The following is a 143,482-nucleotide window of genomic DNA, read 5'->3' as shown; positions in this document are numbered from 1 at the left end:
AGGGATTTGACATCACTGGTACCAGCACTTCACAGCATCAACACTTTCAGGTGCCTTCTTCAGCCTGGGCTCCTCCAGCTGGGGTTTTTGGGCTGTGCTGTTAACCAACAAGGCTGTTTGAGGGCAAAACCCAACTTTATTAATCCTAGAAAAGGTTAAGCTTTGTGTTTAATATTTAAACAACAGTTTGCTAAATCACTACTACAAAAAAAACCTCTTGTCAGTAAGAGCAAACACTTCCAAATAATCTAAGGCATACTTTGAGAGGTCACCTGTGTAATTCCCTGGATGTGAATAATTCTTCAGTACTCTTGAGGCTTTTTTACCCCCTTGACACAATTCAGGTTCTTGCAGCAGACAGCTGAGCAGCACTGGCTGCACCAGGAGTGCCTTGGATGGGTCAGGGTGACAGGGGCAGGGAGAGATGAGGTTTTCAGGTAGTGGGGAAATTTCCACGTGCTGCTGGTTAAATGCACAGGGTTCAAGGCAGCTGATGGGGGGGATTCAGGGCAGGGCACTCCAGAGCTCTCCCTCCAGCTGCCAGGGAAGCTCCCAGTGAGCTGCTTCAAGGAGCTGAAACCACAGCTAGCCAAAAATGGGATTGCTTTTCACCTGGATCAGCTCCCTGAGCCCCTGCCAGGGATAGTGCAGGGGTGAAGGGCTGGAAGGAGGGGATAGATTCTCAGTAAATTGCTTGGGACCTTGAAAGACAGATGGTGAGATCCTCACTTCATGCAGACAGATAAATGAGGGCAAGGAGAGGGCTGTTCCTGGGACATGGTGATTTTGGAGTGATTCTGGAGGAGGGAGGTGACTTTCCTCCAGGCCCTGCCTTTGGGGAATATTCTGGGAGGGTCTGGGTGGAGCTGGCTTACCCCACCACACTCCCCAGGGATTGTTTTATTGCCTGTCAAGTGCAGAGCAGAGGGAGGCATGGAGTAATAATGATGCAATAGCTGGGAAACTGTGCAGCTGCTGATTTATTGGGGCAGTAGGAATGTTTGACTTCACTTTTTATTGATGGCTGAGAGAGACACAGGGACTACTGACTGGTGATATCCAAATTTACTGTGAGCTACATATGCTTACATACCACTCTAGGAAGGCTAGTCATTTTTTATTACATTGATTGGGTTAAATGTCACACAAACAAACTTATACATTTTGCAACATTTCCATTTGATTCAATCTTCTTGGAAAGCCCTCTTATCCTTTTTGCATCCCTAAGTGACATTTTAAATTAGCTGCTACACAGCCTGTGGGGCTTGCAAAAGACCAAGGAAAGGCTGAGAGAGAAGATCTGCAAAGTGTTTCCCATTCTAAAATCAGGAGACTCAATCCAAAGCATTAACTCATGCCGTCAATAATTATAAATTGATTTTGGTCTTGATTTATTATTAAATGACTGGGGCTTTTCTTCATCATTTTTCTTTAAAGCTCTTACCCCAACTCAGAATTGTGAGGTCAGCCTGGGGAAATCTTTTATAAACCCTGGGGAGGGGAGATGGAGCAGCCAGAAATTATCCCAATTTACAACATCTTGCCAGTGCCTGTGTGAGCACTTGGGAGTTTCTTCCCAGATCCTTCTTGTTACTTTGATCATGAAATCACCCAAACCTTAGGTTTGCTGAAACTAACCCTGACAAGCTTCAATAAACAAAGCCAAAGGGAGCTGAAGATTGGATATCTGGGATCTTAAATTTATGACCCTTCAAGAAGAGTAACAAGAAGATAGAGAGGAGATAAAGGCCTGGGAAGGGAACTGCCTGTTTGAGAGAAAGATGATAAAAGTCAGATTAGCAGGAAGAGCAAGAGATGGACACCTCTTGGAGCTCTCCAACCCTCAGGTTTTCCATACTCAGAGGATGATCATCAAAAGCTGACAACAAGGCCTGGGATGAAATTCCTCACTCCTCAAGGCTCCACTCTGCCCCGTTGAGAAATACCAAGATATCTGAAGTATTTCTCTGAAGTCAAGGGGAATTTTTAGCAGGAATACCTTTATATATTTAATCCTTCATACATATATTTCTCTTTATTTTTTTCCTCTGTGTGTGTGCATGTGTTAATTGATTTAAATCCCTATAGCAAGTATAGCATGAACATCTCAGATCTATAATTAAACCACTATTGTGACTGTAGTAAATCCTATTGATTCACTCCATAAATGTTTAGTCAATGATTAAGTGCTGCTAAATAAAGTTTTTCAGATAAAAACTATTGATGAAGTCTGAGACTAAGCTCACCTAAGCTTTTTTGGACCCAGCTCACCTAAGCTTTATCAGGGGTTTAGAAAGCAAGAGGCTCCTCTCTGACCAGTGGGAGGGTTGCCCTTCACCTTTTGCATCTTCAGCCTGTGTGTAAATCACTCTAAATCAATTTTAACTCCATTTTCCTTTGTGTGTTTCATCAGTGCATTAAGTAATAGAGTGACCCTTGCTATCAAATTTTGTTAAGTCCCACTTTTACAAATTCCTGTTTAACCTACTTCTGCTAAGTCCTTTGATGGTGAAACTTTGAGCAACCTGCAACCACAAATGCATAACAAAGTGGGCAGGATTCAGGTGATATCCCTGATTCCTTGCAAAAGCATGGAAGGAATCCAAGTCCTGAACCCTCTGAAGAGTTCACTTGTGATGGCTGGAAAGCTGTGGAAGAATACCTAAAGGTGGCCAGGGATCACATACAGGAGGGAAATTGAATTATTTGTAAAATGTTAGACAGCCACCCAACAGCTGCTTGTCAGTTCCTGGAGAATGATAATAGAAGGGAGCAGAACCTAAAGGAATAAATAGAAGGCAGGAAAGAAGATGAGTTATCACTGTTTTTGAAAATTGGGCAGCTACAGAAACAGGAAGGAAAGGAGAACAAACAAAAAGTTGGAAGGAAATTTGAGGTGATGAATATGCAGCATCCTAAACCCCCAGACACTGCACAGGTTAGAGAAATAACATCCCCTGAAGAATGGCTGGAAACAAACAGGGTGGCCCTGGCAGTAATAAAATGGGGGAAGACTGAACATTTAGCCAAACTCAGTATAAAACCAGAAGAAACTACTCCAGGACCTCGGGGTGGAGTGGGAGCACCCCAAACCCCAACCCACCAAACCTGAGCACACAGGGAGACACCCTGGGCTGGGGGAACAGAGAAACTGGAGAGAAGAGAGCCTGTCCAGGCACATTAAATCCTTGAGGGAGCTCTGCACAGCTGGTACAAATGCTGCCTGTATCAGGCTGTGCATGGTATTCCCTCCTGATATTCCCATTTCAGCAAATGTGGATCATGACATGCTAAAGGCATTAATTAACAGCCCCTGCTGTACTCAAACCTCAACTCAGGGGCCTGGGTTTGCTTCTTTCTCATCCTTTGTGGGATGTTTGGCAGCAAAAAACTCCAGTTCATTGTTCAGCACAGTCTTTTCCTCATTCCTGAAATCCCCTAGGTTTGTTGCCTTCTCCAGTAATAGCCCCCACTGATATAATAACATCCCAGAGGGGTCCCAAGAGTATTAGACAGTCACAGAAAAGGGGAAAAAAACTGCAAGTCATGTTCCCTGAGTTTTACCTTTATCTGTCAATAGAGAGCAGCATTAATGCTGTTCTTTGTCCTAGTAATGTTGATATATTCTGAATTTAAATCTAAATTTTTCTATTCCTGCTCCCCCATGGCCACTCTCCAGCTTTACCAGGACAAATGTGTGTATTTTGGGGCAGGGATTTGAAACCCAGTTGCCAAGCAGGTGCCCTGATGTGAATTGCAGTTTCTCCAGCCTCAGAGGGGTCCCTGACTCCTCTCTTTGTGCAATCACCTTTGTTTGTTGAGGGTGCATTTGTTGTCAGGCACTGGTAATTCCTATAAGGAGCATTTAGATATTGCTCTCCTTGAGTCACCACCACCCAATTTACTGTAATTCTTTAATACATTCTGAAATTTCTTATTTGATCTTCTCCACACACTCTTCTCTATGTCCCAGTGCTCATCACTTTACTTCTAATGCAGTGACATTTATTTGCCTTCCCTCCTTTCCCTGCTTTGGATCCACAGTGAAAAAACAGAGAGAAGTAAAGGTTTTTTGAGATGCTTTATTTTTTCCCCCATTGTCATTTTGAGTTAAAAAATAGCCACAGGGCAAAGAAATGGCGATTTCTAATTTAGTGGTAATTTGCTAAGGAAAAAAAAAAGTAATTGGTGCTGTTAAATGTTAAATTTGTTATCTGTTTAATTACTGTTAGCTGGGCTTCTTGAGGACCTCATTATCTAAACATCTGGTTTTAGAGATGCAATTCTTAAGGTCTCAGATGCTTCCTGCAATTATCTAGCTATGACTGAGAACTCATTAGCATATCCCAATAATCAGTGCAAGGCAAGTAAATTCCTCCTGTTCTCTAAAGCCTGAATGATTAATTTGTTATCTGGGCAAAGGACCACAGGAGGGGAGCACTCCCTGCCTGCCATGGGACAGACTTTGTTATTTGCTCTCTCCTTAATGTGACACTGCTCAGGCAGCCCAGTCTCTCCCAGGGTAACCCAGAATCTATCCTGCAATGGGAGATTAGCTAATTTCATCAAATCTCTAAAAATCTAGGCATTTTAATCATCTTTCCCTCAGGTCTCAAACATGCATGGTGGACAAGTACATCCATCTGGGGTCTGTACCAACTCATCACTTTATACCTGGAGAAGATGGGGCAGTGCTGGCTGTGTTGGGGAATAAAAGATCAATTTTAACTCCTGCTTCTCCATCATTTCCCCTGGCTCTCTTGCAGGAAAAAGGCCCTTTCCCAGCCACATCCTTTGGCACACTGAGAGCCCTGGGGCTGCAGGCAGTGTCAGGTCTGCAGCTCATTTCCATTTCAAGGCTCTTTTTCCTTTTGCATTGCTGTGGTCAACCCAAGGGGCTGGGGAGTGCTGTGAGCCCAGATCAGCTCTGGGAGGTTTCTGGCACTCTGAGTGTTGCTGGCAGGCTTTAAAGCAAGAAACTCGTGGTAACCTGAGCAGACACAGCCCAGCTGTCAGTGCAGGCTCAGCTTCTGCTGGTGAGATTGTTTGTGTGCTGCTCTCCCTGCTTCATCTGCACCTAATTGCCTCCTGCCACTTGTTATCCTGTAGATCCTGACACCTTCCTCACCTGTCTCTTGGAAGTGCAGTTTTTGGGGGTATAGTGAGACCATTTTGACATCCCAGGGACGATTTGACCCTAAATTAATTAAAATTACTTTCAACTCTACCCCCATTTTAGCAGATTTCCAATATATTTTAATGACCTACACCCTCTAACGATCATTTCACTTAAGATTTAATTTACTAGAGGAACTTCCTTCAGAATGCTAATATGGACAGAAGAGAATAGAACAGCTTTTAATCTGTTCATTAGCAGCAGTCAGTGTGGCAGGTAGCACTGCTCTGCCTCTGGATGCATGGGGAGAGCTCATTTAACAGGGGAGAGCTTAGACCTTTTGCATTCAGAGTGTTTTACTGGATGGCTTCCTGACTTGGAATTCCAACCCTGTTATCCAGGATTTACTGGCCAAACTGTGTCTGGTCCTCTTGATGGGCTTAGTTAAGGGAAATGCTGAGGATCCTAATCTGCTTTGTGCAGATCTTTTTTAGCTGAGTGTTTTTTGAAGGTTGGGATGTGTAAGTGTATGTACAAGAAGATGTGAAAAGAGGTTGAAGAAGCTTTTGTGACCCAAAGAAAGGTCCTCCTGAGAGGGGCAGGAGTGCCAGCTAGAGGATATTTAGGATGGGAAGCAGGAAAACTCCATCAAAGCAGGACTTTGTGTAGTTTTGTTAACAAATAAACTCGTATCCAAGTCATCTGGTGCTGGTCTGCCTCTCTTCTCACACCTAGAATAACATGAGCATCTCATTTGATCAAAAAGGACAGCAGATGGAAAAAAAAGCCTGGAGTGTTGGATATCCAGGAGCCCCAATAGCAGTCTGCTTTAGTCTGTGATGAAACCCCAAGCCCTTCCCATGGTATCAGAGCAATAAAGCAATGATACACCCACATCCAGGAGGGGTTCTTCAGCCAGCTCAGCATGGTCACTACACCAACTGATTCAGGGTTCAGGGGGGAAAGGAGGCCTTTTACAAAAAAATTATCTTTTCCAACCCAAGATTGTCTCTTCCCCCACAAGTCTGCAGAAGATTATTTTTTCAATGTGCTCTAAACTCCTGCAGTGAGAGCACAGACTGGGCACCTTGTGCCTGCAGGGGAACAAAGGGACTCCAGTGGAAATTATCTTACCTTGTAAGAAATTAACTGGACTTAAATACTCAATGAAGCTGCAATGAAATCTGATACATTTATCAAAAGAATTTTTTTTTTTTTTTTTTTTTTTTTGTACCCCAGGCACTTTGAAATGAGGAGATTAAAGTAAAAGATTTAGTTACATAAAACAAAGAGTGCTTTCATAACTGGTTTCAAGGTACATCAGCTACTTTGGAAGAGCCATGTTGGATTTCTCTTTTACTTGTTTTTTCCTGGTAAGAACCCTTAATGACCCAGCCCTGGCTCCATGGAGAGGGGATGTCTCACCCTGGCATCCCTGGGAGCAGCTCTCCCCCACCTGCAAGCACAGACCTGTGCCTTCAGCTGACCCAAGACCATCCTTCTTTTTACATCCCCTGCTTCCACAGTCTGATAGAGGCCTGCCAACCACCAGAGCTCTGTTTACCTGCCAGGAACCTCCATCACTGCCAAGCTGCCCACAATGAGCTTTGGAGGCTCAGCCTGCCAGTGGTGCCTCAGGCACAGTCACAGAAACCTGGCAGCTTTTATAGCAGGACAGCCTGGGCAGCTTCAAAATGTCTTTTTCTGTGACCTCTGCTATGTTTAATATCAGGTCTGCTCATCAGTGTGCCCAAATATGGGTTTTTTCCCTGTTTTGTTGTTTCTTTATAAGCCCAGCCTGTATGTTTGCTCTCAGTAAACCATAAGGATGCAGAAACCCAAGGACAGCTGCTCACTGGAAAATGCAAAGGCTTAATCAAAACTGCTTCTGCCTTGTCGTTGGATCCTGCTGGGAACCAGGGAAAAAGCAGCCTTGAGGCCTTGCCTTTCTCAGCCTTCACAAGGACAAGAAGTTATAATAATGATTATACACCTGCAGGGTGTGTGAGAGCTGTGTGATGTTTTGCAGAAAGCATGTTTTCAAAGAGGTGTTGTCTTGTTCGACCAATGAGTATTTTCTATTTTGTTTTGCACAAACTAATCTATATATGTCTAGTGTTTCTTTAAATAAAGCTCTCTTTTGCTTCTCCATTACATGAAGAACTGTGTTGCATTATCCTTTTCACCACTCTCCTCTAGCAAAAATGCAACACTGCCTCTGCCCCCATCCCCTCCCCAGCCCACCCTGCTCCCCTTCTCTGTCACAGTGGCTACTGAGGCTGCTCCAGGCTGTGCCCAGACCTGCTCTGAATAACTCCCAAAGACTGGCTCCCAATCCCCAAAAACTTCCCCAGGAGCCTCCAGTGCACTTCACTACATTTCACCTGGTTATGATTATCCAACATAGTTCTGTCCTCTGCAGTGAAAGGGGCAGTTCCTTCCCTCACTGCCAGGCCATAAACACCTGTGGGGTTTTACATCTCTGCCTGGCCAGGCTGGAGGCCTGGGAGAGGTTTTGTCCCTCCTCATCAGCCCCTGCCTGCTCCTCTGACCTTTCTTTGCTGATTTCTGCACTTTCACACTATCTCCTTCCTAATAACTGGTGCCTCTGAGCAGGAGGTGTCATCATCAGGGCATTCACATGGGGACACCTCCCCTCCCCTCTTCCCAGGGAATGCCCCTGCAGAGCATCTCCAGTGGATGTGAATGAGCAGAGTTTATGGCAGTTCAAGCCCCAGCCTCAGACACAACAGGCTTTGTTCATCACTTTGCCACATGACATATCCCTGAGCACTAGCATTCACTTTTTATTTTTTTGTTTTTCTTTTTTTTTCTTTTTTTTTTTCCCCTACCTTCTGGGTCCTTAAAGCATTCTGTCTTAAAACAGAAGTGCTTTTAGATGCTAAAGGCTGGCTGGATTTTTTTTTCTACCTGGAATTGAAATACTGGTGCTATTACAATCTGGCATTTAAATTGCCATTGGATTCAGTGGGGCCAGAATGCTGAGCTGTATTTTAATATGGTTGAGGTATTTCAATGTACAAAATGATTTTTCTTTTGGAGGAGAGCTAGCTAAGTGAAACAAAACAAATCATGTACTTTAAAAAGTGAACTGGTCCTTTGTGCATGTGGTCAGCTGATCTTTCAAATGTACTGCAACTATAAGCTGGTTTTATATATATTATATACTATTCTTACAAATTCACCATCAGGTCTCCTGAGACAGAACAAAAGGTAACTGTTCTCCTAAGATTGAAAAAGTATCTCAGGAGAGGTTTTTGCAAAGCACTTGAAGAAAAAAAGACTGTCAAAACAAAATGTAAAATCAAATTACCACTTCAAAAACATTTCTTAATTTCTGATTCAAGAGCAGCACTTTCTGGTTTTTTGAAGGAGAGAATTTCTCTCCTGATTTGATCAGGAAACTCTGCATGCGTGTCTGTGGCCACAACTGCACAAAACTGACTTGTTTCAATGGATGCTTCTCTAAACAATGAAAGATCAAAACTGACTGATTAGGTACAGGATCTTTGTATAATTAACTGAGAAAAACTCTACAAATTATCAGAATGAGCTATTTTCTGATGTTCCTTTCCATTACTACAATATTCAGCAAGGTGAATGGAAGCTATTTGCATTTCAAGTGACTTCCAGAAAATTCCTATGCTGTTGTTGGGGAAAAAACCCATTAAGGTTCCCTGATTGCCAAAAGCAAACCCAGGGCCTGAGTCTCTGGAGCAAACAGCTCCAGCTGCTGAGCTTCTTGCACACAGCTATCAGCAAACAATAAAATAAGAGAAAATTACCTGTTTGCCAGAGTTTCTCTGAGATTCTTATTTTTTATCTCAGGTAGGAAGTCAAGGAACATGTGAGCAGAGGCAATGAGTCACTCTCATGGACAGTGGTGTTCTCATCCATCCTTTGGGGTACTCATTGATCTTGCACTGAGGGAAAGGCTACACAAACACTGCTCTCCAATTTTCCAGAGCTATTCCTCTGGCTATTCCTTTCCCCAGCTCTGAAATCAATGGATTTGATTTAGCTGCAGATAAATACGCCTGAAGAAATTTAAAAGGCATGACTAAAGAGCAGGGCTGCATAACACATTTAAAGAAGTTATTTTTTGCTGTCAAACCTCGAGGTCAAGGAAACAATTACTTGGCATCCTGTGTCTCCTTGCTGTGCTCCTTGGTGGGCAGCATGCAGGAGGAACAAGGTTGGTTTTTCACCAGCACAGAGCTCAGCAAGTGTTGAACCAAGCTTTTATTAAAATAGCTGCGAGTTATTTTCCACAGAGATCCTTTCTTGGACCCACACTGGCTTCCTATAATTGAATGAATTATTCCCTCTGCTGCACACAGGGAGTCAGGTCATGCACACCTTTTACTCCTCTGTGACTGCCAGGATTTGTCCTGCTTCCTTGGGAAGTGACATCTCATTACAAGAATGATGCATTTCCTATGCTGTGCTGGTTGGGGCTGGGGCAGAGTTGATTTTCTCCACAGTGGCTGGTGTGGGGCTGTTTTGGGTTTGTGCTGGAAGCAGTGGGGATAGCACAGGGCTGTTTTAGCTGCTGCTGAGCAGCTCTCACACAGAGCCAGGGCCTTTTCTGCCCCTCGGAGGGCTGGGGGTGCACAAGGAGAGGGGAGGGGACACAGCCAGAACCCCAGGGATGTTCACACCACATGGGGCCATGCTCAGCTGTCCTAGGTTACAATGTAAAGATACACCCAAAAGTCTGTATTCTATCACCACCTGCTGAAACCAGGTGGGGCAGTGATCCTTGTCTCTGTGGGAGATATCCTCTGCTAATGGGCCATCTGTTAAAAACCAGGTGGGGCAATTTTTTTTTTATCTTTTCCAAGACCTCCAGGAAGATATCATCTGTTAATGGGCCATGGAGTCCCAGTGCATAAAATTCCATCATCCCACTGGGAGATGCTCCAGCCAGGGGGAGGAGCCAAGCCTTTCCTACCTAGATAAAAACTGAGATTTGGAACACCAGGGGAGGCTTTTCCCACTGGATTCCAGAGGAAAGCTGGACCTTCCCACATCATCCCTGGGCCTTCAGAGGAAACTGCACCTTCTCCAGGAGCACTGCTCCAGCTGAACCACATCTGCCCCTGCAGGAGGATGCAGCCACCATTGAATGGGACTGTGCCAACACCCTGACTGACTGACTGTTAAATTATATTTCTGACTTGGAGTCTCTCACTGGTTTTGCTTTCAAAACCATCACATCAGCATAGAGAACTGGGGGGAGAAGGAGGAAGGGGGAGATGTTTGGAGTGGTTAATTTGTCTTCCCTGTCACTGTTACCTGTGATGAAACCCTGCTGGCCTGGGGATGGCTGAACTCCTGCCTGCCATGGCAAGTGGGGAATGAATTTTATGTTTTGCTTTGTTTTCATGAGCAGCTTTTCCTGTTGTTTTCCTGTCTCAACCTAGGAGTTTTCTCACAGTTACCCTTCTGATTCTCTCCCCTATCCCAACTCAGGGGGAGTTTGCAGGTGGTTGTTTTGGGGCTGCAGCAGACTTTGCAAATCCTCATCACTGTGACTTTTGTCCCTGGTAAAACACAATGAAGCGACCCTCTTTAATTCCAGCAGCAGGGAGTGCCTGGCACACACTGCAAGCCCTCATAGTGTAGCTCACTCTATTTTAAATTGCTGAATACTGGCTACAACACTTAAAAATAGGGAGAAAAAAATGGGAGTATGATCTTTTTGTCCTTACAGTGCCTAGTGGCTTTTTGCCCTATTGGTACACACATTTTGGGTCCTCACTTTCCTATCCAAATTTGGAGGCATTTAGGCAGGGTTCCCACCATGACCAGCTTAACAGGTGTGCTCCTAAAGAGCAACCTGCTTGTCTGCATTTCCCTCTTCTCCCTCAGATAGTGGTCACTGGTAAATTAAAAATCACTGTTTTTTCTTTCTTTTCCTTCTGTCCTCTTTTCTACCTCCTGATGCAGCACAGGGGGCCTGGGACAGGGAGCAGCCACAATTCAATCTCCATCCCCTGCTGCTCTCACCTTGCCTTTGTGACTGGGCATTTGTAACAAAAGGGGAAGGAAAGGAATTTATCCTGTTGGTGAAAACAAGGGAACAAGATAAATAGGGAAAGCACAGACTGGAGCTTTGACTGTCCTGGCTTCTGGAAACCTGGAAGGGGGAAACTGTTCAGGGTGTGGGAGTAGCTATCTCCAGAAGTGTTGGATCCCAGAAACCTGGTTTTTTGAGTTTTCTGTGCTTTCTGATACTGACCCCCAGGAGAACACTGCTTTTGACCTGAGGCCTTGAAGAAGCTTCCAAATTTGAGTGATGGAGTTAAAATCACAGGTGTGTAGTTAAATACAAGTGTGTGATTTCACATGGTGAAGGGTTTGAAATTTGAGGTTTTTATAACATACTGATAGGTATGGGACAAGATGGAAGATTTTGGGTGGTGCCTCTTTCTGTCTTCTTGTTCCTTCTTTTTCATGTTCTCAGGTGGTTGTTTCTGGTTGGATAGTTAGTGTTGCACTGAGGGTCACAGGAATTTAGTTATTGGGTTAAAGGATAAATAATATAGGTGTTAATTCTCTATTGGACTGTTTAGTGTTAAGAGACCTTGTAAGTAACTGGACTCACCTCCATTTTGCTCACTTTTAGGAATTTTTTATTTTTTAGGAATTTTGGGAGGGAGGAGGAGGAGGTGTGTTCTATGTGCTGACAGATGGTTTTCAATACCTGAACTGTGTGATTTTTAACAAGTGAAGACAGCACTAGGGTAATGGCATGCAAGCCAGGGACTGACCAAGAAAGAATCCTGCTGCAGATGCTGGATGTGTCTGTTTGCAGTACCTCCAGAACTAGAGAATGTCAGTAACATATTGTTAAAAATCACTTGTGCTCTAGTAAAAAGTATTTTCTTGTCTCTTCATCCTTTTGGGACATTCTCCCACCTTCCTTTTGTCTATTTTTTTTTTTATTATTATTTTTATTTATTTTTTTTTTAATATTTTTTTCCCCTCTAGATTGGTTGGTTTGCCAATTTTCTGTTAAAAAAAAAAAAAAAAAAAAAAAAAGAGGAAAAATAAGTTGAAAGCAAAAGCCGTTAGTTTCCGAGTCAGTTAACTGGACAAAAAATTTTGTTTGTCCCTGCTCTTTAGCAAGGTTGAATACAATATTCAAAGAATTGAGTAAGAAAGGCATTAAGTGAGGTATGTGGAGGTGATGGGTAAATGGTTTCTCACTTCTTTTTCTCTTTAAATATTAAAATACACCTGGAATACAAACATTCCAAGGGAGTGTCTCAGGAAATTACCTTGGGAAATTTGAGATGGGCACAGGTACATTCAATAATGAATGAAAATTCATATTCTTATCTGTGCCCTTTCTAGGGAATTGAGATGGGAAGGCATCTGTAGGAATAGCTGGAATACAGATAACACTGGCAACTTGTTCAACCAAATTAGTGCAGGCATGGAATAAGGAGGCATTGGATTTCAAAATTTTGTAGTTTAAATCATCTTTGCATATGTTTTGTATCCCCTGAGTCACTCCTATTTTTCAAACACACTATGAAATTAAAAATCCTCCAAATTTGTGCAAATTCTGCTTCAATCTGGGAAAGATGTAGGGAAGAAGAGGAATGAGGAAGGGAGAAGAAAAGGCCTGGGATAACATCCAGAACTCTTTGGCTACAGGATTCTCCATCTGCAAAAAGAAGAAAAATGTCTTTCCAAAGTGAATAGCACACAAAATGCTGAATGAAGTGAGCATAAGAGACTCTCTCAAATTAACAATTATTTGGTGAAAGGAGTCAGATTTTTCTGAGCTGGAGTGAGCTGGAATGCTAAAAAAGCCTGTTGCCAAATTTTAGATCTGTAGAACTGCTGCTGCCTATTTTGTGGTGATCTTTACTAAGGTTCCATGGCAGGCTGCCTCCTGCTGTGGAAACTGGGATGCTGCCCCAAAAACTGACTATAAAAAATGAATTCCAGTGCTCACAGTCAGATTTTGGGGTGCTCTGGGCACTGAAAGTAGGAGGAAAACAGTAGCTGTTCTTATAGTCAACACACAGCTCTATTTTATCCTCCAAGATGTGCTGGGCATGGTGCTGCTGGGAAACTGCTTTTCACAGGTCTGCACACTGGAGGTGTTTATTTTCCCACCTTAGAAAAATTAACATTGCCAAAAAAAAAAAAATATATATATATATACCCTAAAACCCAGAGTCTACAGCAAAGCTCATTGCCTTTGAGACAGAAGTCAGCTCTATAGATGGAAAAGTCAGAAGAGCCAAGTTGTGTTCCTCCTTGGGAAGTGCTGCTGCCCCTAATCAGTATCTGCTCATAAAATGAATATGTCCACCAGGCCTTTATTCATAAAGCTTTCAGTGATGTCTCAAGATGCTTTCCAGCTTCTGACCCAGGGATGAGAAAGAATTCCTGCCATTCTCAGAGCTCTCTTTAGTTTTATTTTAACAATGAAGCTTCAGGCACTGCCTCAGCAGCTGCCCTGGCCCCATTCACCATCTCTAGGGCTGTGCAAGGAAGGGAGGAGGGAAAAGGGGAGTGAAAGGAGATTTCTGGAGCAGCTGCCTTGGCCAGGCTCCCCATCAGCTGCTCTTGGCAGCCTTCAGCTGGGCTCAGCCACGGAGAGCAAGAACTGGGGAGCAGAGCCTGAGCCAAGACAGGGACAGGTCTCCTCCTTTGCACTGCAGGGCTGGGACAAAGCATCCTTTATCTCAGGAAGCATTGGGGTGAAATATGCCCCCCACTCACAGCCAGGCAGAGCAGAGGATTGGTGGGGCTGTGTTTTGGCCAGCTTCCCTCACAGCTCTGCTGAAACTCAGAGGCAGAACTGCTGTAATTGGTGCACTCTTGAAAATGGAGAGGCTATAAATAGCCCAACAGAGCTTGAAGTGGAGGGCATGGCAGGGTTGGGTTGTTTCTGGGTTTTTTTCAGTGCTACTTGTGATGAATAGAATACTAATTAGTCTGTAAAAACAGTATTATTTGGTCAAAGAGTTAAATAATCGCAGAATTCTGCCTTACTTTTATTTACCTCCATCTAAAACTCTCTTTCTCCCCCTTTTCCCTGATTTCCTGATTTGTTGGTATAGATCAGCTGCCTATTCCAGGTGGAGGAAATGTCTATTTTAATTGCCTCAGGTTTGTCTTCTGTGCCCCAAGAGGGTCCTTCCCTTGCCTCTTCCTTTGTTGTTGCTCTGACTCTGTGTCACTTGGGGTGATTTCAATGGTTTATGCTCCCCTCACAACCACAGCTATGGTGAAAGGCTGTGAGACTTCAAGATATATTATAATATATAATATATAATATATAATATATAATATATAATATATAATATATAATATATAATATATAATATATAATATATAATATATAATATATAATATATAATATATAATATATAATATATAATATATAATATATATAATATATTATATATATAATATATATATAATATTATATATAATATTATAATATATATATGTGTATATATATATATGTATATGTTTTGATGGGGGGAGGGGGCTGTATTTTATTTAACCAGCTTTCTGATTTTTATTTCCTCAAAGGATTATAACATTTTTTCCAGGCTTTTATCATCCATTTCAGTTAAGTGAAGTTTGGCCAGTCCCTGGCTTCTCTCTTTTTGTTACTGATAAGGAAGGATTTTTTGTGTTCATGGTGCCTCTCACCTCTCATTGATGGACTCTCAAAAGTACATGGTAAGAGCCATGAGGGCCTCAAACAACTCCCTGGGTGGTCCCAGAACTGCTTTGTTTTCTTCTAGCCTGGCTTCTCTTTCCTGCCACCCACCAATTCCAGCTAAATCCTTTTACTCCTGTATTAAGAAATACAATGAAAGGACAAAGAAAAATCAATGAGGTCTTCACAACCCATCAGTAAATCAGAGTCTCAGCAAGGCAGTGAGTAAAGCATTTAACAGACTCTATGAGCTTCTTCTCCTGAATTAAAAACTAATGAGAAATAATAACTGGAAGGCTCTAAATTATCTGTACTTACGTCTGGCCATAAAAATGAAGATGTGAAGGTGTTTCTTTACCAGGCACTTGGGAGGATGATGGCTTGGGGAGGGAAGTTAAACATCTTCCTACAATTAAACACCCCCTCAGCACCAGAGCTGGGACAAGCCCCTCTCTGGGGTTGGAATTTCACAGAAGATAGGGCAGCTCAACAGCCTGGAGCAAGTCCTGCTTGTTGTGGTCTCCAGGAGGTCCCTTAGCAGGTTTGTTCTGTGCTGACAAAGTCCCTCCACACCCAAAGCCATGGCTGGGCTGGGGTAGCAGCATCCAGGAGAGCTCTGAGCTGGAATCCCCACAGGCAGTGGCTTTTCTTCACTGAGGTATTTCTGTTATAGGATGGGTGGGATGAGAAAAGGTCAGCTCCTTTATTTCTCCCCCTCCTTCCCTCCTTCTCTCCTGCCCTTTTTTACTCTATAAAAGTCAGTAATCTCTCAAGCTGTGGAGGTCACACAAGTGTCTGGACCTGAAGGATGAATTGTTTCATTATTGGAGGGTGAAAAAAATGCAAAAGTACAGGTTCAAGCTCCTCTGTCTATATAGAAAACTGTTTTATTGCCAGTTTTCGAGATTTTTTATGAAATGTTATGAGTCATGATACTTGCTGGTAGACATTACCTAATTCAGTATTTTATGAACACACATCCCTTCATGTGCTTTTTTTCCCCCATAACTCTTCTCACAATAAGGAGCCATGCCTAGGAAACAAACACAAATGAATTGGGTGTTCTGCAAAGTCTCTTTAGCCAAAAATGGACTGGACAATGAGCAGCTAACATTGTCAGATGTGTTGGGTGGCCTTCTCTCATCCTGTGTGACCATGGAGCACACCTGCCTGGAGGGATGTGGCCACAGCAGAGATGTGACCACAGCAGGGCCAGCTCTGAGCTGCTGCTTCTCCTGAGCTGAACAACCACATCACTCATGTGGTTTAACCACCCCGAGCTCTTGCTGAGTTTCTCAGGGCCTTCTGCATCCCAAGCTGAGTCTGGTCAAGGCCAGCTGAGAAGCTGCATAATTTAAAGGGCGTTGTGTGCTGCAGAACACTGACCCGTAAAAAACCCTGAATTCTTCACAGTTTGCAAACTTGGCTGGGGGAGGAGAAGAGGGAGGCTGTCACTACAATCTGGTGTTTATTCAGCCCCCATTGTGGGGGCTTTGGGTCAGTGGGGGGGTCACTACTGTGGGGGTGACATGGAAGGTGAATAATTGGTACTGTGCTGGTGTGAGCAGGCTGACACACAGGGGAGGGTGACAGATGGTGCACAAAACAAGTTCCTGCTGCTGGAGAGGCAGTAATCTGTTAAAATCTGCAGGGTTTGTTGTCTAAGGGTAAATAATATGTCTTTACCTTGGGGCAATGAGATCTGGCAGGATAGCAAGTGCTGTGTGATCATGTCTCTGGTGTTAAGTGGGGTTCCCTGGATGTTTAATTGTTTTTATTTTCCAGTGACCCAGCTCCAGAGAGATTTTCTGACTGAGCAAGCACTCTGACTCCTGTTCAGGATGATGACCTGTCAAACCATCAGCTCTCCAGCTCTGCTCATGTCCCTGTCATGCATCTGCCAGCTCTCCAAGGCTCTGCTGCTGGGAGCACAGACCTCGGGGGTGCAGCTCTACTTTGTGAGCAGGTTTTCATTAGCAGCTCATTTTAAGGATAAAATGCTTTTCTTGGTTTGCTTCTCAACATTACTGATTTTGCCCAGTTCTGTGGTACTAATTAAAAAGTGACAGCACGAAAGTGTCACAGCTCACACTGCAGGAGCCAGGCACTGGCAGAATGCTCCCCAGCTTTTTTTAGATATTGGTGACCAAACATCCTGTAGCTCTCTCAATTCACTTGAAGATCTTTCCTGACCATATACAGTGCTCAATAACATCCCTATTTACAAAAAAAAAAAAAAAGAAAAGAAAAGAAAAAAGAAAAAAAAACACCAAAAAAACCCCAAAACAACAAAAAACTCAAAAACCAGAAAACCAGAAGCAACTAAAAAAGGTAAGGCTGAAGATGATGAATTTAATGAGAGCCAAAGCAAGGAGCAGCCATGAATAAAAAAAAAAAAAAAACCCAAATCTTGATTATCAAAGCCAAGAACAGAAAAGTATCAGTTTTTCTGTGAAGCTGAAAGTACAACATTTAAAATGGCTAGAGGCTCAAAATTGAAATGGGTGGACTTTTAAATTAAGTTCTTGATGCAATGGACATACCAGAAGCTTAGAAAACAAGCTGAGCCATGGGCCAGCACAGAGATATGCTGCAACTGATAAAGAAATTGCAGATTACGTTGTGCTACTCTGTGTTTAAAAAAAGCTTGGCATCAAACCAGGTAAATAAGTCATCTGTGGCACACAGGTAATGCAGAATCCCTGTGGTTTGAAATGCTGTGCATAAGAGGGAGGACAGAGGGATGCTCTCAGCCACCTGACTGGGCTGGTGACCTTGACTGAGAAATGGCAAGGGCAGTGAGAAAGTGGGAAATGGCAGAAAACAAAGGAGATTGGAGGTCTCAGTGGTGCCCTATAGGAAGGTTGTGAGAAAAGATGAGGCAGAGATTATATTGGCAAATCTCATAAAAAAGTGCTTTTTGCAGTGCCTGAACAGGGAACACAGCTGAGAAAAACCAATGCCTGGCTCTGACTGAGCCATGAGCAGAGAATTGCTGTATATAAGTGTCACCCAAACATCTTAGCAGGGTGACCACACACACTCAAATGCAGCACATCCACAGGAAACAAAAAAACCTACAAAATCCCCAGTACAGAGCTTCAGAAATGACAAAAGTGTGAAGATGAGAAAACATTTTAGAGATCAACAGCACAGTTTAAAAATGTAAAATGCATGCAGGTGTCACAGACACACTTACTGACATTGCAAGTTCAGAGTAGGGATGTATTTTCAGTAAAAAAAAAAATACTTTCAAAGTTAGGACACGTAAAAAGCAAAGTAAAGAAAACCACAAGGAAAGAGTTACTTTACAAAATAGAGGGGAAGGTACAAATGACTAAAATAGAAGAGAATGCACGTTCTGGGAAAGGAAATGTAAAACCATAAAAACAGCAATGGGTAATGAAAAGGTTTTTGCCAGCAGCACACTAAATGCATATAAGTAATGATAAGAAAATTTTCAAACATGTCAGAAACAGAAGGTCACAGTCAGAAACTCAGTATAGCTGACAAATGATCAAAGTGTAAAAGGAAGGCAAAGCAATAGCAGGAATGCCAAATGGGTTATTTGTCCTGGTGTTTGTTCCCACTTAGGAGGTCATGGAGTTGCCACACTGAAAACTTTAATTGGGCAAGTCTGATGAAAGGTCTCAAACTGAAGTGACATTAAAAGCCTTTTTAAAACAAACCACCAAAACAGATAACAACAGATCAACAGGACCAGATGGCACTTGTGCAGGAGCTTCAGAGCAGCTCTGATATGAAATTGCCAAACTATTAACTGTGGTGTATAACCTACAGCTGAAATTGGCTTTGCTTAAATTAGCCTCAAGGGCAGAGGAAGTGGGACACGTGATGCCCACTCCTGAAAAGGTCTCTAGAAGAGCCCAAACAGCTTCATACACACAACCTTGGTTTTCATTTCAGAGGGATTTGTGAGGGGAATGATGAAAATGAAAATTAGTGGGCATATGGAGAAATACAAAATAATGGAGAAAAGTCAGCACAGCTTGGAAACCACAGCTCATAAATCTGTTGTTAAGGGTTTTTTTTGACAATCAACATGCACGTAGATGAAGTTGATCCAATAAACTCCATGTCCTTGGATTCCTCAAAGCTTCTGGTGAAGTCTCTTCCTTAAATAAAGTTTTCATCAGGATGAAGGTTCTCTTGTGGACTAGCAAGCAGTTTAAAGACAATGAACTAAGAGCAGGCAGACCTGTCAGCCTGCACAATAGGACAAGGTCACCACCCAGGGTCACTCAGGGATGTGTGCTGGCCACATGGCAGCTCCATGTACTCTTAAATGACCTGAAAAATTATTGGAGGTGACAGAACTTGCCCAAAACTTTCAGTGACCTGGAGTAATCAAAATGAAAACTAATTGCAGAGTTACAGAAAGATCTTGCTGTGCTGAATAGCTTGAGAATAAAACAATGGATGAGAGGGTTATCAAGTGCAGAGGAGTAGACTTAATTTAGTGCACATAACTCTATGTACACAGCAGTGGGCCCTGAAGAATTGCCACTGAAGGAAACTATCTTGGTGTTCAAGAAACTTCCAGTTGAACCCACAGCAGATGTCAGAAAGGTAAATGGATAATTAAAAACCAGCAGGAAAGAAATGAGGGAATAAAGTGGGATGTTTTGCCATTCTGTAGACCCACAGTGTAATATCATTTTGAAAGTTTCATGTTGGGCTGCTCATGGCACTACAGGAAAGATGTCAGAGAAAAATCAGAGAAGAAAGGAGCAAAGCTGGTGAGAGCTTTGAAGCAATTGCTGTATGAGTAGAAATGGAAAAGACAGAGAGAGCTCAATCTGACAGAGTGTCTCTGTTTGAAAGACAGGTGTTTGTCAGGAAAAGCAGGAGCCTCTCTTGAAATGGACAATGTAAATCCCCTCCCTCCAAATTATTGTAATTTTGAAACTATAATAGATAATAACAGGCAAAAACATGGGAATAGGAATAACAGTTCTTTACTAGGAAAAAAATTAAAATAAAAAATACAGTAATACAAAAAAACCCAAACCCAAAACACTGACAAAGCCAGAATAGAACCTGACACCCCGTCAGGGTGTTGGCACAGTCCCATTCAATGGTGGCTGCATCCTCCTGCAGTGGCAGATGTGGTTCAGCTGGAGCAGTGCTCTGTAGAAAGTGCAGTTTTCCTCTGAAAGCCCAGGGATGATGTGGAAGGATCTGGTTTTTCTCTGGAATCCAGTGGGAAAAGGCTGCTTTGGTGTTCCAAATCTCAGTTTTTATCTGGGTAGGAAAGGCTTGGCTCCTCCCCTGAGTGGAGCATCTCCCAGTGGGATGACGGAATTTTTATCAGTCATGCACTGGGACTCAATGGCCCATTAACAGCAAATATGTCCCTTTGGAAAAGGAGAAGATATTTCCCTTGGAAAAGATAAAGAACACTGCCCCAGTGGTTTTCAGCAGATGGTGACAGAATACAAACTGTTGGTTACATCCTGCTTTGTAAGCCAAACACAGAGACAGCTGGAGAGAGAAGGTATAACAGGGATTCTGAAATCAAACACTCCACAGAGGAAGTGATGAGAGATTATTTGCTCTTCCTGTGCTTGGCAGCTGAATCCTCCCCTTGCCAGAGGTGTGGGTGAATTTGCCAGCCCTTTGCCCTGAACAAGGACCCCTCACATCCCACCCCAACAAATTATACCTCATTCCCAGCAACACAGCAAAGGTCGGGTTTTCTTCCCTCTCTTCTTTTTTTTCCCACTTCTTGTAATTCAGTGGTGGTTTAACTGTGGTTGTTTAAAGTTGTGAAGAGCACTGTGACCACCACAAAGTCATGGTTCACAGGGTCACCACTGATTTTCCTGCATTTTTTTCAGTGTGATTTCAGCCCAGTGAGGAGATAACACATTTTCTAAGGAAAAAATTTCAACTGCTCAAAGTATTTCCATCACAATATTTGCTGCAGGTTGTCTCCAGAATAGGAGATCTTTTTGTTAAGGTTCAGTGTTTTATGACTCTTATAAAGCAAGAACAGTAATCTGAAATCCTATTTAAGCAGAGTGTCTGATGGCATTTGTGGTCATTAGATGCTGTCTTGTGTAGTCTTGAAATTAGTATTTCTTTTTTGACAGTTTGGGATTATTTTTTTAATGCTGCATTTTTTTCCCCTGTCAGTAACTTTGCTGCTTCAACCTCCTGAAATCAGATGAAAATTTCCATAGCTGAAAGGGATGAAGCATTGTTGTATGAACAAAATAGAGATTTGAGCAACCTGATCTAGTGGAAGGTGTCCCTGCTCATGGCAGGGGGGCTGGAACAAGATAATCTTTAAGGTCCTTTCTAATCTAAATCATCCCCTCTCTATCCTTATTTCCCTTTACTCTGAAAAGTGGTTTACTCACTCAGGACTCCTTGGATCAGCATGACTCTGTGGGGGTTGAGACTCAGCTCAGCTCAAGGAAAGGCAGATTTGTGCCACTTAGAAGTCATGTCCAGGTGGAAACTCAGATTTTCAGGCCCTGTGATGCTCTCTGACTGAGGCTGATCTTGGGCACACAGAGTGCTGTGTGCATATGAGAGGAGTGAAGAGCAGCCAGAAACAGATGGGTTCCCAAGGTACACTGCAGGTTATTGTTTTCTCCAAGTTTGGTTTCAATTCTCAAATTCCAGTGCTGCCTCTCAAGAGCTCTGTGACTTCAGATGCATCCAGGGTAAAAACTGTGGATGCCCAGAATCAAAAATAAATCTGACAAAGAGCTCTTCCTCCAATAATTCTGTGAATGTTTGTAGCCACACTGATTTTTGTGGTTTGTATGATTTCCTCTCAGAGAAGTTATGGATCTAATGTATTATTATGATAAGAAATAGAGGACCTTAAATCTAATATGTAAAGAATAGAGAACTCTGAATACAAAGTAATTGCAGAGAAAAGGGGGAAACAACTGAGTTTCAGATTAAGCCATATCACCCTGGGGATGCAGGGAAGTGTTAGAATAACTTCTGGGGATTTGCTAGACAATTTCCAAGGAATAAATATTCCCAAATTTAGACCTGGATGAAGCAAATTGTCTCTCTAGCATTGTATGGATTAATACTACTGAGAACTGTTGCTAACCTGATAGATCAAGGTGTATGTTGGTAATTGCAGTAGATATTCTGGGAAGTGAAAAATCAATCTGTTATTTCCCACACAGCTACTGAACAAATTATGTGGATACACTGAAATTTTGATGCAGTGAAAAATAAAAACATTATAATACATTAGTTTTAGAAATTAACTTTGGATCAAGTGATTTCTTCAAACTAAATGAAAGGAATAACAGGCTTATCAACAATGTTTTTGATTTTAAAGGGCAAATCTTTGTGAAGTTGTCTGTTGTGGTGTGATTAAAAGCTTAATTGAAGAGTGGGCTTTGAAAGTTTTTGCATCTTTTATTTCACAACAACGGAGAGTTTGGATCTGAGTAAATGGGGAAGGGTGTTTAGGAAAAGGCCAAGGTCAGCAGGAGAGAATAACAACCAAATGGCAAAGATCAAGCTGAGATAGATGTTGCAAAGGATATTGATAGAAATAGAAAAAACTTCAAATAAACAACAAACCAATGAAGCAAAACCCAGAAAAAACACCAGCATTAAATACTTTGGGTATCAGGAAAGTGAAGAAGTGGGTCTGTCACATGGTGAGGGCAGGATGGAAATAAATGCAGCCACCTTGTCACCAAAATTGTGCAAATATTTTTCTTTTGTTCTCAGAAGAACCAGTGAGGTACACAGAGAAGAATAAAGCAGGGTGACTGGTGGGATGGGAGCAGATTATGACATTTCTCAGATGAAAGCCAGTTAGAAGCTGCTCAGCATGCTTATTTCCAGGAAATGTTTGGAACAGTGGTGTCTGAGGTAGGTGAAGAAATAACACAAACTCTGAACATCCCACCTCAAGGCAAAGCAAAAAGAAATTATCTGACCTTACAATGCACAAGACTTGAGGTGGTTCAATCCAGCAATGGGCTGAAGGGAGAACTGGGCTGCTTTTAGAAGTGATTTTAGAGGCTGGAAGAATTTATTCCAAGAGCCATAGGTTTTGAGAGCATGGTGCTTCAGGAATCCTCTATGCAAAATCTTTGCAGAAATGTTTTATCATTTCTCTTTTGACTGTTTTTGTTTCACCATTTTGAGACAGCTCTGGAGAATAAATATCTGCCAGAAGAGGGGCCACACCAGAGGGGCCACCACCAGCCCCTAAGAGCATTTACAGCATGAGGTTTTATGGTTTGCATTCACATGTTGGCCAATGTGGTAACACAGCTTTTTCCTTTTCCAGAAGGGAGGAAAGCAGTCCCAGTGTTTTGCTTAGCTGACTGTGTCAGGCTGATCCTGCTGGGTCTCAAGGCTCCTGGTCTCTCTCTGGGTGTTTCCCAGCTCAGCAGGATCTTGAGATGGTTCTGCTTTCCCATAATGTGCAGTAATACCATACATGATTTGCCACTGCTCTGTTGTTTGGGGTTTTTTTAAAATCTAAATAATAAGCCTGGTTCCTCTGCCCCATGCCAAAGATGTTCATTTTCTAGGCTTTAATTAATTCCTAATGCATTTTAAGGAAGACAAAATTATCTGTTGTGGAGAAAACACTCAGAGGTTATGTAATGAGTCTCTCTTAATTTTCCATTACCTGAAGAAAAAAGCCTTATCTTCTCTACAGAGAATATAATTTTGCAAAGAATAGTGACTTTTCTGAGGTGCCAGTTCGACTGATCACAGATGAAACCCACCTGGTATAAGGGGAAGTTTTCTGTGATGGTGATGAGAGCTGAAGCAGCCACTCATTTTCTTCATAGAATTGTGTGTGGCTTGCACAGATTCATTCTGAGAAATAGTCTGATAGTTTCAATGCTCAAACTGTGAAATGGCCATATTGTATAAATCAGTGCTCTCAGACCAGGTCTCTGAGATTGAATAGGTTTGGTTTATTTAAAGGAAAATAAAACACACCAATGTCTTTTTGTAAGTGGAAAAAAATCAGTGGGGAAAAGAGAAATAGGTGCATTTTACTTTTGCTGGAAATGAAAGATCCTGCCCAGGTGCTTGTTTGCTTTTTTGTTGTTTGGTTTTTGCTTCCCAGAAGGTGAAGAAGCCTTTTAATTAAAAAATATTGAGCAACACCTGTGTGAGTCTCCAGTGAAAGAAAACTGATTTGGGTTGCAAATTAATGTGGGATATTGTGTTGCTCTGTGTAGCACAGAGGCAGAACATGTTTGTGTTCTGGATTTTTAATGTCACTGCCCCTCTGCCATAGAGATTTTCCTGCAGATCACCTGTGATTTCTGCAAAGCCACCATCAACTCAGCTGCAGAAAACATTCTGTCCAGACTTCGCCCATTTTGCATCTAAATGTTGCTTGGCAGTTAAGAAAAAAAAAAAAAAAAAAAAGAAAGAAAAAAACAAGCCCTCAGACACAGAAGATGTCTCTCATTGTATCAGCAAGCCCACATTGTGTCTCTGATATTTTGAACAAGCAACTTCCTCTTGTGTGGGTTTGTTAACACATGGTGTAAAACAGTTTTAAGAAATAAAATATCCTTGCTATTATCCTAGAAATGTGAGTGCTGAAAGGATGACTCTCTCTTTTGTGGTTCAGAGGAGTTCTCACCTTCTAAAAATTATTGGAGAAGCACAAAGATTTTTTTTTTCCTTCCATACAACATGAATAATATGTGAGGGAAAAAGATCTCAGTTTTGCCAGAAGCAGAAGAGCTGCCACAGACAACTGCCTGCTCCAGAGTGAGAATATGGATGATGAGAACTCAGTAACTTATTGTGTAGCTGAACTATTCCAAAATTTACACAGGCTCAGATAAAAGCAGGTAGAAGTGCCTTCAGTTTGATGAAGCATTATTGACCAAGTTGAGCCTGGCTATAGCCTGGTTTTATAATATTTATCAAGCTTTTCTTCTAAAGTGATATATTATCATATATATATATACATATATATATATATATATATATATATACATATATATATATATATATATATATATATATATATATATATATGTATATGTATGTATGTATATATATAAATATTTGAGATGAAATGTGAAAGTTGCCATTTTTTTTCAGGAATGTCTATCATTGCTGTGGTAGAAATACTCCTCTTCTGAGTAGGAACAGGAATTTTCAAGGCCAGAACTTGTTTCTACAAAGCCCCTGGCAAGTAAAGCCAGAAACCATTTCTTGCTGACTACTGTGAACCATAAGTTTGCACTTACACAACCTCTCCCTTAACCAGGCTGCTCACATTTCTGCAGGCTCATGCTGGTTGCAGACCAAATAGCAGCTGAATTTTTTGTCTCTTCTCACCAAAGGGGTGGCAGATGGGTGTGATTCTGCACAATCACAAAGTAAATCTGAGAAAAATGTGGGATCAAATCAGGAGGCTTTCCCTCTGCTCCTAGTATTTTTATTTTAATGAAGCTGCAGCACAGATATAAAGCTTAACATCCCTCAGCAGGCACACAAATAAGGGTTTGCACAGGTGATTTTCTGGCTCATCTCCTTGCTGTTTTCCTCTGGGCAGCAAGAGGAATCCTGAGCTTAAGTTTACAGGTAGGGCACGAAAATGCAAGGTCCCAAATTAGTCATGGAAGTCTTCAAGAGGACAGAAGGGATGGGGAGATGGCATAGTTCCAGCAAAAAGAGGAGAAAATGGTTAATTCTGGTCATCCAAAGGCAGGAGGGAAGGGGGAGGGAGGCAAGAAAAGCCCAGGGAGATGTGGATCACTCTGGTGAGCGGCAGGGCATGGCACTGTGGATTCTGACAGCTCTGAGCTCTGCTAAATACCTCTGCCCTGCTCCAGCTCTGCCATGACTCTGCTGTAACCCCATTGCAAAAGCTCTTTCATGCCTTGCATTAAAATATGGGAACATGCCCAGCTTGATGGTAGTTGTGTCTTTAATTGCTCTCTGAATTTCAACTTCCTGAAGAACAGAGAAGAGCCACTGAACCTTCGTAACTCTGTGCCTATTAAGTGGAAAAAAAAAAGGCCAATAACCATTAAATGCCAAATAAATGGGATTCATGTCTTGTATGAATGGAATATTGGAAAATACATTAAGCATTAGTAAGTCAGGTCAAAGCAGAGAAGGCACTGAACATAAGAAGGGACTCTGCAGAAGTGCTTGTTTTGAAGACAATAAAGGAAGGTTTCAGAGGGATTTGACAGGTCACAGCCTGATGCTTCACTTCACCTTGATGGAATTCTGGTTTCTTGCTGCTGTCCCCAGGTGAAGGCAGGAATGGGAAGTGCTTTGGAGAAAAGGATGAGTTACATCATTGCTGTGACACTTCCCAAACACAGGGGTCTGTAGCTGGGATCAGGAGGAGAAGCAGGAGCTGGGGACACAGCTCACTCATTCCAGTAAAGCAGCAGGAGGAAGAGAAGACCTGGAAGATGAGAAAGATGGATTTGGGAAGCCACCAACTCTTAAACCCTTTCCACCTGCTCAGCTACTTCAGATAAAGATAAGTAAGCGCTAATGAAAAAAAAAAAAATCAGCTGGTAAGTGCAACCCTTTCAGGAGCACATAAAACTATGAGTGAGGGGGCTGAGCTGTGAGCAGATCAGGTCTCAGAGCCAAAAACCTTTTTATTTGTTTGTCTCTATGCTTTCAGGTGCAGGCAAACAGAGCAGCAGAGCTCAGAGTGATGTCTGAGGCAGGTGGGAGGGATTTTTGTGCAGGTTTCACCCTTACAGTCACACACAGAGGTGTGAGTTCAAGCAGTTTGGCCAAGGACACTTGTGTGTAATGTGGAGAACAGAGAGGTAGCTCCTCTTCACTGGTGATGGCAGTTGGGTTTGGATGGGTTTTAATACCTTCTAGAAGCCAGAAATCATGGCCAGCAATTATTTCCCTGAGAATTTTGCTCATTCCATCCTTCTTGACTGTCAGCAAAGCCTGCTGTGCTTTGTCTGTGCTTCCCTATTTTGGGATTCTTAGGAGTTCCTGTAATCTGGTTGCCCTCCTCCTGTGGGATCTGCTGTGGAGGAACCATCCCAGCTGTGCTTTTATCAGAGCACAGACCTTCTGCTCTTGGCATCAGCACCTTCATTAGTGTATCATAGCTGTCTGACCTTGCCTACTGGCAGAGGCTGCTCTTTTAACCCTTGTTTTGCTGGTTTTTTCTTGGTGATTTCACAAACACATTTCCATTCATGCTTTGTTCCAACCAGCCTTATCTCTGTTACAAATCTCCACACAGGAATAGCTTCTTAGTGGCAGACATGCTGTGTACTCTTGGTTTCCCTACCACTTCCCAGCAGATGTTTTAAGATATCCCTGGGCTTCTTGTATTTTTTGGTGGGTTTTTGATGTTGGGTTTTATTTGTTTGTTTGTTTTGTTGGTTCATTGGTTGATTTTTTTTTTTAAGGGGAAAAAAGTTATTAGTTTCAAGAAGTGATTGCAGTGGTCTCTACCCTAAATTCAGGGCATATCAGACAAATTACTTCCTAAAAGTGGTGCTGGCTTAAGCATTACTGCCATGAACTCAAGTGCTCCCATGCCTACCCCATTTTGCCTTTTTTTGCCTTTTTTTTTTTTTTTTTTTCTTCCCTGCAGTCAGATCAGCTTCCAGTTTCTGTCTCTCACGAGGCTGTGAGGACTCTTGAGTCAGCCCTGCCTGAGGGGCTGTTCCAAAAGGACAGACATCAGGAGAGAGGATGGAGGGCAGCTTGTGCTCATGGCTCAGAGCTGGGGAGTTTTGGTTTGGACACTGCAGCTTCACAGTGAAGAGGAGAGCAAGAGAGGCACAAGAAAGCCAGAGAGATTGGCTACATTGGCTACATGGACCTTGGTGCTGCCCAGTTGTTCCACCCTAACAGCAAAAACCCTGCTCCTTTCTCCACAGGTCTCCCAAAGACCATGAGATCACATCTGCCTGCCAATTTCCCATGCAAAACCAACCAGTTTGGCCCAAATTTGAGAGGTGAGAACACAGAGACAGTGAAGTTCCCATGTGTGTCTGTTTATTTTAGGCTATAGGAGAGTGGCAGAAAGGATAATGTAACATAGTTCTTTGTGTAATGGGGAAGAAAAAGAGAAAGAGAGAGCTTTATTTAAATAAATATCATATCATATCATATCATATCATATCATATCATATCATATCATCATATCATGTAGTACATGAAAAACAAAATAGAAAAGACTCATTGATCCAAGAAGGCAACACCTCTTTGAAAACATACTTTCTGTTAAACATCACAAGACACTCACACAGCTCTCACACACCCTGCAGGTGTATTATCATTGTTAGAATTTTTCATTCTTGAGCAGGCTGAGAAAGGCAAGGCTTCAAGGCTGCTTTTTCCCTGCTTCCCAGCAGTATCCAACAACAGTGTTCTCCTCTGGGAAAGATTGCAGCCTGACTCCTGCAGGTCTGCCTGACCTGTGGGAGGGTCAGTCCATGGTCAGATGTCCAAACCATCAGCACAGCTGTGCCTTGGGGCTGGACAAAACACAAACTGCCCCTGACTTAGCACATGGGAACAGGATGGATGTAGGATGAGCACATCCATGGGATGCAGTGATGAGGAGATGTGAGGGATGCTGGAGAAGGGTGAATTGCAGGAGACAAAGGTGGAAGGGGATACTGTGTGAAGAGTAGAGAGAAAAGATGTAGGATGCAAGACCAGAGAAAACTGAGCTGCCTCAGCTCTGCTTCTCTCAGAGCAGGGCTTGTTTTCCTTAATGCCAGCTCAGGGAGCTGCAGCCACACAGCCTGTGCCTCATCAAGGGTGATGACTCAGACACATTAAAATTGAGGTGTTTGGTCTCTAACATCATCAAGATTTGTCTACATGTGTGGAGGCACCATCTGAGCTCTTGCAGTCTTGCTTGCAGTAGGATGGCAGGTTTGGAGCTAGAAACAAGTTGCTGCATTTTCATCTTTCTCAGGATGCTTTGCTGCATTAGGAAAAAGAGACTGACTTGTCAGGGCTTGTGCAGGACAGGGTGGGTAGAGAGCTACCACTGACATAAGAAGGGAGTGATGAGATTCTGGTGTCTGTTGAAAAGCAGAAATTATAACAAGGAGAGCAGCCTTAGAGCCTTCCAAGGAAGCTGGAGAGGGATTTTTCACAAGAGCATGCAGTGACAGGACAAGTGGGAACGACCTAAAGATGAAAGAGGGAAGTTTAGATCAGGTATTAGGATGAAATTCTTTGTGTGAGGGTGATGAGGCCCTGGCACAGGTTGCCCAGAGAGGTTCTGGACAGGACATTTTTGCAAAGATTGTGAGTGTCACTGTGGGTTGTTACCCAGCCTTCATTCAAACATTTCCACTGCTGATAGTTGTTTTCTTCAATGAGTTATTGATTCACTATCAGCAGCACAAATTAACGCTGCAGTTTGGAGATGAGTGACCTGCTGAGAGTTAGAGTCAAGTTTTCTGCAGTTTAAAGTTTCTTGCTGCCAACAGGATGAACAGAGAGAAATATTACAAGCATATAGAACATGATCCATTGCCTGCACAGATTAGCTGGTCTCCAGGTATCAACAATATTTACATTTCTTATCGCTACTGTTGTGTTTTTATGACATCCTGCTCAATCTTTATAGCCTTACAGCAATTACTGTCACTGCTTTAGAGCTGAGACTAATGAAATTCTTGTGGTGGCCTCCACCACATATAACTCACCACAAAATTAAGCTGGACATTTATGGAGTTGCACAATCAGTGCTGTGAATAAGCAGGAATTGGAATGTGCATGTGTATTTTGCCAAACTAGGTGAATTAACTCATTAGAAAAAGAAAAAAAGAGCAGTTAAGCAGTCTGAGAAATTAATGCAAAATTATTTCAATGCAAAAATATTTCCATGCAAAAACAGGCAGTGTAGAAATATAATCTTACTAATTACAGCTGAAGTCCTTGCAGTTCAGGATGGTTTTCTAGTTTGTTACTCAAATTTGGGAATATCTGCCACCAGGAAGTCATCATCACAGGTAAGCAAAAGACCAACATATATCATCTTGACATCCATCACTTTTGTAGTTTGATAACTTTGGTGCCCTCTGATTTCAACAGTCCTTCAGTTTCTCTTGGCATGAGGATGAACAGTAAAATACCCTTTTGGAGTATTTTATTTATAGTCCCAGTGCAACATCTTCTTTTTGAGTTAACAAAGTCCTGTATGGTTTTTACTCTCAATATATTACCAAACCTCCTTCTGAACACAGCAGTGTGATAGCAGGGGCAGGCTCATTTCCTGGACATCAGAGATAGGACACCAGATGTATTTGTGGGAAGAGTGCACTGTTTTCAGGAGCAGGTCCATGTGCAGCCTAAACAAAACTGGGACTTGTGACCTTCAAGCATAAATCCAAAAGTCAAGCCAAGGTTTGTTTAGATTTGGATTGAGTAGTATCTCTGGAAAAGAGGAGACACCAACAGTATCCAGCACTGGATTGCTTTCTCTTCACTCCCACAAAGGCAGTGGAGAGTTATTACTGATTTCTGTAAGGCCATGGTTGCACCTGGAAACTTTATCCAAATTACAAGCTGTCTGCAGTAAATAGTAATACTAAATAAAAAAATAAATGTTCCCTGCCCTTTTTATGTGTTTCAAATCTACTTTGCAAAGTACCAAAATATTATGCAGCTATGGCAAAATGAAAGGAAAAAATCCCACAACAGTGAAATTTTTCAGATGTATTTTTCCTTTCCTCTTGTGACTGCATTTGAAAAGCAAAGCAGGGAAATTCTCTGAAGAGCCTTGAATAAAAGCCAGTTTTAGAGCAGAATTCTCCATATGGATTCTGAGTTGTAGGCAGTGAAACCCTTATTACTCTCAGAAAAAATGTCAGACTAACCCCTTCACAGACAGCTATTTAGCCTTCCCAATTCACCCTCTGCAAGACTATGCATGAGCAACCTTATGCCAGGCATCTTAAACTCTAATGTGTGACTGCAACCCAACAACAGCCTTACATGAATATTATGAAATTATTATTTACCTTGCAGTAATTCCCAGGTACTCCAGTTGAGAGTAGAGCCCCCATAGTGCTGCTCAATTGCAGACTGAAGTTCAATTTGAGCCTGGAGAGCAGCTTTCTAAAGCTAAAAAGAGAGTCCCTGCTGCTGTACAGAAGGAAGTTTAATTTCCTTCTGCTTGGGTGTGCTGCATTGTCCCTGCTCAGGGCACAGCCAGAGGAGCTGGGACACAACAGGGACAAATGTTGGGCTTGGGCTGCTTCTGGCCACGAGCCACGTTCATTTCCCCATCCTTTTTAATATGCCACAGCAATCCCACCCCACGTCCTCTGTGTCCCTCCCTCCTGGGGGTCCTGCTTGACCTCCAAGCAGCTCTCAGAGCTCCTTCCAGCTGGGATTTTCTGGCAGCTGGGGCAGAGGTTCCCATACCCTGACAGCAGCATGCTCCAGGGGCTCAGCATCCCAGAGACAGGGATGGTGCCTGGGGCAAGATTTGGGGCAGGGAGGAACTTGGCCTCATCAGCACAGATTGCTGCATATCACCTATTAATTGTGCTGAATGAATAGCAAATACCATCAAGGTATTGCCCAACACCCTGGGAATCACAGCATTTTTAATTGAGACAGAAAAAAGGGAGTTTGACTTCACTTTTTTTCCCCCTTGAAATTCCAGAGAGCTCAGCCATGATTGCTTACCCAAGCAGTAACCCCACTGTTTAAATGACAAGTTAAAGCTCCAGGGTTCAGCAGTGAAGGGCTGCTCAGAAGCACCACAGTGCTGAATTTTGATTCATGTGAGTTTTGCACATGGAGCTGGTAGAAATGTCTTATTGCCTCTTCTCTCCTTGGCTGTTGGTGTATAATGCTGTAAGCTGACTGGTTTGGTGTAATTCTGGGAGATGAAGGAAAAAAGACATGTTAGAAAATATCCCAAAATACATCAGAATGTACTAGGGTGGAAAATGAGCTTCAGTTTGATACAATGGATGGAAATGTTCCTTCTCAAAAATTTGACTGTGATCACATTTTTGTCTGAATTTGTGAAAAGTGCATCATTTTTATCTTTCTATGTGACACTACAGCACTACTGTCCCAGCACCCCTGCAAATTCCTAGCTATGCTTTTGGCACTGCTGCTGCTTGCTGTGGCTCACACAAAGCTGTTCCACCAGTGTTCTCCAAAATCAAAGCTAAAATAATTCTCTCTAAAGAGAAAAAGATGTTGTGACATAGGAGGAGATTTAATTAAGAAATGGGGATTTATTTTGCTTAGTTTCCTTATTTATTTTTTTTTTTAACTTTAGGAGATTTTCTTGGAGAAATATCTTTTGTACACAATTTTCCTGGGGGCAAATTAATGCATATAATTTGATTTTAAACCTTGCTACACAATAAACAATGCCTCGAGTCTGGAAGCAAATCTCACAGAGGGTGACTTTAATCTGAGATTTCAGATCAGTTTCCCTGAGATTCAGATGTGAAATCCTTCTCCCCCCCTAAAAAATAAAAGCAGTTTTCTTTTGATCTAAACCATGTTAAGAAGAAGGATATTTATGTTAATTAAAAGTGACCAAACCCTGCTGCTGCTCTGAAAAGCTGTTAAAATAAGATGTAGAAATAACCCAAGGATTTCTTTCCATGTCTTGGTAGTCTGCTTTTATATATGGACATATCATTCATATCCCAGTGATGGTCACTCATGTTTGCCCAAACCCCTGGGCTCCAGACTCTGTAGCAAAGTTCTTTTAGGGACAACAGAGGCAGAAATGTTATTTTAGTGGATCTCTGCCCTAATTTTTTTTAAATTGAGGCAGATCCCAGAGACTGGGCAGTGCTGTTGGCACTACCAATATCTCAGTGTGACTGCATCATCCACAGGAGACCAAAGATGTGCCCACTTATACCAGGACTGGATTAAGCTTCTCTCCTCTGAAACTTTTCTTTCTCTAAACCACCAGATGTGGAGCTTTTAGAATTCTCTTCACTCTTTGTCCAATTTCATCAAAATTCTCTTAGTGCTCACATTATGGTCTGTTTAGCCCAGACTGTCAATTCGTGACTGGTGGAAATCTGGAAGCAATTCTTGCTCAGTGCAAAGTGCCAGGCTTAAATCCAAGATTTGATGGATGTGACAGTTAATTTCAGCTGCAGATATTTCCCTTTGTCATGTGAATCATTTCAATGTCTTTCTGTTTAGATATACTTGAGAAAAATCTCTCCAGAACATTGTCATTTTACTGGTGCTGCTCTGCATAGCTCTGGGTCTTTTCCTCACACACATTTGTGATCTCAAAGTGAGGATTCCATGAGAATGCCACACTAAGGGGCTACCAATGTTTTGACAAGCAATTCCCACCAAAATTTACTCCTTTAACTTGTGATACACCCTGCTAAGCATCCTTGAAAAGATGAGTTTGCACTAAAGAGGGATTTGCAGATTATAAATAACATGGAGTTTTGATTATGTAGGGTGATTATGTCTGCAACACAACCCACCTTTCCAAAAATCTTGTTAAAACCATGTATTTTGGGGGAAAACTCACTTTAAAAACCCCAACAAAGCAAAAAAGAAACATAACTTTTGGGGCTTTTTTGCTGTAAGATTATCAGAAGTATAAAATCCACTATTCCATCGCTACAGCTTTCTAATGGATTCAAGAAATGGGATTTCAGCATTAGTACAGCTTGATAATAGTTACCTGTCCTCACATTTCAGACTTTGCATGTCATTTTTAATTTGAGTTTATAGCTTCATCTAGACAATTGGACTTTTTTTTGTTTGGTAGGTGGACGAGCCCTCACTAATCAGATTTCTGCTCCCCTGTAGATAGATATTTACAGCTTGTCATATAAGTATCACTCTCTCCTTATTAAGCTAAACAGGCTGAGCTACTTAAGAAATCTCAAATCTCGTTTATTACCCAGTCATAAAGTCTGATTTATAGAAAAAGAGACGTTCTTGGTGCCTTGATTAAATTTCTCTTCAGACACGAATTTCTGCTGAACCAATGCCTATTTGGTGTCTCTTCTTTGCCATTATTTGCCCTCCTGAACAATTCAGCCAGGTTTACCTCCTTTGGGGACAGGTTCTCCTTCAGCTGCAATGAATCCACTCTGCACAGGTGAATCCCTCACCTGCTAGGTGTGCATGGCTCCCAGAGCTTGGCTGCACTCCTGTTCCTGATTCAGAAATTATTTTCATCCAGTAGCCTCCAGATTCCTCAAAAGTCCTGAGATTTTGTAAATGTCATGTGAGACTGCTGGTGGTGTGTACCAGTGGGATTTGGAAGGCTCTGTGGAAGATTTTACACCACGAGGCTCAGCTCCAGGAGAGGGAGAGCAGCACTTCTATGATCCCTGTGTTTTTTGTCTTGGGAAGGAAATTGGTTTCCTTATTCCCAGAGTGAACCTTGCAACACCAATCACCTCTCCTGGGTGGTCATATTGCAGTTTTGAAAGCAGTCCTGACTGTCCCAAGGTTTTCCTTGAGCAATTAAGTTTTACCCCATCCCACCTTCCCCTCTTTTTGATTAAATCTATCATCAGTTGTTGTTTGTTTGCTAATAATGACTTCTGGCTGTGCAGAATTCCCCAGACCACCCCAGCACCTTAAAAAGCATCCCCTGCCCTTCCATTTAATGGGGAATTCTTGATTTTAACTAGTGGGTGAGTTCAGGGAAATGACAACAAAACTGCAATATACTGCTTAGCTTTACTGTAAATATTTTTGCATATTTTCTGACATATTACAGGATATAACACTACTGTGCAAAGTGCTTAATGTGAGCAAAGTGGAGAAGAAAGAAAGGGAGGAGGGGGGAGGTTTTCTGTGGAGAGAGTTGTGGAAAGCTCCTTGGAGCTGCCTCCTGCCCAGGCTGTGCTGTGTCATGGCCAGGCAGAGATTAGAGCTGCCACTGCCTGACACAGCTGCACAAACACAGCCAAATCAGAGCCCTGATTGCATCAGTTTCACTTAATTCCATTCCTTGATTTAGGGGAAGAGGAAGCAACATGAACATGACATTCCCTTCCTCTCTCTGACAAGGCAATTACACTGAACTAAGCTTTCTTAAGACCTGTCTTAATCGTTTTCTGGCTCTATTGCTGGGTTTCTGTTTTGTTTTGGTTTTTTTTCCTGGAGAGAAGCTGCCCTTAAACCCTTGACTTAATAAATTCAGACTACTTTAAACAGCAGATTTTGCAAGCAGCATCTGTAAAATTTAATGCTGTGAAGGTAATACTAAGTGTGTCTATCTATAATGATCATAAATTCCTATGATCTTGAGACAGTAAGTGTAAAAAAACCTTTAATTCAAGATTGCAGGAATTTTGCCTTGTCTTGGTGTCATTTAAAAGCATAACTTAAGGAAAACTCCTCTCTTCTGTATCATCTGATGGTGATGGCCAAAAACTCCCAGCACAGATACAGAATTTGATTGTCCAACATTCCTGCAGAAGCTTTGAAAACCTATTAAAAACCCAAACCACCCAAGCATGCTGCACCTTCTAATCACAGTCAATGCCAAGGAGCAAGTTTGAGTAAAAACCAGCTAAAGGAAGGTGAAGGAAGGTAAAAAAAAACCAAAAAAACCTTCCATGCAGACATCCATGGTTAGAGTGTCTGTATCCCCATCCCAATAAATCCCATACAGACAGGGGCTCTCTGTATGGACTGGGGACAGGGCCAGAGCTGTGGGCACTGCTTGGTGGGACAAACAGAGCTAGAAATGAGGGGCAGGGAGGATTCAGCACCCTGAACATCCCCTGGTGAATTTAGGACTGCCTTCCCATTTAACCAGTGAGGCTGCCCCACTGGGGAGACGTGGGAGGATTCACTTAGAAGCCACTCAAAAGGCACAGGAGGCATTTTTTTTTCAGGCACAGATGCCTCACTGAGCTTTACAATCAAATAATTAACACCTCATAAAACCTAGAAAGACTGTTTACCTTCCTCTAACAAGTTCAGAGGTAGGTAAATAAACATTGGGATGTTGGTGTGTATCAGTCACTGATTTAAAGACTGCTGCTGTCAGAACCCCAGAGTCCTGAGCAATTAAAACCAAGGAAAAAATTACAGAAAGCAGAGTAGATTTATTTTTAAAGTCTCCAAGGAGTAACAGAAAACATCCCCTTTGTTAAATATGTCTTAAATTTAAAGCAAGGCAAATAATCCATACTTATAACAGCCTAACTTGGGATCTTTTTGCCTTCTTCTTTCTCCCTCTTGGCATAATTTGAGCTGATCTCATGCCTTCTAATGAGCTGTCTCCCAGTTGGAAATGGCAACTTTTGTAGTTTTTCCCAAAAATCCATGTTCAGACTATCTTATGAAACACTCTAATCATCAGTACTTGTTCTGAAAGCTGCGTGGTGGATGGAATATATTGTGAGGAGGTGATATCTTGTTGATTGGAGAAAAAGAAAAATCAAGATATTAATTTCTGCTCTCTTCCTTTCTCATACTTTAGATAGCCCTGTGACTGGAAAGCTGGTCTGTGCACTCAGGCAACAAATGCATGCTCATCTATGACATTAGGATTTTTTTGTTTTGTTTTTTTGTTTGGTTTTTTTTCAGGTTCCAAACCAGAAGGATTTGCTTCTCCTTTGTGTTTTGTTGCCACTTAAAGCATATTTTTCCTCTTTTAAACAGTAACTGGGCAGCTGTGAGTCAGGCAAATTGTACCTGCATATTTTCAGGGCTGTGTGTCTGCCTGTGTCCTATCTTTACATTTCAATTCCAGAGTTTTAAGAGCTCTGCTGTAAGAAATATTCCCATTTCAATTTCTGTGTGAAGAAAAAAAAGCCCTTTCTTATAGACAAAAGTTTTGCATTGATTGGAAATTGTAGTACCCAAGAACTCTAATTTTGAATCCATGGTCACTTCAATCATCATTTAAGTGGTTGGATATTCACTGATTTATATACTCAATCTTAAGCATTTTTTGTTTTTGGCCCTTCATCCTTTTGCTATTTTCATTTGGAGAAGCTGGTTATTATTACATTAAAGCCATTAAAACAGGTCACTTGGCAATAATTTATAATTTTACACTGTCAGACATTTTTCTTGCAAACAAGATCTGTGTATATACTTACTAAATTAATTACCTGCTTTACCATACATTTATCCAAAGGCTTAATTTTTGCATTCCCAATGTGCTGAGTGATACAATGACAGTAAAAAAAAGAAATTTAATTTGATATGAATTTGTGCCAAGCACTTTTGATAAAGAATGAAACTGAAAAATATGTGGGAAGTCAATATTTCACATCTGTCATTTATTTGCCTAGAACCTTCTCTGGTACCTGTCTGCATTTAAATTATTTGACAAACAAATGATTACTCACTCCTTTCCTCTAACTTAAAAGCTTCAGAAAGTATTTTTCAGATATTCTGATTGCTCAAGTAATTTGACTTCTTCATATTTTTAGAATTTACCAAGACTTTATTCAGTCACTGGGTAAGAAAATCTTTCAACTACACTTACTCTAGTACTGAACAGCTTCTGGTTTTAATATTTTGCAGGTACTCAATTTTTTTACCTGTTTCATGTTTTGATGATATAGAATTCTATTGAGATGACAATACAACTGCAGCAAAGCCAGAGCACACTTCTTTCACTCTTTAAGGGTCATGCAGCCAGTGAGACAAGTTTGGAAATATCAGCTCTTGGTATCACTGAAGGCAGCAAATTCTAAAGATGCTTTGCTGGGGACATCTGTATTTTTAGGCTTTTTTTAGATATAACCACCTTGTCTTTGTAGCATTCTATCAGTTAATTAATGTATTTAATGTAATGTTATGTAATTCATGTATTTATGGCAACCTCCTCCCATTAGTGACAAATATGCAAAAATGCTTGAACTTCACACAGTTACAAGTAGAAGATAAAGTTGCAATAGAAGTACCAAGTACCATAATGTACACTACTATGATACAAGATGCATAATTCCAGCAACACTGTTGTTTTTCTTCTCCTCCAAACCTTAATTGAATATAAATAGGGCACACACTAGGCAGTGAGAATCTCCAGATTGTCACTTGCAAGCACTGACATTCCAGGCACACTGGTGACTGCAGTGTCTGGCAGTAAGTGTCTGGAGTTAATCCCTGTCTCCTGGCTTTATCTGCACCCACATCTGGCACAGGGAAGAGTCTTGCAGTGCCACAGCTCCTACTGGGAGCTGCCCTGGCATCCAAGCCTGAAGAAGCCTGGCAGTAGCAGGGCTGCCAAGGCTCTGCTGACTGCAGGAACATGTACAAGCTGTGTCTCATCCCAAAAGCCACTCATGGAACATGTATTTTTGTTGTTGTTATTATTATTGATGTCAGAGAATCTTGCCCAAGATTGTGTTTCAGAAAAACAAGAAAGCAGCAGCATCAGCTTCCCAATATTCCAGTGCAGCACAGCATTGCTGAATCCAAGGCTTCTGTGCCTTTGGTGATGGTTGATTTGGTCCCTCATCCTGGAGAACGTGGGAAGCAGCACATCTGTGTGTCTCCTGTGCTGATTGCAGCAGCTCAGTTTCCTCTCTGTGGTTTTTGGTGAGGCTGATTGAGGTTCCATGTCTGGGACAGTGATCTTTGCCATGCAGCTTCTCACTAGAATCTTCTCCATTCTCAAGTGGTAATTTGATGAACCCTGGATTGTAAATAGAGCTATACAAAAAACGTCTCTGTTCTCAGACCATGTGTCTTGTGGGTATGTTACAGAAGAGGAATTTCCTTTGCTTCTTGCAGTGCCTTTATTGGTATCTCCTGGCAGATATCAAATGCCATGTGAAATCCACCACTTCCCTTCTGGAGTGCTAATACACTTCTGGAAGGTCTGCACATATCCACTCATCCTTTTGATTTGATTCAGTTTGTACTGCACAGCAATTTCCTGGGATGGTTTCAGCTGGCCTCCTGTTCTCTTCTGCCTGTCCTTTTCCTCACAGTGATTCACAGAGTGTTACTAGAGAAGTCAGCTCTTTGCCATGATGCTGCTCTGCTCAAAATCTATTGCCTCTGTGTTGTTTTTTAGTTGCTTGGTTTGAGCTCTGAAATATCAGCTATATTTTTACCAACAGATTATCCATAGAAAACATTTTCTAAACAAGTTACCTGAAAGTAATTTTTTTTTTCTGTCTTAATAAGGGTGTTTGGTAGTTCCTCGAATTAATTCTCTCATTTACAATGGGAAGTGTTTCTTCCATGAATCCTCTAAATACTGACTTATATATATGATTTCACAGAGGTGTAAGTCTCATTGTGAAGTCAGTCAAAGTTCTTGCACTTGGATTAATGGATATCCTATTTCTGACCAGAAAATATTTGCATTAAGGGTCATATTCTAATCTAGACTCCAGACTAAGAGTCCCACTCCTAGTTCAATCTAATGACCTCTTCATTCTCAGTGTATACCTGGGACAAGTACAATCATAACAGGCTTTTACAGCCCCAGTCTCTCACAGGAAACTTGGGAAGCACCAATTCTTCATTTCCTTTCCAGCAGATTCCTTTATTTGGGCATTTGGTCACTGTGCATTGCACTTACCAGCACTTGGAAAACCCCTGGTTCTTTCAAATACGGCTGCTTTGGGGTTTTTGTCTGCTTCATGTGATGATGCACTTGGATGTGCCTCAGAGACTCCCTGTCAGTAATTGCTGCTTTTCTCTTCTGACACAAATACATCCAAACATTTCTTCCCAACTGTAGATGTGCTGAGGACACCAAATCTGCCATTCCCTGCTGCCATCCCCAGCTCTGGCAAATCCAGGTTATATCATGACTGTGGAACTGGCATTTCTCCAAATGTGCAATTTGTGAATGTAGATTTTGAAGCAGCAATACATCAGCCATGGGGTTTCTAAGGCTGTGTGAATTACAAATGCCTTTTGTTCTCTTGCAGGGAGGGATGTCCACTGGCTCCTTTCTCTTCTCCATTTAGCCTCAGAAATGTGACAATGACACTGAAATCTGCAATAAAATATGCATGTACTCTAAACAGCAGAAAAATTCACCATCCTGCAAAACAGAACACCAGTAACAGATGTACAGAACAAACAAAGTGTGTGACATTCAATTTTAATCTCATTGTGTGGGGAAAATTACTCATGCATAGAGATTAACACATAGAGAAAACCATACAAATAAGCCTGACTAAGAGAAATGTTGCCACAACCTGGTTACTAGTTCCCACCTGAGCTTGGGAGCTCATCCAGTACCTGTACCTGCAACATTAATTGATGGCAGAAATAGGGGCTGGTTTTCCTCTTGGGTGCGTTGTCACAATGCCAGTCTGACTCCAGAAGCATCACCAAACCACACCTGAGAAAACAAGGAGTCAGGCCCATAAATCAGGGGTTGTAAACAATGATGGCAGATAATATAGGACAATCATCTCTGGCCTCATCCATTCATTAATAAATCAACAAGAGATTTATGGTGCAGACTGCAGCACCACTAAATCTTTGCCCTTTTAAAACCATGTTTATTGAGTTTCAGGCTGGCAAAGCAATCGATTACTCCAGAAAAGCATTTTGAAGTAAATCAAAACCATGATGGGAAAGCACATCCCCTTCCATGTAATGGCAGCTCACTGAATTGCAAGTGCTTCCAAAACCAGGCAAAAAGAAACTTCTTCCTCACAGAGGTAAGAAATCAAGTTTTCATCTATATTAGGGATCTGGCACGCTGCAGTCTTTTATCTTTTTGTGGTTTACATGTTTATACATAACAGGGCAGCCTGCCAGCAGCTCTGGCCAAAACCAGAAGAGACAGCTTAGCTCCGAGTGAGGAGGTTTTTACTGGAGCTGCTCATGACAGAGGTGTGCTGGTTTGTCAACACTCAGCTGTAAATCTGGAGCACTGCCTGCAGTGACCACCACCAGAAACAGCAAAACCGAGCAGTGTGTGAGTGCCTCTAGAGACAAGGTGCTGTGGTTGGCAGAGAAGCTCTCCTGATGCATTCCCAAAGCTGAGGGACCTCATTTGTATTCACATTTTGGCCCAGGTCCACCACTCTGGCAACGCGAAGGGAAATCAATTGACTAAGCTTCCAGAAATACTTTAGAGACTCAAACAGTGTCAAATCAATTTCCTGTGTCTGTGGCAAACACCAGGAAATTCAGAACTAAGAATCCCCAGTGGACTCCACTGTTTCCTTGACCACATGTGTTTAGTGGGGTTTTCATTACACCATCCTACTTCTCTGTATAGATGTTTTCTGTAGATTAATTCTTTTTCACTCTGTGATCTGGGGACTGTGCACAGCTCATAATCTGTCAGAAGGTGGACACTAAAACTCAGGATCAAACCTACATGCAAGCAAGCAAAAAAATCAGTTCATTAAAGGAAACCAAGTAAAGAGTCACTCAAAGCTGAACCCAAGGCTTTCTGTTGGTAAATTAAAACCTTCATGGGTGCATTTCAAGACCCCTTGATTTTATCTGAAGTGGTTATGTAGCACTTGGATCAGATAAATGAGCACTGGGCTAAGTGATCTCCAGGGTCCCTTCCAGACCCACACTTCTGCAGCCACACAACTCAGCATGTGCTGGATTCATTTCCCACTCAGCATCTAAAGCACAGATGTTTGCACTGCCTGTGTTATCAGTGGGAAACAGGCCTGGGACAGCGAGCCTTGCTCAGGCTCCTGAGGCTGAAAATAAACTGCAAAGAGAGGGGGTGAATAAATACTGCTAAGAGGGGTTAAACCAAAATAGTGTTTTTCCAGTATTTCCTCAGATCCAATTATGTATAGGGCTGTGATTCTGCTTCCTTTGTACAGAAAAGCTCCCACTAACATTAATGGTACTTTTTTTTTTTTTTTTTTTTTTTTTTTCCCTTTAAAAAGTTGTACAAAACACAGCCCCTAGACTACAGGCAAAAATATGCAATTTCAGTATAAATCAAGAGTGTTTGGTTCAGCTCCAAGTGCTGTGTGAGAAGAACAGAACTAAAATTCACTTCAGGGCATCCAAAGACAACAAATGAAATTTTGAGAGAAACTGTAGGGATTGTAGTTACTGCAAAACGTGTATTCTGTGTTTGTATTGTGCAAGGTTTTGTTCTTTGCTGAGCAGCATGACCTATTTCCCAGCATCATGTGATTTTTGTATTGGAAGACTCTTCTGTAAAGAAGTAGAATTCATTTTCCAGTGGAAAGGAGACGATACTGATTTTCTGTAGTTCTGTCCAATGAAACAGTTTAACATTGCATTACTTTTTATGTATCTTTTTAAACTTCACACTTTGAAAAGATACAGACAAGTAAAGCATATGCACATACTTATCTGTTGCTGGCAATATGTAGTTTTGTTAAGATTTCATTCAAAGACATGTACAAGGCCTCAGGAAAATCCAAATTAAACTACACTAGGATTTAATATGATTTAAAGTCCATTTCTAACCACAGCAGCAGCTAAGCACTTAGGCATTTAAAGTGCACAAAAGGAATTTAAGCTGCCTTCCACACCTCCCACCTTACAGAGGTGCCTAAATTTCCTGCTTAAATTCTGCTAAATTTCCTGAAGTTTTTTAAACTCTGCACATGGAAATGAAAATGTAGGGATGTCACCTCTGGCTAAAATCATCTGGCATTCCTAAAACAGGAATTCCTGTGTTCCAGTCTCCTAAGCAACTCTCAGACTTTCTGAGTTTATTCCTAATTGAGCTAACACTAAATCTGAGAGGAGACAGAGAGAAAAATAACAAGCATATGTATAACAGAGACATCTGGAAGGGAACTGTTTAGACAAACTCAACAGCTTTTGAAAAGCTGGGCCCTTGAAGTATACACAGGCACTCCAAATCAGCAGTCCCTTCTGAAATGCCCTCTATATATGTATTTTTAGCTTGCAGCTTCTTTATTTCTAGTCATTTCTTCTACCATACTGGAAGCCTTTGGAATTGTGGTGATAGGACTTTTTTTAATGCTTGTGTGACTCAAAAATGGCCAAATGAAAGCTGACTGCACTTTCCCAAAGGGGGGAAAAAGTTTTATGCATTAAGAAATTTCAGCTCTGACAACAATTAGTTTTCAGTAACTGGTAGAAAGCTGTGCTCACAGTGCAGGTTTCTGTTCATTTGTCATTAACAACAGCACAACACTGCTAGGAACAGAGGAAATCAGGGAATATTGCAGTGATGAGTAGCAGGCAATGCTGAACATTTGGTGAGCTAAGCAGATAATCACTTAGGTTGGATTTAAAGCTTTAACCACTTGGGAGATGAATTCTGGCTTTCCCCATCTTTTGTATCATATGCACATTAGTGCACTGTGTCAACGTGTGTTTTTTCTTGAGACCTCAAATTGATTAGAGCTTAAACTTAGGATAGGATGTGTCAATATTAGAAAATGAGTGTTGTTGCTGTTGTGCTTCACACATGTGACCAGAGCTGAGCATCTGTGCTTGCTGAAGCACCCCTGAATTTTGAAGGATAGATGAGTTCAGTGTTGGCTTCAAGTCTCCTTGACCCTTCAGCAGCTCATGCAGGACCTGCTGTACCAATATCCAAGTGATTGCCTGGATTCTGCTCCCTCCAGAAGGGAATTGGGGCTTCTCTGCACCTGACTGGAAACAAGGAGCTGCCTTTGCACCAGGGTTGAACATGCCTTAGACACAGCTCAGTACTGAAAGCTAATATGGAAACATTCTCCAGTGATTTCTAACTAATGGTTTGAGAAGCCAGACTGAGATCTGGGCTCTAGCTGGTAAAATGGGTACTAAGAGAGTGTCTTCAGGTGGAGAGAAAATTTGCTTCTGATTATATTCACACTCCCAGAAAAATTGACAAGTGAAGATCAGTGAAGGTGACTTTCTTTCAAGGATACCCTGCAGACCTGTTGGGGTTCTCTGAAATAGCTGCTTCACTCATGCTCTTAAATAGATTTCAACTGCTTTGATGTGTTAAGTGGATTTTGTTCAATTTAAAAGGTTAGTAGTGGTTTATTTGAAATCTTCCCTCATGCACACAGCAAACTCTTCCGTGGAAGGGTTTATTTTAATCCTGGGGATGATAATGGATAAATATCAGAACAGCTGCTCTCAGTTTCACCCCAGAGGTAATGGCCAGAACTTCAGAGAGCTCTCTTAAGTGCTGAGAAAGAGAAGATGTCATTTGCCTGAAGATGTCAGAACACAGCAGAGGAATATGGAAACTCATTTCTTGGCAAACTTTGTAAGTGCTACCTTTGGGGATTTTTAAAGTGCTATTTCTGTATTCATCATTTTTATTTCTAAATTTTAGAAGCACTTCCTTTTGTTGTTTCTTTTTTCCCTTTATCTGTCTCATGCTAAAATACTCTGTGAATCCTTTCAGATTTTAGTTTTGATCATTTGATTTTTATGTGCACAACACTCTCACTGGACACAATAAGAACTGCAAAGTAGGACTGCCAGTATATAATAATATAGGGAATTTATACTTTGCTGTAGTTAAAACTTGGGTAGATCAGAAACAGGTTAGGCAAACTTAACTGTCATCCTGTTGGTGATACAATCTGAGTATTTTTCTGACTGAAGCATTACATCATGCTCCTTTTCTGCAGTCAAACTGCCATGAGCTACTTCTATGAGATCATTTCTCTGAATGAGCTGTTTCTTATCTGGAAAAGGACCTGTGAGTACACCAAAGTTCACACAGAGAAAAAAAATTAAGCACTACTCTATGAGCATTCTTGGCCAAACACAAAAGTTGCAGAAAAAAATGAGCTGCAAATACCTGTGTGGAAAATAAAGACAAAGAAGAGGCTTAGCACTTCAGAGGAACATAACAGGAATTGTCTTTGTCCTGTCTCCATTCCACGGGACTGAAATACACCTGAGATGTTCTCCAGGAAGCCAGGGAGGCTGCTGGAATTTATGGCAGCCTCCTATAAAGTTACACCAGCACAGGAGATCAGCCAAAGAGTTTGTGGTTGGCCAAGCTGGCGTGGGCTGAGCAGCATGAGATGAGGTGAGCAGAACTGCCAGGAGGAGGCTGTGCTGGAGGAGAGAGAGGGAAGGAAAAGCTACACACACCCAGCTGACCTAAGGGAGAATCTCTGCCTCCCACAAAACTGGAAACCAGTTGAGAGTTCTGTGATGGCAGTAAAAGTGCAGCAATAAAGGGATTTAATGGCACTTCAAGTAAACACAGAACATAAATATTTAGATATTCCTGGCATGTACTTTTCTAAAGTAGGTCGAGTTATGATGTTCTGAATGTCCTATATCACAGGCAAAAGAGGGAGAACATTTGGAACCTAAACCACAGTTAAATGCACTTGTTTTTACCTAGGTCTACCATAGCTGCTGAGGGTAACATTTGCTTTACTGTAAAGATTCAAAGAACGCTAAGATCCTCTCTTTCCATGTTACTGCCTAATGTTAATCTCCCCAAAATCTCAAAATCTGTATTCTGGAACTATCTTTCAAAGGTAATGAATACATGTGATCTTGAAGAAAAAGCGTTCAGAGCTGCAAGCACTCACCATGTTGGAGATTATACCTAAATATTTAGTGATATCAGTAAGGTGTTTGAAGGTACACTAGGAACTTAAAAATGTTGCTGTTGGTTTTCTTTTCTTTTCTTTTCTTTTCTTTTCTTTTCTTTTCTTTTCTTTTCTTTTCTTTTCTTTTCTTTTCTTTTCTTTTCTTTTCTTTTCTTTTCTTTTCTTTTCTTTTCTTTTCTTTTCTTTTCTTTTCTTCTTTCTTTTCTTTGTCCTTTTCCCATGCTGCATCCAAAAAAGCAGAGGAAGACCTCTCTATCTTAATTCATTATTGCCCATAAAAACCTCTTCGTGCTGAATTTCTCTGGCCAGGACAGATCCTGCATGCAATCCCGTCACACCCTGGGGAGAACAGATATGATTCCAAACAAAACCATCATCTTTTAAGACTTACTCTGAAAAACGGACCGACCTTGTACTGCCTTGGATGTGTTCCGACCTGCTCCTTTATGTTTATATGTAGGAACAAAAAGACACCGTCAGTCTGTTGGTGCCACATTTGTACCAAACACCAAGCAAATAGCCCAGGTGAGATCCTGCTCCTTTCATGGAGCGCTTCCAGCACGCCCGGTCCTTGGCAGGGATGGATTTACAGCGTCTGCAACCGAGCCGGTTCCCGTTCCAGCGCTTCTCCTCCATCCCGCCCCGGGACCGTGCCATTTATTAACACCGCTACCTGCCCGTTTCCTGCCTTACTCAGACTTTCCATCATCGATCCCCACGGCTCCATCTCCGCCTTTCTCCCGCACAGATCCCCCGCGCCCGGCGGCTGCCGCTCCCTCCCAGCCCCGCGGGGCGGCTGCGGCGGGGCCGGGCCCGCGGGCACCTCCCTCCCCGCATCCCTGCATTCATCCCTGCGCTCATCCCTGCACTCATCCCTGCACTCATTCCCGCATCCCTGCATTCATCCCTGCGCTCATCCCTGCACTCATCCCTGCACTCATCCCTGCACTCATCCCCGCATCCCTGCACTCATCCCTGCACTCATTCCCGCATCCCTGCATTCATCCCTGCATTCATCCCCGCATCCCTGCATTCATCCCTGCACTCATTCCCGCATCCCTGCATTCATCCCTGCACTCATCCCCGCATCCCTCCCTCCCTCCCCGGCGCCGCGGGATGCGCTGCCGGGCGGGCGGGCGCACACGGACCGCGCTCCCTCCCCGGGGGCAGAGCCATGTCTCCGCTGGGCGCTGGGGCTGCGGGGAGCGGCGCTCCGCGCTGGGTAATCTCCCCGCGGCCACCGGCGGGTGATGGGCGGGCGCAGGGGGGGCGGCTCCGCCGCATCGCGTCCCGCAGCGGCGCGGGCAGCGCGGAGCCCCGGCGGGCGCTGCGGGGCGGAGCCGCGCCGGGCGGGAGGAGCGGCGGCGGCCGCTGCCGCCCCCGCTATCTGACCCGACCTTCCCCCTCTCCTCCTCCTCCTCCTCCTCCGCCCCCCGGCTCTCCTGCCCCCAGCGGCCCGGGAGGAACTGAACCATCGCCGCACAGGAAGTAGCGGCTGCGGGGAGCGGCGGCAGCGACAGCCGGGGCTGCCGCACTCAATGAGCGACGCTCCCGCAGCCGCCCGCCCCGCTCGCCCCTTCCCCGCCTCCCGAGGGCAGCGGCGCCCAGCCAGCCCGCCGCCGCCGGGGGCTGGAGGCTGAGGCGGGCACAGGCAGCTCCGGCTCTTCCCGAGGAGGAGAGGAGAGGAGGAGGCGGCGGGGACTGCAGGTTGGTGCCGCTCCGCCGGTACCGGGGCGCGGGGGGAGGCGGGCGGCGGAGCCCGGGGCTGCATCCCCCGCACCGGGGCTCGGCCGGCAGCCCCGGGGACAGGCCCCGGCTGCCGCCCCCGCTGCGGCGGGCGGGAGGAGCGGGCCCGGCCCGGCTCGGCTCGGCTCGGCTCGGCTCGGCTCGGTCCGGCGGTGCCGGTGCCGCCGGCGGGGGCAGCGCTTTGTGCGGCGGCGGGCGGTAGCGGTAGCGGTACCGGTAGCGGTACCGGTACCGGGGAAGGGCGCCGCGGTCCCGTGCCCATCCCGGCTGAGATGGACGCCGTCCCGGGAGGAGGGCGGCTGGGCTCCCCGCCGACTGCCGGGGATGGACGGATGGATGGATGGACGGACCGATGGATGGATGGACGGGCAAAAAGTGGGGGAGGGGTTTACAACAAAAAGAAAGAAAGGAAAGCCCGTTTCGGGAGAGCCGGGCTGTGCCTGGGTGCACGGCTTGCGAGTGCAAAATGGAGAAGAGCAAACCCTATTGATCTGAGAGGCAACCAAATGGGATGCTGTTGTGCCTGGATTCTGTTCAGAGGATGCTGATGGATATATTAAGGTGTTGGCCAAAGGTGTAGGCATCTGAATGAACAAGCACGCTGATTATCCCCTTAGAGCTTTTAATACACTGTATTCTGATGGAAATTTTTGTGTTGAGATGGTTACCTGTTCGATGCCAGACTTGTATGTTCTTCCCCTCCAATATTTTTTCCTCTTTTAATCTTCATGTTTCCTCATTGATTAGGCAGAGAGCCTGAGTGGTATGAGAAAGGAAAGTGTCAGAGTTTCCAGGAATCTTGCTGCTCATTCTTCAAAGCATTAATAATCTCATTAGCTCATCAGGTTATCTTACTCATTAATTTCAAGGCCAAAATAAACTCCATGGCCTTTCCCCCTGTCCTGCTCTGAGGGAAGCAGGCTGGAGTCCAAGATGGCATGTTTGCTGTCAGTGAGCTGCTGATGTGACAAGCATGTTTGGGAGCAGAGTGGTGAAGCTCTCCGTTTGACTTGGCACTGCTTCTCTTGTGGTGACGCTCTGCACTCGAGACTGTGCTTGAACCACAGGTCATTTGTGTGAATTTCAACGTAATCTCACATAGGTGTTTGTGTTTATTTTCTCAAGTTTGATTCTACAAGGAGTAGAACTTGTACAGTTTCCATTAGTTTTCTTGCAAGCCTGCAGCTGTGTAGGAGATGGTGAAGTTGAATGGAGTTGTAGTTGAGCATTGGGCTAGTACAGAACTCCTTGTGCTGAGAACAGTTCTGATCCTCGGATTTTAAACATAAATGTTCTAACATTTCCTGTAACTTTCACAGGAGCCTTGACTTTTGGTTTCCTTCTGTGTACTCTAGTCTTCTTTCCATCTCACATCTATTGTTACTGAGCCTTCTTCATGGCTAAGATACTGCTTGTTACTTTCAGTATGGTTTTCAGCCTTTTCTAAGAGCACTCTTAAGAAAGTCTCATTATCTCTTTCTTGCCTAATTCCCACCTTCACCTTTCCACCCTTATACACACAGTTAATTGGAGAAAGCAGGACAGAGAACAGTTGGTCTCCAAATATAGCTGGAATTCAACAAGCACAGGAGAAACACCTGACCAGATTGTCCCTGCTGAGCATGATAAAAATGGCAGGACCACTTATCCAAACTTTGTAGTGCAGTTTAACAATGCATTGCAGATGGCTCTGCTGAGAGTGCTCAAGTTGTGCCTGACAAGGGTTGAAATCAGGATGGGCTTTAGTTGAGGTAATGTTGAACAGAAAAAAGAATGCCATTTCCTCTTCCCCTTGTGGTTTCTTTTGTCTCTGAGGAGGTGCATTAACAAACTGGACAAAATTCCACTTACAGTAACAGGGAACTCTCCTAGCACGAAGTATACATTCTTTTCCCAGCCAGAGCTAAAGCTTTCTGCCCTGTGTTAATCTTCTTACAAAATGAAATTATTGCATAGTCCTGTGCTGCCTTAATTTTTTTTTCTTCTCTGCCTCTGTTAGCAGAAAGATGCATTGTTTTCAAATCCTAAATGGTGTTTTGTTTACTTGGAAAACTATTGCAGAATAATTGGATTTGAGGCTTACATTTTGTGGGGAACCAGTGTGAATAAAGTATTGCTGTTAACTGTAATGAGTTCACCTATTCTAAATTTATGATAGCCATAAATTTTGGGAGGCTACTTCTGCACTCTATGCAAATTAAAGCAAAAAAAGAAAAAAACAACCAAGAAAGGTTGCATTCAGTCTTGCTGCTTTGGCTTATGAGAACATAATTCTTGATAAGAATGGCCAGGGTACTGATGAAGAAACTTAATTGTCATCTGCAGAGGCTAGAAATGTCCTATTCTTTCACTGGGTGTTTTCAATTTCGATTAGTGCATGCATAGCCTGGTGTTTTGGTCTTTGTTGGTACCCAAAGTGCTGGGAGATAAAGAACAAAAGAAATGACAAAACCCAAGGAGAACCCAGGATTTCATTGCTTATCACACTGTTCTGCTACCTTCTGGTGCAGAGACATCTGTAATAAGTACTCTTTGTCTATGCATTCCACGTTAGGGCCAGGGAGCTTTTGCTTGTGGGTAGCTCTTAACAAGTAATTGATAACTTTTTTTTTTTTTTTTTTTTTTAACCAAAATGAAAAGGAAGGGAATAGAGAGATATTTGAAGGCATTATCTAAATTTCTTCTTTACCCATGATATTAACCAAGATAAAATAAGGAGAAGGAACACTAATCCCCAGGCCTCTGCTGCGTGCTTGATGAAGATACTCTTAAATGTGTTGCATGAAAATCAGTTTGCCATCTGATGCAGGATCCTGGTAGGATTCCAGGCGTGAGTCAGCACCTAAGTTAGGGACTGATTATCACTAGGACACAGGCACCTGTGGGCAAAATCAAGATAATCTAGGAAGTATTTAGTTTGCTGGTGTACCAAACTTGGTTTATGAATTGCAGAGGTCCAAATTTTAAATGGTTAAAAAGGAAGTGAGCCCTTGCTTATGTATTTATTTTGATGCCTCCGAAGTCAGTACATATTTATGATTTATCTGTAACATTTCCTTGTGATTGAGGGTCTGGACACATTTAGGAGTATGCAAGGCACAGCAGCGATGAGAGGATGAACACTTAGACATGGTGCACACAAGTCATAGCAAACATGAAAGAAATATTTGTCTTTACAAAAAGGACCAAACTGCAAGTGCTGCCTTTGGGTCCATCCTTTGCAGCAGCTCTGCCTTCTGCTGTTCATGTATTTGTAGCTGTCTAGCCAGCATTACTGTGCTGGATGGGACATTTCTCTTGGGAAGCAGGAGACTGGGGCTCTTGTTCTTGTCCAAATGAGTATTCAGTGTTATAAAAAAGAACTGAAAGCCTGTGGGGCTCTTCTTTGCAGGTAAACCCAAGTAAAACCCAAATAGTTTTAGGAGTACTTCTCCTTGCTGTTGGTAAAACAGCCAAAACAGCCCAGTTGCTCCTGTTGCTTTTTTTGTCTTTTAATTTTTTTTCTTTCCCCCCAGCCCTTGTGGCTATTCTGAGGCATGCAGCTTTAGGAAGAGCAAGCATGTAATTTTAATTTTGGGCTTGTGTCTCCCCTGGGAATTGAGGAACTTGGGACTTAGGCTCCTTGAGGCTTGCTACTGCAATGCTGCATTTTTTGTGCACCCATAGGTGTCAGTTCCTCTGTGAGAGGAAAATAAAGAGGAGTAAAGAGAACGAGATTTCTGTTCCCTCTTGGATGGGGAATGAAAGCTGGTGTGCTGACTGGTCTTAATACTGTCATTTATCTTGCAGTAGTATCAATAATGTGGTGTTTGCTTTCCAAACAAAAGATGTGGTTTGTGTCCCAAAGAGTTTAAAGATCATTTGAAGCCTGGTGTAGTGGAAATGGTAGTTTCCTCTGCCAAATCGTCTGGGTTGCAACCTTGTTGCCTAATTGTGTGATTACTGTTAGAGTTTCAGACTGCTCAGAAAAAAAGAAACAAAGAAAAAGAAAATGCTTATCCTTGAAGTAGGTGTTGATTTCCCTGTATTTTATGAGAAAGAAAAGCCGTATAGATTCTTTATACATTTGGACTGAAGTGGCAGAAGTTTTCCATACCAGTGAGGTGGATCCAAGTGTATTGCAGAACATTTAGAATCCAACAGCTCCTGTGTATTCAGGGAGAAAAAAACCAACCCCTTATTTAAACTGCTACAATGTTCTGCATCAATGCTAAGAGCTATTTAATGGTCAGGCTAAGCAGTCTGACATTGGACTCGGTGTGTAGCAGCTCTTCTCCATGCAGACTTTCTCATTTGCTGTAAATGAGATTTCAGTGACATTCTTAGTTCCTTTTTTTCCTTCTCTTGTTGTTCTTGTGTGTTAGCATTGCTTAAGTAATTATAGTGTGCTCTCCAGAAGCCCTGACAGCCTAAACTGAGTTCTTTGTAAAAAACGCAGTGTTTCCCTAATTAAGAGAGACTAGAAACAGCACCTGAATCTATTAATTAAATAGTCAAAGTTGATCTCTATTTAGGATATATTAACAAGCAAAACAAAATACATTTCTGACTAAAATGTTGCCCAGAGTAAATGAGCTACTGTGAGGCACTTTTTTTTTTTTGTGAAGAAAAATAATCTATTGGTGCTGCAACTGTCACACATGCAAAATTCATGTGAGATAGTTCCCAATTCTATGCTACTGAGAACAATAGCCACTATTTCTTCTTCAAAGCTCTTCAGAGATGTTAAATAATCCTTGTGACAACCCTATGAAGTGAGTATTGTAGTAATTTTGTATGGATGGCAAAACAATTAATGGGCATTGTCTCCAGCTGTAATGAGAAAGTGGGATTTGCAGCGTGCCCGGGGCTTGGCCTCTGCTTGTGTGAGCCAGGCTGGGTGAGCCTGTCCTGCTGCCTCTTCTCCTCTGTCTGTGCTGATGGAAACAATCTGCAGATGCTGTGGTCATCAGCATGAAGGTGTCTAGGTCAGGGTGGAACCTGCACGTCCTGATAAGGGATGGATTTAGCTCATTCTGAATTGTCCTGACATTACTTCTTGGAGGAGAGGTGTGTGCCTTATAAGTTTACTCTGCTCAGTGGCAAGAACTTTCAATTTCAAATTCATAGTAGCAGTGAAACAGGACAAAAGAAAATATGCCCATTTCCGATCTACAAAAAAAAAAAACAAACCCATTATGTCAAGAAGAAATGGTTTTCTTCCCCTGGCTGCAGATTGTGAATTTTGGGCTGCTCAGACTGACTCCAGAGAACCAGTTTCCTCATTTGTGGGATGAGATCCTAGCCAGACACTTCCCACTGGGGTCTTGCCAGCCTGGGCTTGCTTAGTTCGACTTGAGGGTGGTCTCCTAATTTCCTTGGATCTGAAAAAGGTGTGGATCCCTCTGCTGGGTGAGCACCAGCTGTACCTCCAGCTGGAGGAGGTCTGGATAACCAGGACATCAGCTCTGTTCGGGTCACACCAGTGGCACAGCTTTCCTGTGCAGCCTGGCTGTGGCTGCTGAGATGCTTGTGTCTCCTCTTCTCCTCCACCAGCTCTGCCTGCTGCCCTTCCAGGAGTTATAAATGCCACAGCAGATGGCTTGGGGAGGCAGTGTCTGTAATTACTGCTGTGAGATTCACCAAAGCTTGACTCTGCACAAAGAATGCTTTTTTTCCCCCTGGAGATTCAAAGTTGTTGTACTTCAAATGCAGATTTGGTCTTTTCAGGGGAACATGATGGAGAAAAATGTGTGATTTACGTGCTGGTTCAAAAGCAGCCTGTCTTTCTTCTTGTCATAATTCATATCATGCTTTATTGTTACCAGTTTTCAGTCTTCTCTTGCTAGGTCAGCTTTCATGTTCCTGGTAGTGATATGGGCTAGACTGCTTATGGGCCCAAGTTCTGATAACAGCTGACATGTTGCTAAATAACACAACCATGATCAGTTCATCTGACAAAGGCAGGAAACCTTGCAGCAGGTTTCAGTGTGAATGCTGTTCTCCCACCTGAGCAGGGATGTGCAGCTCTAGGTTTGACACATCTTTATTGCCTAATGCAAGAGCTTGACTCCCAGGGGCAGCTGTGATTGATTGACCCAAGGTTATGCTGCACAATGTCTTATTTTCTATGGGCTCCTTGCTCCAAATACCTTTCTGGAGTCTTCATCAGTGTGTCTGAGCTGAATCTTCTCTTGCATCTCTCTGATGCTGATGGCCCTTGGGTTATTAACCATGTAGCCAGCCAGGTTTGAATTATAAGAGGGCTGAAGCCAAAGGGAAAGAAAGTTTTTCATTTCCTGAGGTCAGTGAAGAGGCTGTGACCCAAATCTCCCCCTGAGCAATTTTTTTTCCTTCTGGTGATCACAGCAGAGGTGGTGTCTGGTTCCTCAGACAGTTTCCTGTGGTTACTTATGGCACAGAGGGTTGGAGCCCTTCTCTTCCTAGGGACTCTCCTCTATTTGAGGGATTTCTTTTTTTTTAACTTGCTTTGCTTGTAAAGTTCATTTGGCTAAATGTATAAGTAGCAATGGGACTTTGGGCTGGATTGCAGATTGTTATTGATCTCCATTTCCAATGAAATATCACTAGGATCATGGGATTGAGGTGGCTTTTGTGTTTTGAGATTTTTATCTTGTCTTTTTCTTTCCTGGCTACCCCATGGCAAGGGGACAGGGCCATGCCTTTTTTCAGTCTCTGTTCACAACTAACTCTTCTGAAACTTGTAAATGGTTTTGATGTTGAATTTGCATGTGGTATTGCTCTTACTTGTGGAGAGGACAACTACTAGAAAACAGATGTATATCATATTTAGCTAGCACTGTAGCAAGGATGTTGTTTGTATAATCTTTTAGGAATTGAGATGACTTAATCTGAAATAGGATGTACTTTGAGTAACTCAGTTTGCTCTTTACTGTCTCAAGTTGAGTTGTTTCTGTCAATGGAAGCTGAACTGGCTGGCCTAACACTCCAGCTGCATTTTTCCCCAGCATCTTCTGTGATGGTACAACACCTATTGCTGCCAAACACTGCTGGTTCCTTTCAAGCTTTCCTGCCCAAATATTCATTAGAAAACACTCTGAGCCCTCTGCCTGCTCTGAAAAGACTGAGTTTGCATTCATTGCCTAACAGCAGTGGTGCCTTAAACTGATTTTAGAAGGCAGCAGCAGAGCAGTGCCCTGGCTGTAGGTCACTGATGCTGGGCAGCAGCAGGGTCACAGTGTGCTTGCCCTGCTCCTCTGCTCTTCCCTGGCCATCAGCTGCTGTCTGCCAGGGATGTGTTGTGATATGGGCTGGACCTTGGCTCTGACCTGCTGCAGACGTGCTTGTTTGCTGCCTGGGTCCTGCTCAGCCCCCAGAAAAGGCATCCAGCCTCACCTTTGAAACTTTGGGTAAAAATGGCATTGCTTCAGCTTGTTTGTTGCAGCTGGAGCTGTGGCTGTGGATTGAGGACTATAACTTATGTTAAAGGTTTTTGGAGCATAGAGTTTAGGAGTGAAGACATGTCCATTAAAAATGGATGTTTATTTAGTGTGTGTTAGATGTGTACTGCTGCTGGCAGGCTCTCCTGGGTGCAGCTCTGCCTGTACCAAAGCCCTCTTGATGGTACTTCTGGTTTTTTTTGGAGCTTTTGCCAACAACTTTCCAATAAGAAGTTGTTTAATTTTTGTCTGTATATAGGTTTTTTTCCTGGTGTATTCCAGTGCACTGCTGGAGTGGTGTGTTGGCTTTTCAGAAGCAATATCATGCTGGAGAACAAGAGCTGGCCCAGGTGGTGGTGATGAGTCCTGGGGCACTCACAACATCACCTCAGTTATGTTACTTCACAGTAAAAACCAGGTAGATGAGCCAGAAAGTTCATATTTGAAATAAAAGGACCTGCTGTATGCAACCCACTATGAGCCTTACTTCATTCAGGTAATGAGCATCTACCTTTCCTACAGAAAGAAAAAGTGGTATAATCCATTCTTACCTTTCTTTTTTCTTGCACTTTTTATATTTCATCAATTTCTTAATGCCCTAAGCCTTAAACATTTCGTAACATTTTCTATTTCTGCAGTGATCTCAATGTTGGTAGATCTGGTCTGGAGGTTGAACCTCTGGCTTTCCTTCAAGGCACTGAAGGGTGCAGGGGCTGTACTTCACATCCATCTACACTGACTGTTCCAACACCAATTCCAAACCTGTCCTGGTGGCTCCCAAGGGAAGCTGTGATCTGCTGTGGAGGGTTATCTGTGGGTGACTTGGCTTGCTGGGCCTGACAGAGGAGGAGGAGGATGTGTTTTTGTGCAAGGGAAGCCAGCAGAAGCTTTACTGCACTTGGTGCTCATTGGAAACTAGCACTGCTTGCTCTTCACACCACTGCTGCTGTGAAGGAAGGCACATCCTTTGAGAACATGGCTGGCTTGATAATGGCACTGAAGGCTTCCTTCTCAGTCAAAGAACATCCAAAAGAATGTGGTTTCACATTGGTTTAACAGGCATTTCCTTTGTTGATTTATTTTAATAAAATTTTGCCTAGATGGCTTTTTTTAATTGAATGTTTAAGCAAGCTGAAAGCAGGCATTTTACTGTCTCTCTTTAATTTGTGCTGATACGTGGTTTAGCATAATTATTTTTTAATGCCCTTTTTTAAAGTGCAGTGCCCTCATCCTCCTGACCCTCTTCATTCAAGAAGTGGATTTAATTTGGAGAGAAATATCTGTTGTATTGCTGCCCTGTGGCAGGGAGGTATGTGGGAGGGGTGGGCTTGATAAAAAAAAATTAAAATTGCTGGCTTTTAAAGTGATGGGTTCAGGCCAAAAAGCATAAAGAATGGTCTGAAGCATACTGTGGTGTTTGTAAGCTGCCTTTCTGAACCTCATGAGTTTAGTTCTAAATATGAACCTTGCAGCATTGCACAGATGCCTTGGTTTTACTGTGTGACCTAAAATAACCAACTTGCAGTTTTTCTACTTTTTTTACCCCCTCCATTCCTCTCACAGGCCTGTCCTTTCTTGTTGGCCAGCATTAACTGTCCTGGATCCCTAAAGAGGAAACAGAGCCATGTTCCTCTCTTTTTAAGTGTCTGCCTGATCCAGTGTGTGGAATGGTGGAGTACTCCTGGGTAGGAGGATTTTGTCACTGAGCAGATAAAACTGGCTACCTCCTGTCTGTTTGGCTCCTTGCTCTTCCCCAGTGCAGTAGGAATACCAACACTGGAAAAAAAATGGTTGGCACCATCAATTACAGTGGGATTGCAGTTTAGTCTGGAATGGAGGAGTCTGCTGGTACTCTTTTGAACCCTCCCTTTGAATAAGGTTAATCACAACAGCCTCAATTTTTGGTGATACCAGTGCCTACATTCATTTGTGCCTCTGTATTTACTCTGGAGGCTTTTCTTTAACACTGCTCATTAACACAGCAAGGTTGGCAAAACTTCTAAAGGGGGGGAAAAAGCTCTAGGCTTTCTTGTGTTCCTACCAAATACCTGTTTTGATGATAACCAGAAATGCAGTGCTTCCACTTAGCAGTTTGAAACTTGAATGTGGGTCTGTCTTAGGTGATTGCAAAAAACCCCTAAGAACCCCAAACCCTTCCTTGTTCTCTGACTCCAGAGGAAAAAAAAACAAGCACCCTAGATGAGGGTGCACACACACACACCTGCAAAATGGTTCTTCTTGGCATGAGATGGACTGTGGCATGCAGCTGGAGGCACCTTTTCCTGTGGACCAAGAAAAACTGAGTGGGGAAAACACATTCACAGAGATGTACAGAAAACATTAATAAAGGGAAGGTTTAAAGAATCAAGATGGTTCTATGTAGAGAATACCTGGAAGGCTGCTGCAGGAGCAGAAGGGAGTGAACTGCTCTCTCTGCCTGATGTAGAGAGGATAAGTTAGGGATTTAAGATGCAGAATGGAGAGCTGCAAAACTTTGGGAAAAGCTTTCTGTTGCCAAGCAGGAGTTGTAAAATCGGTGTTGCTGGAAGTAGCTCAAAAAGAAAAGATCCTGGCAGATGCTGGGGTAGAGTTGGGGTTTGGTGTTTCTGCACTGGGGACTGAAGTGCTTGGTCCCTGGTGGGAAATGAACCCTTATGAGATGTGGCAAGGGGCAGGGGAGATCCAAAGAATGTAAGTTCATCCCTTATGATGCTGTGCAAAAAAAAAAAAAAAAAAAAAAACAACCAAAAAAAAACCAATTAACTAGGAGGGAGTGAGGGACAAGAAATTAGTAGTCATTATGAAGAGAAGTAAAAGGTGATGGAAAAGCTTTGCTGTCAAAGCTGGGTTAGGTGACTTATGGAAATCTCCTTTAGCTGCACACCCTGCAGTTTTATATTGGGAGAGACTCGTGTTCCAGCCCTGCTCCACTCTTGGAGCCTCACGTGCTGTGAATTCCTGCACAGGGCAACACTGACCTCTGAGTGTCAGATCAAATAACCCTGGGAAGGATATTGGTATTTTTGCTTTGCTGTCAGGTGGTCCTTGCAGATAGGGGCTGCTTCTTATCTTCCTCCTGGAGAAGGTGAAGCAATTCCCTTGCAATCCCTGTGTGTTCCCTGGAGAAGGTGGAGACCTTAGAGATCAAAACAGGTGCTGGAACCCAGCTACCAGATAGACCATGGTGCCTTCAGTTTGCTGTTTTTTGTTTCAGCCTTTGGGCTCTCAGTGAGTTTCTGTGGTACAATTAATTCCTGATGACCAGCCAAAGGAGAGTGGTAACTACAAGGAATGCATGGAGGGCACTAAACAAAAGCTGAAAGGCTGGGTGAGTGCCTGCAGAATTTAAATGCAGGTGCTGGTTCTCTCTTGCCTTTTTGGTACTGCAGCCATTGCATGAAGCTGGTGGGTGCTGAAGTAGTTTTGCAGAACCACAAGCACTGAATTAAAATCAGAGCCAAGTTCTGGCTCCCTGTACCAGGGAACGCTTCGCTTGCGAGCATCTGAGACGGAGTACCAGAAAATTTATGGACTGTGATGGTCTGTCACTCTGTGTGAGCAGAAAAGAAATACCATCCAGCTTCCTGAACTGATTTCTTTGGTGCATGGTGAACCTAAAATTATTTGGCAGGACATGTGGTCTTTGTGTGTTGGTAAAACAGGGGCGATCTGGGATGCTCCATGCAAGGAAGTGCAAGTGGAGCATCTTGTTCTTGGAGTTCTCTTCCCTGCAATGACCAGCATGTGACCTTGGCAGTGCTGAGCTCTCATGAGCCGTGGCTTAATAAAGCATCAAAAATGTGTGTATCTCTAATGTAAATGAGATATATCAATGAGGCACAACTTGCCTCCTGACCACATGGAAATTCAGTATTCCTATTGCTCTCTATGGGACCTGTGCCTACATAGGTCAGACAGAACTAAGATTAACTGAGCCTCTATTTAATAACTCAGTAACTGCTGGGGAATCTGTAATTTGCTGGCTTTCAAAATACCAGATGCTCTTCTGAGAGGGGAGCCCTGCTGTGTTTCTGCCTTAATTCCAGGACAATATTAACATGGGGTTCTGTCCACTGGAAGCATTTTGGATGTTATTGTGAGGTAAATGGACCCTATATCTTGGAAGATACTCTTTTGCAGATAATGTAGTGTTGGAGTTCACAAATCTGGTGGAATTGTGTGTGAGAGAGGGTATGAACAGCAGAAAGCCAGTTACCTTCACTCCACAGTACATTTTTGCTCTGGATAGCCATGAGTCCTCATTAGCTGTGTGCTTCTAAACCTGTAAATAGTTGTTACACAAATTAAAATCCCCACTGCACTGATACAGGTCCTCTCTGCAGGGGTGTCTGACAGCAATAGTATTTAACAGGTTCCAGCAGCATCAAGAAGATACAACCTGATTACAGAGTGGGGATATTTTTCCTGCACTGAGCTTTTTTGCTTGCAATTTTAACTTGCATGTCTCCTCTAGAAGAGGGTGGATCTTCTCAGGCAGGTGAAATTGTGCATCTCTAACTTATCTTGGTATAATTGTCTCTTGTTCACCTCCTCCTCCTTCTCTTCCTTGTTTCATCCCACTTATTGTGGTTTTTGTCAGGGCCCTTTTTTAGGCATTTAGAATCAGTTCCCAAATTACAGTAACAAGCAGGTAAGTTAAACAGTGATAGATGCAGTAATTGTACTAGCAACACTCCATCTTTGTGGCTTTCATTTTTGTGCTTCCAGTATACTCAGATCAGGTTTTCTTTCCTGTACCTCTAACCATTTTTTGGTACAAGCTGTGTGTGGGGGGGAAGAGGAGGAGCATGAAGGGAATGAAAATGGCCTTTACTCCTGGTTTTTCTTGGGTTAACATTTATGTTGCCATGGCATGGGGACTGCCAAGTCCATCTGTGGGCAACCAGCAGACCTGCCCACATTTACACATGTAATATTTGGGCAGCCACTGCTGGTTTTTCAGCTGGGACTGGTCTGGGTTGGAAGAGAGGAATGTGTCAGGGAGATGCTGTGGGGCATCATCTGTTCAGCCTCTGCTTTCTGGGCCTCCTGTTGCCTCTCTGCTTCTCAATTCCTGGGGCACATCTCTCCTTGCTCACTGCTCCTTGGGATCTGTCACATCTTGAATGTGCTGTTTGCCAAATTCTTTATTTTCTCCACTAGGAACTTGTGGAGTTGTTTCTGCTGCTTCTTCCCCCGTGTCCCACCAAGGCACTTTGTGCTGCTTTCTCAGAGGCCAAGAGGCTCAGACACTCTCTGGAGGGCTCTTACAGCCATTTAGGAGCTGCTGCCCATTTTTTAGGATGCATTATCTCTTCCTTTTTTTGAGAGTCCTAGTTTTCTGTCCCAGGTCTGGACGCAGTCCTAATTTATGTAGAAATCCTATCTTGAAACTTGTTCAGCTGTTAACTTATCACAGACAGCTTTGCAGTTCTTGTGCTGGAAGTGAGAGTTTCTGCATGTGCTAACTCACTAAAGATTTTAGTTATGTTGGCCAGTTCTTGACTGCAGCTTTTTTAGTTCCTTAATGAGAGGTTATTTTGGGAAAAAGAATGTAATCCAGTCAAAAATCAAATTTCAGTCAAGGCTGATTCATTTTGTATGGGCATGTTTTGTTGCTGGGCATTGCTCACAATAGAAGTTAGAAGAATTGGAGTGTTCAAACTAATTTTTGCTAGGTCTGTCCCATTGGCAGTGATTGGCTTTCCTGACATGGTTTCATTTCAGACTTCGGAACACTAATTTCTGTTTTGGATTAAATGTACTTTTGACTAATAAAATGTGTTGGGGAAAGTAATAAAGCCCAAAGGGGAAGAAAACAATTTCTTCTTGACATAGTGTTTTTTTGTAGATCAGAAATGGACATATTTTCTTTTGATCTGTTTCACTGCTAGTATGAACTTGAAATTGAAAGTCCTTGCCACTGAGCAGAGAAAACTTATAAAGTACCCAAGTAAATTAAGGCAGAGTATTTGGAGTCCAAAGGATGTCACCTTTGTTCACCATCATGTCATAGTTCCTGTTAGCAATCATTGTGGCTTTGGAGAACAGGATGGCTCTGTGAGGTTAGAAAACACTTTCCAAAAGTGTGAAGTGTGCATATCAAGTAGTTAACATTTATAATGTCTGGTGTCTAAAACCTGGGGTTATTTTCATGTATGCTTTTTCATACTGGAGCTTGGTTGATTTTTTTTTTTTTAAGAGAGAGGGAAACTGCCATGATCTCTCACAAAGTAATGGAGGGGAATAGTGTTATAAATCCCTTGATGTGTTGTGAAAGCCTAGATCTTTCCTATTGCTACCTTATATTTTCCTCCTGTGCAGCTCAGGTTTTTTATTATATGCTCTTTCTCTCATGGTCACTATTCTCAAAAGTTTCTTCAGGTGGACTGATACCATGCAAAAATATTAAAAATATTTGCACTGAGACAGCAGCTTTTTTTCTCCACACCAAAATCATGTGTCCATCCACCAAATGAACTGTCTGGAAGGGCACAGGATGGAGGGACTAGGCTGGTTCTAAACTATTACCTCTACTTTAATTAAATGTTGTAGAGGCTTGTGGGGCAGCTTGATCTCATGTCCCTTTAGTAGTTTAGGGCATTTCTCCTGGCCTGGAGCCACCACTCTCAAAGGGCACTGGTTTCCCAATGGTCTAGGGTGGCATCTGCCAGTCTTGTGTGGATGTTGTGGATGTGTCTTGGAAACATCTAAAAACATCCCTTGATGCTATGTTTAGAAACCCAGGTCTCTTCCATAAAGGTTGGTTAGAAGTTCAAGGAGCAACTTTTCTTCTTTTCTGTGAACCTGGAAGCCTTTTCCTCAAACCCCAGTCACCTTTTCATCTCCCTGCCTCAGTGTCAGTGTGTGCAAAGCCAAATGCTTTAAGTGCCAATATGCAATATCCATAGGTCAGTGCATAAATTCAGTTTGAGATTATTTCACTCTCTTGAAGATGGGATTTCATGGCTATAAGCTCTAAAATCACTCTGAAATTAAGGTCTCTGAATAATTTATAATAAAGGAACATTGTAAAAATGCAGGTGCATAGGAGTGGGACTACTCTGTTTTGAAGGAAAGGTACATATGGAACTGCAAGTGCTGGAAGCCTTAGTATTTTCATTGTTGTGATCCAGTTTTTTATTATGCATTTAGGAGTTTATAGGCAGCTGAGCAATGTAGTGTCTGCTTGCTTGCTGTCTCCCCTGTTTCTGGCCCCCATTTCTGTGAAATACAATTCCTCTGCTAGGGTCAAGGCAGAAGGAATAAGGTAGTGATTGGTATGGTGAGATTTTTTTTTTTCCCCCACTACTTTCCCATTGTCTTTTAAGACAGTACTTCCAAACTAAACATTGTGTGATAGCTTTATGGTGGCTCTGATGGTCTGAAGAAACTAAATGAAACAACTCCAGTGATTAGCAGCTTTGGAAAAATATTTGTGCTGTGAAAAGAGAAGTCATTCCCTAGCAAAACTCTTGCACCTCTGTGCTTTCCAGTCCTCTGTTATCCAGAGAATAACAACTCTGATAAATGTTTAAGTCCTTTTGATTTCAAGGACTGAATGAAGTTGCTTTTTTATTTTTAATTTTGCCATCATTCTTAAAGAGTGATTTGGACTTACAAAAGGGGCTGTTGTTGCAAGCTGCCTTAGAGCAAAAAGTATGACAACCATCCTGAGCTGTGGAAAGAGAGATGAATGTAGATAGTGGGAGAAAGTCCAGTCTTTGAAAAGCAGCCACATCAATAGTGCAAATTGGGGTAAAGTTCAAGGAGTCTCTGAATGTTGTTGTTATCTGAATACCTCTCAGATATTAAGGTGGTGCAGGTTACTTGGTCACTAAGACTCTGTTTTTGTTATGACTCCTTTTATATAGGTCTCTATAGATTCAGTTGTTTAGTATTTTGAGTATTTCCTATTTTTGAATGCCCTTCTGGGAAGCAATGGAAGGGGAGAAGTTGGGGGGGGAGTTTACATATATATTCCTTTTCTCTTAAATTTTTTTCTATGTCCAAGAGAAAGACAGAAGCAGAGTTAGCTGTTTTTAAGAATCAAGTGATAAGCAGAGCTTTAAACTTAGAAATTAATAACTAGAAACCTTCCCTGCAGATCAGTAACTCGTGCCCATCTCTCTAGTGACCAGCATTTAAAATGATGCTTCATCCAGATTATTGCCCTGCTGACAGTAAACATTCTTGCCTTTGAAGTGCATCAAATGCTCATTGCAGTAGTGCTTACTGTGCCTGATTTCAGAAGGCATTCTGCTTATTTTTACCCATTTTTCTTTGTCTAAAATTCAGCCACTACTTTGAGTAGGGGTCAGAATATATTCTGTTTGCCACTGTGCACAGTGGAAAGCAAAGAGTCTCACAGCAGTGTGTTATAGAATTGAAATGGATAAGTAATACTATAGGTTGTGCTTTCTAAATATTTCAAATTATGTTTGAGGACTGTAATGAAATGTTGCTTTGTGGTATGACAAATCACTGGCAGCAGGGCTGGTAAAGTTTGCAGGGGGTGGATTTAGCTTGGGAAGGAGGTGACAGCAGAGCTGGGCAGTGGGGCAGGACACGGGGTGGAAAAGCCAATTTTGGCTCTTGGCAAAATGCACTTGTGAGGAATCATAACCTTTCCTTGTAACCATAAAAAAAAACTGCCAGAGGTCCAGAGGGCAGCTGTGTGTTTGCTCTACCTGCACTTTACCCTGGCTGTGTGCCTCTTCCAAGGGGTATTTATATTTTGAGCCACATGAGATTGCAGCTGCCCCGTGCAGGACGCGAGGGGTGGCTCAGAACGTTCTGCCTGCTCCTCTCCAAGCCCATTCCAGCACATCTGGAGTGTGCAAACAGGCATCTGGCCAGCTGTGCCGTGTGCTGGGGATGCTGTGGGGCATTCTTTGGTGAAGAATCCCTGGATGAAGGTGGAGCTGGCCATCGCTCCGGGGCACTGAACCTGAGCTGGACTCTGTGAGCTGGTGGAGCTGCTGCTCTGGCTGTGCCCAAATCCCTGCTGTGGTTCCTGTCTCCTGGAGCAGCTTTCCCTGTGCTGGGTAAGGCAGGAGTGCTCCTGTGGGTCTGTGCACAGCAGCTCTTTGGTTACCTGTGCAGTGGGAAGAACGGGAAAACCTCGTTTCTCAGTTTGCTGAAAGTGGTTTGGGATTTGATGTTTCGAGGTGATTGTGCTGGGGGGCAAGGGGAGGTTGGGGATTCATTAATGAAAAGCAGTAATCACAGATTTATAGAATGTCAAGGTTTGGAAGGGACGTTAACGATGATCTTGTTCCAAACCCTCCTGCCATGGGCAGGGACACCTGACACTAGACCAGGTTGCTCCAAGCCCCATCCAACCTGGCTTTGAACACTTCCAGTGCATCCACAACCTTCCTGGGCAACCTGTTCCAGTGTCTGACCACCCTCACAATAATGAATTTCTGCCTAATGTCAAGCCTAAGTTTCTCCTCTTTCAGTTTGTACTGGTTACTCCTTGTCTGTCACAATTACCCTGCATGTCACCTCTAGAGTGTGTATGAGGTCTTAATCTACCAGTGAATGTGCTGTACTTGGGATGCTCTGTCAGCATGGAATTCTATTTTCCATGTGCCAGTAAATATTTTAACCTTTAGTTACTAATACTGTTTTATGGATTCCATATTCCTGAAATAGCAATTACTCTTTAAATTTCTCATTCACTTAGGAAAAGTTGTCTTTACTCATGTATTTATGTTCCCTCTGAGGATAATAAGGAGACATTTTTTGCTTCCCATATGAAACTAAATGAATGTGGTGGATGTAGAGAGGAATCTCACTTCTTTTTGATTTCTTTATGTAGGAAGTGGCTTTACTGTTCCATTTTAACCTCTTGTGGCACCTGGAAAATAAGAATCAGGGAAAGCCTAACCCTGTACTCAGGCTGACAACGAGGTGTGAAAACAGACTACTGACATGTGGATGCAACTGAGTCTTTTTGGTGGAGCTTAAATGCAGTCAGTCTTTCTGTAGGACCCAAATCTGTAAAATTTAAATGAAAAGTAGAAATCTGGTTTTTTGGGATTTGACTGTTCATTTATACATATATATATATATATATATATATATTTTTAATTTATTTATTTTTCCCCTCCTCATTGCCTTTATTTGTATTCAGAAATTTTATAAAGAGAAAGGAAGAAACAAATCCAACTTGCTTATTTGGGCAGTGTTAATTTCCTATTTTTTCCCTTTGATTTTAAAATTTTAAAAACCATGCTGTGAAATGAATCTGGAAAGCAGTAGGTAGATTAAAAAGGACAGTACACTTTAACACAAATAATGGAGCTCCCAGGAGCAGAGAGGCACACGCAAGAAGGAATAAATCTCTTTGACTGTGCTGCTGAATGCTCAAAAGTCTTTCTGCATGTGGTATGAGTAGATTGCCAGCTGTCTTTGGTGCTCAGGAATAATGATTCCCTTCTCCTTGAGTCATTCTGGAGTCATTCAAGTCTATCTATACAGGAGCAGGGCTTTTTCTTTTTCTCCAGAATGAACACTTGGCACCACCCCGTGCAGTGTGAGGCTCACTGAGCTGATCCAGGGTAGAATTGCATGATTTGTAAAGAGACTCTGGAGGATTTATGGGAGGGGAAAAATATTTTTGAATATCTCTGCTTATTGCAGGTTTGTTTTTGTTGCTGTTTTTTGGTGTTTTGTTTTTCTCAGGTAGAAGTTGTGTGGATGAAACATACAGGTGGAAGTGAAAGAGGATATAGTAAAGCTGCCTGTTTTTACTTCCCTAAGACTTATTAGACTTATTTTCCCATAGTTACTTTTTGTCTATGGCTTTTTGTGTGCCTATGATGCTGTGTGCATTTTCTGCCTTTTTCTGCCTAAGGTAGGGCTCAGCTGTTCTAAGTTTATGTGCAGTGTTTATCCCTTGGAAGTTTCTGTTTGTGTGTTTTGCTGGATGTGATTTTTACAGCAAAATAGGAGTAAACTTGGATCTGGTGAGGGGATTGATCCCTCTGTTCAGCACCCCTTGGAAGTTGCCATCCCATGCCTAGCAGGGTTGAGAGAATCCTGCTTTGCTGCCCTAAAAAACTTTCTTGCTGTGTTCAGAGAGGCTGATTGGTTTCATTGATAGAGCTGTAAACGAGACAAACCACCCTGCTCTAAAGCCTCTCTGCCTAATGAATCAGGATGTTTTGATCTGTCCTACATTGTTTTCCACCTGAGCTACTCTTGACTATAAAGACCTGAACTTACACCATTATGTGGCAAACCCTTTTAATTTGGCTGTTGTCACTTGATCCTGTGGCTGTTGCTTAAAGAAGCCAGGAGAAAGAGCCTGGCTGGGCAGTGCCTTGCTTTTGTGTCCCTGTTCCTGGTGTCCCCTTTCCTTCTGCATAGATCACAACACCTGCACACATCTGATCCCCCCAGAGCTGGGTCCAGGTAAAGTTTCGCTGCTCCCCCTTGTCATGGAGCTCCAAACAAGCAAATGAACAGCACCTGTATTGATCAGGGCAGTGTGGAAAGGGAAAAAAGAGAGTCACATTGTGCTTGGATGTGTCACCTGGAAGAGTCAGGGTGAATGTGTAGCATTTTGTCATTGTGTGCTGCCTGCTCAGCTCAACACTGGTCAGTGTGTTGCATGGCCAGCTGGACCCAGCCTCCCTTTCTCTGGTACAGGAAATTTTGTGCTTGGAAAAGCAATCCTTGAAATACTCAGTGATCTGAGGAAAAACAAATAAAGTTGTCATCTTTCCCCTCACAGCCCCTGCTTGCCCTGCTCCAGCCCCAGAACTGTTTTCTGCACAGAACTGTTTTGTCTTGTTCCATTTATTTTGTCCCACGCATCTTCTACTAAAAGGAATCCACTTACTGCATACTTACTTTATCTTTTTAGGCTGCTTTTACTCATTCTTCTTCATTATCAGTATGGTTTCTTTGTTTCCCTCTGTATCTTTTTATGTACTTTCTCTTATTTCCTTTTCCTTCCCTGTTTTCATTCCCTGATTCCTTTGCAGAGCCACCCCCAAGTCACAAGCCAAAATTAGAATGTGTAGGAATTATCCCAGGGATAAACTACTGTCTTATAAGTCTGGGTGCAAACTAATTTCCCTCCAAGGAAAGCTTCCAAACCTGATTTAAAAAATTATTAGTTACAAAGACTATTCTGGCCTTTAGGAAGTTGTTCCAGGGGATGCTGGTCTTTGCTGAAGTATGTGGCTTGTGACCTCTGTGTTTTTTAGTTTCATGCAGCATCTTTGTTCACTCACATTGCTTCTCCTGCCTCTCCAGTGGAGTTTTCTTTATCTGCTCTTCTTCCCCTCACTCAAGAACTGTCCCAAAATCTGATGTGCATGTTTTCCTCTTCACCATTTCTTCAGAACCTATTTTTTATGCCTTTTGGGTAGAGTTGCTGAGTGGTTTGAAAGCCATTGAGTACTAGAAGACTGTTAGCATGGTTCCAATCTTCAGGCTGACTTTGGAGGAAGCAATGATCTCATGTCCTGAGTCTCACTGGGCTCAGGAATTTGCTGTGTATGTAGAGCCCTCCCTTAGTTTTCAGTGGCTCAGCATTTAGAATTTTAAAAAAAATCTGCTGCTTTGCTTTTCCAGGGTCCTGTCAAGGCTGTTGTGGGGGAAGGTAGAACTTTTGGTGACATGGAAAAAAACTCATGAAAAAACCAGCAGGACTCCTTCAGAGGACTCTGTATTTTTACAATCCAGATAGAGAGACAGAGTGTCTAGTTTTATTTGTATTACAACAGTGAGGTCCTATTTGCTTTAAGCCTTGTGTTTTGCAGGACTGGAAATAAGTCCTTGAGGCTGTTGGTTTTTCAATTCATGAAGGTAGTGCTGGAAGTTATTTGAGAACAAGTGGATTTTTACCACCCTTCAGTTTGACAATCAGACCAAGGCTTTTCTGTGGAAAACTGGCTCTTGCCTTGGAAAGGTCAAATATGTGTCCAGAACAGAAAACTCTTTCAGAGCAGGTGTCCAGAGATGCAATAGGAGTTATCTGCTTGTCTCTTATTATACCTGTCACCAGAGAAATCTGGTGAATGAGTCTCCAGTTGCCAGCAGGAGAAATAAGTTACAGTGAACAATAAGAGGCCCATGGGGAGTGCCCAAGGCATCGTCTTTCACAGACTGAAAGCTCTTTTCTTCTGTGCAGGAAAAGAACAAATAAGGAAAACGTTAGTCTGCTACTGATGGGACACATGTGAAGCATTAGGAAAAATTAAAAGGTCGGGTTACTTGCAGTTCTCTGAAGTTAGGTCTGTATCTCTGTGCTGACAGAGCTGAGAGGAGGGTTTGTTTTTGCTTCCAAGAAAAAGGAGAGGACCAGTCAGTCTGGCACAGGAATATAAACCCACTTCTGTTCCTCAAAGTATAAAAATTGCTTGTTGGAACAGATTGAATTGTGTGAAGAGCTCTTGGAGCACATGTACATTTGCAGTTGTAATATTTTGCTATGTGCTTCATAAAATCATCAAGAGCATCATGGAAAGGGAGGGGTTGGAAGGGGACCATCTTAACATGATTATGTAGAAGTTGATTTATTGTTTATTTTTAGTGTTAGTTATGTATTTTAAGACTATTATTTACACAATTATGTATATTTTGATTGGTGTTTTTATGTTGTTTACACATTTTGTACAGGCTTTTTAGGTGAGATGATTGGTTGTTGTTTAGAATTTCATTGTTTACTTTTATTTTGGGTTTTTAAATTTTGGTATTTTATTTTTTAGTTTTTTTTTATTTAGTACAACATGTTCTAGTAGTTTTGAAGGATTTTATCTAGTTAGGCTGCAGAAAAACACTTAAAAATGGCTTGTTAAGTGCACTTGTTATAAATATTGGTTTAAACTAAGAAATATGCAGAAAAACAGTTAGGTATGTAGAAAAACAGTTAAATATAGTTTGGCTGGTGCACCTGTTACAGCTTATGGCCTAGACTATTCAGATACATTACTACATTGTACTTTTGTTTTATTCTGAGAATTCTTAAGGGTTTTATAAAATAATTTAGTAGAAAAGACTTGAATTTCATTTTGCATTTAATCTTATGAAAGAATGAGTGAAGTTAACAGCACAGACTTAAGGCCAGTGGACCTAAAAACTTTTTCATGTTTCATGAAATCCAGATGTGGGCACGTGACAAGCTGATCCCTTTTGGGTGCACACAACTGCAGTCCTCTCAAGGACAGTATCATGGATGTTTCCTTTGATATTTACCCTGTGTATTTTCTGCCTTGCTGTTACTTGCATGTGCAGCACCAAGAGCTTGGGTTTTGCTGTGCCAGCATTTTGGAGTTGGAACGCCTGTGAATTTCCTAAGGGAGTGTGTTTGTTCCTTTTCATGCTGGGGATGAGGATTTTGGCCAAGAACACTGCACCAAAATGTTCCCCACATGATGGGCTGCTTCTGCATCCAATTCAGCAGCTGTTTCCTTGTATTGCTGTCTTCTGCAGTGCTGTCCTCTGCCAATTCTCCCTTTTCTCCCTAAGGAGAATGCACACTGGAGAGCTGATTCATCAGCCCAGTGAAGAGCTGTGCTCAAATTAGTCCTTTCCCCAGGCTTCAGAGTGTTGTCCAGACATGAACAGGAATGGATGGCACTAGTTATGAGTGTACAGCTCTGGTAAGGATTTATCCTGTGTGTTTCTGTGGGTCCTGCTACCCCATTTGGAAATAGAACTGTTTCTGTCTCCTTTTGCAGGCAGCTGCCAGATCTGCTTAGTCTGTTCCCTACATTGACCTTTTTTATTCCTTTTATCCCTGTCCCTCCAGTTTGGCTGTTCCCTGTTGTCCAACCCTGTAAGAGAAGTGAACTGCCTGATAAAGAATATTCCTATTGTTCTGCAGCTGGTTCTTCTCTATAGGGGAGCCAACACAGAGGATTTACATCTAGGTGGTGATAATGTGAGTGCATGAGAGATCTGCTTTCTCTCAGATTTCAGTGCTTATGGCTGGAGAATAGGCCAGCATGTATTATATAGAGAGCAGGAGCAGAGAAAGCAAAGAAACAGAACAAGAAATTGCTGAAAAAATATTTCAGTCTCCAATATATTCATGAAGATTTGGGGTTTCCTACACACACTTGAGTTAAAATATTGCTTCTCACTTGTGTCAGGGTGAGCCTGGATGTAAGGAAACTTTCCCTCTCTCCTTTGATATCCCCTTTCTGTAGGCACTCATCCAGAATAGTGAAAACTCAGAATAGTGAAGGGCCAGGGTCAGAGACATCTGCAGTGCATGTCTGAAGCAGAGCCCTTGAGTGGGAATTGGTGATGCTTCATGTGAGCTGTAAAATGGAAATATTTGGAAAGCAGTGGTTTAATGAAGCACTTGGTGGTGTTACTTGCTGCAGTGATCTGAGACACAAGAAGACAATTCTGTAAAAAAAAAAAAAAAAGTCAAAAAAATTATTTTAAGGACTGGCCCCTTGTCATCCACCCTGCTTGGACCCTGTTTGGTTACCCCCTGACTTGTTTTTGACCAAATTTGGCCTTCTGGCCTTTCCTGTAGCAGCAGTGGTCAAGCTTAAGAGGAGAATTTCGAGTAGCAGTGGTTGCCTTGCCTGGCAGGGTGCGTGCCAAAGTGGAGTCCTGCTCTTGCCTTGAGCTCTTCATGTGGCTTGTGAATCAGCACAGGGCCCACTGGAGGAGAAACAGGCTTCAGCAATTTGCCCTGAGCCCATGGGATTCATATCCTAGAGGCTGGTTAATACTGCTCTGTGTTTGATAACCCCTGGGTGTTTGAATGTCCTGTTTGGAGGAGGAAGGGGGGAAAACACACCCATGTGAAATGTTCAGGCTCAGGATGTTGCTCCAACTGGAAATCGAAGGACTGTGTGCTGTCTTTATCAGTAGTTCAAATAGACATGCTGATCCCTGTTTTTTCTAGTAGCTGTGGGGGTTATAACCACAGTGAGAAAGGTACATACTGTAAGGAAGATTGAAAATGTACCTGTCCATCAGATGTCTGAAGCAAAAGTTTATAAAGACAAACAAACCCCCAAGCAACAGAACTGTACTGCAGTATGGCTTGTAATTCTCTTAATGCATTTTAGCAAAGTCCTCTCTTCCCCTCAGTGCCAATGTTGGGCTCTGGCTGGGATTTTGGAGCTGCTCTCTGTGGATTTTTCTCCACACAGGACAGGATCCCTTTGCCAGGGGAGCTGAGTGGCTGTATCTGCTTTAACCCCATGTGCAGAGCAGTAGGAGCAGGCCAGGAGAGTTCAGTCTTACTTCCTTTGTCCTCTTCATGTTCTCTACATTTGATGGACTCTTCTGCCTCGGCTGACCATCCTTCCTGTGCCTGTGCTGCAGAGCTCTCTGGAGGAAACCTGCCCCCTGCATCTCTGCTCCTGGGACTGCTGCTCCAGGAAGTGTCAAATTATCCTCTCCCCTGTTTCTCAGGGATGATGCTGGAGTGTCATTTCCCTGGCAGTGGTGTCTGTGTAAGCCTCTTGTGGGAACAAGCTTTATTTCTCTTCCTGTGCACTTGACCTATGGAAGCTGCTGCCTGCATCCCTGCTTGGTTTCTGAGATTACAGTGGTGTCAGGGAGTGGGTGTTTTTCACCATCAGCTCTCCAGAGCACACCCAAAAGACCAGGGTCTCACCTGTTGTTTGGGGAAGACAGAAGAGAAGCTTTCTCTCAAGTTTTGCAGCTGCTTTTCTGGCAGTGAAGAAGCTTGGTCCAGCTGGATGCCATTCCTCTCAATATGTGAAATGATGAGGAGCAGGCACTCTCAATATGTGAAATGATGTGTTGTAGAATGCTGCTGGGTACCAGGGAAAAAGCAGCCTTGAAGCCCTGCCTTTACAAGAACAAGAATTCCTAACAACGATTATACACCTGCAGGGTGCATGAAAGTAGTGTCTCATGATATTTTGCAAAAGGTATGTTTTCAAAAAAATGTTGCCTTCTTGGACCAATAAGTCTTTTCTGTAAGTCTTTTCTATTTTATTTTCATGTACTACCCTATATACACGTGTAGTGTTTCCTTACATCTCTCTTCTCTTTTTCTTCTCCATTACACAAGGAACTGTGTTGCATTATCCTTTTCACCACTCTCCTATAGCCTAAAATGCAACACTGGAGTTTTGCTGTGAGAAGAGGCATAGCCAAAGCCTTCTTCCACCTTGTGGCACAGCATCTCTGCAGCCCTTGAATGGGATTTGAGCAGCTCAGGCCTTGCTCAGAAGAGTGACTGTCACCTGTAAGGTCACCTGTGAACCTCAGTCCCTACAAGCTGTAAGCTGGGGTGAGCAAGTCTGGTCTGGCTGTGGTTATTCCAGTGGAAAGCTGGACCTTTACACATCATCCCTGGATTCCAGAGGAAAACTGCACCTTCTCCAGGAGCACTGCTCCAGCTGAACCACATCTGCCACTGCAGGAGGATGCAGCCACCATTGAATGGGACTGTGCCAACACCCTGACTGACTGACGGGTGTCAGGTTGGATTCTGACTCTGGCAGGGCTGGGATTGTTCTGTGTAATACTGCATTTCTATTTTAATTTTCCTAGTAAAGAACTGTTATTCCTAATTCCCATATCTTTGTCTGAGAAGCCCCTTAATTTCAAAATGATAATACTTTGGAGGGAGGGGGTTTACATTTTCCATTTCAAAGAGAAGCTTCTGCCTTTATTGGCAGACACCTGTCCTTCAAACCAGGACAGATTTTATGATCAAGGTTTCCAAGGATGTCTCCAGACATTTTACCTCCATGGGAGTTACTTACAGGGTAACTTGTGCCTTTTCCCTCTGTGGATCCCCAGGCAGTGTGAGCAGGACTGATTCCAGCCTGGTGCTGTTAAATAAACAGTTCTTTGGTAGTCCTGCTGACTGCAGGCTATGGAGAGATATGTCCAGGCCAGGACCTCATATCTTGCCTGATGGAGGTGGCATGTGCTGCCTGGTTCTGCTGGCACAAAAGGCTGGATGCAAATATTTGCAGAGTTCTGCGAGTCACAGGTGGCTGCTGTGGACACTGAGGATGTACTTTCACACATCTGCTTCAAAAAGTTGGGGTACCCAGCATGGGTCCCATCTAAGACACTTGTCATAGAGGGGAACCTTTGTGATCAGTGTTTTAGAACAGGCACAGTGGAACAGGGCAACCAAACTTTGTGCCATGACTTAGTGAGTGAGCATGGATGAATAGAAAGCAAGAGATGGATCCTGAATCTGCTTGACCTGCCCTCCCCATGTTTTCATGCAGGTGTGTGCACTCAAATCAACCAACCTTTTGCCCCTTTTGATTCTCCTGTACAGCATTGATTATCCTGTCCCTTTTGATATCCTTTACAGGATATCCTGAATATCCTGTATTTTTGCTGGGCCTCCAACCCTTTGAATCTTCCTCCTTTCCAAGTTTGTGCCTCCTGTCACCTTCCTTGAGGAGCTCAGGGGGAATGGGCTTTAGGGCACTTGGAGTGGTATTTCTGCTTTGCTGGGCTGGGGAAGGAAAGGCAAATTTACCAAAACCTCTAGGAGATTTACCACCCCAAGGGAAGAAGTTGCTGGGGGTAGGCAGTGGTACCTGGAGATTTTGGGATGGGGATAACCTGTGAATTATCAAACCACCCAGGTGTCCCATATCCCAAGTGTGCCTACGGGGGATTTAGGCCAGGCTTATTTGGAAGGCAGTATAAACCAATAGACCATGGTCCTGTGCTCACAAAGATTGATCTTTGTCTTGGGAAAGGGCATTTTGAATCAGAATGATACAAAATAAAGCTGAAAATAGGGGTGGCGTTCAGCAATGATGAGGAAGATGACAGAAGGCAGGGAAAATATTGAGGAAACAGAAATGGCACAGAGTCTGGAAGGCAAAGCAGATCACAAAGGACTGAGAGCTGCAGAAATAGTGGTTAACATCAAATATTAAAGTACATTACTTATAACAGTGCAAAGGGAGCTACTTTGCCTTCTGTTAACTACTACCTTTGATGCTGGCTGTGGCTGAGACTTGGATCTGTTCTTGCTGGACTTGTTGCTTTTTCCACCTTCTCATAGCAGGGGCAGGTGCCAGAGGTCATGTTGCTGTCTTAATTCCTCTGGAAGAAGCTATTTTTGTCCCTGGTGTGCTCTTGATGACAGCATGGCTGGCCAGGGAGTGACCCCCTTGGTTGTCTGTGTCCTTGGGAGCTTTGTGTTTGTGGCCTGTGGTGAAGAACCAGCTCAGAGTGTTTGCTCAGAGAAAAATGTGTGAGCAGCTGGAATTACAAATGGGCTGTGCCTGGCTGTGTGTGCATTTCAGTGCACAGGTTGTATGTGGTACCCAAATACTAACAAAATCCATAAAACAGCAAAGTTTGGGCTTTAAGTAAGTGAAGGTTGCCAAGAGGCAAACCTTGTTCCATTCACAGTGCAGGTTTCTGAGCAAACTTCTCTTGATGTGCTTATTCTGGAATTTAATCCATTTTGAAAAAAGGGATTATCCAATTCATTAACGTAGACAAACTGCCTGAGATTTTTCATGTGAACTAAATAGCTTTTAATGTAGGAAATATGAATAAATCTGATGTGGTCCTTCTGCCACAGGTGAAGTTTTCTTAAGCAAAACTAACTTTATTTTGCTTAGTGTATGTGTTTTGTTGTTTGTTTTTAATAATCAGGGTAAAAAGCATCTGATTTCTCACTAAGGTTTTGCATGCTTCTGCTGTATTGCTTTGGGGTACTTTACAGGGATACAGAAACTATTCTTTTTATTAGTAGAGGAGGAGCAACAGTGAGAGAATTGCCTTTTTTGGTGAATTTTATGTTGCTATGAGAAGAGGATCCTTGAATTCAAACTAGGTATTTTCTTGTCTTCAGTTTTCTGCAGAAAATTAAAATGAAATCACAGCTGCATGGGAGCCATTTTAATAATCAGCAGGGAAAAATATTTCACAACAAGTTTGGAGAGTTAGGTGGGTTAGCTCAGCTAAAAGCTTTCAGAACAGCTTGTTTTAAGATTAACCTGGAGTCATTCTGGCCTCCATAGTGCAACAGTTATGTAGTGCAAGGTCTTTGTAGGCAAATATACAAAGGTCAGTCTGAGATGGAGGTAATTAGGGAATGTTTGTTTTTAACTTCAAAAGTGTACAATTTTTTGAAGATCCATCCTTCTACCTTGTGGAAAATCTGCGATTTGGGTGATGAAGGCATTAATAACCTGCCCCTGACCAAAGCTGCTCACCTGATATCAGTGTGTGTGCTGAGCATGGTTTGATGCTCTGCAGTCCTGCTGTTTATCCTGGGATCAGAGGGCTGTCAGTGTGCAGGTAATGCCAGTTGGTAAAACACTGCAAGGGCATGGCTGAGTGATGGGACATGTTGTCTTGTGGGTAGGGAGTACCTGGGGGAAGACAGAGTTCTTCAAGGTCAGAGAAGAGAGAGATTTCAGGTTAATACAGAGGTATGTGTTGTCTTTCCCCACCCCATCTCCCACTTCCTGCTGTTTAAATGGGTATTATAACATAATGCAAAAATCTAAAATACCTATGGCTAGATAACAGCTATCTTTCTAGAGCAGAAAATTAAAATATTGTTAGCTTCAAAATGCAAGTTTTATTCCCACTTTTGTTAATGTAAGACCCTGTCTTAAACTATTTTCTGTTTTTTTATGAAAGTTTACTGCAACTAGCAGAAGCTTACTTGACACAGTTCTGCTTTTCCTATCTCTTCCCAAACAAATAAGCCACACCTTTGATTAACTGTATGTTGTCCTTGAAAATGAAATTTGCATAAGGTCAGAGTCACAAGGTTATTGGGGTAAATACACAGGAGGTAGAGGGCCAGGAGTCTTAAGGGCAAGAAGGTAAAAGCTATAAGGGAAGAGAAAAAGGAAGAAATTAAATAGTCTTTTATAGTCTGAGTGTTTGTACAGGCTGAGCTGCTGCTGTTCCTGCTAACTTAAAGGTTTATTGCAGTATGGTGTGTCCTGGAGTTTGGGTTGTGGTTTGTGTTGTTTTTACCAAGTAACTCACAAGGTGTGTCTTGAGGGATTTTTGGGGAGTTAGACAATTAGAAATACTTAGAAGTGGCAGTTTTTAAGCTTGAGTCTGAAGAGTGGCATCTAATCAGAATGACAGATAATACTGAGGAGTTTGTTTTCTGTGTGGATGGGTTGGGTTGGTCTCTGGGTTTGGGCTGTTTTAAGCCCTTCTTTGGAACTGAGGAAGCATTGTTGTGTGTGCACCCTTAAACTTGTGTGGTTGAAGGGGTGGTGTGATGTACTTGTTGCAGTGCTCACTAGCCAGCAGTCATAAAGCAGACTTCCCTGCAGGGTGTATTTTCTGTTGATGCTTCATCAGAGATTGTGCTTTTTTTAGAAAGACATAAAGGAATAAATATAGAACAACTCAGATGCTAAAAATAACCACTTGCATTGACATCTACTTTTTTTTTTTTTTTCCTTTTAAGAGAGACATTTTGGATATTTAGCAAGATCAGATCATATCTGCTCAGAATCCTTTTGGCTCCAATGATGTCTTGAGGGACAGACATGTCAGCTGATCTTAGAAAATAGCTTATCTTGGTTTGATTGAAGAGTGCAGTGTGGGAATAGAGCAGATGCTGAGGAAGAGACTTGATGTGGGTAATGGAATGAGACTTTGGTTTAATTACTGCAGCTGGAGAAGCTGGGCATTTATGGTCTCAAAGATTAGAAGACTGCTCAGCTCTTGTGTTTATGGGGAAAAAAAGGATATTAAATACTTCATTTAAACCCTGAGATATTTAATGGATCTCACTGAAAAGATGATCCTTTGATAGAAAGGTGCTTTCACTGAATGGCTTACAGTCCAGGATATAGTAATTCTGACATCCTTTTAACTGTGAGATGAGGGAATGAATAATCTTCCAAAAGGTCTTTAATCCTAGAAACTGAGATTTTCGTGGCAGGAGAATGACTTACTTGAACTGGATTTTCAAGTAATTCTCAATTTGCAGATGATCTGCTGTGGACACAACTCCTTACACACACTTGGCCACTTGATTCTGTTCCAAGCAGTCCTTTGAGATCTGCTGTGTGAGAGTGAACTGGTGGATCAGTTAAAACAAATCAGTTTAAGTTCAGACTATTACTTCAGTGCCCTGTGAAATGAGTACAGTGCCACACTCCTTTATTGACAAACTGTGCAGACATTTCAGTGTCCAGGAGCAGTGGGATCAGGGGATCCCTGGGCTCAGGGCTGGGTGCTGGTGCTTGGGGGTGAGGGCTCAGCCTTTTGGGCATCTCCCAGCTTGTGCAGCATCAGACAGATGCTGGTTTGTGCAGACCATTGCTGCAGGCCATTGCAGGGCCATTCCCATAGCCAGGATCAGCACATCCCTCTGCCTTCCCAGAGGAGTTGCTGTGGCTGCTGCTGCCTCCAAACTGGGGAACAGGTCAGATGGAAACTGCAGTTCAGACATAAAAATAGCTGGCACCTGCTTGAGTCAGGCTGGGCTGGGTGTGCTGGGGCTCAGTGCCAGGCAGAATGTCAGTGAGGTTTTCCCTGCCTGTCCAGGAGCATGGACAGACCCCTGGCAGGGCTGGCTCTGCAAGGTTCATAAATTCACACATTCCATGCTGTGCCACCCTTTGGTCACGAGGGTTTTTGTCTCCTCAGCTGTGTTCTCTTCTGTTTGACTTGGTTTCTTTTCCCCCACCTCACCCTGCTTTTAACCAAATTTACTCTCTCGCTGTGTTTGACCAAGGTAGGACAGTGTAAAGATAATTCTTCCTCATAGGAGTTAATTACATTGTTATTTTAGATTGCAAGCCTCATCAGGCTTCTGGAAATCTATTATTTATGTATATTTCTGGTTAATTTAAAATGCTATGAAGATGGTATTTAAAAACTTGTGTAAACAAAGGGGAAAAAAGTGGTTCAGAACTTCAGAAGGTGAGCTAGGCCTTCTCTACCTCCACTGTTAGCTCTATTGAATACTGTATTTTTAATCTTTTTATTGTTATTTCATTGTAAGACACTGTTCCCTGGTATGAGTATGAATATCTATGGTATGAGTCTGCAGATACATAATTTTTCTGGGAGCCTGAAGAGATGATGCATTCAAAATTATCATCTCATTCACTATGAAATGACTTCACCCACAACAAAGAATAATATTATTTTTCTCAGGATAGAGGTGTATCAAACTGTTTTTTCCTGTTTTTGTCCTGGAATGAGATATGATAGCAGATGTAGCCTGTTTCACTGTTGCCTCTTCAGATCTTACCTGCAGCAGTTCAGAATTTTAAAGGTTTCTTTAAAAAGGTTTCTTTTACCTTCTTAGTGCAGAATGCTAAGGATTTTGGACAGGGAGCAACCTTCATTAGTTTAAGTGCTTTATAATAGATTTTATTTCTAAAGAGCTCTTCATTAAAGTTCTTAACTAGATTGCCATTCTAGAGCCTTTTAATTTCAATCAAATTTGAATTACGAGTAGTGAATAAACAGAAATATTGGTAGTTAATCTAACCAGGAGAAGTAAAATAACTCCTGAAGAGGAGGATCCCTGAGCTACAAACAGGTTTGTGCCCAGTGCTGGGATGTGGCTGGGTCTTGGATGATGTCCAGGTGAGGTGGATGACAGTGAGGCAGACCAGGGACAGTGTGGGGGATATTTTTAGCCAAACCTGCCTGACTTGTGACCCTGGTGACAGTCTCTTGCTAAAGGGGGCTTAAAGTAGAGTGGGAAGGGTGTGGGTGAGCTCAAGGTGATGTACAGGTGGCTGGGAGTTTTAATCCTGGTCTCACTGACACTTCACCTACAGATTTTCATTTTGGAGCCTTGCAGATTCACAGCTGGTAAAGGAAAGGTATTTCTGCCAAAGACTCACTGCAATTCTCAAATCCCATGAGACAGCTCCTTCCTGTTACCTTTGCCTGGGAGTTCCTAAGGAAATGATTAATTTGGAGTAACTGGAAAGTCTTTTTGTGGAAGATCAGAGCATGAAAGTTAATGATCAATTGCTTCTGATTACTGGGTAATTATGAAGAACTGTGTTTAGGGACTTTTTTTTTCCTGACTGAAGTCCACTTAAAGACCTACAGCTCTAAAAGCTCCCTATAAATCTACTGCACACCAAAGAAAACATCACAGCCATAGGAGAAAAGCTGATGCAGCTTTTTATTTTTTCTTTTTTTACCTGGGGGCAGTTCAGGGACCCTCAGCCCCAGGGTTTGAGGCAGGGCACAGAATGAAGGTGGCAGAGCACCACTGCAGGGAAAGGGACGTGCTGTTACAAAGGGCAGCCAGAGGAAGCGGTGAGGGAGGATGGAAGCCAGAGGAAGGATGTTTGTCACTGATTTTTTTGTTTGTTATTTAAGAAAAAGTGAAAGGGGAGGAGAAATTAGTAAGTTAAGCTTATCCTTTACCTTGCAGATCATTTCTGTGTATGTGTCCCACACTCACCCCACTCAGGTCTGTCTCTGTAGTATTTCAGTGCTGATTACAGCACCTCTTCTTATTTCTGTGGAAGGCTATGTTTTTCATGTTCTATGTTCTGCTATTACCCTAAAAATTTTCTATAATTTCTTATTCTAAGCAAAAGAGTATTCCAGTGTTTTAAAAGAAAAAAGCAATTTTTAGAATTACTCTGAACATGACAGATTTACATTATATATTGCAATAAGAAAAGTGTACAATTAATCAGTGATCATTTAAAAAAATAATTTAGAGCCTTTTTCAGAGCCTACTTCTTCCCAGAAGTCAATTTAGGCAATGCTTTTATGGATGAGCTTGCATCAACATTCAAGGTTTATTCACAATTGAAATTTCATTAATAGACCCATCTAAACCCCCAAGCATTCCCAACCATGAGGAATGCAGAAACCTTGGCTAAGCCTGCTCAAATTTCCCTCTCCCACTTACTCTCTTATGCTGTTTTTCATGAAAATCTTTAATCAGGGATAAGTCATGGGAAAACCTCAGAGGTAACCAGGCTGTAAGAAATTGCAAGGCTGTGAGAATTTACTCTGGAGAGTAAACCTGTCTGGACTGTAATTTCCCAGGACAGGGCAAATTTCACTTGGTTCAAAGATGTTCTGCCCTGGCTGCTTAGGGCAGCTGTGTTTTTCCCAGCTTCTTTTTCACATGACCATGGTTTCCTGTCCTGTATTTGAAATTCTGTCCCATCTGAAACTGAGAGTGAGCTGCAAGTTTTCCAGCACTGTAGTGCTATACTGAGTTAACTTGCTGAGGACTTACCCTGACCCTGGGCTCTGGCAGAAGGAGAATTACAGCCTCTTTCACTAAGAATAACTGAACCTCTTCAGCCTGGACCAGAGCTGTATGAGACCTGCTGCAATGACCTCAGGCATCACCTCCTCCTCCAGGTGTTGCCAGCCACTGCAGAAAGGACCAAGTGCAGCTGCTTCAGCCCCAGCAGCTCACAGCTGGGAAATTAGTGCAGTTTGCCTATAGAAAATAAATAAGAGTTGTGATAAGAACCCACCTTCATTAGGGGGTTGAAGTGATGCTCTGTGCTGTGGATTGGAGCAGCTGGAGCTGTGATCCCTGGCAGAAGGCTGGGATGGGCAGGAGGGGAAGTGATGTTCCAGGCTGCCACAGCTGAACCTGCTCCAGGATGTTTATCATCAGAGCCCTGGCTCCACATGGTTAGGGACAGAGTTAGATGGAGCTGATGGGCTGCTGCTGCTCAAATCTTCCTGATGAGTGAACACAGAACTTTGTGGAATTACAAGGCTTCAGATATATTCACCCATTTCATCTTGTCTTAGAGAGAAGCTCAAAACTGAAGGGTTTGATTGTGAGTTCCAACAGAGAATTAATGGCTTTGTTTGGTGAAGAAGTTTAATTTCCATCTTGGAAAGGAGAGAATTTGTCTGCCATTGGTCCATCTAATGGTCAGTAATCTGGTTTATAATGGATTTCCTTACTAAAGGATTTGCAGTCAGCACAGTGACTGGTGCTTGCTCTGTGTCATTCAGGATTCCAGTTCTCTTTTCACTCTGCTTACACCAACTCTGACAGCCATGGCAAGAAGGTTCACAGGTCAGTTATGGATTATGAAGGGGAAACCACTTCTGATTGCTTGTTGGACACCCACCATAACTTACTGACATCTTCTCTGCTTTTCCTGCTGTGAGTGAAGACTTCTTTTTCTGAAAGCACCTTCAAGTCAATATTTTCCAGTTATCTTTAGGGCAGTGTTTTGTTTTTAGAGGCTCTTTTTCTGAGAGGTGATGGTCTCAGTTACAGGATTGTAGCAGAAGGAATTTCTTGAAGTCATGCTGTCAGTGATGGATGATTCCATAAGACATTGAGAGAGGAGCACACCATTAAATCAGCTTTGCTATCTAGGGAGAAATTCAACTTGTGATTAAAAATACATTATCATTTCCCCCCTCCCGTTTTCCCCCTGACATTAGTCCATCAATATCAAGTTATTATATAGAAGATGGTCTTTAGAGAGGGAACCAAGCTGTGGAACCAGGGGAACCAGGGATTCAAAGATATTGATGCTTCCTATAGTGAGGAAGAAAGCTGACCAGAAAATACTTTCAGTAATTTTAATAAATTATTTAAGAAAAATGAAAGAAGGGGTGGATGAAATAAAAAGGAATGAAATGTTCTCCTTGTGAGATGATGCTGAAGATAGAATTGTGTGGCCACTTCTGAGTCTTGTATGCCTTAAATGTTGGAGCACTGAGAATGTTTTCAAAGCTGTGGTATCACAAAGCAGTTAATGGAAACATGGGTTTGAAGGTTATATTGAATTCAGTGCAAAGTACTGTGCAAGAAAGAAACCATGTGTTGAAGTGCATGCACATTTTATTTAATTGCAGGGCTGTTGGAAATGGAAAAATACTTTTGCTTGTATGCTTAGATGTGAATCTCATCCTCAATGTACTGCCTAAATCTGTTTGTTCCATTTTAGAAGACATCAGAAAAGCAATTTGATACAGCTTGCAGCGTCCAGTACATGGTGTTTTATTTATATATATATATATAAATACTTTTTTTTTTCCCAAATGAAGAAGATGAGGATCTCAAATGGGAAGAGCTCCTCTCCCATTGTTTGGGGCTCAGGTATCTCTTAGCAGGCACCAGTAGAATGAGCAGTGCCAGATCAAAGCTTGCTTTCAGATCCTGTTCTCTTGCATAATGCTGCTGTGCTTCAGTCTTGAACCAGAAATTGTTCTCTTACCACCTGCACTCTTCTATTCTGGGGACTTTGACCTTTTTAGTTTTACTAAAACATCTGCATGAGAGTTGCTGTACACAAGCAATGAGAAAGGCAAAGATCCCTTTGATAGCCCATGGAGGGAGTTTTCAAGAATTGCTTCAAGACCAGAGAATGTGCTTGTTCCAAGGAGCAGCTCAACTTGTGCTGCATTGCTTTTCAGGCTCCCTTTGTTGTGGGATAATGGCAAGCAGGATGAGATACTGCTCGTGACTTGCTCAGCTTTTTTAATGAATGCTTCTTATTGCCATAGTTGCATGTGTGGATTTTAATGAAAACAAAATGGCTAATGTTGTTATTTTAAATTAGCAGTATTTGTTTGTTGTATAGGTTTGCAGGAATGTTATGGTAATTTTTTATACTTTAGCCTATAAGCTAGATTCCCCCCAGCTCTGTTATTCAGAGTATCACCTTCCCCCACCAGCACTGACAACTGAACCACCTGCTTTTGGTGATACTTTCACAGACTCTTAGATGAATATTTAGATGAAGCAGCTATAAAGATAAAGCAAGCTGGTAATGTGTCATAATAGGGCTTCCTTAAGCATGTGGCTTTATTGTCACCAAAAACTTCTCCCAGAGCTTTGCTATTTTCAGGGGTTCAAGCCTGAACTTAGTCTTGATCAGCTGATACCTCTCTGTTCTGGTTTCTGCTGCCTTTTTTGCCTGAAGTGGTTTATTTTCCCCCTAGTGGTTGTCTTTACTGTTTTTGAGGAGCAATTCCATCCCAATCCTGTGGCTGCAGTCTGCATGGCCATGGTGCCTGTGGTGTTAACATCTCACTGCACCTTCATATTCAGATTACATCCTAGTTTTGTCACCAGATCTCATAATTACTCATTTTTTTTGTATGCAAGCCATTAATCAGTTAAAAATTAACCAGAAGACTGATTGCTGGGGTTTGTCTTTTCATCAGCTACTTCCAAGAACTGCAGATTTTTCTTTCTGTGCTGTCAGGCACATCTCTTTTGGGCAGAATCTTTGCTGCTGTCAAAATTCCTGTGTCTCCAAGTTCACACTTTTAATGTGATACCACATGGAAAAGTATGTTGAATATCCAGCTAGCTGAGACTTACTTGTATTTATTTTGAACACAATCCCAATAACCAACCTGTCTTGCTATGATCTCTTTGTAGCTTCATGTTCTGATTCTTCTTTGTCAGTCTTTGCAGAAATCTCACATGCTGTTGATGAGTTCTGTAGCCTTTCTTATATGTGGCAAGTCAAACTTGTTCATAAAAGCCCTGAAATGAATCTGCATCTTCTGCATTTTTAGAGGTTTGAATACAATTTACTTTTAGCTGAGTGTTGAGCAGATGCATGTGTTGGTTTTGTTGGAGGATTTAGAAGGCAAAAAGTTGCAAAAAGCAGTGTGTATTTTTTAGATGTTTACCTGGTCATATTTTCCTTATTTTCAATGGCAGTGGTGGCAGATGATGCCCTTCCAAAAGCCAGGAAATGTGTTTTGCCATGGACAATGTCCCAGCCTGGATGGACTGGCATTACCTGTCTGCAGAACTAAAGCTGAGCTGGGGGGTAGGAGCTATCAGGATAATAGTGTTTCCTAGCACAGTTTGGTTTCTACATCACAGTTGTGTCTGAAGTAGGTTGGAATTGAGCAGTTTTCCAATGGCATCATGTCCAGGGTCAATGTGTACAGTATGAACCTCCCTGTTTCTGTTCCTCTGATAACACTGACCCAGAATTCTTTAAGTGTCTGAGTGTTTCATCACTGGTTACATCCTGTGGCAGGTATGGCTGGGCATCCTAATCAAACATTTCTATTTGCAGAGTTTACATCCTGGTTAAAATAAGATATAAATGGAGTGATCCATGTGAGAGGAGCACTCTTTGTTCCAACAACCTGCTGAAGGAGTGGTGGGTTATAGAAATGCTTTGTGCTCACTTTTGTGATGCATTAACTTGCTGGGCACGTGTTTGGAGAATTTTTTAATTTTTATTTTTATTTAATATGCTAAACTAGGTTTGCAGTCTGGTAAATCTGAGTGTCTTCGAGGCTTTTCTCATTTTTGAAGTTTAGGTTGTAGATTTCTTCATGAAACTTTCATGGTGTGAGGCTTGTGAAATTAGATAACATGCTTTAAACAAGCCACCTCTGGGTAAAGTACATCTCTAATTACTGAGACTAAATTATGTGGAAAGTGAGCTGGTGTCTGAAGTAAATCTCCAGTTCAGTAATCTAAAATTAAATAATGATTAGCTTAATTGCTTCAGGATCATAAAAAACACTCTTAATAAAATATAGGGATTAAGTGTGTGTTCTGAGAGCAGATAATTGCTTCTGCTTCCTTTTCACTAACTTCTCTCAAGACAGGGTTTGGAGGTAAGAGAAATGAAATAACCTTTTGTTATGCTGATTAGTAAAGCCAGAAAAGTAGGCTAGTTCTTGTGTATGCAAGCCCTTGCTCCTGTCTGAATAGAAGCTGCAATTTCACTATTAGTGGTAAATTTAGAACACTTGCTTTTAATTTCATAGACATGTGCCAGTTATTCTCTCTGAAAGCAATAGTTGGTAGCTGTGAAGCTGAGTGTAAATATGTATGTGAAGAAGGATCAAGTAAGGGTTATTTTCCTACAGAGCAAAGAAAAAGACTCATAATTTTAGTAAGAAGTGTTTGAGTTATTCATTACCTGGGTTGCCAGCTGCTCGTTTGCATTGCATTTTGCTTCTAAACAAAGTATTTTCACCTTCATTCACTGGAGAATGTCTTTTTTGCTTATAGGCAAATGAGAAAGCAAATCTCTTGAGACATAAGCAGTGGTACTTCCCTGGAGGGAGGAGATGGGGATTCTGCTGTTGCTCTGAGTGTTACCAGGTGCCAGAAGTGATCCCCAGTGGTGGTGGTAAGAAAGAAATCTTCCCCCACGTGTCTGTATTTGTGTTTTGTCTGTAGCAATGTGCTTTTGGGGTAAAAACAAAAAGGGGTGTGCAAACCCTGTTCTTTTCATAGAGCTGCATGAGCTGCTGGGAGAGGTGTCAGAAGTCTCCCACTCAGAGAATTTTAGTTTAGGAATGAAATCAGCACTTGAGCTTGTTGCTTCTGCTGTCTGGTGTATGCTGTATGTGCTGGGGATCATTGTAGCAGGGATTTAACCACAAATAAACTCCTGTGGGACTCTAGAAGTATCTGGCTTCTCCTTCCTTAAATGTAGAAGAAGGGGAACTTATGCCCTTAAAGTGCTCAAAGGACCTAATTTATGGGGTTCATAGAAATCTCATCAATGCTGATTTGGGTCATCTTAGGCTGCCTTTTAATCTGAACATCTTTAAATTTTATCCAATAACTGGGTATGAAAATGTTAAGTATACCAACAAGTTTCCTACTTTTTGCCTTTTTCTGTAGTCTGTCCTACAAACAGTGGCAGGGAAAGTGGGAAACTGCTGAGACCCCACTGACACAGCAGTAGAGCAGTTTTTTTTTCAGGAAAGGTTCTTAAAACCTGTGGTTACTGTCAGATGTTGACATTTTAATGATGATCTCTGATACCCTTCAGGAGCTATTAGTAGGCTTTTTTTGCAAGAAAATAACTTAATCTTAGTGATTTTGCAAAGACCTAAATTATTGCTTTGGTATTCTATCACCTTTCAAGGTCTGCTGTAGGACAAGTAGTCTCCCTAAAAATGTTAATTTTTTGGAGATATTTCTCAAAGCTGTGGTTCATAAAGCAGCACATACTGGATCAGCCACAGCCTGTGTTCAGGGCATGGATTGACCCTGAGCAGTTACATCCCTGTGAGATGTACATTTTCCTGCTGTAGAGGAAGTGAAATCATTGATCCCAGCTCATTAGGTGGGCAAGGAGACACTTCCTGCAAGCCCAAAATATTCTTGGTTCAAAAATTTGACCCCCAAAACTTGGCTATTGCAGCTGAACCTGGCTGAGTGCCTGCAGCTTTGGGGTGTGGAGGGACACCCAGCAGGTTGATTTATTTAAGTGGCCTTGTCCCAGTGTCATAGTGACCAGCAGCTTTCAAAACTGGTTGGGTAAAATGTTTTTGCCTGTGCTTGTTGACACTGGTATAGAAGCAATGCCCCAGAAACACAAGAAAGCTCTTTTTTATGCATTTGCTGTTCTGTAGGAACAACTCACATTGCTGCAATTTTTGCTTTTCTTCTTTGTGTGTAAGGCTTGAAAAAGTCATTGATGAGTTACTGAGGAGCTAAAATATGCTGGGATAGGAGAAGCAAAATTTTTAACTGTGACAGCTCTTGAATTCTCAATCTGTGCTTCTGTTCAGAGAAGAAAAAATCTGAGTTTCTCATACCCAGACCTGTTACCTGTGTCCCTGTGTGGTGCTGCCTGGGTGTCTTGTCTTGGCTCACTAGAACCTGCAATGAGGAATAATCTGGGAATTAAATGTTCTGAGGGAGGTGGATGGCCATGCTGGAAGCTGCATGGATTGAATAACACCCTGAATAATTCCTCCAGCCTTCCCTTTGATTGTCCAGTGGAGGCCACCCAGATGATGAGAGGGCTGGAACACCTCCATGTGAGGAAAGGTTGGGAGAATTGGGATTGCTGAGTCTGGAAAAGAGGAGGTGACCTTATTGTGGCCTTCCAGTGCCTAAAGAAACCTGCAAGAAAGATGGGGAGAGACTATTTATAGGGGTCTGGAGTGACAGACAAGGGGATGGCTTCAAACTGAAAGGGAGGAGGGGAAGGAAGATCAGATATTGGGAAGGAATTCTTCCCTGTGAGGGTGGTGAGGCTCTGGCACAGATTGCCCAGAGAAGCTGTGAATGTCCCATTGCTGGAATAGTTTAAGGTCAGGTTGGGTGAGGCTCTCAGCACCCTGGGAGAGTGGAAGGTGTCCCTGCCCATGGCAGGGGGCTGGAGCTGGATGATCTTTAAGGTCACTTCCAGCCCAAACCATCCTGTGATTCTGTGCTCTGTCACCTGCTGCTCTTGTCCTTCCTGTGTGTCCTTCTGGGGGGATTTCTCTCTCACACTTGTCAATGTTATAATTTGCAGAAATTGCTTGAAAAGTCATTATTCATAAAAAGTTGGGACCACAAAGAGGAAAGCAAAGTAATTTTTTAATTCATCAGGATAGACCTGAAAGCAGCTCACAAAAGCAATCATGGCAGTCACAGCTGCAAGAGTTTCTGCAGTTCAAGCAAGGCAAAATGTGAAGTGTTTTGGAAGACCAGTTCCAGTCCCTGTTTTCATATTTAATTTACCAGTGTGGAGGCTGTGGTTATTTCAAAGCCTGTAAGACAGAGATCTCTCCAGTGGCAGAGTGATGTTCTGAATAGCTGCTCCCAGAGGTGTGATCCCTGCTGTTAGTCTGGTTTTTAGGCAGAGTCTGATTTGCACAATTTACAGAAGTAATGTTCTCTCCTATCTGTTTTTAACAGATGGGGCACTGAGTTGCTGCACCTTTTATTTGGAGGAAGGCAGCATGACTGTGTTTTTTTTCTGTAGCACTGAGTTCTCATCTTCAAAAACTGCACCAGGTTAAGCTTTGTGCCTCCTTCCTAGGGAAAATTTCCTATTGTTCCTTGCTGAACAATGCTGGGTACATTTATTTAGCACTGTTCAGCCCTGCCAGGGTGGTCACTGCTCTGGGCCAGCACAGGATCCACTTCCAGCTGAGGATATCTGCTGGTGGAACTCAAGGACCAAACTTAATCTCCTGGGTTTGTTTATTTTGAGAAGAAAAAGTAATCCAAACTGAAGGTGCTTTCTTAGAAGCCATAATGGCATTTACTCTTTCATAATTGTTTTGAAAATGTCAATGTTGCTGTAGGAGCAATTGTTCTCACACATAAGTTGTGAAGGTCACACATTCAGGACTTTTGGCAGTACTTTCCAAAGCAGCAGAAAGCACAGATTTAAATACAAATACTGTCACAGGATGTGCCTCAGGACAATCTTACTGTGCCTTAGCAGCAAGGCCACTTTTGATTCAAGCTTCATTTGCCCAATCTCTGCACCTGTCTCCCTCTGGAGAGAGCCTCCCTTTCCTCCTTGGTTGTGGTGTTTGAGTTTAATGGGGTAAGGGGTGCACAAGAGTGAATCAGCCTGAGACTGAAGGGTTGAACAGCAAACTGTGGTTGAGGATGGCTGGTAAAGGACACCTCTGGAAGCTGAGCAAGCCCCCTCCTGTGGGAGGTGTGAGAGGAAAAGGCTGAGTGCAGTGTGGGCTGGTGATGGGGCTGCAGGACCTGGCCCTGGGCATTGTGCAGGTCACTTTGGATGCTCTTTGCCATGGCTTTGTGAGCTTTCAGCTTCTTCAGTGTGAAGCCATCTGGGTACTTTGGATGTGTGTTGCAAGATGGGTACAAAAGGCCTGAGCATCCTGGTGCAGTTCTTTTTCCTGTGCTGGAGATATAACAGTGCCCCTTATGACTGTCCTGTGTGCCCTGGGTTAACTGCTCCCTAATGTCTGCTGAAATTATCTACTCTATAAAATATAAAAAAACCCAACAAACTAAACAAAACCTCAAAAAAAAACCCCTCCAAAACCCAACAGTTTAACATAAGATGTATGTTGTTGACAGAGATGTGGGATGAGTAATAAGTGTAAAAGCAGTTATACAAGCAAACCTTGAGGACAGGCTGACCTTAAGCAAAAGTTTAGAGTGAGCCTGTAGTAGTGCCTGGGAGGAGAGGCTTGTGAGCAGTCAGTCAAACCAAGCATAGAAAAAGCTCCCAGTTGCCTGGAAGTAATGAGCTTTCAGTAAAATACTTCTGATTAATGCAGTGAAGTCTCAGTTATTCCAGTTATTTTGAAATCTGGTTTATTACAGTAAAGGTAAAAAGAATTTAAGTAGAACTAATAACAAGTAGTTCATTTTTAATGGGCTTAAAAGTGAACAAAACTGCAGGTTCAAGAAGCAATTTTACATTGCTGAGTAAATAGCATGAAGGTTCTTGTTATATGTCTTGATTGGAGAAATATTGGCTATTTTAGATTAGTTCTGGTAATTAGACCAGGCTGCTTGTTTGTTTATTTTAAATGAAGCAAGTCTGGTTTGCTAGACTCATTGTCTATAAATGTGTCCTATATTACACTGAACTGCAGGCAGTTTGTAATACCCTTGAATATCTGATTTCTTTGGCATATAATTGCAGATAAGCTGAGGGTTATTCTGGCAGATAAAAATGAATCATAAGAGCATAAATGCTGCTTCTCAACCCTCTACTCAGCCCAACTGAGGAGCTTTTGAAGAGCAGTGCCAAGCTAGCAGTGGTGACATCCATAATTCCAGTTTGGCACATAGGGTCTTTTGAATATGAAGCTTTGGTGCAGTGAACACCTCTCTTTACTAATTAGCTCCTAATTTTTCAAGTGATGGGGAGCAGTTTTTGACTTGGCAATCAAACTGTTCTGAAACACAGCAAGCTCCAAGAGAAGTGGGTGCTCACTTTTATACCAATAATTTCACATTCTGCATTTCTTCCAGAACTTTATAACTGTTCTAGCAGGAAACAACCTCAGCTTTGGTGGGTTTTTTTGTGTCTCTGACAGAAGTGGAAGCAGTAGAGAGGGATGTATGGAGATAGAGAAATTTCCATCAGGCAGCTGCCCAACTGGCTGGGGTTGTGATCACTGAGATATCTGTGGGTTTTTTATTTTTTTAAATTTTTTTATTTTTATATTAGTATCAGTATTTGTGGCACTTGTAGGACTGAAAAAGTAGTCACAATGGCAGAATATTTGGATGTCCTTTTGTCTGTGTCTGTCATGATAAAGAGAGGATCTGTAAAAACTCCCAAAGTTCCACTGTCAGCTGTGGAGCATCTCTGTGCAGGTTTGCTGTCTGAACATTGCTGGTGGAAGGCAAACATGGATTTCTAGGGGCAATCATTCCTGGGATTCCTGCAGCCCTCAGCAAAAGGGTATTTAGGTCATGTCTCTCTCAAACATTGCATTGAAAGGCCACTGTTCAGAAGAAGCTGAACAAGGGACACTGAATCGTGACAGGGCTGACCAGTCCTGGATTTGTGATCTTTCATCTGTCAAAGACTCTGTGTTACCATAGAAGGGTCCCATGCTCTGCAGAATCCAGAATGGCCTAAATTAACTATATATGCTGCTAGAGGCCTATTTAGGAATAGCATGCCAAAGCCACCCAGGAGATGGGAGATCTTAAGAAGAGGTGAGAGCTGTAGATGTTTCTTTTCAGGTTTTTGTCTGATGTGGATTTTAAGGACAGATGGGATGTTTACAGAGTGGCTGCTGTTTAGTTTCCCAGCTGAACAGCCAACAAAAGCCTGAATTTTCACAATGTACAGCCTTCCCACTTACAAGTTAATTTTTTGAACTGTGGGCTACTGCATTTGTAAAGAATTCTGTAATTTATAAAGATTTCACCACGAACAGAAGTGAGCATTTCTATGCATGCAGTTCAACTTTGTGTTCAGAATGTGATCTTCAGATTTGCACAGGAGAAGGGATTTTTCCTTTTTATGGTGGCTTGTTTGGGGGGTTTGAGGGATTTTTGTTGTTGGGTGGGGAGCTCAGTGTAAAGGTTGTGTGGTGCTGCCAGTATTGGTGTAGAGACCAGAAGGGGCTGGTGTGATCTTAACAGAAAACATAGAACAATAAAACTTTGTTCAGCATATATTTGTTTTTGCTATCAGTCTGCTTGATAAGTCTGGTCTATCTTTTTAGAAAGATACCTGCTTTTGTGTATATGCAAAAAGAGATCTGACCACAGGGGTAATTATGGATTCAGGCTGATATCAGCCTTGTGCAATATTTGTCAGTGAAATAATCCAAAAGAAGAATAGATGTCTTATTCAGGAATGAACATGCTGCTGATGGCAGGCAGGGTGACATGAAAGAGAATAAAAGTTGGATCCCACAGCTCTTCCTGTCTTGCTTTTTCCCCCTTTGGGCCATGAATAGCAGATGCTCAGCTCTGTATGAGCAGGGTGACTGCACTGAGCAGGATCCAGCTCCCCACCCACTGTAATTCAGGCTGCCAATTCTGCTCACTGGACCAACTGAGAAACTCTTTGCTTGTGTAGCTGCTGTGTTTTCAGGTCATATTTTTCACCTGTTATTTGTTTCTGGCTGCAGAACAGTGGGTTTTATCTGAAGCTGCCTCAGTGACAGTCACTCAGCAGAATGCCTGCTTTTGGGGTTAGTATTTTTGCTTCCCTGTCTCTCCTGTGATGAAGATCTGAAACATCTGGATTTAGAAGAATGGTGACTTTTGTCTTCCCTCACTCTCCACATGGCCTCTGTCTCCTTCCAGACTCAAACCATGGAAAATTTCATGGTGAAAGCATAATTTTCCTATATAAAAATGTATAGGCAAGGTGTGTTTGTCCATATGACAAATGTCAGCCTGGTGACAGGAGCCTGGTTGGTCTTTATCACTTGTCACAGATCTGTCACAAGGACTGGGGACTGGAAAGTCAAAATTGCATGGTATATATTCTGCTTCTGAGTTTTAGAGCTGCCTTTCTTCATTGCTGGTAAGCAGTGAGCAGTTTCTGGCTTGGAGGTACATTTGTAGGTGAGGTCATGCAAATGCTGTTCTGGGGATTTTTTAAGTTTAGTACAGCAGGTCACTGGCAGGGGAAAACTTTCCTTCTGTCACTCTTTAGTCTTGCATCTGTGATCCCCACAGCATGTGGATAGCTCTGGTGTCACCTGAGACCTTTGCTTTACCCTGTTCATCTTACTTATTCATCATGAAAATAATAAATAATCCTGTTTAATCTTTCCCATCCTGGCAGTACAGCTCGTGGTAGCAAACTCTGGGGCAGAGGCATAAATGAACAAAGGGGATGTGCTGGTTCCTGCTCTGAGCTGGCTCTCAGGAGGTGGTGGCTTTGCCTCTGGACACACTTGTGAGGTCATTAAATCTCCAGAGCTCTTGCTCCAACTTCATTGGGTTATTGTAAATAAGCAAAACAGCTAATAGTTGTTCAAAGGGTTATTTATTACAAAGCACATCTTATTACAAAGCACATTAGTCTCAAAAGGCAACCAGAAAAGCAATGGCAAAAGCAGTAGCAAAAGCAAAAGGCAAGAGGAAGCAAATGGCAAAAAACCACCAACTCTCCCCAATACAAACTCTTATAGGATTTTCCCAACAAGCTAAAACACAAACTCAGACCACCACTTCTTAACCTATTAGAATTCTAGTTTCTTAGCATGGTAGACTACATATAGATTACTCATACAACCTCTCTTGTTCTATCTGAAAAATGCAAACAATATTCTTACTATAGCTCTATTATGTCTAAGTGCTGTCTACATCCATGGTCCTGGAGCCTCTACTGAAAACATCATGTTTTTCAACCTTCCCTAGACCTCTCACTGCCACTCTGGCCTTTGAACCTTTCACTTACTAAAAGCATTAGAGCTCACCCTAAAACTTACTGACTTACTTCTACTTAAACATCTGCTTTATGTGTAAGTGGCTTAATACACTTCAATCCATCCAAAGGCTTTGATTCAATCCCTGCACTCTGATTTCTCTCTGAAGAATTCAGAAAGACCCCTGACTCACTCCAACACACACTGGTTCAGGAGGTGGTGGATTTTCCTTTGGACACACTGGTTCAGGAGGTGGTGGCTTTGTCTCTGGACACACTGGTTCAGGAGGTGGTGGATTTTCCTTTGGACACACTGGTTCAGGAGGTGGTGGCTTTGCCACCAGACAGCCCCAGGAGCTTTCCTGTCCCTGCCCATTCCCTTGCATCAGGAATCCTGCATTACTATGGATCAGAGAGCAAATCACCCTGCTCCTCTCCTGCAGAAGGTAATGTTTTGTACCTGAAATTTAAAGCAGCCCAGCATTTCTTAGAAGACAGAGTTTCCATTTCTTCCCAATTAGTGTTCATACTTCAAAGGAGAGCTTTGAACCTGGGCAGGGCTGGCAGGCATGAGCACAGTGCTTGCTGAGAGCTGTGCAGCAGCATCCAGAGCCTTCTCCCTGCTCAGCCACAGCACATTTGCATGCAGACAGATGTCTCCTGGCTGGCTCTTTCTGTCACATGAGGCTTAATTTTCTTCTCCTGCATAGTTTTCCATCCAGAAAACAAAGTGTTTCATTTTCCCTATAACATCTTGCAGGTGAGACTCTTTTGTTTATCCATTATTTTGCATCCCTGTTTTAACAAGTGATGGGCCTGTGCCACAAAGCATTTTCCAGATTCACCCAATCTGTCTAGCAGGTGGATCCCTAGGTCTCACAGCTTGGTGTGCAAATGCATTTAACACTCCTGAGGTTTCTTTTGTAGTTTATTTTTATCTGAATACAAAGGATGCATTCCCATTTGTCTTAAAAATTCAACCACTTGGAGTGAAGAGGAGCATTTTATGTAGTCTCAGAGATGAGTAGACATGACTGAGGTTTTTTTCTTAATAATCAGAGACTAAGATTGGCAGCATTTTGTAATTACATAACACTGATCTATTTTATACATTGCAAGAGGCCTATTACTCAAATAATTTTGTACTAATAGGGCTTCTGTTAGATAACTCCTTTTCTGTTTGTTATGTAAGGGCTGGTATTACAGAATTGCTGTTTGAATACCAGCACTATAATTTTAGAATAGCTTTTATAATAAAAATACCAAGTAAGCCTTATTCCAAATATAGGCAATTATTTCAATATTGTAATTATTTTTTTTTTCCAAATGAGACCTCTTGATAATTGCTACTTTGGGTTTTGTTTTCATTTAAAAAATCACGATGCTGTCCTGTGCCCAGTCATAATCCATTATGTGCATTTTCTGTAATGAATGTTGTGCATTGGGAAGGTATTGATCAGCAGTCCTGGAAACTGGTGATTGAGCTTCACCTATGAAAACCCTGCAAGTGCCAGTTTAGTGACTCTGTATGTCTGAAACCCTCCTGTCATCTTTGAACTGGGTGTATGTTTGTCTCTTGGGCTTTGGGGTTTGTTTTGATGTTATTTAATATAACTTTATTTCTGCAATTGAGAACAGAAGCAGTGTGAGCAGTCTCAAAATGAGAATGGGGAACACAATCAGTAAAAATTCCTTTGGAGCCCACAGAAACTGATAATTTCTAAGAAAGGAATTTAGTTGCAAACTGTCCTTCACTGACAAAGATGTAGATGTTAATAAGGCTTTTACCTTGGAGTTGCTTTGAGAAATGTGGTTGAGCTATGGGTGAGGTTGCAAAAGATTTTACATCAGACCTGGACTTTGTGCAGGATACCAGAGGGCAGGAGAACCTATTGACTTGGTGCATGGAGAGCACCTGGAATTTTCCTTTATTTCATGAATGTTGTGGTGCTTCTGTCTTGGTTTTCCACTGGACCTTTACTCAATGCACTGTGAGGAATATATTGTATTTAATTTTTGTGTGCTTTTACATTCTTATTCCACCCAGATCTGCTAAATCAGATAAAAGTTCCTATTTGTAACTTTTAAATTCACAGCCTCTTCTTTTAATTTTTTTTCCTTTCCCCTTTTTGGCCAAATAATTCCAAGCATTGCCTGGTTTTTTGAATGTAAAAACATTCTTACTTGTTGCATTGGTTGGTTTTGTGCTGCCTCTTTCAACTTTATTGAAATCTTTTAATGTGACTGTGCCTCCAGGGCAGCCAGGTTTTTAAGAGGAGCTTACCCCATGACTTTCTCTGTGCTTTTGCTAAAGTGTAGTCAAAAAATGGGAGTGTCAGGGGCCTGTGACTCTACCACTTCAATTTTATTTTTGTTATTTAAGCTAGATTTTGTTTGGATTTGTTTTCTTTAGAGGCCTTAACTCTGAGCAGGTGAGTTATGTTGCATCTTCAGAGGGCTGTGGTGATAAATTAGAATCTCTCTTCAGCCTATTGTGCCCCTGTACAGATGTTTCCCCAAGTCTGTCTTTACCCAGACTGTCCAGAATATGGTGCAGAACATCTGGATGGACCCTGAGCTTCACCCACCCCATCACACCCTGTTCCTGCACAGGCTGTAGCTGCTGCCACCTCATTTCTTCCTCTTCAGCCTCCGAATTCTTCTTTTTGTTGACCAAACTCCTGAGGAAACACTGTAAATAACTGCAGCACCTAATTAGTGGCTTGTCTTCATTTTCTTCTGTCTTCACTCAGAGTCAGGATTAAAAACACGAAGGAGATGAATTTCTTGTGTTTGGACTTGGTTGTTTATTAAATCTTATCTAAAGTACAGAGAGCTCTGCAACACTTCTGGCCACCAGCTAAAAGCGAGCTAGCTACAAGGTCTTTTAAAGCTAAACAGTTCAATAAAGAGCTAACACCTATATTATTTATACTTTTGACCCAATAACCAAACTCCTGTGACCAGCAGTGCAGCACTAACCAAAAACTACTGCCTGAAATCATGAAGGAAGAAGACAGAGACAACCCAAAATCCTCCATCTTGTCCCATACCTATTACTATATTATAAAAATTCAAAATTCCAAACCCCTCACCATGTGAAATCACACATTTCTATTTAACTACACACCCGTGATTCTAATTCCATCACCCAAATTTGGAAGCTTCTCCAAGGCCTCAGGTCACAAGCAATGTTCTCCTGTGTCAGAAAGCTCAAAAATCCCAGAATTCTGAGTTCCACCAGAGCACCATTGGGTCCTGCAGTGGGAGGCTCCTTTGTGCTAAAATCTAGATTTAGTTAAAATCTTTTGTGGGGTCCTGCAGAAACAAGGAGTGTCGAGTGTGCAGAGCACACGCACGACCACGCGAGCGAATCCGCTCGATTGCAGCCTGGTAATTTCCTGTAAGGAGCTTAGTGGATTACAGCAAAGCTTGGTTTGTCAGCAACACCACCTGACTGTCATATTTATTGAGCAGTATTACCTGTTTTAAATATTAGTGCACTTCTGCCCCATTCATGCCTTCGTTCGTGAGGTAAGGGGCCTTTTTTAGCTCATGGCTGACAGAGCCATGTGGTGGAGAGGACACCCAGCTGGTTTTTTGGGCTGCTGATTGGGCAGTTTTAGTAGCTGAAGCACTTCCAGATTTACCTCGATGTGCTTTTGTCACCATAATCCCTCCTCCATGTCAAGACTGATTCTCTTTCCTAGCCAAGACTCGCATCGGGCGTTTTTGCCGTTCCATTTCTTCTCCTCTTTTTTCTTCTTCTTTCTTTTGTTTGTCTGTCTGTTGATTAACCAATAACAAACTGGGAAGATGTTGGTAAACCAGTCGGGTTTTTGCTTATTAGCTGGAATGTGTGCTACACTGATCTTCCTGGCTTTAGCCTATTACTTGTATTGGTAAGTTGGATTTTTGTACTGCGGCTGTGCTGGTGGTGGCTTGTCCTTTAAAATGCTTCCTTGGGGTGAGCTGGAGAGTGGTGCTCCTTTCTGAAGGCTGATGTGTACTTACCAGTGTGTGGCTGGGGTGGATACCTTCCCTGATTTGCTCTGGTGTTGTTGTTACAGGACTGGGTTTTGTTGCTTTTTGAGTTTTTGTGTTTTTATTCAGCTGAGAGCATAGTGGCTAAGGATGCCACTTGGGCAAGATGGTGACTGTGTATTTCCAGTTTTTCTGCAGGTCTTTACAGAGCTCTTTCACTCTTATTTTGTGCTCTCAGTGTTCTCACAGCTGTCTCTCAGCATATAACACAGAAATTAGGCTGACAGGCTCACCAAGTATTAGGGTGTTTGTGGGACACCTATGTCTTCAGCATGGAAAAGGGGTTTTTCAGGCAGGTGAAAATTAAAATTCTACCTCTGGGCATGGGAGGGTGGTGGCTGGGAGCAGCAGGGCCAGGAGCCCACACGTGCCTGTGTATTTTGACTGGGTTTGGGAAGGGTAGGAGCAGGGCTGCCCTACATTGCTGGGCTGGCCTTGTTTCTCACATATGTCCAAGACTTTCAGCCAAAAGAAATCTTGGAACTTTTTAGAACCTTGTCTCGAGCAAACAGCAACTTTTAGAAACCCAATCTGTTGACTGGTTTTAGTGAAAAAATACACATCAGCTGTAAAAGGAAAAGCTTGTGGAATTGGAATTAATATGCCTGGAGAGCTTTCCAAAGGGTGTGACATTGCTGAGAACAAGTTTCCAGCATGACACATGGTTTGGTTTGTTTGTTTGTTTTATAAGGTGTTTAAAAAACAAAAGAAATGAAAATCTATGTAGGATCATCTTGGTTTTATTTTGCCAAGTATTTCCTCCAGGCAGTTATGCCTGTACTATTTACAAGCCTCCAATCCTCTGTGTGTGTGTATGCACACACTTGTAATATTAATGAGTTTATTTACATTTAAGCTTTACAGTGATTCTCTGCAGATATGTAAACTCTCAGCTATACAGTGTGGCAGCTCAAATTAAAATGTATGTGATTACTAGTCTCTGTGGTCCTCAAAATGTGCAAGAAAACAGGGATATCTAAGTGACTTTACAGTTTTAATGTTAAAATCAGGAAATCTAGAGCTTAAGGACATCTATTGCTGTCCTGCTAAATGATATTTTTAAATAAAGAAAGTTAATGTGCTAAGTGTTTACATGAATTCAGTGTAGTTTTTCATTAATTCTTCACATCTTAACTCAATATTGGGGTGTGGTGTGTGCATCTGATAGCAGTTAGATTCTCTACTGGTGCAAATATAAATTTATGTGCATTATGCATACAGAATATCATGCACACATCTCTTACAATTCATTTTTCCCCCTTATTTTGTTCCCTCTTAAAATTCTTGACTTGAATCCAGGTCAAATCTGGTTTGCAGGAGAGATTACAATTCTGCTCACAGCAGGAATTAGCTGGTATTAGGTCAGATCCTCTTCTTCAACAACCTCAAGGTTCAGGAGAAAATTAATTACATCACCTGCTTGTTTGTGAAATGAGAGCTTATTCAAACCTCTTGATTAGATATAGATGAGACCTAATGCCAGTAGCTCAGAGCACTTTTTTGCCTTTGTTGGTTTGGGTATTTTTAACTCTTTATTGTTGCTTGAAGCAAGCTGACTTTGATAAATATTTTAGTTCATTAATTTTTAACACAAGTCTGCCCTGTAGGAAGTAACTAGAAAGACTAATTATTTCCTTTTTTCTTCTTAAATGTGTTAGTTTGGCTGCTGCAATTCCCTTAGAATATCCTCAGACAGAGCTGGGGTGATTAAGATCAGAGATCACCAGTTCAGCAGGGAATCAAATTTGCATATTGAGAGATTAACTCGAGGTTGTTTTTTTTCTGTAATTCCATTTGATCTTTTGCTTCTCCTGGGTTGGAGCACCCTTATTAATTTGCTGGGCCAGATACATTTTGGTCACTTCCTGGACTAAATTTGGTTTGTCCTCTCTAAGGAATTAATCTAAAAAAGTGAAGATTCTTTGTTTCTCTGGGAGTTGGGGCACCCTCCAGACCTGGGACTCCTTTGCTGATGCAGTATCACCCCAAGCCTTGGAAATCAGCAGGAAAAAAAGCCAGAAAGAGAAAGATGAATGTGCATTTCTATATGGGAAGGCTGGTGCTCAGGCAGTGGTGGAAGGGTGAGGGACCACCACAGGCTCACAGTTTCAGGCAGCTGAAATAGGGATATAATGTAGGGAATAATCCAGAGGGTTCCCCCATTACCCAGCCACATCCCCTCATGTCTGATACCAGCTGTGAATCCTCACAGGGTGCCCTCAGCAATCCCCAGCAGGGCAGAACCAAAGTACACAGAAATTAAAAGAGCATTAGACATCACGTTTTCTTCTTGGCTCAGTCGTTGCTGCTTCAGAGAGTTTGTTTGGTTAAATTCTCTCCACTACATGAGCCCCTAAAAAAATTGTCCTTTTTCACCAATCAAGAAACCTCTTAGCCCATAGATAATGGATTTATCACTCTGTGTAGGCTTGCCATCACTTAATATATAGGATAAATTCATAAGAGTCCTCTGCACTTTTTTGGTGTGTTTTAATTGGCCATTTCCAAGCTACAAAATATTTGAAACAAATGCTTTTTCTTTCTTTTTCCCCTACTGCCAAATCTGCTTTCTGTTTCAGCTTCTGGCCTCTAAAGGAACCTGGAATATTAACATGTATTTAGTGTGATTAATTGGTGTACTTTGTATTAGAAATGAAGGTAATTTGACAGTGATTTTATCTCATTCCTAGAGCTATCCTGTTGATTGAGTGATGTGCCCAAATGCTTGAACCTGCCATGAATGCTTTGATTTTGTTAATGCACCTTAAGAGCAAAATAATTCAGATCACAATGTTTTGGCTACTGCTGTATTTTCTGCTATAACAGATTAATGTTTTTTGAGAAGGGAGATCTATGCTAGACATATAGTTTTAATGAACTACAACATTTCACAGCCCCATGTTTTTTGTTTTTTGTTTTTTTTCTTATTGATTGTAACAGTGCTTTGCTCTCTCTGTTTCTATTAGATCTCTAATGATGTCTATCTTGGATTTTATTAGCAATTCTCATAATGGTTTTTTTTGGACTGTGTGTTATTTCAGTCACAATAGCCTGGAGGTTCCTAATTTAATTTCTACATGCTGGGGGGTGATTCACCAACAATAGGGACAGGTTGTTTCCATGGGAAGCCCCTGGCCATGGGAATGGTTTGGTGCTCTGGGAAGTGCAGTGTGAGCCCTGAACTGGTGAAATGTGAGCACTGAGCCCTGGTCCTGTCACGTTAGGGCTGGGTTTGTGTTTTCCATCATCTGTGGATAATGTGCCCATAATCTAGTGGCCTGTGCTTGAAGTATCACTGTGTTTGTGTAAAAGCCAGTGTGCTCTGCTGCTTTATTTAGGCAGCTTAAAGAGGAGCACTGAGATGATAGGTGTCCTACATTGACTGAGTCTCTGTCTCTGAGATAAGTGCCTGGAGATTAAAACAGCCTGTGTCTTCCATAGCACCAAACCACGCAGTTTGGGGAGTGTAGAGTATTCATCTAAATCAGGAGTTTGCAGAGAAGCTGGAGCTTTGAGCAGTGCTCTCAATGTGCATTTCAGGGGGGTTGTTTCTGTGCTGTGGCTGCTGCTTGTGGAAAATATGGAAACCTCCACTGTCTACAAGCTCCTTACCCAAGAATTTTGTGACCATGCCCAAGTGCCTAAACCGTGGATTTGTCTGGGCTAACAGCATTGCTGTGTCTTTAAATGTGATGAGCTGAAGAGGTTCAGCTTGGCAGATTTTTCAGCCTGCTTTGCTATGGAAATAAAAGTGTTGTCCTGCTCAAATACATTTATCTGTCTCTCAGTGGTATGTTTTGAGCTCATAGAGGAATTTCCAGACACACTTGGCTGGCTGGTGAGTGTCTGTGAGGGTGTTTCCAAAATAACTGGAATACTACAAGTTTCATGGAAGTAGCCAGGGAAAGGAGAAAGGGATGCTAAGAGCCTCTTATGACAAAGTTGGATATTCTTTGTTACTCCTATCTCTACATGGATGTGAGCACTGTCAGCACTAAAATCCAAGTTCATAAGGAACCAGGCTTTTGGAACTACATGCTAAATTCCTTTCTCTGGCAGGCAGCTCTCTAAGCTACTTAAGCTGTTCTCTGCAACCAGAGCAATTGTTATCCAGGAACTAAACAGAGATTCCTATATATGGGTCTGACTTGGAGGCTGGATAAAATATGAGATGGGAAAGGCTGGAGGAAAGGCTGGAAGAGCAGCTATCGACACTGCACAGGCTGTTTTTTCCTTTTGAACACAAACCAAGCTGACCTCAGGGACTTGGCTGATCCTGCTCTGTGCAATGGTTGCTCTGCCACAAACCTCTGGTCCAGGGAGGCAGCAATTCCCATTCCACTGAGGGTGTGCACAGCAGAGTTCCCCAGGCACTTGCTCCCCCATGGCTGATTTGGTTGCCCTTTGCAAACAAATTATGTCAGACTGTGATGTGAGAGAGATGTGATTTAGTACTCTGAAATCTGGGAGACTCTGTGAGAGAGACCCATCATTTCAATGCTAGCAAAGAGATTAAGAGGAGCAAAACAAATGTTTTAAGTAATACTCAAACTTAAGGAGGATGAATGTGTTTCAAAAAAACATGTTAGATTTAGCTGGTAGAGTTAAAAATGAATCTGTGGATGAGTGACCTGGTAGGGTGTGTCTGTAATGCAGCTGGGACGTGATTAGTTTTTAAGGAGGGATGAAATGCTTGTAAGAGTAGCCATGACAACATAAAGCTCATTGCAGGCTGCAAAAACCTCCTGGGAAGTGTAGTGAAAACTCAGGCAGTTTGGACTTCATTATTATTGCTCCATGTGCAATGCCTGTACAGCCCATTGATGACACTTCAAGGAGAGAGGTCTCAGGATGGCTTCACATGGTCAGATGAGAGATCTCAGCATCTTTTTTCCTATGAAGATTGTCACAGTGGGTTTGTCATTAAAAATAGAATTTAGTGGAATATGGAATATAGTAGGGTGGGTGTGATTTTCAGCCAAGCTCATTTCAGAAATAGGTTGGTTTGCTCAGTTTTTGTCCAGGTGGGTTTTGAAAATGTCCAAGGATGGTGTTTCCTCGGGCTCTTTGCACTGAGCTTGTGCAGTGCTGAACCACTGTTCCTGTGTTGTTAACACAGCTGGCAGTAATATAAATTGGTGTCATCTCTAAAGAGAATCTTATTAGTCTGTGTCCAGAAGTGAATGATGAGTCACTTTTTCCAGAGGTCACTTGAAAATGCAAACATCTGAAGTTTGGTAGACTTTGAAACTGAAATAAACCTGGAAGAAGCCTGTGGGTTTTCTTTTTTTTGGAGGCTCTTTTTTTGTCTGGAGAGACTCAAACCAGTGCAGGTGTCCATGGTTTGGCCTCATCTGTGTGAAGTGCTGATTTCTCATCCTGCAGAAGGAGAGTGCCAGGGAAACAGATGCTCTCAGCAGCTAAGTCATTCCCCTTATCCTGTTTGTCCTATAGTTTGAAATATATATTCATCTGTAATTGTTTGAAGATGCTTTCCCTCAGATCCCTATTGCACATGCATTCTTTTTGCTTGTACACAGTCCAGTACATTTATAAAACTAGAAGGTGAAAGCAAAACTTTGTATAGCAAAGATCATAAAGTGCTTGTAGGAACTGTCATCCATGGAAGGATTGAGGAGATCAACTGTAGATGGGAGGGAGCAGGTAGGGATGGCAAAAATGAATACATTAACACAGAGGAGAGGAAGAAACTTTGCAAAGAAAACCAACTAGAAATGATGGTATGAGATATCAGGGAAAAAATGTTGTTCTTAAAATATGATAACCTCATTCAAAACTTCTTTAGCAGAAGACATGACTGGGGAAGTGGCTTGTAATGTCAGAATAAATAATGGGTACTTGTGGTCTTGTGGAATTAGTGTAGAAATAAAACTTGCAAAGCATTAAGACACTGTTTTGTTTCTTGAATTCAGAAATAGCATTGAATGCACTCTACTAATTAGAGCATCTTTCTACTTGGTGCATGAATTGCCATGGTGAGGGGAGAATTAAAAACAAATCATTTGTTCTCGAGAGATCAATAATAGAAGCTACAATTCTGAAAATAGATGTTTACGTGGAGAAGGAGATGAAGCAAGGATATTTTAGGTTTACTACCCTCTTGATACGTCTGGGAAGTTTTTGGATTAGCTGGTGATTGCTTTTCTCATCCAGTGGGAGCAGGTTTGGTGGAAGGAAGCTGATGAGCAGGGCAGAGCTGCACCAGGGTGGGGGGTGTGTGGATGGATGCAGTGCTCAGTGGACTGGGAAACAAATAGCCCAGGTCAGAGGGGCTTTTCTGGAGATTAGTAAGCTTATCTTGTCTGACTAAATCCAAGTGTTAGAGTGGTTATGGTTATTAATGTAATACCATGTCCTCCCCATGGCATGATAGTAGCTAGCACCAGATTGATGTCAGGACACCAGATTGTCATTTTACTCGGTGGATTCAGCAAGTAGGGGAAAAAATAAAGTCAGGAGGGTTTCTTCTGATGTATAAATAACTCCTGTAGTTGCATGCAGTGTGGGGAGGGAAATAGCATGCTAAATATTCTGGCATGGAGGTGGAGAGTGATGGATGGAAGACTTGTTCATGTTGTGGATTCAGGGGGGAGCATGGTCTGTACTCCCCCTCAGTTTCTCAGCTCTTAGGCTATGTTCATTTATCTTCCCTTTTCTCTTCTACCTGAGCAATTGTGAATCAGCATTGGGCCCCTTGCTCCACAGGGGTGTGGGGAAGCTGCTGTTTTGCAGGAGGTTTTTGGCTGTCCCTGTGCACTCCTTGGATTTAATTTACTGTTGATATGAGGAGTGACAGCCCCACGGGTCAGGTTCAGCAGTTGTGAGGCTCACTTTGGGAATTGTTCTTTGTCCTGGTTTGGAGGACAGGTGATTTGTCTCCATCCAAATTATTATAATTTTGAAATTAAGGGGCTCTCAGGCAAAGATATGGGAATTAGGAATAACAGTTTTTTACTAGGAAAATTAAAATAGAAATACGGTATTACAAAGAACAATCCCAAAACACTGCCAGAGTCAGAATCCAAGCTGACACCCGTCAGTCAGTCAGGGTGTTGGCACAGTCCCATTCAATGGTGGCTGCATCCTCCTGCAGGGGCAGATGTGGTTCAGCTGGAGCAGTGCTCCTGGAGAAGGTGCAGTTTCCTCTGAAGCTCCAGGGATGATGTGGAAAGGTCTGGTTTTCCTCTGGAATCCAGTGGAAAAGGCTGCTTTGGTGTTCCAAATCTCAGTTTTTATCTAGGTATGAAATGTTTGGCTCCTCCCCTGGCTGGAGCATCTCCCAGTGGATGATGTAATTTTATCAGTCATGCACTGGGACTCAGTGGCCATTAACAGGAGATATCTCCTGGAGGGAGGATGGGCTGTGGGAAAGATAAAGATGATTGCCCCAGCTGGTTTAAAGATGGCCCATTAGCAGAGAATATGTGCCATGGAGATCAGGGTCACTGCTCCACCTGGTTTTAACAGATGGTGACAGAATTCACATTTCTGGTCACATCCTGTGTTGCAACCCAAACCATTCCTCCACCCAGGGCAGTGACTCCAGGGCACACCTGGAGCTGTGCACTCTGATCTTTGGGGGAAAACACACACTCATCTGGAAACAGGCAACATTTTCTAAAAGATGCCTTTCTATATAATATTTAACTTCTTTAAACCCATTATGGCTTTGTGGTGTTACAAAGTTTATTAGGGCAACCTGGAAAAAAAATCCAGTATCATTTACTGTGTCTAATTAATTTTTTATGTTCCAGTTCATCTGGTTGCTCCATAGCTCTGCTCTGGCCACTTGCTGTCAGTGAAACTCTGTCTTCAACAAGAGTGGAGAAACTCTGGATTTTTTTTTGCAACCTGGGAGTTGTACAAAGCAGAGCAGGTGACTCAGGAAAGGGCACTTCAGCAAATATTCTGATAAAGTTTCTCTTCTCCCTGAAATATTTATATTTCAGCCTTCTTTAGTTGGTTTGATTTGTCTTTTTTAACAAAGAAAACTGTTTTTTTACCTGATTAAACTTCAGAATTTGGGACCTAATGCCAGGTTTAATTAGCAGATTCATGGCAGTTGTTAAGTTAGAAATTAGGAGTCAAGGGGATGACATATTATCTAAGCATACTCTTGAACTATTTGTTAGCATTTTCCCCACAGTGTTCAATTAATGCTTAAAAAGTGTCACTGTCACAGTCTAGACATAAATCTGACTAAATCCTGTTTTATGGTGCTAACTGTAATTGTGGTAGGTTCAGGTTTTTGTATTAATAAAAATGCATTTTCACCCATGCAGTCAAACTATCCATCTTAATAAGTTCAGAAAGAATGAAGGGCTTTGGGAAGATACTGAATTACTGTGAAAATCCACTCTGGATAATATTCTTCTCACTAAAGGGCAGCCACAGCCAGAATTTAAGGGACAAAACAAGACCTAAGTGCCAAGGAAAGTCTGGCTGCTTTAAAATTCAGAGACCTCATTTTCTCCCACCTGCTTTTTATTCAGAGATTGCAAGAGGCTCTTTTTTTTTTTTTCCAACTCCCAGTTGGGTTTTCAACTTTGAATGAACTAGTTGAAATGAAGAAAATACTCACTACACCTGCTAGCTCTATCAAAAGCAGAAGTAATTAAGGCAAAAAGTCCTTCTTTGCAAGAGAAATGGAAAATGCTTACATTTGAGGGGGAAAAAATGTCAGTATCAGCATTTGCTCTATGGGAAAGGCTGAAAATAATAGAGTTGCTAGATGCAGAATGTGATTATCTGGTGGTTAAAACTTGATGTTGTTTCCAGTCAGGTAGTGCAAAAGTCTCGAGTTCTTAAAAATAAAAAATTGCTCATTTTTCATCTATATGAGAAGAACTTTCAGAGCTAACTTACAGCTCCAACTGTTGCTGTGAAATTTCATGTTTGTAAGTTTTGGTCTCAGTTCTCTTTCATCATTTTAAGCGGATAGAGTTTGGTTTGCTGTTTTTAGTGTCTGCTGTGTTGTGTTGTTTTGTTTTTTAATCAAACTAAAATCCTGGGTTGTATTTTTGACTCACAATATGTAATTTATTGTTAATTTTGTTCACCTTCATGTCAAGTGGAGGGGGAGATTGCAGCTTTTCCTGGGAATTGTGTCAGCAATTCCATGGGAAATTGTGTCAGCACCCAGCCTGGTCAGGGTTTCAAAGTGTTTGTGCAGAAATAACAGTGACCTGCATGGAGAACAAAAGTGGAGAAACCACATATGTATCACATTTTTTGCATTTGAGAAGTTAAGCTCAGGGCAGGAATATTTTCCAATTGAGAACTGGTAAGAATTGCTTCCTTTTGTCTGTGCTTTTTGCCAGAGTGTGTCTAGAATGTTCATTTTAACTTTCTTACTACTCTGTGTTGGTTAATGTATGCATTGACTCAACAGGAAAAATTCAACTGGCAGCAGTCACTTTTGTGGGGAAGGAAGAGATTTGATGCTCTTGCCACATTGCCTGTAAAAAAAGAAACATTAGTGCTTGTGTCCAAATGCAAATCTCATCAGAGATTTGTGGGATTGCTGATACAGTGCAGCACTTACATAGGTGTTCAGACTGCAGGGGGATGGGAAAAATAATGAGCTGATTTGAGAAGAGCATTGATTATGGCCAGCCCAACCTTGTGACATTACTTTTCATCATGATATCCATGCTCTCCTGCTTTCCACTTCCCACCCTTTCTCTGATTACAGTGCTGATTTTCTGCACATCATTTCTTACCAAATACCAGCATAACTACTGGGTTAAAGTGAAGTTCCTTCAGTCCTGCAATTCCTATCTGGAAATTGCTGGACCTCAGCATGTTTTTGTGTCTGTGTGTATATTGATATGTAAGCAAAGTGATTTTCAAATCCAGGGGTTTCTGCCCTGATAATGAGACCTGCCTTTGGCTGAGGGGCATTCTTTGGTGTGTCAGTGCAGTGCTACCTACTGAACCCTCAGAGTGCCCACACTGTGAGCACTAAACAAGGCTAAAATTGGTCATTCCCTCCATCCTACTCCTTCCAGGGATGTACACTGCTTCCTTCTGCCTCACCCACAGCTCCATTAACCTTAAAGCCACACCAGTGTGGTGCTGAGCACAACCTGGTCAGTCGTGGCTTAGCTGCAGAGAACACAAGTGGAAAATCAGCAGGTCCCTCTGGGGACGTGTTCTACATCTGCAACACCCTAAAGCTGTGTGTTGTCATTAAGGAAAGGGTTTCCCAAGCCTTGGGTGTAACTAGAGTAGGAAACATGCAGAACTCTGGTTGTTGGAGATTTGTTGGCTTGTCTTCCATGATGAGCATTCAAAGCTGTTTAAATGTGGTGCTGGTGGTGATTTCAGTGCAAGTGCAGCATTGGGTGGTGTGTGAGCTGCTGCTGGGCTGTGCAGGGAGCTCCAGCTGGCTCCTGCCTCTCCCAAGCATCCCTCCCTTTTGGACAGGGTTAAAGGGGTGCAGTGCTTGCCCAAGGTGCTCTGCTTGCTCCTCCAGACAAGATTTTCAGCTGGAATACCGTGCACAGTTCTTGTGCCCCAGCATAAGGAGGATATGGAACTGTTGGGGTAAGTTCAAAATTCATGGGAGATTGGAGCACCTCCCCTATGGAGACAGGCTGAGAGTTGGGGCTGTTCAGCCTAGATAAGAAGTGTGGAGACCTCAGAACACTTCCAGGATCTGAAGAGGTCTGCATAGAAGCCAGAGAGTGACAGAACATGGGGGAATGACTTCAAACTGGAAGAGAATAGGGTTAGGTCAGATGTTAGGAAAAAATCCTTCCTGTGAGGGTGGTGAGGCTCTGGCAAAGGGTGCCCAGAGAAGTTGTGGATGTCCCATCCTAGAAAATGTCCAAGGTCAGGCTGGGTTGGGCTCTGAGCAGCCTGGGATAGTAGAAGGTGTCCCTGGAATGGGATGAGCTTCAAAGTCCCTCCCAACCCAAAGCATCCTGTGATTCTGTGGTGATGTCCTTTCTTATTTATCACAGGTGAATGAACCTGTCTGGGGAAAGAAGGGGAGTGTTCAACAGCAGGAGCATCCCAGTGCTGCTGGGCAGATACTGCATCCCAGTGCTGCCCACAATCTGCCCAATTCTAACTCAGGCAGGACACCCTGCCATTCCCTTGGGGTGAGACTCCAGGGAGCAGATACCAGGACTGAAAGTACTTACCTGTCCTTTAAAGAACAGCAGTGGACCTGCTGGAGTGTGCTGAGTTCTCCAAGAGCTTCTCCCAGCCTGCTTTTGCTCTCAAAGCAAGCTGGAAACTTGGTAGATTTTCAGAATTTGGGATTAACATACAAACTGAACACCAGGTAGGCAGGCAGTGCCTGTGATGGAGTGATGGAGTGGGCTCAAGTCCACTGTGGCACAAAGCAGGGCTCTTGCACAGGCCTGGGAAGGTGGTGGTGTGTGTAAAAAAAGAGGAGAGTATGACATGAGGGAAGGAATAGGAAACTCAGGTGCTAGCAAGGATTAGCATCCTGCTTCTCCCTTATAGAGTGGCAGAGTGGGGAGACTGGCTGCCACCAAGCAAACAAAAAAGGCCAGGGAGAAGTTTAAAAGTTCCCAAGAGAAGGAACAAGACTGGCAGAAGGTGTTTGACAACCATTCCTGAGTGAGTCACGCTTAGCTGTCTGTCTGGAGCCAGGAGGAATTTGCAAAGCTGAATAATTGTTCCTATTTATTTCTTAAAATATACAGATATGACAGTGCTCTAGCTCGTGTGTTTCAGTGTAAATGTCTTGCAGTGGGCTGGTATTTTCCCCTGGTTTTAATCCTTTTTTCTTTGAAATTGCTTATCTGCTGCTCCATCCTGCTGTGTCTTGCTGTGCTGGTGGGAGCAGGGATCCCCCTTGTCCTGGGTCAGTGGCTCATGTCACTAAAGATGAAACCAGGAGTAATCTGTGTCTTCTTCATTTTGGTTTTCAAAGTCAGGCTAATTATGTGATTATGTGCTTTGTAGAACAACAAAAGTTAAAGGATGTTTATTTTTCCTCCTGGTAGCAAGCAGGTAAAAGCAAACTTGAGCTCAAATTGGTAAACCTTGCAGTTGGGTAAACCTTGGTGATCAGTAATATTCAAGTTTGGGATCAGGTTTGTTGAGGCTGAGTTCTACAAGAGCTCTCTTGAGTATCTAAATATGCACATATCCACAAAACCCATCTGAGAAATGAGGCAAACTTGGCAAATTCACAATTATTATCTAATCTAAATTTAATGTGCAATTAAGCTGTTGCAATTCTAGTTCTAAGAAAAATTAATTTTGCATTGCTCATAGTAAAACAAAGGCATGAGACTGCAGACTGAGGGATGACAAATGTGTGTGTGTGTATCCAGGGGAGAGGCAGCACACAAACACCTACAAGCAGTTGTAAGTGACATACTCTAACAGAAGCTATTGTGAGCTTATTAAAACATAACACAGTGATTGTTTTCCTGAATAAAAGCAAGCTGGGTGCACAAGGAAATGTTGAAATTGTGGGGTGCCTTCCCTGGAAAGCTCAGTGCAGAGCCCTGTGATGTCTGGTGAGTATGGGAGGCTGTTTTTTGGGAAAAGTGATGTCAGGTTTGGTGAGACTCAGCCATGACATCAAAGTTGTCTGAGCTGGTTGTACCCAGGAAACTCGTGACAAACCTCTCTAGTTTTAGTTTCTGTTGTGAACAGAATGAAAATACCATTTATTTCTTTGTCAATAAAGAGGTGCTCGCACTGGGAGGAATTCTGCAAGGAGTTGTGCTTCCTTGTGGGGGTTTTCTTGCAGCCAGCAGATTTCTAAGCAAGTCAGGCTCATTTTGGTTATCCAATCCATTTGTTCAAATAGAGGCAGTGTTAACTGAGGGAATATGCTGAGGAGAAATTGAATTTGTGCACACTCTCTCTTTTTTGTGCCAAGTGTGATGCGAAGAAATGGTTGAAATTAAATTTGGAAAACAGCCATTTTAATATTGCTGGTGTTTTCAGCTGTAATAATGTATAGGAACAAGTTAGAGGAAATATAATTTCATCCCTAGTGGTGGCATAAGCACAGTGCTCTTTGCAGCTGTTGGAGGCTCAGTCATGCCACTAACATTGCATTTAAGGCAGGGAAGAGGGAACTCTGCCCCTCAGGTGCACTGATGTGAAGTATTGAGAGCTGGTTTTTTTTCCCTTCTGGTTGCACTAGGTTGTTTGAATGCTTTTCTTTGTTTTATTATTATATTCTGTGGTCTTCTCACTAAAAAATGCAAGTTAAACAACTGGTTATCTTGGTATTTTTTTCATAGAGCAACCTAGATAAGAAGGAAATGTAAAAACTTCTCAGTAAGTCTAATTCTATATGCCTGTGAAATGATCATGAATGTCAGAGCCATGTGCACAGCTTTTTTTCTTTTTTTATTTTTAACCTCAAAGTATTGGCATCTCATTAAGATGATGAGTCAAACCAAAGGCTTTTTATTTGATGGAAATAGTCTTATCAAAAATCTCTACAGATACTGAGCCAAACCTATTGACATGAGTGAAAATTTCTGTGGCTTGAATGCCTTTAGATCAAGCCCAAAGTAAGGAATGAGTTTCATATAGATAATGGTGATAATCTTTCACTCTTGACCTTTTCTGGAAATTGTCTGTGGTGCTGCTTCAAGGCCAAGATGGACAACATTTCAAAGAATGAGTTTTCATCTGATTTCATGATGGTACCATTTTTTCTTTTTGAGATCTTATTCCTAGTCCTTAAAATTCAAAAACAAACTTACATCTCTGTGACCTCAGTTTAGCTTAAAATTATTTTCCATACCCTTCAATTTTAAAAATTCATAACAAGCAGGGTTTTTATTGAACTCTGAATCAGCCTTGCATCTCACTGAGGCATGTTCAGGGAAATTAGATCTATATTGTGTGAGAATCTAAGATAATCTTTCTGTCATGCTTAGGTTTCAGAGGCTGGGTCTGTAGTAGACAGTTTGTAATGCTGTGTGGGATGCAGTTGAGTGGCTGTCTATTTTTACAGTTTATCTGGAGAATCCCTGGTACAGACTGTTCAAATGGGTACCAAAACTGCTGTTGTACCTTATTTGCTTATTCTCTCTGACTCACTGCTGTTGATCTAAGCTCTGTTTTCCTGCCTGCTTCCACACCTGTGGTTGCCAGTGGTGGCTCTGAAACAAATGAGTGGAGATTGCTTTTAGTGGTGCCATGGCAGAGCGGGCAGGATTCTTGGGATGCTTTTTTAAAGTCTGGGGCAAAGCCCTGATTTAATATTCCCTCCATTTTTTTTTGTGTGGCTTCTGCATCATGGGGGTCAGGCTCCCAAATTCCTCATCCCAGAAGGAGATGTGGTACAGTGCAGGAGTCCCATCATCAACCTGTTGTCTTCCTGAAAAATTTCCTGTTATCAGGCTTGTTTGCTGTGAATGTGTCATTTTGCTCCTAAGAGCTGGATAGCCACTGCACTTTTGTCTTTCAGCTAGAAAAGTATTCTCAATTCTGCAAGGAAAAATTATTTCTTAGCAGTAACTGATTACTTATAAGCACTGATCATAAGATGATCAACATATTTTTGTGTGGAATGTCCCAGAAATGTCCAGGAAAATAACCTGCTACCCCTGTGGCACTGTGGTATTTCTGAAGGATTCTAAAATAACCAGATTAGGATCTGTACTTTTATTTATGTGACAAAGAAGTATAGGCAGAGCCACTGGAAGCTTTCCCTCATCTCTGGCTCTTGGGTGGCTGCTGACTGTTCTTGGGTTTTCTGATCTCAGAAGAGGTGAGGGAACAGACACACTTAGGCTGGTGATTTTCATGCCTTTCAAAGAGAAATAGCCCAAGTTGGGTCATCAGAAAGGTTGGAAGGGCAGAAAGTACTGAGAAAAAACCATTTTCTTGAGCTCCTGGTTTCTGCTGCTTTTATCTGTTCCATACTCATGAAGCAGCTCATGCAACAGGTAGATCTCATTTTGAATAAAAAATAGGTTTGTTTGTTTTTGATGAACAGTGTTTGTAGAATTCTCAAAAATTGTCAGGAAGTTCTTGATGGGCAACAAAAAGCCTTTTATCTTCTGCTTCTGACTTGCAACATCATTAACCCTTCCTCACAGGCAGAGGCAGAAGTCTCCAGGAGGTTTAATTACTAGGACTTCCATGAATGTGGAAGCTGTGGTGAAGAACTCACACTGGAGGAGTTCATGGAGGACTGTGCTGTGGGAGGGACTCCACTCTGGAACAGGGCAAGTTTTTGTGAAGTTCTCTCTCTGAGGAAGAAGGAGCAGAGATGAGAAATGGACTGACCACAGTCCCATTCCCTGTGCCCATGCACTGCTGGGCAGCAGGAAATACAAAAAAAAAAAAAATCAGGAAGTTGAGCCAAACAAAAAAGGGAGGGGTTGGGAGAAAGTGTTTTAAGATGTGGTTCTATTTCTCATGACCACACTCTGCTTTGATTGGTAATAAATTGAGCTGATCTCCCCACATGGGTCTGTTCTGCTAAAGACAGTACCTGGTGAGTGATCTCTCCCTGTCCTTACCTTCACCCACAAACCTTTTATTGTGTTTTCCCTGTCCAGGTGAGGAGGGGAGTGGCTGAGCAGCCTTGGTGGCACCAGTCCTCCAGCCAGGGTCAGCCCACCACACCAAGACATTTCTCCTTGCCCTTTTCTTGAGAGGCGTGGAAATAAGGGAGAGAACCCTGAGAGATGCAGAGCATTCAAGAACTTTTTCATCAGAGCAGATAAAAGATCAAGACCAGGCTGCATGGGGTTCTGAGCAGCCTGTCTAGTGGGAGGTGTCCCTGCCCATGTAGGTGATATTTAATGCATTCTCTGATCCTGTGAAAGCAGGGAGAATACTAAAATTCCCCACAGTTCTCAGTGTGGCTGTACAGGAGGAAATGAAGGTTTTGTGGTGAAAGGTCAGTGCTGGGAAGTTACAGTGTTTTAGGAAAACAAGGGCAAAAATAATATTTTATCAGCAGGTCTTTAAAAATGCAGGGTAGGGTAAAAACCTATGGATAGGTTTTTTTGAAAAAAGAAAAAGTTAATAGTGCTACACTTGCTGTCTTAGACTGGGGCAGATGTTTACTTCCTAGGTTCTTCACTAAGCTGGTCTTAATACATCTGTCAAATGCAGAAGTGGTGCTTTTCCTTGTTTCAGCAAATACTGGTTTCCCAACCCTGACCATGGGATACAACACAAGAGCTGCTGGCCACCTTTTGCCTGTTGTCCTGTCCCTAAATTGCCTCCTGTCCTACATGGGCAGGGATGCAGAAAACTAAAGAATTCCTGGATTAAGGTTAACTTCTAAACATCTGAAAAGTCAAATACAGTTAAGTGAGGGATTGTCAAAACAGAGACTGGCAGGTTCTGTATCCAGCAGTGAAACTGGAAGGATCAGACAGCTGGAAGGATGAGAGGAAGAGGTCTCAAGCTGTGCCAGGAAGGCTCAGGTTGGACATCAGGAGGAATTTCTTCATGGAAGGTGCTGTTAAAATGCCTGGGGAAATGGTGAATTACTATTCCTGGAGGTGTTCAAGAAGTGACTGGATGTGAGATTTAGGGTTGTGGTTTAGTTGACAAGGTAATGGGTGGCCAAAGATTGGACTCAGTGATCTTGGAGGGCTTTTCCAACCTTAATGATTCTATGGTGCCCAGCATGTGGGGCAGGATGCTGGTGCAAGAGTGATAAATCATGTTATAAATCCTGTTTTCTATATCTAATAAAGCTGGAGAAACCATCTTGCTGCAGTGTAAGGAAGGATGTGTCCTTTGGGGTCTGTAAAACAGCAATATAAGAGACAAGTACCACAGACTCTGCCCAAAGCCAAGGGGCTGTGGAACTGGAGCCAAACCATTTTATTTGAGGATAGATAATCCCTGACATCCCTATCTCTCCTTGTGCCATTTGTGTGTGCTGGGTGCCCCTGTCTGAGAGGGGCCAAGCTGCAGCAGAAGGCTGCAAGGGCTGCTCTAAGGACTGTCAGATAGAATCATGTTGGAAGAGCTTCCAGGGTGCTCAAGTCCAGCCTCTGAATGGTTTGACACTGGACACAGCAAAGCTGCTTGCACATGGCTCTGCAGAGGGCAAGCAAGAGCTCAAGGAATAGTTGAGGGTGTGGAGGGAATTGTTCTGTTCTTGTTTGTTTGAACTGGCTTGTGAGATACAGCAGATGAAGAGGATGACTCTGGCCTTGGAAGTGAAGAGCTTGGTGTTTAATGTCTGGCAGTGTTTGTTAGAGTGTGCCAGTGGAAAAGACAAACAAGCCAGTGCTGGGGAGTCCCTGGATGCCAGGGCTGCCTCCCACACAGCAGTGTGAGCACTGCTGGGTGTTCTGGCTGTGTGAGACAGCTGCAGCCTCAGGAGGACTCCACTTGTTCCTTTTCCAGCACAAGCCTCTGCTTCCCAACAGCTGTTCTTAAAAGAATTTATTAATGGAGGAAATGTTTCTTTCCTCCTTACAGGAAAACACTGGGAGAATTTAGATTATTTATCATAAGCTCCAATATTATTCATCTTACTTTGCTTTCTGTGGTAGGCACAATACTGGCTGTGTTCAACCAGGCTTTTTTTTTTTTTTTTTTTTTTTTTTTTTTTTTTTTTTTTTTTTTTTGCCTCTCTAATGTGCTTCTGAAGTGGGTAGGTTACTAATGATGCAAATGGATGTTAATTGTGCAAAAACTAGACACTCTGTGCCTTGAAAGGCTGTACCTGATTGGTAGAAGAGAGGATTGAAAACAACAACATTGCTGTGGAGTTTTATAAATAGCAGCACACTGTAAGCAGGTGGTGAGTGAAGATTATTTGATTCTCACAGCTGGCAGGGACTTTATTTTCGGACAGTGGCTCCCCATCACCTTGGGATGCCTGATTTGTCAAAGGTATTTGTTACCATCTACTGCCTGATCTGGTCATTTGCCACACTTGTGAAAGCTGAGCATGAAAACCATCAGCAAGCTGTGGCTGTGGCAGAAAATCAGGTTTAAGTATTTATTTTTTGGGTGAGACCTGGAGGCTGTGGTTTGACAGCCTGGCTGGCTTTGCAGGGCTCCCAGTACCCAGCAGGTCAAACAGGCCAGTCCTGGGAAATGTGGGGTTTGCAATAAACTCAGTTTGGTGGCTTGGTAAATACAGTTTGCTGGGTTAACTTTGTGCTGACAGGATTTGTGGTGGATCAGGCTTGCCTAAGCTCCTGTGGGGTTCTGCTGGTTCAGACCTTGCCAGTCTTTCTGCAGCTGGTTAAATGTGGCACATGCTCAGAGCCAAGTGCTCTGGCTAATTCAGTGGAATCAGGATTCTACACCAATGCCCTTTCCAGTTCAAGTTTGTGCTGCTATGTAGCCTAAGGCTTTTTATCATTTTACATTTCCCCCCACACTCTGGTATATTTGATCACAGAACTGTGGCTTGACAAAGTGAGAAGTTATTAAACCTGCTCCAGCTGGGTTTTGAATGTGGGAATACCTGATTTCCATTTCCATGCCTTAGTGCTTGCCAGACTGATGCTGTGTGTGACCAGCCCTGCTCTTTGCAGGGTGAGGTTCCTGCTGCAGTTCAGGACAGCATCTCTGAAGGTACAGCCCCTGCTTGCCCACCAGGGCTCTGCTGCTCACTGTGAGTGCAGGGCTCTCTGCTCCTCCCACCTCTAACTCCCAATTATGTGGTGTTTGTTTGAAGAGAGGTGTGAGATTAGTCTCTTCAGCAAACAATAATCTTCCTGGTGGGCTGTAAATTGTAAATAATGATTCCTTCCTATTCTGGGCAGGGATTTGACCCATCACCAGTTCATTGTGTGAAGATCTGCACGAGGCAGCCTTGGAGAGCTTTGTATTGGGTTGGGTTTACTCTTTATGAATGAGCCTGGACTGTTTCAGGGCTTTTGCTTGTCTTTCCCCAGAGCTGTAAATCCACTCTCCATCTGACTCTTTTCCTCCTTGTTGTTTTTTTTTTTCCTCTTCCAGGACAATTATTCTGAGTGACGGCCCTTGCACACGCTTCTGAGTGGTTATCATGGGCTTCATTGCCTTCCTGAAGACCCAGTTCATAGTTCACCTCCTCATTGGGTTTGTCTTCGTTGTCAGTGGACTGATCATTAACTTCATTCAGCTATGCACTCTGCTGCTCTGGCCCCTCAACAAGCAGCTCTATCGCCGAGTAAACTGTCGCCTTGCCTATTCCCTCTGGAGCCGTGAGTATGCTGGGCTGGGATGGGAGGGCTTGTGCTTGGTTTTGCTTCTGTTAACAAAAAAATATATATATGGACATGCATCTGTGTGCACACAGAGGTGAGAGAGTGGTAAGTTAGATGCAGATTGTTTCAGAGCACCTCAAAAACAGGTTGTTTTTGTTTTTCTGGGATGCTGGGAAATCATACAGAAGTCAGGGGTCTGATGTGTGTTGTCACTCTGTTATTCAAAAAAAGTGGGAAGTAAAGCTCCTCTGCACCTCCAACCTTATCTGGATTGATAGGAGTTGTTACTTGTGTCTCAATGCCATCTTCATCCAGGACCAGCACCAGTGCTGAGGGACAGTGAGACTGGCTCAGGTCCTGAGCATATGAGCAATATTGATCATGTAGGAGCCCAAGTTTATTGTGTGGGAGAGGTCTATCTTAAATATCTTGTGTAGATGTCTCTGCAGCTGAACTGTGACAAACTTCAGAATGCCCTTACACCCTTCAGTGCCTGCTCTGAGGCCAGGGTCTCCTCTTGAGAGCAATTTGTTGGTGTTTCCTCTTCTGCCCATAGGTCAGCTCTGCAGAGTGCAGCTTCTTTGTTCTCCTCTTCCAGAACTTCCTCCCTGTGAATGCCTCCTTCTTCTCCTCACAGAGCTTAATAGAGGGCTGGATTTCTGAAAATGTTTGGAGTGTACAGAAGGCTCCTTAGCCCAAATGTCACCTTCTGTTTCAGCAGTGAATCATCTAATTGGTTTCCATTCTCCATCCCCTCCCAGTCTGCATGGCCACTTACCTTAGTGCTCAGCTCAGCATCCAACTCCCACTTTGGGTAAATGAGTCACCAGAATGAACACTGAAATTACAGTTCAGCAGTCCACTGACAGGCACCCACATTTTGTAAATCATCACTATGAAGTATCACCAACAAAAACACTGAGGTGTCTGGTTCAGTCTCTTTTTAAGCTTGTTGTCCCTGCCTTTACTGTGCTTTTTGTCCTGCCTGCACAGGAGAGAGGAAATTAAATAGACTAGCAGACAAATTGTCAGGAAAAAAGGTATTGTAATAGAAGAGCTTAGTAGAAACTTCAAAATGAGTTTGGTTGGATGAGAGTGGGGACATGTAAGAGTTTTTATTTTTAATTTGCCTGTAAGAATTACTTGGTACTTTTAATAATCTAGAATCTGATCTCATGCTGAAAACCATTGCTGCATTAATAGTTAGGCTTTTCTGAGGATATGAGCTGCTTGCTCTGTAAGGTTTTAGGCTCAGCCCCTCATTAGCATTGTGCATGAAACAATCACACTTTAAATGCTGCTGTCTTACATCCTCCAAACACTGGAAATAGCCCACACAAACACACACAAAGAGGTTTGGAGAAGCTGAGTAGATAATTGGGTTGTACATAGGATAACCCCTAGTGTAAGCCTGCTACAAATTAACACATTGGGAAATTTAGACTATGAAAATTAATGTAAATGTTATGTGGGATTGGAGAGAGCTGATGGCCTGTAATGGAAGAGCTGACAGAATATGCTCTTCAATTATGATTTATAGCAATTTAGGTAAGATGTGTAAATGCAGTATCTCCAGTGTTGCCATTCATAATGAGATATATTTCAGTATGGAGAAGCAGGTTGGTGTTCTGCTCTGGATGCTGCATTTTGCTCACTTTCTCCAAGCTGTTTGTAGTTTTAGGCTGAGGGTCTGTAAGAGAAGCTGCTCTGCCCATCTGGCAGAGGATCAGTGTGCAGGGAGGGGTACACAGGTAATCCTGTATGTGGCTCTGTACTGAAAACCAGGCTCTGTTCTTACTGTATCTCCTCTCAAGTACATAAAGCCTGGCTTCCAAAGGGGAGGGAGAGGGGCTCTGCCCAATGTTCCTGACAGACATTTGGGGAAGGAAGTCTCTCAGGTCTCAACATAAACCCCTAAATTCATGACAGGTAGTCTGTACTTGCAGCTCTCCCACGTCAGCTCCCTTCAGATGAATCACACCTTTGGAGAGTGCAGCGTGTTTGGGTTAGTCCAGTTGCAAAAATAACCTCTCAAATGTTGGTCCTCTCAGCTGAGGGATGTGCTGTGCCCCTTGTTTGCTTTGTTTTGAGGGGCTTGTGAGGCTGTAAGTGCACCTGCTTTGGTGTGTGGAACCCCAGCCACAGGGGGTGGCTGCAGCCAGGTGTTGCTGATTCCCTGCAGGAACTCTCCTGGGCAGTGCAAGCATTCCCATTCCTTCATTCAGAGGGATGTTCTTGCTGCAGCATTGGCAGGATGGGTGCCACACAAAGAAGCTGTAACCCACACACCCAGAAAAGGAAATGAGCCCACTCCTGGTTATAATTACATCATTTGTCAGCACACTTGTAAAGGACAATCTGTTTCCTCGTGTTAATCCTTTGGCTCGTCAACCCTCCTCTCTCAGTATGAACTCTGGCAAATCCTCCACTCTTTTAGGGAGAAAGGTGAAGGAAATGTTCTGCAGATGTCATCCACACTGACCTCTGCAGATTTTTTTTTTCCCTGATTTTGAAGAAGAAATCTACCCAGGTGATGATAATTTTTATAAGAAAATGCAGCAGGTACAGGAGATGTTCCTCCTTGGTACACAATCAGCAATGGAAAGGGACAATTGCTCAGAGTACCACCATGTGTTTGGTACCACTGCTCCAGTCTCCTGGCCACCTGCTTGGAAGGTGCTCTGGGGACACTCCTGCTGTCCTCTTTCCCCTTTTACTGAGCCAGGATACCCAGAGAAAGGGAAGTGAATGAACAAAAAGCAGAGATGAACAGAACAGAGTGAACACAAAGCTGGGAAGCAATGACAGAAACCTGCACTGGTGTGAAGGAACAAGACAATCCTGCCTTTCCTCTGCCATATTTCCAGTTGACTGGGGTTAAGCTCTCTTGGCCAGCAAAGTGCATAACTTTGTAGTGCCTCCAAATGAGCAAGTGCTGAAAGTGATACAGGGGAATAACCTGGTGGGTGGGTGAGTGGTCATGAGTGAAAAAACAATCCATTCTAGGTGAGCTCTGTACCCTCAGCAGACCAGGGCTGGTTTTCCCCTTTGTTCACCTAAATCCTGTGTTTTCCTTCTCTCTGATGGTGCAAGACTGGATCCCAACCTCTAGTTCAGCAGTGTGGATTGATGACCTTGTCTGATCCCACTGATCAGGAACCCTTGTGCAGGAAGGTGCTGCCCTGTTTGGCAAAACCAGAATCTCCCAGTGGGAAGCTGAAAAACCTCCAGGCAGAGCTTGATAGAGGGAACAGAGGGGGAACCCTGCAGGTGTAGTCATGTGAGAAGGGTTGGACTCTTCTTAACTGCTGTATTTGTGCAACCACATTTTTATTTCATCCATGTCTCATTGAAATGAGAAAATACCAATGACTGTGGTTTGCAGGGAAGCAAATCTTCCTACTGGGAGGATGAACTATTCTCATACTTTTTATAGTTGTCCCATGATGCAAGCAATGCTTTCCATCTGCCTCGATGTACTGAAATGAGGGAAATAAGCTAACCATAGCAACTACAGTCAGTGCATGCTGGATTTAAGTGGAAGGGAGTTTTATGATGAAAAAAGGGGAGGTGGAAAATAAGAAAGGGTAAAACAAATGTTCAGAGTGGAATCAGAATTGCTGTGTTACTTTAAAGTTGGAGTAAATGGAGGGAAAAGGACTCATTCTTTTGCAGTAAAAGGGAGACACAATTTACCATTTCTGTCTTTTCCCAGGTATTTTGATAAATTAGATCAATTCTCTGCTGTTTTTAACTCTGTGTTGATGATCATAATGCAGAACAATTAGAGCCCTGTGTTGTAATATTAAAATCTATCACAGAAGATCTATGTCACTGCATCCCTGTAAAAAACCTTTATTGGTCTGTTTACCTCCATAAGGCTTGTTTCATGTGGAGCAAAAGCATTAGGCTGCATCTATACATAATTTGTACCCCACCTGGGAGGAACTGTGGAGCAATCAACAGCTCCACTGTCTGTTTTCAGGCATAAAAGTCTTTGGGCTTTTTTTTTCCAGTGGTCATGAAATTTTGCATTTGTAATTGCAATGCCCAGACATGCTGCTGTTAAAAACTTGCTTATCCATAATGCATATGTCTGGTGCCTTAAATACTGCTTAGGGGTGGTAATGTGGTTTGGTCTGTACCCTGCCAAGCTTGTGTTTCCTCTCTGCTGGGTGGTTTGGGAAGGGGACAGTGCTGGGAGTCAGGAGAGGCCGGGCAGGGAACGGGGCTGAGGATGAAACTCTAACTCCCCTCTCCACCTTCTCCATGCCTGCTAGAGTTGGTGATGCTGCTGGAATGGTGGTCAGGCACAGAGTGCACCCTGTTCTCAGACGAGGCCACGGTGAAAACCTTTGGGAAGGAGCACGTCATCATCATCCTCAACCACAACTTCGAGATCGACTTCCTGTGCGGCTGGACCATGACGGAGCGCTTCGGGGTGCTGGGGGTACGTGGGCAGCAGCTCCCTTCCTCTGCCCCAAACCCCTCTCTGTGCCTGAGCTCCCCACAGCAGCACCTGTAGGTGCTGTAAAGTTCAGCTTTCCCAGCCTGATCACTGAGGAAAAGGCAGAAGCTGTTTGTCAGGGTTTCCAAGGTTGTTCATTGTTTCTTGTCTAAGTTCTTTCTCTGAGGCACAGAGATCTGTCTAGCACGCTGGTCAAGAGGGCAGGTCTTATCTTTTCTGCTATAAATTACATACCTAATATTTATAATTACTTTCCAATACATGACAATTTTATTACACTGTCCAACTTTGTCCCAGACCAATCCAGTGGTGCCATCCTGGCACAAACATGGATGGCATGAAGAAGAAGAAGAAAGAAAAGACATACCATGCCCAAAATCCTCCATATTAGCTCCAAACCCCCTAATATAAACATTTCTAAAAATTCACTTTTCTACCTTCTAATAATCTAATTTACACTCTACTTATTTTTTGTGACTTGTAATTCTTCCTACAATGTCAGTAATTTTTCCCAGGGGCTAAAATCCAGTCCACAGGGGTCCTGGGTACTGTGCCAAGGCCTTTGAGACCCCTGCCAGGGGGGTTTAGAGGCATCCAGGGAAGCCAGGGGAACACCCTGGTCTCCCACAAAACCCATCTATAAACAGTTTATTTGCATTTTAGTTCCCAGATACACCTCCATCATCTTAGCTTTAATGTGTTTGACCTCATTGCACAAATCAGCAGATGACATTTTTGGATTGTCACTTTTGTTTTTTTTTTTCTCCAAGAGTTCCAAAGTTCTTGCTAAGAGAGAGCTGCTATATGTGCCCCTAATTGGCTGGACGTGGTACTTCCTTGAGATTGTTTTCTGCAAAAGGAAATGGGAAGAGGACAGAGATACAGTTATTGAGGGATTGAAACGTTTGTCTGATTATCCTGAGTACATGTGGGTAAGTGTTGAGTCCCTGCTCTGCTGTTGGCTGCTAGAAGTGAAGTGGTGACAGACTGGTGCCTGTGGCTTTGTGTGTCAGGAGAGGGTGTGCTTGCTCACTTCCAGGAGCTGTCACAGAACAGCCATGCTCTGTTTCAGATTTTGGGATATGCTGGTAGGACACTGCTGTTGGAAGGGAAGTCATTTGGGAAGCAGTTGATACTCACTGATAAATCAGGCTTGTGTGATGCTAAGTGATTTTATCCAGACTTATTTTTACCTATTAAAAAGCCTATATTTGCTTACTCCATCTGTGTAACATCCTCTGAGGTCAGCTGAAAAGACTCATAAACAAAAATCTTTTTTGGAGAAGCGAGTGAATTTGACTGCACAGACCATGGATTTTGATAGAAAGTTTCTGTTAGTGTGTGTGTTGATCTGTGAAATTACTGGTTTCCCAAAAAGTCTCTGTGAGAACATATGGCAAGCTTATATCTGCTTCTGCAGTTATATTTTTTTCCTTTTTATTTTGGCATTATTTAAAATCAAGGGTAAAACATCTCTGTTTTATTGTGTGCAATGCTGTTAGACTTCACTGCAGCAGCACAGTGGTGTAATCAACCCATTAACCTTCTTAGAGCTTCAAATGCAAAGGTTTTGATGAATTATCAGTTTTGCTTTTATAGCAGCACATGTAATGTACAATTATTTGGCTTATAAAACATTAAGAGGCTTTTTATGCATTTTAAGTTAATTTTCAGTATTATCCAGTACAGCTTGTTAAAATGAATGGTGAAACATTAAGCCTTAACTAGAACATTGTGAATGCATTGTAATTTTCTGCCATTACAAAGATAGAAGAAGTAAGAATCTGGGGAATGTATTTTAAGCTACTTAATTGCTTGAATATATGGATATGAATTATATTGAATATATCTTCCTGATTAGTGTGAGGAAGAAAAGAAAAAACAGAAAAACCCTACCAATTAGAAAATCTCAAGACTGAACTTGAGCTTCAGATCTATACATTTTAATGATTCTACAACTGAGAACAAAGGACTAGTCTCTAGGGAAGACAATTAAAAAATATAAGTGCAAAATGTAGTTAGCATTGATTATTTAAATCAAGACTTCCTGCTTGGTAATTGAAATCATGATTAAAATTGACTTGAGCTGATCAATTTCCTAAATTCTGTGCATTCTAAATGCCACAATTAGGGCTGTCTTTGTGTCACTTTAAATTTGGTACAAGTGTTGTTAAATGTGAAGGTAATGGCACACGAGTTGGGAGTTGGTGCTTATGCTCATACTTGGTGAAGAGATGAGACAATTGAAGTGTGTGCACGTGTGTGTTGATCTTGCACAAATTCTCAGTATACTGCTGGACTTCTTTTGATGTCTCAAGATCTCCTTGGGTGTTTTTCTGCTTTTGCCTTGCACAGTTTCTGCTGTACTGTGAAGGAACTCGTTTCACAGAGACCAAGCACCGCATCAGCATGGAAGTAGCTGAGTCCAAGGGGTTGCCTAAACTGAAATACCACCTGTTGCCCAGAACCAAAGGTTTCACCACTGCTGTCCAGTGTCTCAGGGGAACAGGTACTGCCAAGCTTTGCAGCACTTGCAATGTGTTTTTTAGCACACTTTGTGTAGCAGGGCATAGTCTGCTCTCTTGTTCATTACAATTAGTGAGCTGGCAGTAATGAGGATCTAGTGTGGCAGCTGGTAATTTGCAAATTGCCACAGAGCTGTCAGATGCCAGTCTTAAAAAGTACTAAAAACCTTTTTATGTTACTTAGTTCATCAAGTCATCTGGTGTTTTACAGAGCTGGGAGTGTCAGGGGGCTGGTGCAGAATAAATGTGATGTGTAAACACAAAATAGTGAAGGACTCTGATACATCATTAATGCAAGGCTTGCACAAGACTCTGTTGCTATCTCAAGCAAGGATGCCAGAAGGTGCTTGCTAGAAGTGCTGCTGTAACAGCCCTGTTTTCTTTTTCTTTTTTTTAACAGTTTCAGCAGTGTATGATGTAACACTAAATTTCAGAGGAAACAAGAACCCATCTTTATTAGGAATTCTTTATGGAAAGAAATATGAAGCAGATATGTGTGTAAGGTGAGCATATACTGATGGAGGCGAGCCCTAAGGTGCATACTTGGGCACATTGAGGTACATTCAGATTTTAGAGGGTAATTTCCTTTCCTATGTCCACTTCTCCTTGTCCTGCAGCTTCAGTGGTCCCTTGTAGTAAACAGTCTAAAGCTCCTTTACATGCCAGTTTCCCTCCCTCACTCACATGGTCTGATCAGCAGATTAGAAATTTAAAAATGCTGAAATTCAGACATTGCAGGAATGAGGTGGGACATTGCTCACATTCCTCACTGCTCCTTTGCCTCAAAGAGTGGCTGCTAACACCTAACCCCATGCAGCACACACATTTACATGCACACACCTCCCCCTTCTCTTTCTTGCTTTCTCTTTGCTGCCTTCTGCTTCAAAGGCTTCCTTGTGATCATAAACACTACCAATCCTGTTGAACTTCTTCTTTTCCCTTTTATGTTTGGGCCTGAGACATGACCTGATTATTCTTTCCACAGTTATTTGGACAGTTTGCTTCTGCTTCTTTGGGGGATTCACCCACCCTTTGGAAAACATTGCTGTATTCTGGTGACAAGGCTGATGATTATTTTTTAAAAGTTAAAAAAACAAAAATAAGCCTTTCTCCTTTCTCCCCTGGCCTTGGGTCTGTGTGTTGCTGCAACATCCACAACATTTTAGTCTCTCAGCTGAAAAGATGACTGTGGAGCTGTCCATGGAGAGGTGGAGTTGCTCATTTGCAAGGGGTTTCATTTTCACTATGTACACTTGCCAAACATTTTCCTGATGAGGAGAGTGAGCAATTTGCCAGCCAGCAAAACAGCTGGTCAGGCAGTTCCACCTGTAATTCCACACTGATGGCAGGTGCATGTGGGATATCTAGCTGGATCTGAGGTGGACATGCATGGATGCACTTCTGTATAATTATTAATTATACACTGAACTGTGGCAGCCTTCAGTTAAATATACTTTTTTTTCTAATGGAGGTGCAATTTTATTTCATTTCTTGGAGGGTTAATGAAGAGAAGAAGAGAAATGTAGTTTTCAATAGCATTAGAAGAGGTTTGGGTTTGTAAAATTCTGTTGAGGATGATGTTGCCAGGTAAAATTACTAATTGTGCCCTACAATAATAGATAATTTAGATTATTAGATAATTTTGATTTAAAATGTTTGTGGATGGAATTAATATTCTGAAGGTGCTTTTCTACACTTTTTCTCTGTTGTTGGGAAGAAGCTATGAGAGTAAGACTAATTTTACACACATTTTTTTTGAAAATGGAGCATGTCCTTATTGTGCCAGCAGACTTATTGTAGCTCAGAGGAGGGAGGCACATAAGCTCTTGTTCTTTGTGTGTGCAGACGTAGTTACCTGTGCAGAGGTAAGCAGCTTAGCTCTGCAGTGGCTCCAGTCTTTATCCCCACTGCCTCCAGAGGAAATAATCAGGAATTCACCAAATGCTATTGCTGTGAGTCCCCTCTAGTGGTGACAGCAACAGCACAGCAGCTTCACCAGAAAGCTGTCAGCAAATGACTTTTCACTGAGCTTTTATTGAGCATCATTTATATGAATTGAGCAGTTTATCTTGTTAGAGCTCGTGTAAGTACATCTGCCAGATCTGGTGTTCAGTTGGCTGATGGGATGCAGAAATCATTAGAAATGTGTTAGAACATATTTACAGAATTACAGAGGGGTTTGGGTTGGGTCTCAGAAAATGAATGTGTGCAGGGGAATGAGTGGTTGGCTCTGACAAGGCTCCTGGTCTCAGGGAGGGCAGGGCAGGGCTGGCATGGCCATAATTGTCACACACCCCAGAACTGCCCCCTCATCTGTGGGGCTGCAGGGGCAGAGGGACAACTGCACCTTTTCCTTAGAGATGGTATAAAGTGAATGTTTTGTTGCCTCTCCCATTACTTCCAAAATAAATAATGCTTATTTGTGCTCTGAAACTGACAGGAGCTTGTGGATTTTCCCTTCTTTTTTTTTTTTTTCTTTTTTTTTCTTTTTTTTTTTTTGGTTTTTTTTTTTTTTTTTTGTTTCCTTCTTTCAATTTTTTAATCTCTCTACTAAACTAGGAGATTTCCTCTGGAAGATATCCCTCAAGATGAAAAGGAAGCTGCAAACTGGCTTCATAAGCTTTACCAGGAAAAGGTAAATAGCTTTGCTTTCTCTTCTTTTGGGACTTGCACAGGGGAGTGTATTAAGGCAGTGAGTAATACACACTCTTGCCCTGGATGGAGAGGATATCATGTATAACCAGGCAGCCATCCCTCAAAGTGCTGGAAGGAGCAGGACAGAGGAGCCCCTTGGCAGCAGAGGGCTCAAATTGCAGGAAACACAGTGGAATTCAGAGATTTGCCTGGGCTGTGGAAGACTAATAGCAATCCAATGTCTTTTTACATTTTTCAGTGCTTGGATCTCTGTCCTGCATTTCTAAAAGCTCCATGTTCCCTGTGGGTGTTTTTAGGCACTTGAGAAGAGTGATAACTGTCTGTCAGGGACAGCCAGTCCTGGCTTTCAGCAGCAATTGTTCCTTGCTTTCATTTTTCTCCCACTGTCACTTTTCTTCTGCCTCCTGGTAATACTTCTGCAGTGTGTGACATGGGACAGACAGTCCCTGGGATCTGCTACCAAAAACTGACAGAGCACATGCCCAGCATGCCTTCAGATGCCTCACAGCTTTTCCTTGTGTCATTCCTTTTTCTAACCTTAGATGGTTATTTTCTCAACCACAGATTTAACACTTCTGTGGGGCGTATGAGGGAGCTGTAATTGTTGTCCAGCCCTAAGTGCTGGATTATTGAACATGAAAAGTGTATCTTGATTTCTGTGTTTCTTATCTTCATGAGAAGACAGCAGAGCACAGAGAGTTTAAGTATCCTGGGCTTTCCCAGCTATAGTGACCTGTGCTGCAGCATTGCCAGGCTTATGCTCAGTCTCTAGGTAGGCAGCAAATTGTTCTGAGTTTCGTTATATTTATTTCAACCTAATTTGTTTGAATATCTGAACTCTGATTCAGTTAAGGAGAGAGGTTATCTTACAAGAGCAGTAATTCTTCTCCCCCACCTCCCCTTAGCAGGTCTGTAGAACCAAAGAGTCTTTGAGGTTGAAAAAGGGTTCTAAGAGCAAAGAGTTCACCTGTCAACCCAGCAGCACCATGTTCACCACTAAACCATGTCCTCAAGTGCCAAATCCATATGGGTTTTTTTAACACTGCCAGGGATGATGACTCCACCAGTTCCCTCCACAGTCTTACTGCCTGACAACCCTTCCCATGAAATTTTTTTTTCCTAATGTCCAATCTGGCCCTCCCCTGGTGCAATGTGACACCATTTCCTCTCATCCCTCCTGATGTTGGCTGTACCTCTGTTCAACTTTGTTGTGAGATGTTGACAGGGAGGTATTATACATGTTGATTTTACAGTGTTAGCAGTACTTTGCAACTGGAATCCTCTTATTCCATATATTACAATGACTTTGTAACTGGAATCCTCTTCCTGCAGAGGATGTGTCCTCAAAAAGGCTGTTATTGGCAAGGAATGCTTTGCACTTCTCAGTCCTTTGTAAGGGAAATTTAAAAAAATAAGAAATAAAAACAAGAAATAGCCAGACTTGAGCCATCCTTGGTAATGGCTTGGAAACCTGAAAGAACAGTTTTACAGCCTGAGGGAAGGTGGGGGGCTGTGTTCCAGGATTGCAGCTCTGCAGGCTCAGCTGGGATGCAGTGGCTCAGTGGCTGGGCTGGGATTTGGGCTGCTGTGGTGCTGTCTCTGCTCCCAGCTCGTGCCTTGCCCTCCCCTCCTGGCTCTCCATACAGCATTTTCCTGCTGAGCTTTGCTGAATCATGCTGGCCTTTCTGGAAGTAAGAACAGGAAGGAAAAGCTCTCAGCTAAGAGGGCTGGCAGTGTCTGAACTGGTCTGTGGCCTGAAGCTGCCCTAAATTCCTAAGCAATTAACAGGCACGATGAAGGTATATGGTAGTGGAGAGGATGGTCGAGTTTCAGTTTGTGATGGTGCCAAAATTGCCTTCAAAAGGCTTAAAGGTCACTTGGATGGTCAACAGAAATGCTCAAACAAGTGACAGCAGATGGAATTGGATGCTGTGCACTCTTGGTGAGTTTGTACCACAGATACTGTCCTGGAGCTGACTAATCTTGGGCTGCTTGCTGCAAACATTATGAACCTGTTTTCTTTTCTCTTTCCCCCAGGATGCTTTGCAAGAGATGTATAATCAGGAAGGTGTATTTCCTGGCAAGCAGTTTAAACCTCCTAGGAGACCATGGACTCTCCTAAATTTTCTTTTTTGGGCCACAGTTCTCCTCTCTCCTCTCTTCACATTTGGCTTTGGAGTATTTGCAAGTGGATCACCTCTCCTTATCCTTGCATTCCTGGGACTTGTAGGAGCAGGTAATAAACATAGAGAAGATGCTAATCCCAGCATAACAGGATCCTTTGCCTCCAATAAGTTCTGTGTATTTATTAATAAGAACGGGGCTTGAAGGAAAACATTTGGAGCTTGCTTATTAGTCTTTCTATTGTACAGCACTTTTGTTTCAAAAGCTTTAATCTGGGCAAATTTGCTTTCCTATCTTAAGCAAAAACTGTAGTAGTAGCAGGTAGCCCATTATTATGGTGCCTGAAGGAAAAATACTTTTACTGGACAACTTATCTGTGAATTTTAAAAACAAGCAAACAAAACCACCACCACAAACAAAAAATACATAAATACCACCAAATTTCCCCCCCCACCCCCACAACAAAAACCCCCTAACAATAAAAGTAGGGAAAGTAGAGGGAGGGTTCATGCTACATGTCCTTTAACCAAGAGAGCAGTAATTATATTTTTAAATCTGGATTGTCCCTCTGTTTGAGTGTCATTTGACCTGGTGGTCAGTGCTGACTTGGGGATTGGGTTAACTCATGTGGGTTCTGCTTGTGTGTTTACATGTAACTTCCTAGATGCTTGGACTGGTTTTAACGTGCCTCTCATTTCTCTGTTATATTTTAAAGCTTCCTTTGGAGTTCGTAGACTGATAGGAGTAACTGAAATAGAAAAAGGCTCCAGCTATGGCAACCAGGAATTCAAGAAAAAGGAATAACTGACAGCTGCAGTTCAGCACATATAACCAGACTATGGTATCCGATTAACTTCAGTTAAAAAACAACAACAAACACTTAGAAACTATCTTTTTCTTAATAACTGATGACTAATATTAATGAATAAAACTTGAGCCAAGAATGAAGAAGTTGGAGGCATCGGCTGAAGAGAATGCACCAACCTTCTGCCTCTTCAAGGATTACTGTAGTCAAGCTGTGGGAGAAAATCTGGGGTGGGGTGGAAGAAGAAACTAATTTTTCTTGCTTTGTTGGGGGATTGGGGTGGGGGAGAAAAGAGGGCATTGGCCATGGCCATGTGTATCTTCAGATGACTGAAAACACTGGTTTCTGTCAAGAGCACTACACTCACTTTTACAACAGGAGCCATTGAATGTTTCCTCTTGCTAAAGCCAACGTAATGTTTATTGATTTTCAACTTCTTTTACTAATGAGCCAGGAAAAAACACCCTCCTTAAATGAATTGACAGGTGTTCCTTGGGTTAGAGTCTTTTTGGCTGTGTTGTCATGGCTACAGATGAAATCCTGTTTGTATGTTACACTGACACTTCTTATTTTCAGGCAACATCTTAAGACTTCTGTAATGCAGGAGAATGGATAGTGGAGTTTGGAAGCAGCATGTCCAAACTCCATCAGCAAATCCCATAGATGTCCAATCCATCAGCACATCCCATAGAACAGATCCAGTAGGAGAAAATTCTCATCCTGTCTCCTGCTAGCTGCTCAAGGCTGTTTAATTTCGAAATATTACTTCAGTCTGGAGTGCTATTTGCCCTGTGTCACATCAAACATGTTCCATAATTTTTAATCTGTTTGGGCTTGTTTGCAGTTTTTTGAATTAGTGGTTGACTGTGGGATTTAGAGTTGTGCAAAGAAGGAAATTTTTTCAATTCTCCTTCTATTTCTACTCACATCTCTCATTACCAAAGTCCAGTTCAGCCAACCTCTCTCAGTAAACTGGGAGGCAGCACTAGAAATCAGCACAATAGTTTTCAAAATGTGAAAAGGAGAGGTCTGTAGCAGTCAGATTTTGAATGCTGACATCTCTTGAACTTCTAATGAGAGTTTGGGCATGGATTCAGATGGGGCCAGGACCTTACCCTGTGTGTGTCAGGATAGGTGTGCTGCTCTTTTGACTTGGTCATGCTTTAGATGTCCATGTGAAGTTTTTTGCAAGGTGAGCTGTGCTGTTAAAGCATTAGAAAGAATATAAGGTCTCTTCAGGGATTTTAAGTATCTTTAGTTTTGCTTGTTGACATTTTGGTCTTTTTCACTGAAAATTAGAGCTCAGAATCATGTCTGTACCTGTCTCCTTTTTTTCCTTTTCTTTCTTTTCTTTCCATTTTTACAAACGCACATTCAGAGATTTCTGTAGGTTGCTGCTGTATGCATAGCTGGAGAATCATTTGCAAACAGATGGTACCTGTACCTGTATGTTCAAGTCTGAAGGTCACAGTCTGTGTTTGGCTGCTCGCAGTAGTGGGTGAAATGAGTTGCAGATCTGCAGCTGAGGGCAGAAGCTCACCCTCAGGGTCTGTATCTTTAACCCAACTGCCACTAGAATATTTATCTCACTTTTGTAAAGAGCAGATTTTATCAAAGCACCGGTTGTTGTTTTCATCTTTGCTCCACTAACCAAGATAAGAGTAATAATTTACCTTCTTTCTGAATTTGCTCTTAACTGTTGGAATGTAACCTCTTCTCCCACAGGTTTTTCTGTTTTCAAACACTGGAAGAGCAATTTTGTAACTTAGAAAAATATTTTACTTGGGGTCATTAATCACTTGTTCTGTCATGCACTTGATTTTTATTTGTGGTCTTTTCAACAAGAGCATTTGAAGGATGACCTGAGTTCTGTCTGTCTCCTGTTAGACTCCACCTTGCTGAATCCTTGTACCCAGACCCCCAATGCTAGTGTGTCATCTTTGTCCCCTCAATAAATCTTCCCTAAGAGAGGGGCTGCAAGTTGTTGCAAATGCTAGTGGAATTTGAAATATCCTTTGGGAACTGAGGAGAGCAGAGCCTAGCCATAACTCTGTTTTCCTTTCTGGATGTTTTTGTACTTTGTCTTCAAATACAGTCAGACATCCAAATGCTCATAAAGTTAACTCTGGCTTTTCCCTGTTTTTAACCAGAGGACTGAGAACAGTGCGGGGAGGGAAGGGGGGTCTTTCTTTTTTTTTTTTTTTTTCTTTTTTTTTTTTCTTAAGTAATTCAGTAATGGGTATAATTCTTGCTTCCTAGAAAGATGTTTTAAATGCTGTATACTTGCTTCCTGAAGATGATATTGAGTATATATAAATTGTACTGGCTTAGCAGAAGAGGCTTGCAAAGCAGGCTGACCATTGACTGTTTTATACTTACATTTTGAGCAGTATATTAATGGGCATGACAAGAATTTCACAAGATAAATCCCTTCTTAATGCTGAGAAGAGGGGAGCTGCTTAGAGCAGAAAGGAATTAATAGCCTTTCTCTTTACAGGATCCTTTTCTCCTCTTAGTGCATGTAACTCCCTATTCAGGATCATGGGATTAGTGCATGTACATCAAGGGGAGAATAATCAACATGTCATATTTTCTTATCATAACTTATTGGTCATGCTTTCTTTTTGAAAATACAATAAATACATCATCAGATACTTAAATTTTGCTCTTCTAAACAGACATATCAGTAACCACTTGAAAAACTGAAACCTACAGCAGTGCACAAAAACAGTACAAAACCAACACGAATCTCTTCATTTTGGATTTTCTCTCTCAAATAGGGTTTTATACACGCGCGCACACGTACACAGAGTATGTATAAATTAAAATGACTGGAAATAGCTGAAGTTGATGTTACTAATGAAGATTAGCAGGTGGATTGGATTGGAAAAGTGAACATAGATTTTATATCTTATTTTCTTCTGGTTTAATAGAGCATAGCTTGTATATTTGACTACCAAGCCCTTTAAGAGCAATAATAAACAAAAATATATCATGTTTTTCGTCTTTTGCTTTTCAACCATGCTAGGTTTAATAAACTTACAGCTATAGGAGTGTTTTTTCTCTCCACCTTTCAGAATTTTCATTTGTTGCTTATTTGTTTGGAGTAAATAGTTTTCCAGTATGGACTTGCAAGCTGACTGCCATTGACTCCGAAGAGGAATGGTTCTCAGACTAACGTGGACAGATGATAGCTGTGTGCTCTTGGCCTTGGCAGCACTTGTCATTGTCACTGCAATGCTGCTGCTCTCCCAAGTGGGATTTGCAGTTCCAAAGTAGCATCATGTTGACCTGCATCTAGGAACCTGGGGAGAGAGCTCAGGGACTGCTGGCCAAGTGGCATCTCTGAGTTAGGAAGGCACAGAGAGCTGATGCTGAAGAAGGACGTGGTATCCAGAGGCCTTGGCTCGGTAGGATTACAGTTCTCTCTTGCTCATTGTGGGCTGAATGTGCTCTTGCAATTGACTTTGCATCACTGAGCAAAATATCTGTCTCCTGCACAAAGAGCATGGGCAATGTTCCTTTGTTCTGCTTTAACTTATCTCGAAGGGCTCTACACTTAATTGTTGACCAATGAATCTGACTGCTGCCTGTGTGCTAATTGCCTGGTATTCACAGGAAAAGTGAGTGTGTCTGCTCACTTTCACGTGGTACCTCTTGTCTCCATCACTGATGTCTGTATATTTTCTCACCTGTATCTTCTACAGATGGTTTGGTTACAACCTCAGCAGGAACTTGGAGCTTTCCAGTTCAACCAGTCCTACAGCAGTTGTCTCACATGGCTGGGGTTTTCTCTTCCTGAATTTTGGTACTGGTTGAACAGCCCTAGGTCTGAAGTGACAGGGTTGTGTTTGTGATAACACAACTTTGCTGCTTCAAAGCAAAACTTTTAGCAGGGAAGAGAAGACCTTCCCAGGCCTGTCCACCCAGGCCCTCCCTACCTGGCAACAGGTCCCTGTGGTGAAAGGGAGCTGGGACCAGGTTTTTACTAAGGGTTGTAATAATGAGAAAGCAAGGGAGTCACTGTCCATCAGATATTTGCTGAAAGTACTGTTTCTGTCTTGGGACTACCCCAAAACCTGGTTTTGCTTCATGTACCTTCTGAAGAAATGTGGAGTTGGAGGCTTTTAATAATGCTGACTTCATGCTACATAGAGTGTTTCAGATTGAAGACAGACAATCTGATGTACTTTGGCATCTTGCAGAAGTATTGCTAAGAAGTCTAAAGCCAGGCTTGGGCAGACCTCACCCAAATGTTTCATGCAGACGCTGGAGGCCAACACAGATCAGAGTGAAGAATCCATTCCTTGATTTCCTTTGAAGATGGGATGCAGCAGGATAGCTCACAGCATCTCCTGGATGCCATGGTGTGAAGGTTCTGATTCCCAGCAGACAATTGCTGCAAGTTTTGCTGCGTGCCTGCACCAAGAAGCTCATCCCTGTGATGGGAATGCTGAATTTGTACTCCCACCCAGTGTGTCACAGCTGCTTGTTCCTGTATTCCTGAACCTTCTGATCATAACAGGCAGCTCCAGAGCTGCTGGAGCAGAGTGGAGCTGGGGTTTGAAGCAGGTGACAGCTGTGCTGGGAGCTGTGAGGACAAGGAGCATCGCTGGGAGGAGCAGGAGCACTGACGGGTCCAGCCAAATTCTTGCTCTGAGAAAACTGAGTGATCACCAGGAGCTTTGCAAAGCAGACACAACTATGTGAGAGGCAAGCTCTGACTCTAATGTGGATGTGAGACCTCCCTGTGACAACTCAGAAAATAATCCTTGCTGTGTCCACGTGATTTGGGTCAGAATTGCTCCTAAGGGCTTGTTTCAGATGGGGACTCTCGTTCTGCCCTGTTTATCTTCAAGGCTGGTTTATCTGATTGTCTCTGCAGCAAGGTGCTTGCAGGCTGTTAATTGTGTGTTACTTACCTGCTGTGATTTGGAGTGAGAACATTCTGGAAGTCAGCATTACAGGGTCTGTGCCACAGGTGTTAGCCACCACAAAAAGTCATGAAAATATTTCATAGTTCAGAACTGGGAAGACATGGGATTGGCATCTAAGAGAAATGTGTTTCTCTGATCCTTGGTGTCTCTAGGCTTTTAGAAAGCTGCCTGTATTTCTTAAAATGTTATACCTGTAATTACCAGCCACTGTTCAGTTTTTGAAACTGTAAAGAAAGATTATTTGTGCACTTTCACTGTTGAGAACATTTGAGTGCAGTTAGTCTATTTCTAAAAACCACTAGCAGAAACAGCATTTTATCTTTTTAGGAGAAAAATGTCTTTTAAAATTAGACACTTCAGCGGCAATCAGAATATAATAGCACTTTTAAAATTTAAATTAGAAGTATTCCTTAGTGTGGGGGTTACCACTACCAATTTTCAATCTTACACAACTTTTTTCATTTTGGCCAGCGTGCATTCTTAAGGAAAACACACTGAGTTACTAATTACTAAAATACAATTTGCGAAGGAAGGAAGAGTAGCAGAGCCTAATGAGGAATTCAATTTTACTCTCCGAGGCATGAGCAGGTTCTGTGTGCCTCCTTTACTCCGTGCATGTGCATCTGTGCAGAGAGCCAGGCTGTGTCCCTTTGTGTCCCTGTGCTTCAGCAGTGTCCGAGCTGTCCCCTGTGACATCTGAATGCTGAGCGCCCGGCGGCAGCCGGCGCCTCGCTCACTCCTCATCACCAGCAACTACTGTAGCTTTAATCCAAACCTTCTCTCCGAGGAAACTCGCCCTCCTTCAGCTGATTGATGTCTTGCAGACCTGGCATCCGGAGGGAAGCGTTGAGTCACCAGATGATCATTAGTAGCCAAATCTAACGAGTAATAAAACTATACAGGGTATGATGCATTTACTGTGCATGTGTATATATTTTTGTACATTTTTACAGTTATTTCCTACACTTGATTTTATGATGTTCAGAAGAAGTGTGTCTGAATCTGGTGAAAAACAAGAAGCTATTGAGAACACCTGACCCTGTCACCTACTGTAGTTTTTACAGAGAAGTGTGCCCAAACAAATACGCAGATTTACAGTGCTATGCAAATTTTACTTTGTAAGTTGTCTCTTAAATTTTGCTTAAGTAGTTGACGCTGTTTTTACTGGGCTTTCAGAAAAAAAAGATGAACGCAAAAGCCTCATCTTGTAAAATAAAATAGCTTTGGCTGTGTGAAAGTACTGTATATTAGAATCTCATTCACGCTTTCAGTTGCTTATTTAACTGTATGTGATTTTGTACATACTGTGATGGAATAGAGGGTGTTTAATTGTACTTGAATGGAAAAGGGTGACTCCTCAGCATTTGGGTTTTTTTTCCCAGTGTTTGTTGAGCAGCCCATAATGTAACGAGGAGATCTGCATCCTTTTACTACTTGCCACTCTGCTTTTTGTAACTAAACATGCACTAAGGGCTATTTTCTTTTTGCTTTGCTTGGTTTCATTTTTTATGCTTTTTGGTCTCTGTCCTGCAAACTGACCCATGTGAGGGCTATATGTCTGCAGCAATAACCTGGATGGATCACTTTGTGGGGATGGGAGGCAAGAACCAGATTAATCCTGTGGGCATTCCCTGCACAAAGCCAGTCCTTGGGAACTGCACAGGGATGGATCACTGCTGAGGCACTCATAGCAGCAATATAGAAAGTTTTGCATGGCTCCTCCAAACGATCAGAAAGTGGAGGAGGGTATCTTCCTTTCCTGAAGAATCCTCCAAAGTAACACCAAAGCAGTATAATCTTAGAAGTTGAGACTGCAGCAGGGTAGGGTAGCTGTACACAGAGATGCTATAGATTAAACTAATTTGTCAAACATTTCTATGACATATTTTAAGTTTGTATTTTTCACTAGAAGATAAAGCACTTCCTCCTGTGCACACCAACGTCATAACTGTACCTTTATACATGCTCTGTCCCTTGGGCTATCAGTTCTTCTTTAGCAAATTACATTTGTGTCATAATATCACATTTCTGGGTCATCTCTTTGCTACCCTGCAAGCACTGGGTTCTTGGCTTCTCTTGTAGGTTTTCTCTTCCCATATCTGTTCCCCTTTGAACAGTCTAGGTTGGGCTGAGCTGCCTTAAAATGACAGATGAGTGGTGTCATGTGTCACTGTGTGGGAGGACCTATATTTGTGGAGAGGATGGGCTTCCATTCTAAGGGTATGCAACCAGAAACCTTTTTGTCAGAGTCCAGTGCTCTCTGCCTAGGTTCTTTCAGCCATCCCACACGTGGAGAGGAAAATGTTTATTTAATTCCCTCTCTCCTTATGTAACTTTGGGAGGTATTTAGACCACCAGCTGATCCACTCAGGTGCTGATCTGAACCAAAGGCCAGCCCTGGTCCTGTTGTACAGAGCTGAAGCCAGCCTGCAGTGCCACAGCTGTGGTCTGTCACACCCCACAGCAAGGGACCTTGGCAGGCCTGAGAGGTGGGGCTGGTGGGAACTTCATGGAGTTCAACAAAGCAAAGTGCAAGGTCCTGCATCTGCTCTGGGGCAATCCCAGACACACCTATGGGATGGGCAGGGAAGGGATTGAGGGCAGCCATGCAGAGAAGGACTTGGGGGTGATAACTGATGAAAAACTCAAGGTGAACTGGCAGTGAGCAATCACAGATCAGAAACCAACCCTGTCCTGGCCTCCACCAAAAGGAGGCAGCAGGTCCCAGGAGATTCTCCACCTTTGCTCTGCTCTGGTGAGACCCCACCTGCAGTTCTTGTGCCCCCAGCATAAGAAGGATGTAGAATTGTTGGAACAAGTCCAGAGGAGGCCACAAAGTTGATAAGAGGACTGGAGCACCTTCCTTTGGAGACAGGCTGGGAAAGTCGTGGCTGTTCAGCTGGAGAAGAGAAGGTTGTGTGAGGAGCTCAGGGCACCTTCCAGAGTCTGAAGGGGCTGCAGGAGAAGGACTCTGTCAGGAACTGCAGAGACAGGACAAGGAGTGATGGGCACAAACTGAAAGAGGGGAAATTTAGGTTAGCAGTAGGAGGAAATTCTTTACTTTGAGAGTGGGGAGGCCCTGTCACAGGTTGTCCAGGAAGGTTGTGGCAGTGTTCAAAGCAAGGTTAGATAAGGCCTTAAACAACCTGGGATAGTGGGAGGTTCATCATCAGAACTAGATGATCTTTAAGGTCCATTCCAACCTCTCAAAATTCCATTATTCATTCCCCATGTCCATCACCCTCACTGATCTCCACTGAGCCTTCTCTCCTGCTAGGTAGGGGTTATGGGTCACCCACAAAAATAACATCTATGATATCAATACATGCACATATAGAAATCCCCTGTATTGCCAACATCATTACATTCTGCTGTGATAAAGGTTTGTGCCAAAGGGACAGCACTGCTATGATGAGGCTGCTGGAGCTGGAGCTGTGACACCTGAGCTGACAGGACTGGAGCAGGCATTTCTGCTCTCTGCTGCAAAGACAAAGCTCATTGCTTCCCGAGGCATTTGCTAGGAAGCAGAGTGCCAAAAGCAGGTGTCCCTGTGCCATCTGTGGTCACTGCCTCTGTGCAGACACAGCAGTGACTGACGGTACAGGCTACACTCTGAGGACAGGTTCTTTTACTTTGCTGTGCCTTGTGGTGTGAACTCCCTTTGTTTTTCATCTTGCTGATGTCAGGCAACACTTGCAAAAGCCAAATTCAGTGCTGGCCTAGTTGTGACATCTCTTTTTTTCAGTTCTCCAATGAAGTTACAAGTAGTTAAGTGCTAGTAGTTGCTCTCTTTATAAGGAAGAAACTAACCAGTATGGGAACACATACAAATCTCCTCCCACATTTGATGCAATGAAATATGAATTCCACATGTATTTTTCAGGAAAATGCTAATTTTTGTTGCTTCCTATCAGCTCAGAGCTCCTTGTCAAAGGTAGGAGAGTGCTGCCCTTTGCCCCTGTGCAGCGAAGCTGCTCTGTAGGTGATGGAAGTGGGGTCCACTCTGCCACAGAGCTGAGCTGATCCCCTGAGGCTCCCTGGGGGAAATTCCTTCTCTCTGAGGTTACTCCTCTCTTCCCACAACTGCTGCAAGTGTCGTGTTTGACCAAACAAGGCTGACTTCTTTTAGGCACAGCTGGCTTTGTCCCAGCTGTGAAAGGCTTTAAGCAACTGCACAAAACTGAAGTACAGGAAAAATACAATTTATGCTGAATGGGAAGGTAAAACTCTCTGTTTTGCTACTTTCTTCTTCTCATATTCCACCTAGCACAAATAATTCCCATAATTTGCAAAGTTTTATGGCAAAATTCAGATTTTTTTAAAATATAATTTATTAAGATTTTGAAAGTTTTCAGTACAGATTATTTATTTGGATTATGAGGCATAATCTACCAGAAGGATGCACTGCTTCCTCTCCCTGCCAGCAGGTAGGTCCAGAGCAAGACTCTCTAACTGAACACAATAAGAGTTTACCTAGCAAATCCCATATTTCTTTTCTGATTAATTTAAGGATGGAAAAGACTTCAAACTGCTAAGAAATGTTTTTATGAAAAGGCTTTTGAATATTTTTCAGCTGTGAGGTGTTGACAAGACACAACACAGTTCCAGTGCAGCAGACTGGAACTTTTGGGGAGAGAAACTTGCTCACACCCTGCTAGATGGGAACAAAGAAACCACATCCCCCCAGCACCCCTGACCCAGAACTCCAGTAAGATTAGAAAGGCAGGCAAGGGAAACCTGCAAATTTGTTATTTCCTGAGAGTGTGCACTCTTTTGCTGGCAGCCATGCAAGAAGGCAGCTGGCCTATCTAAATTAAGTACTGCACATAATGGAACATAAATTATTGCTGTTAACTCCAAAGCAATAACGTGGTTAGGGAGAACAAATTGCACAGAAGCAATATGGGGGTTTTGCTTATTCTCAAAGGGATCTCTCGGTGGAGTAACCTCTGGAGCTAATGTTAGGTCTGGGAATTTTACAGGCACTAATAGGATTAGGCACATGACTTCCTTTTCAGCGTGATGGGAGTCATTGTTTAATTCCCTTGGGCTTCTCAGATATTTCAGTGCAGTTTCAGAAGTGTTGCCCAAACCATCAGTACACCCAGATTTTTCCTTCTGTCTCCCCAAGACAAGGAGATTTGCTATTCCACCCATCAGAAGGCTAAAGGGTCTTATACTTGGTGTTCAACCTGTGACAAAACAGTACTCACTCCTACTCAAGATACAAAACAAAACATCATAACATTACAGCACCTTTACAAAAATGAAATCTCAGAATTTTGTTCCATTTGCAAGAGGAAACCTCATTTCTCAACAGCTCACTGAGGAGAGTTCAAGCTTAGTTTTATTCAGCTTCAGTTTAGTGCTCAGGGCAAGGCTCTCAGTAGCTGTGCTGCTACAGGACCTGGATCTAAACAGCATCATCTGTTAGAAATATTTGCTGCTGTATTATTTGGGGGGCAGTGGTGGTCAGAGCAAGAACTGATGAGAGATTTCATTGTCCTTTTGCTCCCATCAATGATATATTTTTTTTACAGCTGTCTGTAGCTTTATTACTAAGAGCACCAGGGTCTAATAGGATCAAAGCCTGGAATAGAAACCTGTAGTGGAAATACCCTGTGTGGGCTGAATGTCTTTATGATCTCAAAATTTACACTACTGTTGAGTCTCTGGTTGTTTAGCCCTCCTCCTTCACCATGAAATCACACATACCCCGTCAATTTAACCCTTTGAGAGGGTCCTGTTCTCATGGCAGGACACAAAAATAAAAATAAGGATTCTGAAGGGGAGGATTCTCATCAGAATATTTACCTCTATGCTTATTATGAATGGCTTTCTGGGCCTCTTCTTCAGACTTCATTATTCTTGTAGTACTTCAATTTTGCCACCCAGGGAGGACTTGCCTAAGATAAGCTTGCAAGGGAATCTAATTTCTAATTAATAATGCATTTTAATTTAACAACTAATAATTTTACATTCTAATTTGGAATCGAGCTTTCCCTTGATGAATGCAGAGAAGAGTATTTAAATAATTGTGTAACTCACTCTAAGAGTCCCTCCTTCCTTATTCCCATCAGTTTTGCATTATCCCTTGGACACGTGTGAGCTCTTCTTCAGGCTGGTGTGATAGACAGAGATTAAGCAATCATCCTTAGACAATCCTTAGAATAGATCCCTATTGTCTGGAAAATTGAATTAGAAATTTTATTGTCTCATTCTTAGCAACTTCAGCACTCTTCAGAAGCTGCTCCTAACAAGGATGATAAATGAAGTACCAACTCAGAATTACTATGATATGTTTGTACAAAAGCATAATTAGTTAGAAAAGGTGTATTTTAATAATGTTTCCTGTAATTTGGTTCTTAAGTAACCACACATCTATGTTTCTAATCATGTAATAAGTAAAAATTAATAGAAATTAATATAATCTGGAGGAAAGGGTTGCCAGTCCCCAGCTGAGAGTCAGACTGCAGAGTACAGCTGATAAAAGAACAGTGGGTTACCTTGTGGGCTGGGAGCAGGGAACTCTCTGGCTGTGCACATATTAAATACATTGTGCTCTCTCCAGGCCTTCATGGCAGGCCATGACAGGTTTTCTGTGTCTGGTGATGAAATCACCTTGCTGGTGGTGGTACCAAAACCCCTGCACTTCATTTGTTCATGGAAACATCCCATGGTGGTGTCCCTTTACCTCCTCCATTTCCAAAGAACAGCCAGTGTTCAAATGTTTATCTTTCTGTGCTTCTAACTCCTCTCAGGATAGGGTAACTTCCCAGACAAACAACCCTTTTCTTTGAAGGTCTCCAGCCTCAAGAGGAAGTTCAGAATTATTTTGGGGTGTGACTGTCCTGGGATTCTGCCTTGGGCTCTCTGCCACTTGTACTCGTGGCATAAATGAGAATGAAAAATTCCTGACACAAACCTCTCTCATGAGTGAGGAGAACTGATCTCCATTTTCACACAGTTTGAGCTGATATTCTCATGACAGCTACTACAGCTCCATGCTCAGCATCCCCCTGGATAGCAGGGAAAAGGTGAGTGCTCATGGAGCAGAGGCAGGTGATACAGAGAAGTAGCAGCCATAAAAAACCAGGGAGAGTGCTGGATGCTCTCAGTTTGAATCTTGTTGTTCAAGACCTGCTAATTAGCCCTGTGCCTTCCTGCTGGCAGCTGAAATGTTTGTTTTGCAGCTCAGGTCTATCCTGAAAATAGTCCAGAGCTGCAGGAACTCCTGGGGCCTGAAGGCCTTCTCTCTCTGCTGGCACCTGACCTTGTTTCTGCCCATACTGGTTGAAAAGTTGTTTGGATTTCAGGGAGCTGTGAAAAGCTCCAAGATCACCACACTATTGCTAGTTAGTTACTAAAAATGTTTGAGTAGCTTGGGAAATGGATGTAAATGACATATTCCTCTGGTATTCAGAATTAGCCTTTTAGCTAATTAGCTGTTTTTCCTCTTCTTTCTTTTATGTGGTTCATGTGGTACAGGGGGAGCAAGAGCAGTTGCTGCCACCATTAGACACATAACATTAACATCCTGGTAAGATACTTCTACTTTCCCACTCAAAATTTCACACTCTGAACTTTTTTCTCTTTACTGAGGTGGGTTGGAATGCTTGTAACACACTCGGCATTTACAATCTGAGTCCAAATGCCTTTCTTGTGTCTGCAAGGTAGAGCTGCCTCTGGTAACTCAAACTGCCTTTTTGTGGCACAGACTGATGTTGAAAAGATTGTGAAGATTATGCTGGACAAATAGCAAATCTCCTTCTTCTTGCTCCAGCTGCTCTCCCTGGCTTGCTGGCCAGTATTTCTGTAGACTCCTTTCTTAAATATTTTCAGCATTTCTATGATTTCTCTTTTTCTCTCCCCCTATAAAGGCTGTTCACTTTTCCTGACCTTCCTTGAATGTCTTTGATCCAACATTTCAACTTTGTCTCTCTGGTTTGTGTGTGGTCATTTACAGGTTTCAGAACAGGGACACAGAGCAGCTCTTCAACAGTTACTGTCACCTGCTCTGCATTCCCGTATTTTTCTAACTCTGGTGATGGGGAACAGTTCAAAATACACAGTAGATTCTGCTGCAGGAATCTATGGATGGAATGAAAATGCTTTTGAATAGAGCTTCTATGGAAATAAGTTCCCCATGCTGGTTTTGTTGCTATTAAATACATTTCTGTCAATGATTAATTCTCAACAATATGAAATAAAAAGCCAAAATTCTGATTATTATGTACCACTAATGATTTGTGGCTGACATACTAATTCAAAAAGACAAAGTGGCTTTTAAAGTACTCATTTTAAAAAAAGGAATTTACCATCTTATAAAATTATTTTCCCAAATATAAAAATCTTGCCTTTTTTTTCTTCTGTTTCTGCAGGAGGCTGTGATTTCATGAAATTAGTTAAAAACAGACTTCCCTCACTTAAATTTTCTGTGCTTTTTGGTTTTCTGACTGCTGCCACAAATCGAAGTGAAAACATAAAACTATGCATTTGCTTCTCTACTGACTCCTTGAATATTTTTTTCTTTGGGGCAAAGTTTCCTTCACTAATTCTGTAAAACTTAGTTACAGTTATTATGTTGTTTTATTTTTTATCCAAAACACTGTATAGAGTGATGGTCATCTTATTTGAAGACCATGGACTTCAATATCCATTTTTCCCTAAATATTAATTACAAAAAGTATCAAAGGAAAATTTAAGAAATCCTTACAAGCAAAGATTTATCCTTTAACCTTATTGGAAAAATTTGTTTGAACTTTCCCCAGAGGTGAAAGTTGATGCTCAGCATGAAATGAGAGGCTTTCTCTAGAAATTCCTTCAGTTTTTCATTCCAAACCTTGCTACTTTTGAACACTCAAATGCTCATTTTCTCCATAAAGTTTCTCTTCTGCAATCATTTTCAAGTCAGACAGAAGTTAAAACTTTGGTAAAAAAGAAATTGTATAAGCTCTCTCCTACCATTGCACCCAGGATTGTCCATCCATCTACAGGCTCAGTTTTAAGTAGTGGTGACAATATGTTGAAGTCTGGATATTATTTCATAAATATCTCTGGCATAATCCTACACTAAGTAATCTCAGGGACACCAACCCAATCTGTTAAATGGGATTATTGTAAGAACAAGCAGAACTGGACACCCTTTTCCTCCAGCAAGTAGGTGGGGATAGGCAAAGATTGTGAAGGGACTTTGCTGGGCCAGCAGACCCCAACTGGCCAAAGGGCTTTTCCTTACAAACAATGCAATGCCATAAGGTCATGGTCACCAGGAAAATCTGGGACAGAGAAAGGGAGATTTCTGGCTTCCAAGGTGGCTTCTGCTTGGAGAATGGCTGGTCTGCAGGTGGGAGGTGGTGAGTGATTTCCTTTGCTTCATTTCTGTCTTTTTCCTTCACCTAATTAACTGTTTTTATCTCCACCCATGAGTATTCCAACTTCTGTTTTTCTTCTTTTCTCCCCTTGTCCTGCTGGTGATGGGAGAGTGAGTGTTTGTGTAGCTGCTGGCCAGATTCAACCCACTACATCCAGCAGAAATGTTAGAGTGTGGTCAGATACGGAGAAAATAAAGATAAGATTTTTCATGGCAAATCTTTACTTGGATTTTGTATGAATGAGAGGATACAAGAAATTCATTACTGTTACTGCTAGCAAATCCCAGGATCCTGGGATCTACCATGATACCCTTGGGCCCTGATTATCTTACAGTCAGATAACACTAGAGAGGGGGAATCAAATTGTCCTGTAGACACTGCTGATTTTGTCTTCATCCTGACTGAAACCTGGCATAAGAATTTTACTTTCCTCCTATCCAACCCTCGCCTGCTAGTGATCATTTCTTTTCATCAGCACCATTCTTTCTGTTTATCTTTTTCTCTCTCTGCCTCCCCAAAATAGGATGGTTGTCATGATTTTCAAACTCAGCAGGAACATTTTCAAATGTGGATTTTCCCCTGTAATGGACATTGCATCAAAACATAAGGCAATTAGGGATACACTTTAAGTGCTTTCCTTTCAATTTCCTGCTGCTTAAATATTTGAAAGAATTTCACCAAGAGTTGTCCCAATAGAGACCTGAAGACTGACATCATATTTTGGGATTTAATGTTATAACAAAGAGCCAGGATTTAATTAACTTTCTTGCTGTCTGGGAGACCTGAGACACAGGATCCAGTTCCTCAGAAAACCACTGCTGCTTCTCTTGCAGTTACTGAGCATTAATCTCTGTGATATGGTTCTTAAGGGTGCAGCTATGTTTTATTTTGATCAAGTTAAATTGCCAAATATTTTACAATGAAATTTCTTGTCCTGCCTTGCAGAGCACATCATTTAAACAAACCAGTAACAGAAGAAGAGCAAGGGAAAAAAGAAGAAAATGGAAATTCAGGAGCAGAAAAAGGTGTGGGATATGCTGACTTCCTCTGTTTGCCTGACACATGTGCCACTGGGTTTGTGCATATAAAATATGACAGAACAGGACAATGAGAAATTTAACCCTGGTTTACATTAACCACCACACAATACACACAAACAGCACCTCTGAAACCAGTTTCCTCCTGTGAAACAATTCCCACCTTTCAAGTCAGACTTCATTCCTCCTCTAGGAGGAGGGAGAGTTCCCAAAAGCCACAGAAACTGTCCATGAAGTTTCCTACCTTACCTAAACCCAGCCAGGTAGTACTGATGGGACTGCCATCTGTGGCAGTGGGTATTGGGTGTATAGATCTCTAAGTCATCAATAAGAAGAAACATCACAGAAGAACAACTGTGCAAAATTTTGATGGGAGAAAATTTTGAATTCTGTATGGTAACTTATAAATCCTATTGCAGAGAGAAGCTGTGAGCTTA

The 143,482-nt window shown here is 42.4% G+C and overlaps 1 protein-coding gene across 5 annotated transcripts; it reads left to right on the top strand.

Annotated features, from left to right (window-relative positions):
* Positions 1 to 46,625: 46,625 nt before the first annotated feature.
* AGPAT3 (1-acylglycerol-3-phosphate O-acyltransferase 3) lies at positions 46,626 to 130,694 on the top strand. 5 transcript variants are annotated; one of them, XM_056485111.1, is made up of 10 exons: positions 46,626 to 46,996; positions 84,353 to 84,473; positions 114,891 to 115,117; positions 119,401 to 119,570; positions 120,359 to 120,520; positions 121,944 to 122,097; positions 122,514 to 122,616; positions 124,673 to 124,748; positions 126,806 to 127,004; positions 127,608 to 130,694. In XM_056485111.1, the coding sequence occupies exons 3-10, from the start codon at positions 114,940 to 114,942 to the stop codon at positions 127,694 to 127,696; spliced, it is 1,131 nt and encodes a 376-aa protein (XP_056341086.1). In that variant the 5' UTR covers positions 46,626 to 46,996; positions 84,353 to 84,473; positions 114,891 to 114,939; the 3' UTR covers positions 127,697 to 130,694. The 5 variants fall into 5 exon arrangements, with proteins under 5 accessions (XP_056341086.1, XP_056341104.1, XP_056341070.1 ...); XM_056485095.1 differs by lacking the exon at positions 46,626 to 46,996 and adding an exon at positions 63,197 to 63,482; XM_056485119.1 differs by lacking the exon at positions 46,626 to 46,996 and adding an exon at positions 72,530 to 72,647.
* Positions 130,695 to 143,482: the final 12,788 nt, after the last annotated feature.

This window comes from Oenanthe melanoleuca, chromosome 1 (assembly GCF_029582105.1).
Source record: "Oenanthe melanoleuca isolate GR-GAL-2019-014 chromosome 1, OMel1.0, whole genome shotgun sequence".
Classification (NCBI taxonomy): Eukaryota; Metazoa; Chordata; class Aves; order Passeriformes; family Muscicapidae; genus Oenanthe; species Oenanthe melanoleuca.
The sequence above is the reverse complement of the archived record's forward strand: the minus strand, read 5'-3'. Positions and strand labels throughout refer to the sequence as shown.

Coding starts and splice junctions, on each gene's coding strand:
- AGPAT3 (XM_056485129.1), top strand. CDS start 114,940: ATGGGCTTCATTGCCTTCCTGAAGACCCAGTTCATAGTTCACCTCCTC. Junction 120,521..121,943: donor ATTATCCTGAGTACATGTGG/GTAAGTGTTGAG, acceptor TGCCTTGCACAG/TTTCTGCTGTACTGTGAAGG. Junction 124,749..126,805: donor ATAAGCTTTACCAGGAAAAG/GTAAATAGCTTT, acceptor TCTTTCCCCCAG/GATGCTTTGCAAGAGATGTA.